Source organism: Phaethon aethereus (assembly GCF_964289735.1).
Source record: "Phaethon aethereus genome assembly, chromosome: 5".
Taxonomy (NCBI): domain Eukaryota; kingdom Metazoa; phylum Chordata; class Aves; order Phaethontiformes; family Phaethontidae; genus Phaethon; species Phaethon aethereus.
Window position 1 is genome coordinate 31706302 of NC_138579.1, and position 144179 is coordinate 31850480.

Below are 144179 nucleotides of genomic sequence, written 5' to 3' on the forward strand. Positions count from 1 at the left end.
AGCTTGGCTCTTGAAGCCCAGATCCTGACCAGACAGAGACTGCACATAGGGAGGCCAGGCCAGGAGAACAGCGGAACAAATTACTAATGACACCTAAAGGAGAAAAAAAAGAGTTTAGAAAACATCACAGATTTGGTGTTCATGGTTTGACTGCCACAAGTATAAAACTACATCAGTTTTCATCAGGTTTTCACTGACTGTTTGACTAAGCTGGATCCCATCCTAAAGTATAGGGACTGTGCTTTTGATCATTGGTATTCCAGTGAATTGAGGAGGAGAGATGAGGAAAAAAAGACAGAAACTTAGTTCTAACTAAGAAGAGAGAGATTTTTATCATTTAAAAAAGAAAAAAAAAACCCTACAAGAAACCAAAAAACTTGCTCTGCACAAGGGTGACCTCTTTTTGGTTCACCTGTATTCATGGTGGGCCCCAAGCCTGCAGAAATTCAACTTTTCCAGAGAGAAGTGAGTGTGGCTAAAGATGTGAGCACTCATTCCTCTCCCTGAGAGCCCTGGGCTGATACCAGCACTGCTTTTTCTTGCCCTGTGCAAGGCAAGGTTAACGGACCAGATTCCTCCTATGGGGAGAAATGTGGTCTGCAGAACCACCAGAAAGCTGGGGACATGGCTAGCGAAGACTGGTGCCATTTCCCAGTAAGAGCTGCAGAGCTATCCCACAGCATCCAGTGAGGCTCTACAAAGCCGGGGTGTTTAACTCCTTTGCGACTTCCTCCTGGAGGACTTCCAGTTGTTCACTTGTTTGTTTCTCCTCCCTCTTCTACTTCAAACTACCACATATCCCTCATATGATAAACGTGACTCCAGACTGATGGAGGTATAAAACCCACAGAAGGTAGATTTATATAGTTACCTCCCCTGTGTAGTAGTACCTATCTTCATGTTGTTTGCTTTCAAAGAACTCCTCAGAGCATGGCTACAGTGAGGGCAGGCTAGATGGCCAAAGCTTTTTTCACTGGGAAGGAAAAAAATATCCTCAGTACTGCAGCTGGACAGGCTATGACATGTAGGAGTAGGTGTCTTTCCCTGTAAGCTACCAATTCAAAACAATTCTGAATGAACAGGGCCCATGGCTGGTTAAAGATCTATGGGAAATGGATTGGTGTTCTAGTTCAAGGGTGAATTCTCATCCCAGCTGGAGCTCGGTAGTTTCACTGTCAACAATCCCAGGAAAATGAAGCAAAAGAGATCCTCGGGGAGGAACATACTGGTAAGGGAATCTGAAGAAAAGACTGCAACAGCAGAGTTTTGCTTCATTCACATGTAAGAAGAGACGGTTTATTTCAGTGCTAGCAAAACTGGCAGTACGACAATTAGCTTTGCTACTATACAAGCTCTAAACAAAAAACCGTATGCTTGCCAGTGAAACATTTTATGTCATAATCCATCATCTTTGGCTGATCTCTCTCTCTCTCTCTCACATAGGGTTTTGTGATCTGATCTGATAATCTTGGTTATGCACACATAACAGAAAACGCCGATGCATAAAAGAACAAGCAAACGGAGTAGGGAGACCCTAATCATATGGGATTTACAGATGACAGAAAATGTTGCCCTTATTCAATCTATTTCATATGGTGCATATTTGTGGTCTAGAAAAAGTGTATAAACATAGTTATATGCATTTGAAACAGATTAAAAACAGTATGGGTTGATCTATGGTTTAAAAAGTCTTTTGAGAGTCATGTATCAGCTTGAATGCTTGGATTCTATTTTTAAATCCATTTAATGCTATGCTTGCATTGTAATAAACATTTCAGAGCAGACTTCCTGATGTCAGTCGTGTATGAGGTGCCAAATCTGGCACCTTATACAAAGTGTTGCCATTACTCTCCTTGTATAGAGATAAGAACCAAGAAAGCTTTCCCATTGTAGCTGACTGTACAAGTGGTCCTAGTTCATTTCGGGGAGTAAATTAAAGAGCTCAGTTAAGTCCACCACAAAAAAAATTATTTGAGCTGACCTGTGTAATTTTACTCCCCAAAATGAAATAGGAATAATCCCATTATTTGTTAAAACTGAATCTTCAGTACAATTTCAAAACCTTACAGGTCTATATGTAGGATGAAGATATTATAAATTAATCTGGGGGAGGAAGAAAAAGTGCGGGGGAATGGTTTTAGCTATAGGAAACACTGTGGAGAATTGTATTTGTATCAGGTCATTATTACTAAATCCAAAACAAAACTTCCCAACAAGTACGGAAAGAATCCACACCAATGCTTGTTAAGGGAAGCTACACACCTCTCTGGCACTTCGTTTTCATCCAGGTTAATTTTCATCCATTTGTTTTCATGAGACGTACATAATCCAAGTAAGAATCTGGAACCGTAAACAGTAGTTACATTGCACATCCATGCTGAGGTTCTAAAAAGTCATTTTCTTTAAAAGCCTTATGTATATGACATACCACTTGGATTGCCAAAAATAGAAATGCACGCGCATGCGATGGGAAGACTGAAGTAGGGTTGGGACTGATGATCCTGAGGCTTTTGGGGATGTGGCTGGTTTCACAGGATAAAGATCACTCCTCTGCTGCCAAACCAAGAAAGCCAACCTATGCCGTTATGAGAAGTAGCTGGGACAAGTTCAATATGACATTTTTTTTAAATGTAAAATTTGGTCCTGCTTGGTTTTCTGAAGGGGTAAGACACTGGCAGATAAATGGAAAGTATTACAAAGTTTATAATTAGAATTTCAAATTCTTATGGCAATTGAACTATCTGAGGGGTTATAATTTTAGATAAAAATCTGTGGTGCATTGGTAGATTAAACATGGAGATTTTGGATGCCTTTGAAGGAGGGTATGTCTGTCTCAGTGACATGTGACCACATTAAGGAGCAAAATGTATTTGATCGTTGCTGAAAATGACTGAGATCTGTGCATGGAGTAGGGTCGCTAAACCATTTCCAAACAAACCAGAAGTGGGTCAGCTCACTGCAAGAGAATTATTAACATTCTCCCCAATCTCTGAAGCTATAGAGAAATCATTGCCACTGTGGCTAGTTTTTCCCTAACACCAGAATGCTGAGCCAGAGCCACCTGTCAGCAATGAGCATCAACTAACAAACCATCCAACCAAAGAGAGCGAGTATGTCTCTCCACTGCCTGGCAGTGAACAAGGGCTAGGAGGTTGTTTTGGCCCAACACCTTTTATTTCCGATCTGAAGAACTTCGGAACTACAAAATTATCACAACTATGTCCTCACTTATAAACTTTTTTCTCCTAGGATTGCCTCAGTCAACACAATTGCATTTTGGACTGTGTCATTTAAGTGAAAAGGTAAGTGCTGCACTTTTTTCAACTCTAGTCGCGGAACTTTGTATGCAGAGCGGTGCTGGATTTCTAACTGTGAATGACAGCAGCGTTCCTATTATCTGAAGTACTGATGTGTTTTGTGAAAAAGCTGCTATTTTACATTCTGTTCAGCTTGATATAAACACCATCAATCTTAGCAACATTTTCTTCTAACATAGAAAAGAAATATTGATTTGTATCAGATAGCGTTATAGTAGTAAGGGCATTTAAATCAAGTAGTGGTCTCCAGAGGTTTCTTTTCCTCATTCTGCTTGTTTCCTTTTTATTGTCACTTTTTAAAAGTGTCTAATTCTGAAAAACAAAACAGCCATCTAAATATTCTAAAACTTTCAAACTAAAACAAGAAAGCAAGTGAAGGGTTATCATTTCAAACTGTGGGCTAATTCTTAAGTGACAGGTATATGCAACTGTTCATAAGGTTTTGTCTATGGTTCCTGAAAGACAGACATGCCAATTTTCCACAGCTGAAGATCAGGCTGCTTATTTTCCTCCTGAGAACAAGTACAGCACTTGAAACTCAGCCTTGCTCTGCTTTTACTTACCTAAATGGGGAGGTGGCTCCCAGTGAAGAATTGCCAGTCCTGAGACACAGAAGCTGGAGCTGCCGTGCCAAAGGTCGGCACTGCCCGGCCAGCCAACCCTTCCTGAGGTTTATTAACAAAGAAGAGGCTAGAAAAGTTCCAAAACACCCTGGTCCTCCAAGCAGCCACTTAAAATATTTATTAGCAACATGAATGCTGCTGGTACTATTTTACTTAAGACTCGCTGAGCCAGGCATAGCCTCTCCTTCAAGTGCGGGCCTTTGAGGGATCTTTGAGGTTGTGAAGGGCATAGTGGCCAGCTATAAATTGAATAAGCTTGCTAAAGAGCCAACTTACTTTTAACCTCTAGATTAACTTTTGCCTCTAGATTAACCATGGAGACTTCTTGTACAACCTTCTACATTTCTAATTCCACAAGAGGTGTTTAGGGAAAAGGGCCACGTAACAAAAACCAGCATACATTAACGGGTTGAGTCAGAAGGGAAGAAACAGGATGAGTATGCTTTTACAGCAACGGAGCGGTAAAGCTGAGATTTTAATGGTAACAGAGAGCTTTCAAACTACTAATACAGCAAAGCCAGAAATCTAGTTTGGAGAGGAGAAAGAGACGAATGAAGTACTAAAATTGTATTTATTAATTTTTTTAAAAAAACAAAACCCGAATTGACCAGTGCAGGCTCACACAACAGACCTGAAGATCTAGCTATAAAGCTGGGCACAAATGAAACCTGTCTCCAGAGGCAGTGTTAAAGACTGCAAATTAAGTTTTTGAACACAGCAACCGAAGTAATTGCTGATATCTGTTTACTGAAACAGCAAATTCTGTAAGCTGTGATTTAGGAGCACTCCTGGCTTAAACAAGCAGGGTTCATCGTATCACAGGCTGCCACAAGGTCCGGACAAAAAGCAGTCAGCAGATTTTTCAGAAGCTGGTTGTCAGCTGCAAAGTTAAAACTCTCTGCATAGGAAGCACAGCTTTCTTGGGGATGGATTATCTCAAGTTCATGGAACAAACTCCCACAGGAAGCAATAGACACCTTAAATGTAATTTTCTTTTCCAAATGCATTTTGAACTTGTTTTTACTAACAAATAGAGTATATATAGGCAATGAGAATAACAAACCGCATTTGACATAGCGAGTCCTTGGTGACTGAAGTATGAGAGAGTGCTCACATACAACAACTGTAATTAACACCACAATAAATACATTTATTGACTTGGCAAAGTTAGAAGTTTATAGTAGTAGTGTGGAGTAGCTTACAACACTCAGCTGAGATAATTAAAAAACATTAGTACTTTTTGAAGACATGGTCTAGATTATGCATATTTTTATTGTGATACTTTTAAGAAATAAATCAACTGCAGTTCCTGTATAGATGTTCTGAAAAAAAATCTAGCTAGGGAAAAAGTACTGCCTTTACAGCAAAATTAACATTCAACATGGAAGAACAGTGCAAAAAACACTGCTGAAAAATTTACAGTAAGCCAGTCATTCTTACTATCTCACAGTTTGTTAATAAACCCACAACAAGTGTTTTCTTTTCACTTTTTGAGTATGTTAGGCCTAATTTTTAAGACATATTATTGCTTCAGCAGTAGCGGTGCTGTTTCCAGAGAGGACATTTCTAGAAGCAGACACCTACATCTATAAAGAAATTTTGTTACCTTCTCTCAATTCCTGCATGCACTCTTCAGAGCTATCATTACTGGCAAAACTTAATTATACCATGAGATTCTTTGAACTACTGAACCACCTCTACCTAATGCAATTGTTAAAAACTGTATTTTAAATATGTGCTTGTAAAACTGTTAAGAGCTGTTCTGTGAGTATGACTTAGTTTCTTCCCAAACGTAACAGTCAAAGCAGTTACAATAAAAAGTGCAGAAGAAAATCATTAAAGATTTCACAGTTCTACAGTTTGAAACTGACTGTGTAGGCAAGCAATTTTCTCTTAACCTTAAGAGAAAAGCTAAATTACTGTATCAGAAACTTGTACCGAAGCTATCTTCAAGTACATCTTTGGACCATCAAGCAAAGACTCCACAAATCAAAGTATAATGACTTTAGTAAAATAAAAGGGTAAGAACTAGAAGTAGCAGTTCTCTCACACTAAGGCTGGTTTGTCTGTGGTCCTAAAAGGCAGTTTTGTCCTTTTCAATTTTGTTAAATAAAGATAGTCTGGCTTTCAAGAAGAACACATCTCCTAAAGACAGGCTTGACCTTTTCTTGAAGCTATTGCTTTGTTTACTGTAACAGAAACTATATATAAGAACTTAAAAGTGCTATGCTTTTCAGTCAGCTCTGTCCTATATCATAGCTAATAGTGCACTTAGAATGTAATAATGTGAAACTGACCCCCACCAAAAATATAGCATGTTTTAAGGTTTATTTCTGAAATGTTGATATACACCGTATTAATTACAGATTTTTTTAAAAGTTATCATATTAATGAAATGGGTTTAAGTTTTCATATAATGACAAAATCACAGATATGAAGATATCTGAATGTTGTAACAATTCTTTGTTCTCACGTTGCCATCCAGGTAATGGTGTTTCAGTCTTATTTCTGGCCAAGTTGGGACAGCTAAACACAAAGAGACAGAAAACCATTAGGTTGCTAATCTTACTCTTTCAGTCAAACTAATATCCAATTCATACAGTAAATATTTCTGTCCGATAAGCTTTGGTTGTCTCTTACAACCAAAAGTATGCTAGTAACAGAATATTTAATGCATATCGTCACAGGAGAGGATCTCAGCTTCAAATCTTAAGATTTGAATAAATCTCAGAGGTAAAGGTGCAGCACACACAGTCAACAAAAAAGTTACTTAAGCTGACTGAAGAGTTATAAGCTGGTAAGTGCCATTTGTCTCCTTCAAGTGCAACAAGAATTAATTTAGTTCTTTAAAATGTAGTTTTAAATAACAATTTATTCTCATCTCAGTAGGAAATAAAACCATAGGTTTTACTATGAAGGGCTACTATTTGCTGACCACTGTGAATAATTTTTAGTTTGCATTTGTATTGGAATGAGGCATAGAGAAGTAATGGTGATGATAATGTTTTTAAAGCACTAAAAGGTTGATATTAATATAGGTATGGACAACATCAAGCTCCCGCTAGGCCAGTATTTATAAATAGTAAAATTTAGGACAAAAGTTTGAAGATCACAGTTGAATAGTAGTTTTTAATGTGTAAAAGTTGCCAGAATAGCCTAGAAAGACATGCTATTTGTGACAATATGAAGAACTGATTAATTTTTTTCATTAGGATTTATGTTAAGGCAGTTGGTATAGACTTGTTCACCTGTGAACTCACATTGACAATACAGGCCTTCAAAACTTGATCAAAAATGAGAACTCCAAACCCTCATTTCAATCAAGTGAAAATAGATAGCAAGAACATGTATTAATCTTTCACAAATTAGTTTTGTGGTTTTTTTTAAACCCATCGAGAGGTGTAAAGGTAAATAAGTCAACATACAGTTACAGGAGTAATAAATATTACAGAGGTTATCAAAGATACGTACCTGTTTTATAAACTGTGTAGCATTAAAAAGTTCACTGCAGCCATACAGGACATGTTTACCTTGTTTACCCTAAAAAAAGAAAAGACAGGAAGAAAGCAAGTGTTTAACAGAGTAGCAGAAGTGGCTTAAACTAATTGTATTTAAAAAAAAAAAAAAAAAGTTGAAGTCCTACACTTTTGGCTGGAAAAAAGAACAGTTGTTCCACCAGAGGAAAAAACCTGTAATTAACTTAAAGTGGAAAATGAGAGACCAGAGGCAGAAGAAAGTGGAAAAAATGGGGCATTTTACACCTTTAAACTCACTAGAACGCTAAGCTCACTGACTTACCTTCCCCAAAGCCATTCCAAGATAACAACCTTACCTGAACAAACCCTACCCCCTAAAATGACTGCTCTAAGAATAATAACAACATATTTACTGTTTCTGTTGTGTTAGAGCCTGAAAACTTCAATCTGTAATTAATTTCTATATGATGATGATGTTAAAACCAGTATTTTTTTTGTAAAGGGATTCTGAAACAAAATGTTGATTTCAGTCGGATGCATAAAAAGCCTATTTTGCAGTGACCAGTTTAACAGCATTTGTTTGACAGTAAGGCTGCCAAAGTGCTGTGTTAGCATTTTGGAAGCGAAAATTAGTTTATTTCCAGTGCTGGGCTAATAATCCCATAGTTCCTCAAAGTTCAAGCATAGGCTTGAGAAAGCTGTTTCACTGATAAATTATTTTGCATTTTCCCATATTAGTTAGGTAAAACTTACTTATTAAAGAGCAAAATAGGAACATAAGCCTTGACAAAACGATTTTGTTTCATATATATTACCAATTGTGCTGTATCAGCAGAAAGTAACAGAAGCAGATTCTAACACTCCTTAGCTGGTGGTCACAGGCTAATTGGGGAGATGGTAATCCTGGTTCAAGTCCTCATCTTTATTAATTTTCAGTGGTTTCTGGTTGTAAGCTATTCTCATCGCTGAGCAGGGTCTTGAGCTTGCATCTTCCCACGTTTCAGATCAGTTATTTTAATCTTGATGCCTGATCAGGTCTGGTTTTGATCTAAACTGGTATTTTGACAGATTCCGCTTTCAGTAGTATGACCAAATAGCATTTCTTTCTGCCTAGTACCAAAAAAAAATTTAAACCATACACATCATTGTGAAATGTTTGTTGCTTTTCAGACAGCTCTGACATACACTGATATACACTTCCAGTCTGTCATATGTATTCTTCTAAAAGTGTAATTTTAAATAAAAACATACACATTCTAAAAGTTAATTACTCAGTCCATCCAAACAAAGAGAGATATCTCCAAGTAATTATTGGAGCCAAGTCAAAACTGCTTAACATCTAAAAAAACCCCAAACCCAAAACCACCTCAATACTGACTAAAAAATATGCTGGATTTAAATTTCATGCAATTAAATTATAATATCTATCAGGTAGATTGGAACAGATTATCAAGCAGTACCTTTCTAAGCATCTGCTAAAGGAAATTAAAGGACATGCTTAATTCTTTGTACAAAACAGTATGCTAGTCTCCTCTTATCCTATGGCTTGCAAGTTTGATAACACATTTTCAGCATGTTGAACTGAACTTGGCCGATGTATCTATTTTAAGGCACAATCTGCCTTACTGACATGATAAATATTTTCTTTTTGACAATGTGAGATAGTCCATTCTAGAACAGAACTGCAAATAATTGAATTTGAGGGTTCCTCTTAGTTCTCCTACCACAACCCCCAGAATATCAAAGCTGAATGAACATTGCTTTCTGTTTTAGAAAGTTTTAAAATACTTTGTGCTTTCATGAATAAGCCCTGAATAAAATCTTTATGGTATCTGCTTGCAAGAACAGAGCTGTTGATTTTTTTTCTCTTTTTTATTCTGGAGGGAGACTGATTGAATATTAGAATAATTAATAAGCTACATCTGGTGAAACAACAGATGCTGGAAGTGTACAACACAGAAAAGCAAATTTTATAGACTAAGCCTGTAAGAGTCACCTGGGAGATGTAGACAAGTCTTCGGGGGCTGGGAGGTGGAATTAAGGTTTTCATTAACCTTTCTCGTTTTTTTTCAAAGAGCAAATGGCCAAGTGGAGGAAAAGTGAGGGAGTCTTCCCCCTTGGGAGGTCATCTCCCACTGACTGGAGAAACATACAGCACCCTTCAGCTGTGACAACTGATGATGAAGAAACCTCTGTCCATGGGTTCCAGAAGAAGAAAAACTATGTCCAACTTCTGGCTCTTCGTAAGATCTAACAAACTTCTGACTCTTCGTAAGATCTAACATACATTCCCATTCCTGTAGTTTTCAGTTCCTTCTGCCCTCTCAACTGTTTACAAAATGGCCTCCTGTTTGCCCTCTTACTCCTCAGAAATTTCAGCTTCCTGCCACTTTGTATGAAGTGCTGAGTATTTAACTTATCATACAAATGCTCTGTATATACACACATATCCACACATGCTCACACAGCGAACCTCAGCCCTGTCAGTATGCAGCTACATATGAGAGAAGTGTATTAACCTCTAGAAGATTCAGAGTTTTATTTTAGTAGGAAGTAACTAATATACATCACAAATACAGGTGTTGCTGGGCATCTTTGGAATTAATATGGCACCTGAAGTGGCTTTGGGTAAACTAAGGAAGCCAAAAGTTTGACAGTGCACTCTGCTACAGGCAGATGCTGCACTGAATACTATAATTAGTTATCAAGAATATTCTAAATGCTAAGATGAACCTAAATAATCTCTTTAACTTACATTCCTCTTTCTCTCCTTCCCTCTATCCAGACCAGCACTGTTCCAAAATGGCTGCCTGTTAGAGGAGGAGGAAAACAACGCAGCACAAACATTCTGACTATACAGCTTTACCTGAACATAAAACTCTCAAGTGCTTGTTTTGGGGAAGAAATGTTTTTCAGTGATTAATGCTCCACATTTATTCCTTTTTGTGGGAAAGGCCTCAATCAAGTCCACCATGGGATAGGATGACTGTACTAAGGTAAGATCTGTTAGGAAGAATGGTATAGTACTGCTCTTAAATAATTTATTACCTACTTTGAAATTTTACCCAGGTTCCTTTTGTATTTTTTGTTATTCGTGGAAAGTGCTTGAAGTCCACACCTGCCTCCCAAGAACTGCAATCATAGAATCATAGAATATCTAAGTTGGAAGGGATCCATAAGGATCAAGTTGGACTTGATGCCCAACTCCCTGCCCCTCACAGGACAACATTGTAGTTACTTTTCTCCATCCACTGATTTTTGGTATACATGTCTTCTGCCAGGCTGGCCAGCTGGAACTGCAGAAGTTCATCTGTTACACCAGCATTACATAGTTGGTTATGTATTTTCTTCTTTGTGTGTATGACACCTCTTATAATTTCTATACAGAATCAAGTGATCCAGCATACCAAGAATGATCTTCCATTAACTCATTAGCAAAAACTTCTAAATGTGGGTAAATAATAAATGCTTAGATATTGATGCCAACCTGATCTTTGTGTTGATGGACAGCATAGCATTTGCATTATGTTGGCTTTTGAAACAACATTATGCTACAGTAAGACTGTTGTAAAATAAGATACTGTTATCTGTAGAGGCCTGGTTTTGAACAGACCTCAAATTGCAAAGTTGCATATGAAAAAGCACTGTACTATCTCTTTTGCAGGATTTATGAAAGCTAGAGAATTCTGAGCCGTTCCTTACTTTCAAGCCTATGACATGCTACAGCTGCTTTAATTAACAGCAAATGAAAACTAGTAACAGGACTCTTAAACAGTATGAACAGCCAAACTGACAGCATTTGATGGATCAGTACAGAAGACAGGTTAATTTAGTTAGTTCCATCTGCTGACAGTTTTCAACCACTTGGGTGTGTAAATTATGAAAGACAAAATAAAGCAGAATGCAGTTTATTTACTCAATTCAAAAGTGCAACATGAGCAAAAAGACCAGAAACACCAACTCCTTTGTTGGTCTGAATTAATTATGCACTTTTTTCCCCAGACTGAATATAATAAGGATGTTAAGGCTAATTTCATAGACTTAATCTTCTAAATACTAAATGTTACAGAAAACCTGCTAAAACTGGTTTCTATCAGTAAGTTATAGACTACAACGAAGAGAAGTGCACATACCTTTATGTAGTCGATAAGATTTTGATATTCAATATAGTTGCCTCCTCCAACTACAAACACTATTGCCTGAAAGGCAACACACACATAATCAGAATATGCATTCAAATTCTTAAATTCCAGTAGTAACATATACACCAAATCATTAAACCTACAGCAAAAATCATTCTAATCACACTTCAGTCTAATAAGAACTGGACACAGAAGCAGAAGCACTAGTTTCCTACCTGAAACAAGATAACAGAAGAGTTTTAGTAGAATGCAGAATAGCAAGCAGAGAGCCTTTAACATGTCTCTATCTTCTACTCAGAAATATTTGAGACATACGCAGTTTCAACACTTTACTTTTGTGTGCGAGTGTACATAGGAACAGTTAAAATATTTCAATGGCTGTTTAAGGATTAATTCAGGACACAAATAAAATACTTCTGTTATAAAGGAATACACTTTTTCATTATTTTTCCACTTCCCACTTACTACTGATAATAATCTATAGTATTATAGGTAAAGGCCATCAGTATTTCCTGGGCTATGTTTAAAAGAGAACAATTAATGAATAGAAAAAGGAGACTTAATAGTTGCTTCATTTTTATTAACATTCACTATCCAAAATTGTTTGCCTACACTATACGAATTTTATATAGACTTTATATTACTACTGACATTTTTGCTAGGACCATCTGCTAGCCATATATATATATGACACTCCTTGGTATTTCTTGTGTTCAGGGGGGTAATTAGGACATTTCAAGAGAAATTGGAGACATTTGTATATCGCCAAGGCAAAGGTTTTGCCTATGAAACTTGGTAGTAAGATCAGATAAGTAACACTTTTACTATTCACAAAAATATTTGTTGAAAAATACTGAAAGTTACTGGCATCTCTATGAAATGACAACATTTGTCGTTTTGCTTTCTCTCCTTTAATTGCTCAGACTGTTTAAAATACTGTCATTTAAATCAGCGGTCAACACTGCTGTTTTAAGGCTGGACAAAGGATTAAATCTAGAGAGCATTCCAAAGATCAGGCATAAAAATTGGTATTAATAAATCCCTGTAATTACCTCCAGAAGAATTTTCTAGATTTTTTTCTCTAGTATTAGTTAATGTTTACATAGTCCTTTGAAGTTGAAAAGATTTCTTCGGAATAACAGCTAATTATAATTAATACTGATATCATTAGTCTCAGTGGTTTTTACAAACAAGACCTCTCATTTTCTTAATCATGATCATCAAAAATGACTGGTACTTCAGGATTTTATTTTTTTTAACACATGAACACTGAAAAATAGTTTCTACGTGACTTACCTCCTGGAATGGATTTTTGTTTCTTGGAACTGAGCTATAAAAAAAAAAAAAAACAAACACAAGCAAACTACAACTTAAATTTTATTAGATATTAATATAAAACATGCAAAATAAGTATCATGTCCACATCATGTTTATGGGATACTACATAATATAGTAATAGGACTAGGTGTTAGGAAAAGAAAGTAGCTTTTTAATATCCTTTATACTTTGTCAAGCCAGCTCACTGATGGTTTTTGATCATCATTTGAAGGGAGAATTAGACAAACCCCTGTATGGTTATCCTAGAGTTCACTGTCATGCTCAAATACGATTTAAGGAATATAACTGGAGTTTACGTAAAAAGCCCAAACAAACCCCCAAACCAAAATTTTAAAGTTTTTCCCTATAATGATTATTATAGCTACACAGAATGTCACATTTATGAACTGCTGCAAATGTGTATCTTTACATTGTTTAAAGCAACATAAAAAATATAAGAAACATAAAATACTGGCAATTTTTTTCTTTAATGCTCTCAAAATCTGCTTATCTTTGAAATTATATACTCTGTAATAATCCTTTCCAGTATAACATGTACATTATCTGAAATTTGTTTCCTATTACTACTTACGCTGTCAGAAATATACTTTCCATGCTTCAAGAATAAAGGAAGCAGGGACAGATTTTAAAGCAGATAACTCAAACCAAGTCTAGATGTACTTTATCCAATTTCATCCTGCAATGAACCCCCGCAATTAAATGAGCTGATTGTTTTCCCACAGCTCAGATAAAAATTATTTTTAGAAGGTACGTTAAAATTAAGTATCATCTTCTCTGTTTCTAGGATATTAGAGGTGAGACTATCAGCCACAGTTATTAGTCAAAGATACAAAACAAAAGATATAAATTTATAAATTTCAACTGTAATTCCTCTTCTTTATTGTCAAAATATACTATATCCAACTCTCCTTTCACACGCACATTAATTTAAAACGTGCCCCTGCCTATACAATAGCAAGCGCAGTCAATTTTTAATGTTTTTTTTGCAAGGCTATTAACAAATTACTAAAGAAGGGTTATACTCAAATTAACATTTTAACTGTTTAAAAAGTGACAAAGATATTTTGGTGCACTATCCAATAACTTTTTAATTTAACAGTGATTAACCACAAAGTTTCAAAGAAACCAAGCAGTACGACTGTAAAGAATTCTAACATTTATTACTGCTAAATATTCCTGTGACTGAATGATGTCCATGTTAGCAGCATGTTCAGTCACTGCAACAAGACTGTTTTCGTGCAGTGTTATAAAAATTCTTCTGGTTGATCCAAGTTCTCATTGTGAATTCCTTCAACACCAACTGTCCTGACTTAGAATTAATGGTTAAAATTAATTACTTATAGTCAGCAAGTAAAATAAAACTGTATTTCTTAAAGTTAGCCTTTTCATAGGATACAAGGAAGAAGTCAAAACTCATAGTAAACTCACCTGTCACTGCCTCGTAGCATCTTGGGGTCAAAATACCGGTAGTCATCTGTCTCCTATTAAAAAGTATGTTTTTTAAATCAAAAGATAAGAATTTTGGCTTATGAATTTCTGCTTGTATCTATTACATTAAACATAATTCAAACCAATGTCATTTCCCATTTAGCAGTCCCATCATTCAAAATTAATTGTGCTGTCCACAAATTTTTATAGTATTTGTACATAACCGAACCAGCACAGAATAAACAACAGTGAGAGAGCTATGAAGGGTGCTATTGAGCTCTTTGTTCCTGGTTCACCTAAAATTGACTATTACATACTTTCCAAAAAATACATTGGTTGCATAATAAATCCCAACAGAAAGGCAGTACACAGAAAAAAAACCTAAGGTGTTACCAGCTTAAGAGGAACATCATATGGTTAATTATACATGCTAAAATTTTCCAGGTTACAGAGATCTGCTACTGATTTAATATTATAAAACAAAACATTTCTATGGCAATGAATGCTAAATACAAGACAGATCAAAATCTGCCACTGTTACATAACTTACCCATTTCATTTCATGATTTATGACTACTATTAAACCAAAATTAAGCTCCTGAAGAAGAAATGAGTTCCACAAGAATTTGAAAAGTCTGACTGTCTAAACTATACAAAAAAATTTTTTCTTCACACAAAACACTGAGGCACTTCCAATATTTTTACTGGCAACCAGCAGGATTTTTGCCAATTATTATGGATGAAAAACAAAACTTCTTAGTAACTCCTTCTGACAACTACTTGGCTTTCTTCTGTTTCTATACTACGTTTTCATCCAGGTACTGTGAAGTTTAGTTTGTGCATGCAGGACTACAGTGGATTTCATCTGGGTGCTTACATGCCAGATCTCTGTGTTTTGATGATTCTGTAGAGCAGAAATGATTTTTCTTGAGTAGTAGGCAGATTATCTGGGGAATTTATTAGAGCTCACAAAGCATAACTATCTCTAATGCTACAAAATATTTAGTATACAAGAGGTGGTTACACACACAGAAAAAAAATCTATTTTATATTAAAGACTTCTATGTAATTACATAAAATAATTTTCTTATCCTCAAGTTCGGCTTTTTAAAAAATTTAATTTAGATCTAATTTCACACTGAACCTCTGTAAAATGCTTTCATATGCTCCACCGCGAATTTCAACTGCATTTGTAAAGTCTGCCAGCATTCATGATTTTGGCAGCCTCGTACCATAAAGGCAGTACAGTGACTTTGCAGTACTGACAGAGCTGAGGATGGATAGATATTGCTGGACTAAAACTGAGATGTATTTGAGAAACCTATAACTCAGATAAAGAGATTCAGCTTCCCTGCTTGTTAGAATGAATTATAGATTAATGCCAGAACTGAAATGAGTTAAAAAAAACAATATTACAAACATTTTCTCCTGAACATATTACTGCTGCGTTTTTTCACTGTGGGCTTGTGTAAGTAGACACACAAAAAGTGGTAAAGTAATAGAAATGTTATAAGCTAGTTTTTTTTTTTTATTGTTTAAATACACCATTCCCACAAAAATCAGTTCTGAGGGTACAGGGAAATAAACCTTACTAGATTTTATTTGCTTTAAGAAATAGCTAGTCTGCCAATAAAAACAACTGTTTTTAAATGGTTTCCTTACACACAACTGAATTTGTGACTTCCTTAAACAATTCAAGGATAGAATTCATACTTTCAAAATGATAAACTTAACTTTCAAGTTTTCAATTAAAATGGAAAAGTCTGTATTTGTTTTTCTGCAGAAGTGAACATGACCAGTTTGGACTACGGAAATCCCCCATTTTTAGAATTCTTTGTTGTAATGCATGAAAGCTAATCATACAGTATATCCCAAGCCAGGAAGACACAATATTCACTGAAAGGGATGATATTAACCAAAATACAGTTCCATTCATATATATCACAAACAATATCTACCTCTTCTGTCAATACACATGTACATGCTGTATTGACAGAAGCTAAACCCCTTTGGAACTTTGTCATGAAAATATTAAAGGTTTACTTATCAGAGATTGTCCTTACGCAAGAATCAAATAATCTTGTGGAAGATAGATACTTTAAAGAAGAACCTCCGTAATTCTATAGCAAGTGGTGGTCAAGTTCGTATCTATGGGTTAAAATTTGTGTATACTTGACAATATGTGTTAGGAAGATTTAAGGTTTTAATCGATCTCTGTTTAGCAATACCAAAACAAAACTACTATGTTACTAGATTTATGAATAGAACATTTCTTTACGAAAGCATAATCCCAGAAGCAATTGCTTAAAAACCTGCTTCGACCAATAAATGTTACTATTTAAAAAAACCCAAGTAACAGATTAAGGTCATTGATGAATGTTTCTGAATAAATATTTCAAGAAAAAGTGTAACTATAGTTCAACAATCTAGACAAATTTTAAAAATTACAGGATAGTATTACTGGCCATAAGAACTGTTTCTATCTGTTCCTGCTTCTGAAAAACTTGGAACAGTTTTTAGAAGTTGGAATTGTAATTCCAAACATGCCATATCAACTTGGCACAGGTGTAGACTCATTTGTCCTTCCTGGTAGCTGTCCTTGTGAGACAAAAGAAGCAGCAAGAGACAAGTAGCATACAAAGATTTACAGAGAACCTGTCCTGGTTTTAGCCAGGATAGAGTTAATTTTCTCCATAGAAGCTAGCGTGAGGCTATGTTTTGGATTTGGGATGAGAAGTTGTTGATAACATGCTGATGTTTTGAGTTGTTGCTAAGCGGTCAAGGACAGTCCAGCTTCTCGTGCTGGCCTGCCAGCGAGCAGGCTGGGGGTGCACGGGGAGCTGGGAGGGGACACAGGCAGGACACCTGACCCAGGCTGGCCAAAGGGATATTCCATACCATATGATGTCACGCTCAGCATATATAGCTGCGATGAAGAAGAAAGGAAGGGGTAGAGGGAACATTCGGAGTGACGGTGTCTGTCTTCCCAAGAAACAGTTACGCGTGATGGAGCCCTGCTTCCCTGGAGATGGCTGAGCACCTGCCTGCCCATGGGGAGCGGTGAATGAATTCCCTGTTTTGCTTTGCTTGCGTGCGCAGCTTTTGCTTTCTCTACTAAACTGTGTTTATCTCAACCCATGAATCTCCTCACTTTTACTCTTCCGATTCTCTCCCCCGTCCCACCGTGGGGGAGTGAGTGAGCAGCTGCATGGGGCTCAGCTGCCGGCTGGGGCTAAACCACAACACAACCCTATAGCGTTTTGCACAGCATATCATTCTGAATAGGTTTAAAATTTCAACTGACAATAATATTTGCACATGTCGGTGGTACAAGTTATACATTTCATATACTTACTTTATGTTGCATTTTATACTTAGAAAATAATTATTTACATTCATTGTAGTAACTGTTTGACTTCTCAATAATCAGTTCTAATTTTGCATTACAACTTCTATCTGTATGTATGTTTCATGCACTGATCACTGGTTATAATAAAAGAGATTTTTTTCCTGTGGTTGTAAAAAAAATAAAATCTTAAGCTTTTTTTCCCCTCCCTTTGCATTTTCCCTGCAGTGCTATAGTTTTCTATTCTAGGGAATAAAAAAGGACCTCAAACATCATAAGGTGAGCAGAGGCCACAGTGGTGTATTTCTACACATTGTCCTTTTCCAGATACAATTTCACTTCTGTCGATGGTACAGCAAGTCTAAACATACTCCACAATGACTCTCTGGCTTGCTCCTGTTAGCTGAAACTGCCTCAAAGAGCTGCTGTCAATTTTCCTACAGGTTAGGAGGATCATTCTTCAGTCTCCCTATGACTTGAAAAGTAGGACTCCCTGTTTTGGGCCACAAATTCCAGTCTCTGACATGTCAGTGAAACATGAAGCCACTGTCTGACAGACTATCTCAATCTCTGCTTTTTCAAGTGAGAAGATTAATATGTTCTCCAAATTATCAAAGTGATTGTGGCTGGTTTTGGCCAAGTGAAATGTGACAATATCAAGTCAGTGAAAAGCCCCATAATGGCTTGTAAACTTTTCCAAATCAATTCCTAAACTTGTAGCCTTAGGACTCTAGTGTTTGTTTATTTAAAAAAAAAAGTTTCATTTTTCATTTACTTGTAAGTTATCTGTAGTTTTTAATTTCAGCTTTCTGTATTAAGTGTTCTGAGTGACCTCTACTGGTTGACTAGATAAAATTAGCTCTGTACATCTTCAAGTCTTGCAAACAAGGACAACAACCCACTGCCACTGAAAGCAGTGTCAAACTTCTTTGTTCATTAAGAGAAAGCAAATTTTCCGCTAACAATCATGACATATATTATCTATGACGTACAGTTTAGGAAAAGGCAGGATTACTCGCAAGTCAGATCATTTTCGTATTTTACCATTATTTCTCTCCCTTTACATTTAGTTAATGCCTGAGAGTTAAAGTGGACTAAGAATGTTTTAAATCTACTAACCAGTGTGAGCTATTACAACTGTATCTCTCTGATGCTGATGTCATTAAAACAGGAAGACTGATACGATGTGGCAAACATATTAGAGCTTCCTAAATGACTTTTAATGGGTGATTTTTTCAAAACAAGTTTGTGCACAGGCTGGTCATATATAAGTGTTCTGAAGAATGAAATACATAGCAAGAAAAAAAGACTGCTTTGACTATAAACTACATATAAAAAGACTTCAGGCTATCTTTAGTTGTAAATTCTAGCAAATGTCTTGATTATCTAGCTAACATTTAAGCATTTCAAAAGTTTGTAACTTCTGTAAGTCTAAGTAAATTTTCACAGAAACAAGGGGAAAAGAGGATTTTTCTGACACAAAACCAACTTTGCATGCAAATTGAGAGACTGCATGAGTACTAAAATATTTTCCTCTAAATAGCAAAGCTTTAAAGATATGGGAAACAAAATTTTCTCTAACATACCTCTCTGGAACTACTTTACTTCTGAAATTGCACTCAAAAAAACCCAAAACACCTTGATGCAAAGAAAATTTCAGCCCACAGTTTAAGTTTTAGAAATTTAGGAGGGAAAAAACCCTCAAAAACACTAGTTCCAGTGAGACCCAATAAATTGCCATTGCTTAGAAACTATTTCTACGCAAAAAAAAATTATGAAATAGTTATGAAAGTGGTTCTATTCTTGGGATACAGAATGATTAGATTTAACTGTATTATCATGAAAAAAAAAAACCCATGGCATATTACATATCACAGCCTCAAGATTTCATTTGTTCCACCTCTTTCCATGTGAAGGCAGTTATACTCACAGGGTTTGACTTCATCTCCATAAGATTGTCCAATATACGTGTGACTGGTAGATTCTGTAAAACATAATGTGAAATTAATGAAATGTTGAAATGCTTACTAAGAATTATTCACAGGCACACTACTATTTAGGTAATAGTTTACAGAGCATTTTAAATACTACTTTAAATGGTTTTCCTCTTATATTTTGTAAAGATTGACCATTTTTATCATCACCTAAATTACCTTCCTGTACAGAAAATGCAAACCTCTGAGAGGCATCTAGCTAGCAGATGAACAGAAAGTGCAAAAAAAGTGTGAAGATAGGAACAGAGTTGTATTTAGGTATTTCCAATATATGCGGACAGGTGATGTTGTATGAATTCTAATTAAAAAATTTCTTCACAGTTTAAGGAAAGAATTTTAAAGCTGCAGATGAGAATTAAGGGTGTGACTCTGAAAAAGAACTAATGTTGTCAAAGATATGGGTAAGAAAACCAATCCTGGCAACAAGTGTTTGGATGAACTGGAAAGGAGTAAACTGAGATGAGATTCAAGATGACTTTTCCTTATTTAAGATGGGAAATGTTAGCTTGGACAAAAGATATGAAGTATTAAACAGTCAAACCACTTTAGTTAGAATAAACTGAGGGAGAGTTTATATAGCAACAGAATTGGAAATATGTTTTGTTGACAGAATATATCAAAAAAGGACATTCCAAAGGATGATCTACAAATAACACTGAAAAACGCTTAGTAAAAAAACAATGTAAATCCCCAAATGAGAAATAAAAATTTAACTTCACTAGAAATACCACAGCTTAAAAATATGAGGAAGAACAGCATTTTATTTGGCTACCCCAAAACACCTGAAGAAGGAATTAAAAGACAGAAAAAAATATCCTGGAAACATTGGCATTGTGGTTTCTTACACACTCAGAACCTAAAGCAAAGGAAGCCATTTTATCATGAATACTACTAACTTTTTTAAGCCACACATGCTAAAAGAAATGACAAATGTTTAATACAAGACGACTAGGAAGTCTCATTTAGAGTATAATTATTATCTACTGTTATAAGTAACAGTTTATCTGAAGATCCCTCTTTAAAATATAACATACAGGCAAGATGCATATTTAAAACAGTTTCCTCAACTATATTTCATGACATACCACTGATTTGTAACTGTGCAATGTAACTCATCATGTCTGGTCATAGTCAAATTCCCACAGAATTAATTTCATTGACTACGCTAACAAAAGCCCCAGAAACAAGTTTTATATGATAGCTGATACTTTTCATGCATAAATTATGTGTGTAACAGGCTGACTAAAACAACAGCTCTGATAAGATTAACTATATCAAAGATACACATTTAATTAGATGTGAGATTTCATTTTATTTAGTTCTGATAAGCTGCATTTCTAAATTAAATTCTGATATTTCCATTAAGAATTGCAGTATGATGAATGATCTTTTTCTTAGAAAGCTTGATTTAAAAATATTACAGAATTAAAATTTTTAACTGTAAATATTTACTGCCATCTGACAAAAGTTCATATTGGAGAATATAATGTGTCCTCTACAGGTAAGCAAGTTTCTGGGAACCACAATTCAAAATTTCAGCTATGATAAATTATACAACCAGTGTCTTTGTTGTTGTTGTTTGTCTTCTTTTGGGGGGTTGTAGACTGAAACTTGCATGCAAGTTATGCTCAGAAATATTTCCTAAAGTTAAGTGAATATTTGATTGTGGCCATGTCATTATAAACAAACTTTGATTTTCAAGCACATTTCAAGATTATGGTTGCTGTACATTATTTATGTGGGAAAACTAGAAACGCTTGAATTGTAACTGAACAGAGAATGAACACTTTCGGCCTTTCAGTCACTCTGGAATAGATGCATTCCATGCAGCAATACATGCTGTTCTAAGTAAAGACACGGAGGGGTTTTATTTGTTTATTAAGGTCTAGTCTATTTTGAGTATTCCACAGCTGTTCTTTTTATAATGCTGAGATTGGTCTTAATTGCACATATTTAAACTAAGTCCTTACAAATGGAGATAATCAAAGAAAATTTGAATATTATTTGTTACTTGTCTAAAAACTGGAAGCTACAAAGTGATAGATCTATCCACCAGCAGAGGATGATTTTTTTTTTTACAGTACAATTAATTTTATTAATATGACAGAGGTGCTGAAAGTTGTTTTTCTAAATGTTCATAATGCTCATGTAATAGAATTTTTTTTATATTTGTTTTTAAACTTACTTGTTGCTTCAGTACCAAGTTCTTCACTCCTTCCATTACGAACTGTGATCCTGTATTCATAACACGTGAAAACAGACTGAAAAACAAAACAAAGATGATGTGTAAGAGCTTCTTTTTTTAATTTGCATTCTTAAGCTTTAAACTGACATCCAATTCCCATTAAAGTTGATGGGACTTAAGTACCAAGTAATTTAATTTGTCATGAAATACATTCTTCAAACCACACCGTAACCAAGTGTTATGGGAATACACCTATAATCTAGCAATTAGATCCTCACCTATCAATAGGAGTCTTGAGTTCTATAATCCATTGAACAGTTTATTTTACAACTTCAGTAGTGCAAGGATTTGAGTGCTCCTTTCAAGTGGGTGTCCTAATCACCATAGTTAACAGAGATGCTCGGTGTCTCCAACCAACCAACCAGTAATATTTCCAAGTGAGACAGCACCGGAATTCTCTCTAACCATACTGCGCCACAGTTTCCTTATGACAGTGACAGTGCATTCCTGAAAGTAAAGTTGGTAATGAGGATTCAAATCCTCTCAAGCATGGAAAGACTCATGTCCCACACCCTGTATGGGATATAAGTACCCTTTATATGGTATCCTATATATACTCCAATGACAGCACAGTCATCACCTTTCCTTTTCATGTCTTGAAATAACTAACCACACCTTACAACAAGCAGTCAGACATCCAGTCCGGGACATCCTAATGAAGAAGCAGTGTGTTCTTGCATCCCTGACAGTCTCAAAGCCCTGGAGAGAACCAATTTTGAATACACACGGGCTGTTCTTATCTTCTGCCATTGACTAAATAGGGCTCAAAATGATAGGTGTCACAAATCCATTTCCTGGTGCCAAATTCCTCTCCTATGAGAGCCTCTAAATTTAATGTGCAGGTGTAGCTATCACTATATTAAGTTACTTCGTGGATTTAGTCACAGATCCTTTTATTTTCTTGTGTGTAAGTCCTATACACTATTAAGGGGAGATGAGTGCTTGTAATTTTCTGTAACTTAAAACTTTTTACAAATAAGGAAATGTTCTATTCTGGGCCTTGTACAGCACTAATCACACTTTTCAGTACTACAAAATATTCAGTATTATAAAATAAGCTAAAAGAACCCAAAGGCTTATAGAAAATTAATCAAAAGCATACCCCAAAGGTTTAGGTGTAGTGTTTCCATAGCTGGTTGGAGCTGAAGCCATCTTAGTGAAAGCCCTGTAAAAGCAGGGATAGAAATCAAATTCTTATCTCATGGCACATATTGCTATAGAATGTTCCACTCTGGTCATATGAAAGTGAAAAAAATTCTGCTTCTCAAACTCTTTCAGGAAGTATCTCTTTATTACATGCATCCCTCTAGAAATACAATAGTTAAAGAACTGAAAGGCATTAGATTTTATACCTAAAACGCAAAGACTTTATTTTTATACCATGTAAAACTAGAATAAATGATAGGCAGCATGGCCCTTTGGTATGAAACAAAAAAACTTGAGAGTCTGAACCAGCACAACTTTTCCTTTAATTCAGCAAATTGTTTCTGTCTTGGATTGTTAGTGCATTATTATGTGTCATGTTCAATAGAGTTCTCGCATTACTGGAGTTTAGTTTTAAAGTAAGATTTGCATGTAATACCATAACAAAGACACCAAAAAATTATGCCAGAATGAATGTTTAAGGATAATTTACAATGTATGAGAAGTGACACATGATGCTTTGATAACAATGCTGAGTTTTGTAAAATTACACAGTTATAACCTCATACAGGAGAAAAAAGAAATTACTTACTTCCATTGTTTTATGTAGCTCAAAGGAGCAAGATTACAACCTGCATCCATCAATGCTTTTTTATACTGTTCCAAATCAATCTGAAATTATGAAGTGGAGAATTGCAACAGGTTGTAACTACTCTTAACTCTCTTTATGTGGAAACACAAGCTATCCTTATCTAAATATTAAATAAGCAGTGTAAAGTTATAGCATTAACCAAAGTTAAAAAGTAATTATGAGTCTTAATCCCATCTCCTACCAAGTAGGAAAATATAACTTAAAATGCAACTTGCTATGAGCAGCTCTCACTAAACTTAACAGTATTTCTGGAATTAAATCCTGTGCACTTTCAGATATGGGAACAGTCTTTTATATCAGCATCTCTAAAAAACCTGTCAGAATGGTGGTTTCTGTAAAACATCACAGCAGCAAATAATAAAAATGTAGAGGAGTTAAAATACATTTACAAGAATACTTTCCCTTTGCCTAACCCAACATATTTTTTCTACTATATAGTATTTCTACAGTATAATAAAAATCTTCCTTGAAATTAATAATCATAAGTTCAAAAGAAATACTAAGAAATTGTTTCCTGAATTATTCAGATATTGGTACAAGAAGCATTTCTCCTTTATTCATCTGCTGGTCAACTGACCCAATTATTCTTGAACATACAAGGCCAGAGTGAAAAGTCATATTAACATTTTGTTTTATCTAGTTCTATTGAACAGGGGAGCAGAATAATAGAAAGCATGCCTAGATGTGTCTGGCAGTAACTTTGAACTAAGTATTTCAAAAGATAATCTTCCTTCTTATTAGTCACTCATATCCTTTAAAACGGTGGGTAAACCTTTGTGAGCAGATTCCCTGATAATACTACAAAACTTATCTGAAGTTTTAATATGTCCTGGGCATTTCATACTTCGCTTCAAAGAAAAGCAGAAATACCTATTTAGTGCTGAAATGACACAGAAAAATCGTGTGTGGTACAATTTGATGTTGGAAACTGTAAAGAACATACATACCTCCGAAGGTGCCTGAGCTGAGCTTATGTAATAGATAAGAAATAATCGCATTTTGTCTTCTGGAGTTCCTGCTGCAGTGAAAAAAAAAATTAAAAACTACAATTGTAACTATGCTTCTATGTTAATTGCTCTTCAGTAATAATATGTATGTGCATTCAGATCTCTAGTTATGACAATAATTGTTATCTATAGTCATGTCCTGTATAAAATGGTAGAAAGACATTCAGCAATTTTATTAAAAGTTGGGTTAGACTGGCTCACTGTTTCTGAAAGTTTACTTACACTTTTTACTTACACCTTCCGCTTTTGCTTATAGCGAATATTATTCTTCAAATAACATAATAAATAAGTTATTTAGTGGCATTATGTCTTATTTTATGTGGGGATTGCAAGCATTAGCAGGGAGTAGACCCATGAAAGAAGAGATTAAAGAAAAATCATAAAAGTAAAAGCCACAGCACATTATTTTTTAGCTCTACAATTTGTTATGCAGCTCTGTGGTTGACTGTACTGAAACACTTGAGGGCTGCAGAAGCACTTATGTGAACTTTTGGTCAGGAAAAAATTCCTGAACTTCCAACTTGCCTTCATCTCCTGAATCATCTTTTGTCACACCACTTGTTGGAAAAAAAAACACTGCTACAAATTCAGGGGAAGTATTACCAATGGCAATCAAAATTCACCTCTGCCAGATCAAAACAATGATATGGCCATCCCTGTGTTACTTAGACTATAATCTACTACAGCAAATTTTGAACACTACTGACTTTTTTCTAGACAATAATTACAATCATCGTTTCAAATGAAGATTCAGAAGTATAACTTCTCAAACATTTCAAATTTGTAATCCAATACTTCATTAAAAATGCTTAATACCTTTAGATATACTACAACATTTTATTAAAATGCACTTTCTTGTACTTGTGGGAAAGAAAAAAAAGATCATTTTTCCAGTTTTTTTGTTTTGGGTTTTTTCCCCCCACTATGGAATGTGGATCATGTCAGCAGGGGATCATCTAATCTAATCTGCAACTTCTGTTTACAATGTGAGCATATATTTAGTTTGGCAGAAGTTAAGAGTAAGCGCTGTCATAATGAACATGGTACAATTTCTTCTGGGAAATAAGTTTTATTAGCCTTTACCAGTAAGCCAGACGATCAAGAACTGAAGCAACTTTGTACTAGCTAAACCAAAAGTCAGCTTTCAAGGTAGACACCCACTTGGAGTTCATGTGGGTAAAAAATGCACTTAAACATTCTAAATATACAGTGTAACTGACTTTGGTATCTGTAACTGAGTTGGAAACTTAGTTTCCAGCTTGCCAGTTTATACCTTGTTTATACTCTGCTGGTCACTAAGTTTCAGTTTCACCCGGAATCCCCTGGCTTGGCCTATTCACCGTGTCTACAAAAGTCCTTGAAGGTTTGTGCTCACAGGAGCATTAAGTGGTCTCACACATGAGTGTAAGTAATATTTTGTCTTACTAAAAAAATAATATTTTTTTTAAAAAAAATCTGTGTTTGTATTGTGTACATTTTACTAAATCTTAGGAAAACCACTTTGGCAAAAGTACTTTACTCTTGACATACTACTAATGTAAATCATGGTTGCGATAAACAGCTGTAAGACCTAGGTCAGTTGCCTGCAAAACGTTCACTATTTTTTCTAGGCTATGGTCTGCAACAGCATGGAGAGGGGGAATGATAAATGTTCTGAAGAAAACTTAACTTGGTAAACCTAGAAAAGAACAATTTCATTTTCCACTCAAAAAACAGCAGGCAGCTTTTAGGGCTACTGATTAATTACTAGAGCAAAGCAAAACCAGTACCTAGTCACTACTCCAGGATATAATAATATCCACTGATCTGGGAGGTAGTTAATAGCCCTGAGTGGTAGATTAGTACAACACTGGAAGAAATGGGATCTGAAAGCCTGAAGCTTCAAGTGGTTACGTCTAAGTGCTTTTGTGAAGAGTTCTGCAGGTATCACTGTCCACAAGACAAGTATCCCCACAGATAATGCAAACAAGTAGTTCACCACTGAAAGCATTGGAAGACTTGATGCATTATTCCTTCAAAATGGTTTCTGCTGGTATTTCTCAGTGAATCACACAATAGGAAGCTGGCCAGTTTTATATGATAGCATGCCTGGAAATAATTGCTGTGATTTAACTTAAATTCTTTTGTTATACCAACTTCTCTTAAACCTAGGCAACACATATGAAATGCTAACTTGCTACTGTGAACACCTGAATACTTAGCTTATGAAGGAAAACTCCAGTTTGGAAATCTAATCTTTCTTTTGTGTAAAAACCAGGAGCTTTTTGCTAATAGCAATGTCGATATGATACATCAGGCTTGAAAAACAATTTGCTTTATACTGCAATCTAAAAACACATAGAAAATGTGGATTCAGGTAAAAAGTAAACGATCCAGTAGGAAATACTAGCAAGCACAGTAACTTCTGTTTTCATATCTAAGTTCACACAAACATAAAAGCTGAATTCAAAGTAGTACATGAACATGTTAATTCTGAACACGGAAAAGGACTAGTTGGTAGTGATGCCTGTACAGATTGTACATATTCTTATTAGCGTCACATTAACAATGAATGTCTGTACTGAATTACAGATTGATGCCTGACATTAGATTTTCTGAAAGTCTGTTAGTTTCTAGACTTGACCCAATATGAGATCTGTAAAATCAGATCTCAGACTTCTACCAGCCGTGAATCAAAAGGCTTCTACTACTTTTTGATTCTATAGCACAGACACTAGCAAAAGGTTTTTTAAAAAGTCAGCAGGATTCATATATACTCTTTCTATAAATATGAATCATTATACAAACTCCAAGCAGACATTATGTCCAGTATGTAGCTACAAGACTACACACATAAGCATGCAGTAACAAAACATTTTCTTAAAGAGCATACTGGGAAAAGAGCAGGAACCCTGGGTCTCTAAATGCTTGATGTTTGCCAACAGACTTGCCAATATGCAGACAGGCCAGTGGTCATAACTTAAGTTTTGCCGTCTTGCTCTGCAGGTTATTTTGTTCTAGCCAACTGGTATCAGATCATATTGAAATCCGTCAGAGGGTTGTGACATACCTCAAGTTGTGAGAGGTTTAAACAAGAGTTGATGCTGTGATACCATGAAAAGCTGAGAACCTAGTCTGGTCTCAGCCTTTAACAGAAAGACCCCTAGTGACTCCTGCTCGTAGAGAATCTGAGTATCACCCAGTGCGTAAAGCTTTGTTATGTATGAACCATCTATGAAACAGGAGCTGGGATGCCTTGTTCTTAAGACGATGAAAACAGACATGCCACAACTGGGCCAACCCATGCAAAACTTCAGGTGAGTCTCTCAGTGAAATGGCCAATCTGCGTCTTGCTTCCTGTCTCTCCCACCCATCTTTTTCCTCACACAAGCAAGAGGTACCTACATTACAACCCCTTGATCTAACGAAATTCAATGAAATGCCCCTTTTCATTCTGTTTGTGAGGTATGTATGCGTTATAAAACATGAAGTAGGATTTTAAAGAATCAGTATTGTTCAGACCACACAATTCCATATTATACTAATAAATGTTGGAGAAGCACAAAAGTAAAAATATTTTGACCTTCAGAAACAAGGAGTTAGGAAAGGATTTTAGTGGAGCTGCAGAAGTTGCCAATGTTTTGGATATTACTCAATCAAAATACTAAACTCTAGACCGCTATACTAAAAATCAATAAAAAGCTGATTTTCTTTAGAAGTCTTGCACAATTTGCACATAAGCTCTTTACCAACCCTGAAGTCCCACTAGGTATAGATTATTTGTATATCTTAACAAATTTTATACTGAGCTCAGATTTAAAGTACTCACCATCTGGGTCAGAAATCATGTCCAGTAGAGATTTATCCAGAGTGGATTTGCTCATTATTTTTTCCTCATATTCAAAATACACATCCAGCTTTCGACTCTGTTTAAGAGTAAGTGTTAGGGTTAACATTTAACACTGTGAAAAAATATTTATTTCCTCTTTAAAAAGGTATATAGTTTTAGTTCCTCTTTAAAAAGGTACATAATTTTAGTTATCAATAGTGTTTTTAAAAAATTATTTTTAAATTACCAGTAAAAAACACTAATGTTTGCATTATAATATACTTTTATTAAGTCTTAGAAATTCGACACTTTTGTAATTCTCATATTAAAAGTGAAAATGCAAGTTAAGCAAGGGATGTCTGGCATGCAAATATTAAACTGGAAAAGGGGCTTTGTTTTCAACTATGATTTTGCCACAGCTGAAAACTACATGCCATCATATGTAGTGTTATGCTGTAATAGGAAAAAATAATGTTCAAGTGAATATTATGTCAATTGATGCTGAACCTCAAGTCTCTCAGTCAACGAGGCAATAACTCAATGCAGATAAATGTGGGAAGTTCCTAAATAGATTAAGGTGCCATCCCAGAGCAGAGGTGGCACCTGCCAACTTGGGCTGGTACTGAAATAACTACCTCAGATCAAAGGCTTACAATAATTCATTCAGGCCAAAGATGGAGGACCTCATAATTAGATTATCTTGTTAATACTGGAAAAGAAGTCTCTCATTATACAATGACACACGTAGATCAAGTTGTGAAAATCCTTTTTTAGAGAGGATGGCACTGCGACTGCACAAAATTAAAAAGGCAAAAGCTTTATGGAGACATCACATGACCATGCAACTAATGACTGCATTGCCACACATCTGCACACACTGCCAAGCTTTGCAATTCTCGACCATCATATCATAAGCGTACAATTTAAAGATAGAAAAATGCATTCCAAAACTTATTTTAAAAACTTCCATTACATCACAGATCATTATGAGCATTTGAACATTAAAATCTAGCATCACAACAAATGTTACAACTACTCAGCTTACAAAACCTTAATATCTGGTAACTAACTAAATCCTGGTGTTTGGACACATTCAGTTATGTATTGGCTCACAGAGGAGACCGGCAGAGCGGACCTCCTTCTCGTGGCCTTGGAAGCGTTTCAGCTCCACATTATACCTGTTGTGAGACTGAAATGATATCGCCAGATTGAGGCAAGAGCGACCACGGCTTTTCTTGGGTTAAGAGATTTGGGAAATTTTGCCTGATAATGCCAAGGCATGCAAAACTGTTATGGCACCTTCTAACCCAGTGCAGTGGTTGCTGTAATGACAACATAAAAACTGTAGAAGTCTGGTTTTCGTATGTTTTTGAATTCTACTAAAATTATTCCTGAGATCACGCGTAAGGAAACAGAGTTTAAAAAAAAAAGGTATTTCACCACTACCCCCAAAAAAAGAAAGGAAAAAAAGGAAAAAAAAAGGTAAAAATGGTACTTCTCTATCCCAAGGATATTAGGCTATTTCACCTTCTGAATATTGTAAGTTCATCAAAAAAAGAGTTGGAGATAAGAATACAAAATAAAAGAAGAGGTAAATCACAATAATATTTTAATATGGAAAGCCTTTGGCAATCAGCCTATGATACAGGTAGCTATATGACACTTCTCTTTCTCATTCTCTGCTGAACTCATTGAGAACAGCAGTTACTTGCAGAACAGCAACTTAACTTAAAGCCATTCTGGAAGCTTGTAGTTACAGCTTATAAAGTAAATTACCATGAAAAGTGCTCAAAAAATGACCACTTGCTACTTTTAGGGGCAGAAGGATGTCTTCTGTTGTTTGTCACAGTGACTACAACTACATATGAACTGACCAAGAAAATGCTAGAGCTTTCAAGCTGTATTTACCTTGAACTCATGTTAGAAGAGTAGTCACAGCCAAATTTTGGTATTTACACTACTGTAACACCTTGGATTAATCCTGTATTTAGCCCAAGTTAAAATGATTATCAGTGGTTATGTTACACTAGTTTCAAGTCGAAATAGAACTGAACTACCAGCCTTTTTCAAAGTCCTTACTTCAGATGCAATTTGGTATCCGGCACGTCAGACACGTTCTGTGACTTCAATTCTACAGCATCTTGGAGACTATCTGCGTTACAGTTTTCTTTACTCTCTCTAGAGAGATAAAACAATTGCAAAGAAACTACTACAATTTTTGTAGTCTTTCCATTACATTCACTTGCTTTTTGTGTTTTAACTACATTTGTATCTCCTTACATGGAGCTAAATTCAATGTTTTTAAGTTTAAAATATTTTTCCAGACAAAAGGCATCCAACAAACAAAGGATTGTCTTGAAATGTGGAAACTCAATCTTAAGATAAATATATTATTGTTGAGTTTGGCAATGCCCGTATTATCTTAGCTGGTGATCTGTTTAAGACAAATTTATTCAGATAGCATGTAAAAATGTAAAACATTAAAAAAAGACATTAATTCACTGTTTGTTTACAGATCAAATTTTAAACACAATTATGTAATTCAAACATGAGGTACTTTCAAATGTAAGAACAGATTTACAGTTGTTAACTTATTTGGAGCACAAACTAGATAAAATTCTTCTCAACCTTCTTGTAACTTTATGACTGTTTGGCTAAGACTATCAAACAAAACAGACTATCTGCAGTAAAGAAAACTCATTGGTTGCACATATTTGCTCTACTTTGATCCTAAACTGAAAAATTAACGGTACATATACACTCATTCTCTTCAAAAGTTTTGGACAATTACTTATTAAATGTTAATTTATCGCTCTTTGAGGGGAAAAAAAAAAATCCTAAAACTTCAGGTCCTTTATTTCTATCCACAATAGGGACATCAGAGGTTAAGCAGCAATATAAAATTTCCAATACTCTCTTTTTGATGCAACATAAGCACGAACTAAAGAAATGGATTAATATGGTGAGTCTACTTGATTTTTTCCCCACTAGATAACTAACCAAGGTTACTAGCAAAGATGCTAATTAGAGCAATATTTTTCTTATACTGTTTTGCTAGAAATTGATGGACACCTAATCAAATTTCATGTGCATTACTGAATAGCCTTAAGCACTACTAGTTACCTTTTGACAGATTTCCCATACATGCCACATCAATGAGACAGTTACTTCCCAAAGAGCCAACTTGTCTAAGAAGTGCTGATAAGAAGCAGACGTCCCATTTAATTTAAGAAAGTGCAATTTTGCTTACTCAATGGCAAACTCACAGACATGCCAAGAGGAAAAGCTGGGGAATGGGAGCTAAACAATCCTGTAGATTTAATAAAAAAAGACAGCAAAGAAGAGGTTCTTATGGGCCAAAGTGGCAAGCAAGTTGAAGAAAAAAAATAAAAAGACCAATAACAAAATCAAGATGCATTTACATTTGCAGTTACTCTGTTTCTGGCTCATGCTCCTAATTTCTTAACATGACATCTTATTCCACACCAAACAATTCAGAAAATCTTCCGGCTGCCAATTCAGGGAGAGGATCTGTATTGTAGTCAAAGCATTACACTTCAGCTTGCTTTGTTATTTTTTAAAAATATATTTGTGAAAGCTTCCAACTTAGCATCTTTAGAAACAAGGTCTTTGTATGCCAAAACTTAGTTAAGGGAAAATTACTGAAGTGCATTATGAATCTCTACCTGAGCACTGTACTCCAAAATGAACATAAAATTCCTTCTCTTTTAAGCAGAGAGGTGGTAGCAGGACACATTGAAACCTCTTAGAGGGCCATTTTTGCAAGGATTTGTTGGAGACTCTCCTACCATCTTAACAGACAAAGGTTCATCCTTTCAGAGAGAAAGAGAGAACATGCAGAAGAAGAGAAAATAAATTTTCTAAGAAATCACGGAATGAATTTCTTAAAGATACGGACAGAAAACAATCAGAAATAACAGCCCCCAGCATTAGTGAGGTTGGTCAGGTAATTATAGTGTGCTCCTATCATGACAAAGAGCAATTCTGGGAGAAGGCTGCAAGTGGCAGCTACAGCCAGCTCCCTTTGACTGAATGGCACAGAATGATGCCAGAAAGGTCACTGTAACTGAACTCAGAAAAAAATGATGTTTACTGGAAAGTTACTTAGTTATCAGTTCTGAACTACAGAAAAACTGGACCACTGTGACATACATATTTCACAAACACATACCATTTCTGTTCACACAGTACGACAAAAATGTAACCTCATTTAAAACAAGAGTAGTTAAAATAGTGGAATCCCTTTACAAAATATGAGTTTGATAATTTGAAAGGCTATGGGCAATCCCAATAATGGAGTCATTCAAAGTATCAGGCCTTGAGATCAAGCAAAATCGGAGATACATGATAACAAAATTATGCAGGATTAAAAAAAATAACCTAAACCAATCAGGTGTAAGTAATCTAAGACAGATAATAATTCACATTAAAATCCGCCATTTAAATTCATATGTACAGAATTCTAGCAAGGTGTGATCTAATCTACCTCCTCTCCCATGAACCATTTTAGACAAGTGTACATGCACATCTTTTTATATGCCACGATTTAATATAATTCAGTAATCCTAGTATTCATATTAGAATGACATGCAAAGATAAGCATTACTTGAAACTCTAAAACAGCTGGAAAGATATCCATAATTCTAGTCCTAAATCTGTTATCTGTTGGGTACGGTCCTTCAGTCAGCAGCTTCTTTCGAGAAAAAAACAATCAATGCAAAACAAGGATGCATTTGTTCTAAGCACTGACAATAAATACTTGATGGTTCTCCTAGTGAAAAAAGTGATGCATTCTTTCCATTATTTCACTAAACACTTAGATATGCCAGAAAACTGCCAGGACCCCTGAGTATGTGATTAATTTCTGGTTTCCTCTTGCTGTGTCTTAGAAAACGATCCAAGAGAACGTGGAAAGAAGCTGTAAACTCAACACTAAAAAATATAACCACAAGAAACATTGAATTCAGTTAGTATACCTAGAGCAGGTCTCAGCGCATTCTTTGCACTGATTCTCATATAAGTAGTGAAGAAAAATTCTCAATACTTAATGTAGCAAAAAAACTGTAATGGAGAATGCAAACAGTCTATTTTAAAGTATGAATGTGCTTCCACATTATTTTAAAAGTGAAAATATAGTAACCAGAAAAGCAGGATGCCTCACTAGCTCCTCATGACCGGGCACTTGCCAAAAAAATTATCTCTTATGCTAATCTGGTTTAATTATTTAACTGTATATAAAACCTATTAACCACAGCCAACAGAAGGTGCCATCAAAAACTGGCTGAGCTATTTCCCTTTTTGAGAGTATTTGAGGAATCCATTAGGTAGCCTATCATCCCGCACGTTAACATTCCATAGCTCAAGATAGAAAGATACTTTTTATAAAACTGGAGAGTGAAAAGAGGGGTGAAAATGGACAGGACAAAGCAGTTGGAAGAAACTTTACACTCCTTTAGTGATATGGCTTTAGTGTAGGTAAATTCCAAGAGAAAAAAATGTGTGCTTCTGCATTAGTTTGAGTTTTAAGATAGTTTCCTAAATATCTAGAGATGAAGGAAATGATTCTTTCTAAACTAAAAGAAAATATGATACAGATGCACGTATCATCAATATATTGAAGAAACTGCATGCTCATTTGTCTCTCAATCTTCTTTGATACCTATACAACAAGCACTGAGCACTTTGCCATACCAGAATTAAGAATCATTTATGGAGAAATGGATCACCACTCCTGGAAACTCTCTAATAGAAGGCTCCCTGTCAGAAGAGAGAGCCTAAGGGTCTTTCTGTAGAGTGCTATAGCAGAGGGACCCTAAGGTAATTCCTTCCACTTCTAGGTAACAGAAAAGTGTGTCACTATTGCGTAATGGAGAATGAACAAGCACATCTGACTTCAGTCCATCGCCAAGAGGACACTGGCGAACAAAACAGATGTTACTGCCACTCCACATCCTGCTCTGAAACCTGGCTTCCATCTGACAAATAATATACAAAATACTACTGGTGTAGGCCTGTCATTACCATCTCAGTATCTTTCTTAGAAAAGTGAATTTATAGACACAGCATCAAATAAAATATCAGTATTGTCAACCTCATTTTCAATGGTATTAATGCACTGCTTTTAAATTGCTAGATATGAAAATTGACATGCGTAATACTGCAAAAACACATAAACTAGCTCCTACAGTAATGAGCCAAACAGAGACACACTTATATCTCTTCCCCGATTTTATAAATATGTAAAATTAATTTATTTGTTAAAATTCAGAATGAATCCTTTGTTCATTTAGAGTACTTAGTTTTAAAAAATTCAGTAGCAGTAATAACTGAGGACAGATCTTACGCATTTTACAAATGTTAAAGTTAGCTTCAAAATCCATCGTCTTCCATGAGTTATAAATAGCATGGGGTAAACTATTCATTTTCAGTGAGACTTGGTGCTTGAATCACTTTCAAAAACAGAATTTCATAATTTCTGAAAGCCTCATCTATAATTTCTGTTCTCATACTGCGAAAACAGATCCATCTTCCAAGTTATACTAATAGTAACCATGGGCTTTACTTGATACTGAAACCGCCTGCAAGCTCTCTGATACAAGAGCAGCAGACTTAAACAGAAAAGAGGACAAGCATCCTTCTGAAGTGCTTAAATTATGCACAAGACATCAAACGCAGACCCTGCCTGAAAGACCAGTTTAGTAACTTGCATCATTATTGCCACACCTCTGTGTATCATTTTCATTGGTGAACAGTAAACAGTACCCTTCTGACAAACACATACAGAACAGAAAATCGCTTAGACTGAAGTTATAACTTGCAATCACCTATTTCTAAAGTAAACAAAACACTTCCATCATAAACTTATTGTAGAAAGACTTTAACCCACTATAAAGGTTGTGGCCATCATAAAAACCAAATGAGAGTATACTAGTAAATTCTCATAGGAAAGAAAACCTGGTATCTTTACTTCGATTTCCATGCAGAGGCATTCAAAATTCATTCCCTCTCACCCTTCAACACTAAGTAATGTTATACAGTGATTTCTGCAAAAGGTAGCACAACTGAAAGGCTCGCTTTCTTATCTTACTTTGCCTGCTCAAATAGATTTCTCCAAGCAAGGAGCACTACTGAAAGAAAACTGAAGTTGGAGAGCAATCATACCTTTATATGCTCCAAAACAGCTGTTGCAACATTTGTATGAAGATCAATGAGCCTCTTCTTTTCCAGAAGTTCTGGAAGAGAGCTGAAGAGATTAAATACAAACTAACCTGCTGAGTTGCACAGTTAGATGAATTGTGTATTGTATACAGTTGGTACAAAAAAATTTATAGAATTACAGAACAGTTTGGGTTGGAAGGGACCTTTAAAGATTATTAAAATCTAAAATTATAGAATATGGTAGGATCGTAACTAAAGTATACATGTAATGATTCTTGTAACAGAAGGATGTTATCCACATGTAATGTAGCAAAACAGGTTTTTACCTTGACTAACAAAAAAATACACATAATGTGGGTAATATAATATTCCTATTGAAAGATTGTGATCAACAACAGACATATGCCCTGCTTACCTAAACAAATAATCTACTAGAATTATGGCTCTTATAATCAACATTTAGTTCATGTCTGATACATATAGAAGTGTCAATATCTGCCAAATAATACTATCTGCCAAATAACATCAAATAATGTCAAATAATTATCTAATAATATTAAATAATAACAATATCTGTCAAATAAACATAGAACCTCTGGATGTCCTGGAATTTGTCACAGGTGCTTCTGCACAGAACACAAGTCTCTATGCAGGATTCATGATTGAAATCTTGTCTTTTGTGAAATAGGAAACTGAATGGTTAAGTTTACTTAAGGTGTTGTGATCTACAGATTTTCACTGCTGGCATTTTTACATATCACGTGTAAAAGACTGCTCAGGGTCTATACACTTTCACATCCAAAAGCACTCTGGAGAGTCAGTGTTTTTATTCAGTTTATAATAAGTGCATGAGAAGGCACTTAATGACATTGACTGCATGTCATGAAGAACCATAAAGTTAAGTAACCATACTTTCTTTCCTCCTTTAAGCAATTACAAAATCAGTTACCTATGAGGACTGGCCATTAATGACTTTATAGTTGGAAGGTGGCAAGTACTGTCTTTGTAAAGGACCGCATTTTAAAAAAAGGAAGAAAAAAAAAAAGACAGGAGATCCTCTATGTTAGAACCTCTGTTTTTTCATTACAAATAGATATTCCAAAGTTTTCTAGAAATTGTAAAGCCTAAGACAACTCTGACGGGTATCTTCTTCCTACTAGCAGATGATGGAGAAGAAAACAGCAAAGCCTAGTTTAATTTGTCCAGCAGAAACATGCCTAAATCTAAGACTTTAACGGTATTTGGACATCTCAGCATAATCCTGAAGATCAGAGCTGAAACACTGCAATAGGAGAGTTTACTGTGTTATACACTTTTCTGAAGGGGGATAAAATTTTCCTCAATAATGCCAGATTACAGAAAACAGTTATATAGAGGCTAACTGAACAGTAAAACTTCCTGATGAAGCTTTAGTCATATGATTTCATTTTTTTTGCTTTCAGCTTAAAGGTTTTGATCCTTGTCACTTCCATACCTTGCTGCCTTAACCTGAAAACCAGCACCTTGGAAAGTACAAAACTTTAGAACTTTATAAGAGGAGCTTGGAAACATCTGCTCACTCTTTTGAAACTGTCTGATCCATCACACATCCTTTAATTCCAATCAAATTCTAACCACAGCATGGCATACAAAACAATTTTTGAAACTCACAAAGAGACAACTAACTAATGCAGACACATGCTGGATTTCACAGGACACTGGGCATATCATCCCATCTATCCTCAGAATAATTATCATTCCTTCTTCCTTCTGACTGGGGTCTTAGCAAAAGGCAGCAAAATGAACATCTCTCATCTCCAACGCATCAATGAATGAGAAACAGGTTTACAATGAGGAACAAGTCTAAATCTCAGACTTTCAGCATCATCTATGGTGGCTAGGTCTCCAAAAGCAGGAGAGTAAATTTCCCATGCAGAGTTCTTAATGACTATAACCTTGCCAACAGACATTACAGTAACTACATAAATAAAAATGTAATTAATGATACACTGTGCAAAGCAAACAGATGCTTCAGGAAGTGGATTTCACTAACAGTTTTTTAAAGGAAGGCATGCAGAGGTAGGTAGTTGCGTTTTCCTGGTGGAAGAGTGTATGCAATTCTATGATGCACTTAGATTATTCAACTTTGATGAGGAAACACTCCAAAGCCATGTGTAGAGGGCTCACACACACATGCTGTGGAAGTTACATGTGCAAGTACTTCTCCAGGACATTGCATTGAACTTTACTAGAATTATAAAGCACTTAAACTCTACTATTGAGCTGAATAGCTTACTTTTAAAGCTATTTATTTCAAAGGATATTAAAAGTGAAATGTCAGAAAGACTTAGAAATGGTTTGCAACTAACTAAACAAGAATGCATTATTGATTACTTACCTGACAGCTGAAGTTAGCTTAGCTGTATTATCAGAAAGCATACTTATTGCTCCTTCATCCTCCCCTTCTATACCCTGGGTTTTCAGGAAAGGTTTGGAAAGAGGAATTAGAACAGTCATAATAAATACAAAGATCACACATGCAAACAGAGTCAGTGTATTTCGAACGTATTTTCTCACAATGGTATTAATGTCTGGATTCTGTTTTACAGTTATTCTGGAAATTATATAAATGTAACGCCAATAAAAGCACAAAACCGAACCTTCTCATGAAATATGGTACTTCTAGTCCTACTTTTAAGATTGTATCAAGCCTAAAATTCCGCACATGCTGATAATTTGGGGGTGGGTGTGTGACAGAGTGAGCTAAGGATCTCTACAAGTCCTATTACAGTTTACATAAAACACATATAGCTGATAAAACTTACCATGATACTTTTAAGTCTTTTGACTTCATCTTCTTGGGCTCTGTAGGATTCCAGTTCTTGCTGAACAGACTCAGCTACCTCTGGAAAAGGACTAATGCAATACTCTGCATTAGGCTCAGTTAAATCAACAAATTGAAACACTAGAACCAGACGGGTTGCATGATGATCATGAAAATGTTTTCAGAAATTTCAATACACAAATCACGCAGATGTATCCAATCAGTGAAAATAATGACATCTTACTGTAGGTTCACTTAAACTTTCTTCGATATATTTACTGCTTCCAATATTTTTATATAATTTTGATATGAACAATTTTGTGCTCTGTAACAAAAAGCTAATAATTAATTTGGACAATGAATACTGACAATGATCATTCCTTAAAGAAAAGCAAACGTCAAAAAATATTTTCAAAGAAGCTTAAAAATAGAACTATCATAATATGAAGAATACTTAGAACTTATATGTATTTACTAAATTAATATAAACTGTCTACATATACAGCTTACCTGCCCTTATGCTTTTGCCAAAATTTATCAGATGCAGTTAAATCATAGGACTTCTTATTTTTTTTCTTTGGTCTAGCACCTGTTGGAGAACTTTCCGTTCCTGTTGATTCTTCCAAGTTAACTCTATTCAAATGGAAATCCTAAAAAAAAGAGGAATCTTATGCAGATATTTGACAGTTTTTCATTATTTAATCAGCCTTGTATACTCAACCAAGTATCTTCTAGAAGATTTTCTTACAAAATATTAACACAGTTACTTGTTAGAATTTCATCAGAGGGCAGGAAACAGTTTACGAACTGACCAGATATTATGTAACAGCAGCAATGTAAGAACTCCAAAATTACTCACACTTATAGAAAAAACACCAAACAAAGCAACAAAGATAGATGTCTGACTGTTTCATATGCAAGCAATCTTCTGACACTGAACTCTGAACACTGCTTTCTGTATGGAAAAATAAATTATTTAGCAATAACTGGGCTCTAAACGACTGACCAACACTTTAAAGTAACAAAAGTTTCTGTGTTGCAGACAAAAAATGTTTCTAAGGCTAAATTTCACTTACACAACTACAGCAAATGTATCAATGCTGCAGCTCACGGCATCAGCAACAGGAATATCCACTGTGAGGACTATTTAGCTACACCTTCACAGCTCTTTCCCTATTTTTTTTAAACACTAGTGAAAAAGGAAGTGCATGATAAAGCAACAGTTTGCAACAAAGCTGCTACTTCTCCATATAGCTTTTCTTCTTCCACAGATGCATGAATCTAGAAACTACATCTTTTTGCTAGATGACACAGTTATGCTCACATAATACGTCTTCTGGTTCTTTCACCTGTTACTTTTGCCAAGGACAGCTCTGTATTTTCTGCAGCATACATACTCCCTCTGGTTTTCAACAAAAATAAACAAGTACTCCGCTTGCTGACTTCATTCTAACCCTTTTCAAAAACGTTTAGTATTTCAAAGGTGCTCTTCACTTGGCAAATAATGATAGAGTCAAATCTTCAACTATGCAGAATCTGCCATGAATATTTTAGAATAGATTTTTTTTTCCAGAAATAAAATTCTACTTTATCATGTTCATTACAGTATACAGTACTAGATCACAGTAAGGGAAATTGTCAAATAAAATTTTTAAATGTTTCTAGTTATCCCTTGGCAGAGTTCACACAAAATGAAATACTATAGATGTTCCATGCCAGAATATAAACAAAGCCAAGTAGCTACTCAAAGGAAGCACATGCAGTCAATGAGCACAAACCTCATCTTACAAGATGTGTTTAATGTTTCAGAAAAAAAAAAAAAAAAAGTATTTTTCAAGTACATATGTTCAATAAAAACTTAAAGGGAAAAAAAATAATCTGATTGCAAATTCATCTGTAATTTTTAACAGACATCTATGTTTTGGCTCAATTTAACTCACCAGTGACCTGAGTTTCCAAGTTAGTTTTGGCATTTACAAGGAGTTTTACCAAAATGATTGTTATTGATTGGTGTTCCCCCTTTCACCTCCCCATTTTGTCTTTAAAAGGCTTTCTATCCATGCCTCCCATTTTTCTGTATCCACTCCTGAAAGGTTTTTTAGTCAGAAATGAGAACTCTTCATACAAGCCTGTTTATGTGTAGAAACACCACCATTATAATCTAAACAGACGCAGCACACAACTTTGTGGCTGGGTTAGCATTTAGTTCAACAGCCCATAGAATTCCTGGACCATTGTAACTGAGAGCTTAAATGAAAAACAATTTATTTGAAAGTACAGTTTACATAATCATCACCTTGGTAACACTTTCACAGTTACAACTGATGGCCTTTTAAAAGGCTACTGTGATTATTTCATGAAATATGTGAGAATCTGGCATGCTTCCCTTTAAGGTGAATAACTTGACTGGTTTTGAAATTAAGCTTTTGCCCTTGACATGGACTCAAAGGCCACTTGGTTACAATTTCACTGGACAAATTCATAATCTTATCAACTCAGTCAAAAATTAGATGCAACATTTAACAAGTTGTTCTAGAGAAACTACTGAAGCCTGATGCAGTACAGATAAATATCCAAGGATCCTCAAATCATTCTTCTAGTGTTATTCTAATACCCCTCCGTATTTGTAGGACTAGCTGTCCTCAGCTTCCACTACATCTTTGATTCCTCAAATGCATCTTGATGCACCAAAGTCCTACCCCAACACATGCCTGAAGCCACCCGACACTACTTTCTCTACCTAGCAGCTGAGTAGGAGGCAAATACTTGGAGCTTTGTATGGATTTACTATCTAGTAAGTGAGCATTTGCTGATTAAATGGTCGGCAGGTAACAAACCGAAACAAGTGTAGACCTTGTGCAATAGCATTTACACCTGTAAAAATTCTAATTTGGGTTTCCATCTTCTACACTTTCACCAATTTTCAAAAGAAACCTGTAGAAATTCAGTACTTCTATTTGCAAGTCTCTAGCTAGTTCAACAGTTATTGGAGAAAACAGAGTGCAAACCGTGGGGTTTTTTTTCATGTATGCCTTTCCTAAAGAAACCAGACTAAAAATTGATTATTTGTAAAAAGCAACCTTCAGGTTAAAAAGAAGGGACTTTCATAAGAAATGAATTACATAAAACAGAATTTGAAAGTGTCCCATTAGTGCTAAAATATTTTCATCATAGCAATGCAAGTTCCTGGACAACATTGTATATATGACTATACAGTTCACAATCAGCTTTGTATACAAACACCTATGTGCGTGTGCATATATTACATATGCCTCTAACAGTCTCAATAATAAAACCAAATTATTTCTCAAACCTAGATATTGAAATGGTTTGCATGACTAACTCTACAATATAAAAAAGCCTACAGATAGTAATTATTCTTAATCATATTATATTTTATTATTTACTCCGTAACTATATAAGAAATGCATAAATCTTAGGTAAATAATATTTGCTTTCATTCAAGTACGTTCCTACTACTGGTTTTATAAAATAAACTTGAGGAAATTAAAGTGGTTTAAGGCTATCTGAATTTCAAAAACATTATTTTAAAACATCTGGTTTAGGTTCCTCACAGTAGGGTCATATACCACTTGGTATCTCTAAATTGAACACCTACACCACCTTGTGGAGAAAACCAGAAATAGATATTTTTAGAAATTCAGACTAATACTAAAATCGGTTTAGAAATTCATTAAAAACATTTATTTTTCAAAACTGATTTGCACTTCATAGAATTTGGAGTTTACATATCATAAAAGATCATGAACTACTTCAGAAAAGGATTGATGAATTACCTATCTTTTGATAGTATCGAGATTTCAACTTTTTAAACATTTTAGAAGTTATTGCTAAATAAACCTTCTACAGAAAATCTTCCAAGTTATTTTTTACTGAACAACTTCCAAATAAAACAGACAAAAGAGATTTTGGATTAAGAGAGAATCTGGTATTAAGTTTAATAACAAACTGAGTGAATAAATAGTTTTGGTAACAAAATGAGATTTATTCTTACCAGAACATCATGCACTAAAGCTTGGTATGTCCAAGTATGATGTAGAGGAGTTGCTAAATCTATGTTTCTGTCAACAAGGACTAATAGGGGCCTTTGGAAGCTGAAAAGATGACACTGTATTAGTACTTCTTTAAACATGTTTAGAACACCCCAGTAACATCCTGAGTGATACCAGCCACCTTCTACATCATATTTCAAGTTAAAAGCTAAACTGCCTACTGCAGAGTTCTTCCAGCCTTCCCCAAAGCATCTGGGACTGATCACTGCCAGAAATTCCATGAATCACTGTCTAAGTCATGATAAAAAGATTATTTTATTTTGTACTAACTGAAATTACCAATGCATAAATACTGAGCAGAAGTCAAAACACTAACAGTAACTACTCTTTTAGGGATTAGCTAATCTCTCTTTGTGTGGATACACATTTGAGTTCCAATCAACTGTTTGAGTGGGTAATATTCAACCTTATTATGAACTATGAACCTCAAATATAAAATCTCTCTCAAGGGTTTTTAATTTCATTTTTCTCTTTGCTTGTCTATGAAGTCCATAAAGTAAAAATTATGAACCTCTGAAATGCATTGTGCTAATTCCATCAATACTCAATTTTGTGGAAAAAGAATGCAGATATGCCTAAATGTCTTTGGTTACAGCTGCATGAAAAATTTATAGCGAAGACAGGAAGCACAGGAAAGACATGAATCTGTTGGACAGGGTCCAGAGGGACACAAAAATGATCAGCGGGGTGGAACACCTCTCCTACGAGGACAGGCTGAGAGAGTTGGGGTTGTTCAGCCTGGAGGAGAGGCGGCTCCGGGGAGACCTTACTGCAGCCTGCCAGTACTTAAAGGGGGCTTCTAAGAAAGATGGGGACAGACTTTTTAGCAGGGCCTGTTGCAATAGGACAAGGGGTGATGGTTTTAAACTAAAAGAGAGTAGAATCAGACTAGATCTAAGGAAGCCATTGTTCACAAGGACGGTGGTGAAACACCAGCACAGGTTGCCCAGAGAGGTGGTAGATGCCTCATCCCTGGAAACATTCCAGGTCAGGTTGGACGGGGCTCTGAGCAACCTGATCTAGTTGAAGATGTCCCTGCTCATTGCAGGGGAGTTGGACTACATGACCTTTAAAGGTCCCTTCCAAGGCAGACTATTCTATTCTATGATTCTTTGAAGGCTATGAATTGACAGAACATTATTGCAACCATTTCCCTTAAGCACATTAACACTACAGTAAATGTGATGGCTAAATTACAGTGTATTTAAACAGAGCGAAAACATGTTAATTCCATGCTCTGGATTTCCTTGCAGTAAGTATTTTTGTGTAGATACATAATCTCAAGAGCCTTAGTCACCTGACTCTGAAAACCAAACTTAAGTTCTGAAGTAATTTTACTGGTTAAAGGTTCCATGTTTCCCTTTCCTTGCATTTTGATTTTCTGAGGTTAACGATGCTATACTATCAGGAAAACAAGCCACCCTGCTGAAGGTAAAACAGTGGTTACAATTCAGTTCCCATGAAAATGAGGGAACTGGTATTTCACAGCTATTCTCTCTTCTAATACCTTTCAATCTCATTCCATTTTGCCAACCCTTGATGGTTTTTGTGGTTTTTATCCAAGTTCTGCTCTTAATTGGAGATAAAAATATGACTATCTTATCTCCAGTTAGGAGATCATAACTGTTTCCTTCAGCCACAGTCTTCCCAATACATGTCCTCACTTCATGTACAGTGTAAACTCCTGTAATACACTTTCCTAAAGCAGCCTGAGTATTCAACTATCTGGGGGCAACATTATACATGGGAGGCAAACATCCACAATGTCTTTTCTCACTCCTTTCTCACCTCAAAGGATTCAAATGGTCATGACTTAACAGTCCTGAAGTATTTCATTATCCAAGTGGTAGTCCTTAAGCAGTACTCCTCTGGTAGATACAGGGATCAGCTGAGAAACACTTGCTTCTGACATAACTACAACTGATAAGTGCTCACAAGTAAGAAAATGGGTGTTTCTTTCTTCTTAATGGACTAAAGGTTGCTAACAGATCTGTTCAGACATCCAACTGCATATAATGCTCCTGTAAACTGAGTGCATTTGCAAGAGCTTGGTTCTTGCTGTGTTAGGGGTTGAACAAAATTACCAGGTTTGTTAAATAATTTTTGTCTCACTGTCCTAGGACTGCACACTTACTAGCTACAAAAGTTTTCAAACAGGTTATGCTAAGAGACTGGAAAACTCCCTTAAGAGTATATAAACTCTTTTAATATAGAATGTGAACCTTATTGTAAACACAGTTTTCAGTACAGTGGTGATTTATACTAATGAGATATTTCAGACAACTGAAATATGAACATAAAAATATATATTTATTACTAACACCATACCTGAACTGGCCAGCTCCAAGTGTGTCACCTGTAAAAAGACTGTTTCTGGCATCTCTTAGATTCTCTCTGAGCTTCTTATCTAATTTCTGAAGGGGGAAAAAAACAAAACGGCTTTTAACAGACCAACGGTTTCCTAACCTCTTTATACGATCAACATTTAAAGATTTATTGTGCTGGTTTTGTAGTTTACAAATGTCTTAGCTGCAGAAAGTCTAGGTCCACTGCACACAGGAAAGAAAGAAATCTCTTCCTTCTGTTTTCTCCCTCCAGCATTTACATCTATATCCAGGACTACACAGGAGATGTTTCCTTCATGTCCACTAATCTCCTCCCAAGCAATCAGCACCCTCTCCCTAAACATGCAAATAGAAAATACCAGTAGGAGGCACCAAGACGGAACCATAGCAGAGGCAGCAAATTGGGCTGTCAGACGCTGCCATGCTACGTGTTTCATAAAAATGAGATTAACATCTATGAATACATGCACACTGAATGCTTAGGTTTAATCAGTATTAAGGCTTCACTGACAAAGAACGACAGAGCACAGTGACTCCTAATTAAGACAATGCTATAGAGATTTTTAATTGTGATTTAGTTTTGTAATTTCATCCCTACTTGATGATCAAGTCCAATGTCAGTTTATTTTGATATAGTAAAAATGTCTTGTACTTACAGGGTTTCCCACCAAAATAGGTAAAAATTTCTTACTAAGACACACAGAAAAACCCAGGTCAGACAGACACTTTTGAAATTGTTTAGATATAGCTTAATGGTTGTAATTATAATGCCTGTCAGAAAATCTTGATAAATTCTAGATTAGGAATGATTATTTATGTTTAAGTTTCTCATCAGCTGATTCCATACTATTACAATTTCTACAGATGAGTTCCATGGAACTGAAATGAGAAAGGAAAACTGGTGCATCTCATTTCCAGTTTTATTTCCGTCGTAAGGAAAAGAATACAATGACACTAGATCTCTGCCTAGTATTGAGAAAAGTAAACAAGCTGTTAGGAAAGTTTTAAAACAATGACACTTGTTTAAAAAATAGTTTCTTACCACTGCCACCATTTCAGCTGCAGTTCCTCTTGAGCATCTGATTATAGGAATAGCTCCTAATAAAAGACATATTGACTTCTACTCACATTACAATTTTCAGATTATAAATTAGTGTACTTTTCATAAAACAAATTTTTAGTAACATTCTGACATGAAATTTTTCAAGTGGACCATACAAACTTATATTAAATTTGTCTCTTGCAGTCCTTATCTATGAAACAAAAAATACTATATATAAATATTAAATAAAGTTTTACAAAAGTGAATACCTCATACAGGAATTTATGAGAAGTATAGCGTACACTAGAAAGATAGCTAATGTACTGTGGAGCGGAAAAACTATCTCATATAGAAGTATTAAAACTTAGTTTCAAAAGGTTAGAAGTCCCTTGAAAACAGTAATATTAAGTACTATAACACCACCACCACCAAAACACATCAGTTACAACTCACTGCAGGGCAATGTTATTTTCAAAAGCACATTTTCCGTGGCTTTCACGTTTCGAAATCTTTAGCTACTGTTTCTCACTTATCTGTATAAATATGAAAATTCCAATACCGTAGAGTTTAAGTGACTGAGTAGAAGAGATTTCATTTCTATCAGTCTGAGATAGCAGGTCCGAGGGAACCTGCTTCATAGCAATCCCCAGCTCCCCTTGCAGGAATGCCATCTCAGACTAACTGATCTCAGTGAGAACTTACATTAAATGTCATCACTATGAAAAATGTATGAGAAAACTCACCATAAAATAAGTAAATTTCATATATCTTCTTATCCCTTGAGTTATTTCAGTTAGATCTTTGCAGGGTTTGTGTGACAGTATTTTTTTTCTTCTTGTTCTGTGGGGGTTTTTTTGAGAGCTACAAATCCAAACTCAAAGCACTATCGATCTTCATTTCAAACTAGGATTTTGTAAAAACAGTGAATCCAAACCTTTGCATTTCGGTATTCTTCTCGCATTGATACTGAAGACTTAGACTCAACTCCCATGCAGGACAGCCTTTATTGCCTTTTTCAGTGATGTATAGCAATAATTTGAGCAAGATCATTAACCCATCCTGCATACTATTAAGATTTCTGTCACAGATCTAATTCTGCCTTTAATTTGCTATATGAAATCACTAAATTTCTAGGTATCTCACTGAATAGGGATCTTTTCTAAAAGGAAAACATATGGAAAATATGCTAGAATTTGAAAACTTACCAAGTGTAACAAAAAAACAGAAGAGACTATCAACAACAGTGTCCATTATAGTTTCCATTTCTGTGTCCGTTATATCTGGTCGGTTAATGGCTAAAACAGTATGGAAAAGAGTTAAGAATAGGGTTAAAGAAGTTTATGCCACTTTAATACTGAGAAAGCAATCCTCTTCTTACCTAATGGCTGTTAACAGCCAACAGCTTTTCTTGCAGAAGAGATCGAATGGTGAAATGCCCCTCTTAGCACCTCCATTAGTCCTCCCCCTACCTTTTTTTTTTTCTTTTTTTTTTTTAGAAAAAAATTGGGAGAACTTAATTATTGCTCACTGTATAAGGTAAAACACTAAACAATCTCTTCCAATTATCTCTGACAATACACACTGTAACTTCTGGATTGTGTTAGTATTGCATTACTAAAAATCTCCTAGAAAACCACATAATGGAACAGAAATGGCCATCCACTTGGAAACAATTTTTCAGATATAAAATCATCAAGAATTACTTCTGTAATTTAAACAGAATTACAGTATGCAGTTATCTATAATTAAAGATTCTAAATCCTGCCTCTTGTAATGGAGATTCCTTTTCTTTTTACCTTTTTTTTAAAAACAAACTTACTGTCAGTCTCCAGGTTAGGGATAATTCCCAAGTTCTAAACCATTTCACACTACAGACAGAAAGATTTCCCTCACATACTTAGGTCAGAACAAGAGACATGTAGCAACATCTCTATTAAGTAATTAACACTGACAAGAATATAATGGCCAACAGGACACATCAAACCTAATCTTATCACAGGTCTCAAGTCAAGCACTACCTCAGGACTCATGCCATAAATGCCATCCTCCTCTGTTTTACTTTACCTTTTAAAATTTCTCACATAATTACCTGTCTTATACTCTTTCTTCAAAAATGAACTTCAAAGCTCTGAACTTCCATTCCTATATATATAAGCCTTCCATTCCCAATTTATGCATGGCCAGCCATAATCATTCTCTAACTTTAAGGTGCTTTTTCCCCCAGCTTTTGTCCTCTGAGAACTTTAGAGAGATGGATTATACTAGCAATTTCTATCAGCAGCTATACTTAGTGAGTCAAACTTTTTACTAAGCTGCTAGGATGACAGATGTGCCCGCCTCAGCATCTTTTTTTATTCTGAGTTCAAGTTTCTGAAATAGCAACACCAAGAAAGGCAGACTGTTCCCAAGATCTGTATTCTTCTGTAATGACAAAGCTTTGAAATTAACTGGGGCTATCATTCTGTAGTTATATCTCCAACTAATGGTCTCCCAGTTTACAGGGGGGAATAATCTTATTTTTACTCCCTTGCCTTTCTCAATTTTAAAATTTAATTCCCTCCCTATTATTATGTTTAAGATACTCATATATGATGTTCTGGTAATCTGCATATTGTCAGTGCCTTCTAATTTTGTGTAACATGCATTTTATGAGCACATTCCTTTTTTTTGTACCATAGCCATCAACACAAGTATTCAATATTACTGCTCCTTAGGTCAATCTTTGAGGAACTCCGTTAATAATCTTTCAGTAAACTGTTCTATCATGTTTTCTATGTATTCCTCTCTCTCCACTGTATCAAGCTTATCGAGGATACATCTATTACAGAAAAGTAAGCTTTGGTCTCCTACATTTTCTTGTTGTTTTACAAAATTGATCCAAATTTGGTAGAGGAGCATTCAAACAGCATCGAACAGGATGCCAGGCACATTGACTTTATACCAATATTACCCATTTACTCTTCCTTCTACACAGTCATAGAAAAACAGAACCAAAGGGAGCCTGAGGGATTATCTAGTCAGTCCTCTTGCCCAAAGAGGAGTTAAACCTATGTTATTTCTGCGTCTAAACCAATTCCCAAAGCATCTCAGTCATGAAAATGCCGTAAAGTTTACAGGTAATCTATTCTAATATTTCACTATCTTTAATGTTAGAAAGTGCCCCTAATATCTGACCAGAAACCTTCTTGTAGCAATTTAAGCTCATCACTTCTTCTCCATTACTACAGGGACATAGAGAATGTGTTATCTCCTTTCTGTCTGTGAAAGCCTTTTACATAACTGAAGAATGTTATCATGCTTATTTGTCCTGACATTACCTTTCTGTAAACTGAAAATTAACCTTATTTGTTATATTTGTTCTTAGTTCATCCATTCAGCTACATGCACAGTAGTACATGGCAGTGCTGCTGCAAGAACAGCAAGTCGTCTTTCATCACCGTCAGATTTACATTGACTTATGTAGATTATGAAACTATATACAAACTGGCAGTTTCCTGCTAGGGTTATTCTCCAAAGGCAAAAAAGACCACTTCTTTGCCCCTGCACTCCTACTGCCTGCCTGTGTCAGATCTAAAACTCACACAGCGAGGTGGATTGGCTCAGTGTTTTAATGGAAAACTAATCACTCTCTGTGAGAGATTAGATTTCTGTTCAATCAGCTTTTGGAAACAGCTCACTTCTAGATTGGTTTAAACATAGGTGAAACCATAGTGTGTGCCATGTGGCACAGGACAGCTAGCAGGAATCTTATGAGAGCTGGTTAAGTATCTTTACATACACACAAACAAATTACAAAACAACTATTACTACAACTCCTAACAGCAGGTTTTAGTAAAAAAAAAAAAAGTCTGCTTTTCAAACAAAAATGCCCTTCATTCTGACAATGGAATCAATCCCCAGTGTGAAACAGAACTCAGTATTATGGATCCAATTTTAAAGAAAGGTGCTGACTTTGGAAATTGGGCAAGAGAGGAGAAAAATCTCACTGCTAAATGTTAGGCATACAGAGACTTCTCATTTCTACCTGGTCACTAGGGAGTGTTCTGTGCATCCAAATAAATCAGGAATTAACTGTGTGACATTGTGTGTAGAAACTGTCACCACACTAAAGTAATGAGGATCTGCTGCTAAAAAAGGGGTATCTTGCCTCCGACTTACACACTTCTGCTGTTTTGTTGTACACTGGATTTGTAGATGACACAAATGAGCTAGTATTTTCTATGGAGGAAGTCAACTGAACAAACACTCTGCAGCTCCAAGATCACTGGTTCTGATGTAAAAGGAGGAGAATGAAAGAGACTATAGCAGAGGCAGCAAGACAACCCACCCTGTAATACCCAGCCATTTGAGTAAGAGGGGCAGGATCGGTAGAGCGATAGTTCTCTATTGATGTAGCACATTGAATGGGTCAGGGGAGCACAAAAATCAGATCGAAGGAGGGAGGAAAACCACGTGGGCAGTTACAACAACTAGTATATATGTTGACTTGACCTGCCATAGCATCATAGCAGTAGCGGCAACCACTTGGTTTTCCTGCTAGGTTCCAAAACCGGTCTGACAGAAGTCCCAAGAAAAGAAAAAAAATATGGCAAACTTCACTTGCAACTGAGACTTTATGAAGACGTTGACATGCTTGGCTCACATGCTTGCAGAAGCAACCAGCATTTCTTATTTTCTAGAATGCCCTTTCCCACATTCCTCCCCGCACTACTCCAGCTCCTGATCCTAACCGTCTCCCCTTGCACACCCCCCCGTTTTCATGTCTGGGAAAAAAGCAGGTACTGACTGGTCATTGTCTAGAAGATACAGGAAACTCTATCACTTAAAGTCATCTTTCTTGCTTTGCATTCCTTACAGTAACTTTCCAGCTGACCACTCACACAGAAACAAAATACTTAATTCCTTAAGAACTGCAGAAGGGATTATGACTAAACAGTGGTGCCTAAACACAGGAGCCACCCACTGTGTCTATCTACGCGTGTAAACAATATGAATTTTTTCCTATATTATTCCATGTATAAAAAGCCCTACTATCCATATATGTCTATACTGCAGTTTTGCTTTACTAGATTTGTTATTTAAAGACATAATTGTTTTTCAATATTACAACAGCTGTGTAGTAAAGATGCTGAATTTAATATCTAAGAACTGCCTGCTTCATGCCTTTAAACTACACATCTAACATTATCCTGAATTCTGAGCAGATCAAAGCAGAATAAAATCATTGCTTGGTCTTGGCTACAACTTCAAAACTGAATTTCAACTTTATACATTCTGGTATAATTTTTATACAAATTTTACTTACCACGATACGAAACAAGTTCTTTGTTTTGGTTACACAATACAAACATGTCATCTTCTAAAGTAATAAAATTAAGATATTGATCAAACACCTAGAAATCAAGGAATAACAGTCAGAACAGTTCAGAGTGAAGCATAAAAAAAATTTATTGCTACTTCTTTTTGAACCATTTACAGAACTGCCTATTAAAAAGAAAGAAATGCAAGACATAATGTGTGAATTAAGCCTGTGTAAGTATTGAGTGACAAAACAAAACATTAGAGCACCTGAAAAGTGCTAAAGGAAAACAGTCTAAGTTCAAGTATTTCTGTGGACAAAATTTTAGTAGCTGAAAACACACATGGAGGACATTATAGTATTATAGGTTTATTTTTTTTATTAAAATGAAGGACTACAACATAAAGTGCTGTGCTCTCAGGCAGAAGAGAAGAAAGAGGGCAATATATACACAATGAGAGGTTACAGCTCACAAATTCTAATTTTTCTGTAACATAGCTGTACATTCAGGGAAAAAAATAAATCTCTCTATAGCACAAACTGTTAATGGGACACCACAACAGAAAAACAGATTTAAGAAAGTTAGTTCACAGTGCTACACCAGTTTACTCCTCCTGAAGACCTAAGGCTTAAACAATACTAGTAGTTTTCATTTCACAACAGTATCTTTCTCTCATGCCAGTAGTACTGCCTAACAAAAGTGAGAAAAAGTGAATGTATTTAAGTATATATGAAAAGAATTAGTTAATAATTTGCAGGTTTTGGTACAGGTATTCAACAAAAATAAGAGGTTACACACCTGACACCTACCTTTAAATCATAAAGGTATAGGAGTGTACTGAATAACAGAGTGTGTATGAAACATCCACCTCTACACTACACTGCCCATTTAAAATTACTACTGCACTTTTTGTGTATTTAGGAGCTAAAAACCCCACCCTGTTATATATGCACTGGATGCATTCATTGAGCTGATGAGATCAGAAATACTCTGAAACCACTATATTTCCCCTCTTATCATTAGGCACAAAGGTCTTGCAGCACTTGGACTTTTGACTAAGCTGAAGTATAGTACTAAGCTGCATTACTGAGATGACTGTAGATTCCCTTTTTCCCCCCCAGTAAATCTATGCCTGACAATGAATCTAACTAAACATGTATTTTATTTGTGATTCAGTCAGAAAAGTATGGCACTGAAGTGGCCATGTAAGAATGCAGTAACACCTATAATGATAGTATCTTTAACATTAGAGACTGGGGGATTTTCTTACCTTAGCCACTTGAGTTACTGCATTAGCACCTATGGCAGCATTTGCAATATCTTCCAGTTTACTTCTCGAAATGGCAGAAATGAAGTTTAAATAATAAGATTCATAAAGCTGGTTTCGAAGATCCTAGAAGGAGGGAAAACCACAACCTTTTTCCTGAATAAGTACCAATATATTTCTGACTAATTAAAAAACATTCTTACTTTTACTATGTGATGTTCCAATTATCTACAGTCAAACTAAACTTTTGGAAGTGCTTAGCTGTCTGTTCATACAGCCCTGTACACAGTGTTTTGACTACATAACTAGATATAACTAATCTAACACAGAACTGCAAAAATCAGGAAATGAAATTTAAGCTACCAGACAGCAGCTACTACTCCACACCTTCCATCAATTCCTCCCAGAGAATGTGAAAAACTGAGGTTAGCCTAGTCCAACCCCCGCAACTCAAAGCAGAGTCAAATAGAGCAGGTGGCTCAGGATTGTGCTCAGTTGAGTTTTTAACATCTCCAAGGATGGAGACTCCCCAAAATCTCCAGGCAATCTGTTCCAGCATTTGACCACCCTCATTAAAATAGCTTTTTCTTATGTTTAAATGTAATTGCCTATATTTCAACTTGTTCCCACTACCTCTTGTTTTTTCACTCCCAAAACTCTCTCTCCAAAACATGGAAGACATATTTCCCCTTCTATTTTCTGGGAAAATGGAGTTGTGCATGTAAAAATTTTGGGCAATATTTTTATAACAAATATATGCTAATATATAAAAAAATGAATGCAGAGGTATTCAGGCGCACGCAAGAACTAGATATAGAATGGTCACACTCCAGTGAGTGCGGGATTACTTCACAACACTCTTGTTGCGTCCACTCATTTGAAACATTAAGCATGCAAGTTACCTGGCACATTCTGTCAATATTTTCTTCTGTTGGCATTACAAAGTAAACAGCTGGAACATCTGGAATAGCATCCCTATCTGAATGCAAAAGTCTGAAAGGAAGAAAAAATACATCTCTAATGTGGTCCTCTTATGATTTGTGTAAAATTGCAAAAGTTAAAGAAATTATTGATTTATACAGACACATTTAATTTCCTACAGTTTCTCCCTATATTTAGCTACATTTTACTAAAAAACCAAAAATTTTTGTAAAATTAAAAATTTTACGAAACATTAAAAAATAGCAAAATCATATTTGTATAATCTTGGGCTGAACTTATTAATAGAGGTCTCCAAAGTTTATTCAAAGCTTGAGAAAAGACTCCGCAAATCTTCAAAAACAGATTAATCCATTCGGAGGAAGGTAAAATACTGTATGTACAAGGTTCATATACCAACTATTAATTGTTGACATGATAACAAAAAACCTGCATATCTCATACTATTAAACTTGCTTTTCCTGCTCATTAAAACAAAAACAGGCAAGGTGCTTGCAGGTTCCTTTCACATTTCAGCTGATGTATAAATATTTTAAACCATGTTTCCATTTCTAGCCTTCACTTAGTAAAAGTTAAAGAACTTTTGAAAAAAATAAATCTATCTTTAAAGACCTTCCATGACTATTACCACTGCTAACGAATTACAATGAACTATATAAACATAATCTGGAGAAAGAGAAAAGGGAAATCTCTTAAAATAATACTTAAAGATTCACATCTTTGACAAGAGATGATTAAAATCTACATGCAAAAAGGGAAGCAGAGAATATGCACAGTCCCATGAAACAGTTTGTGCCAAAATAATTTTAAGATATATATGAATACAGAGGGAATTGTACAGACAGATTCCCCAAAACACCGATCAGACATTTCTTATTTTTGAGCAGGGGCCTCCTCTACTTAGTGAGAAAGCCTACTGAACAGTGTTTGGAATGACCTTTCTACTCCCTGATTCTGAATAATACCACCTGATTTTAGAAACAAGTTAGGGTATAATCTTTATTTTTAGGGTATAATCTTATTATTTTTCAAATTATTTTCTTATTATTTTATATTCAGGGTATAATATTATTATTTTTCAAATTATTTTGAAAATCATTTGATGAATAACCACAGTTTTGTTTATGATTTTGGGGAAATACTAAATAAAGTTATTTTTAGAAAAAAATGCTGATATTTTTTACTTACAGATGCAAAGTGATCCCCATATCTCTTAGCTCTTTCACTGACAGCAAAGGTGAGATTATATCTTGGCCAAATCTGTCATAAATGAGAACCTGAAATAGATACATATCTTTTTACAAAGTGGTGTAAAAACTGGATACAGTAGAATGCAGGTACAGTGGACACAGGACTCAGCTTTAAGGAACTACTGGCCTAACCTGAAAAGTGCTACACATTTCCCAATTTAAGATACATCATTAATTTGTCATGGACACCCATTTGTGCTTACTAATAAAAAAAAAAAAGACAAGACACTCAGTGATAAAGGGAAATAAATTAATCACTTCCATCTTCTGAAAAGCGTCAGTCAAAAAGGAATCTGCTGTCAGAAATTTGTTATTGTAAGTGCAGAATTTCTCTTACTGCATTTGGGAGGAAACAAAAGGAGAAGCAGAGAGAAAAAAAGGGAACTAGGAAAAAAATAAACAACAGGATGAAAAGACAGAATATATACTTTGTAGTAGCAAAAACTTCTCACAAATTACTTACTTTTTAAAGCTAATAAAGGTAGCTTGAGCTCAGCTTGTCCTAAATTTAAGGCTATCAACAGTTCTTCCCTCTCTATGGGCTTCTTTCTGACTCTGTAAGTTCACCTGTAAAGTATCATGTAAGCTTCTGCCAACACGTATCAATGAGACCCAAGTATATTTCAAAATATCATCCTCAGTTGCTCATTAAAATATTGCCTGAAGAATTAGTCATTGGGTCTTCGAGCAGCCAGTATCTCACATACATATTTTTCTCAGCAATTCTGATATTCAATTCTGTATATTCATAATACACAGGAAAAATTATTTTGTACAAGTTAAGAACACAGCAAAGATACTCAAGTTAGTTAAAATTTGAAAATCTGAACATTTTTGAACACTATAAAATTCTCCTATTCCTGTTCAAATAGTTCTTACCTTCCATACTGGTTCTCCTGTGCTGTTTTTAACAGGGGGAACATTGAAGTTCAGCATACGTTTCAAAGCCACTGGAAAATTAAGCAGAGTGATGTTTTACTCTCTTTACGCTTCAACAATAGAGATCAAACACATTACCAGAATTTTATTATATATTTCGAGACACCATCACTGGAAGTATTAAAAAAACGTGTGGATGTGGCGCTTCGAGACATGGTTTAGGGGGCATGGTGGTGTTGGGTTAACGGTTGGACTTGATGATCTCAAAGGTCCTTTCCAACCTTAATGATTCTATGATTCTATTTGAGAGGAAAACCATTATAAAATTTAAATGCAACAAGTCACATTTTCATTATATTTATGCAGCTTTGGCTGACAAGTGGCCCACATCAGCTAGAATTTATGGGCTCTGGAAGACACTGCAAAAGGAAAAGAAGCAAGTCCCAAAACATGAAGAAAGAATCTGTCTCCTTAGTTATAAAGGCTATATTCTGTCACAGTTCACCTTAAAAATAATTCCAGTATCTTCCTGAAGGTGCATTCTGTACAGTAGGAACCAGTTTGCTTTATTCCCCCAATCTGCTTTTCCTATCCCACAGGAATAACAGTATACCCAACCCAAAAATACTTTTTCACCTGACTAAAACTGATACACATTTTGAAACATCTTGAGAACTCATAGAATTGCTGCTTTAAGGGGTACAGAAATACCCCTAATTTGCAGCAGGAAAACTCTCTGAAACAGGAATGAGCTTTCATTTAGCTTCCCATTCAACACATAAACCAAAGCAGATCCCTTCACCTACCTGTAACTTAAATAAGGAGTCCTTCCTCATTTAGCTGATTAAACAATACACTATGTGCTGTTCTCCCATCTTGTACGAGAAGCAAAAGACTATTTGATTCAACGTAAGTTAGGGGCTATTCTCTTCAAACTCATAAACAAAATCATCACAAAGTTTTGCAAAGAGGAAAAGCTTTCAGCAATCAGGGCAATGTTGACCAAATGTCAGATCACGTTGCTTATAAACGGAGAGTAGAAGAAATGGTTAACTTCTAACTCTTCGACTGAATGAGGCTTGTGAGCATGTTCCCCTGGGGTTTACAGTATCACAGGGCAGCTCAGGAAAGGAAAGGACCTCAGGAGATCTCCAGTCAAACCTCCTGCTCAAGCAGGGTCGGCTGTGAGGCCAGGCCAGGCTGCCCAAGGATTTATCCAGTCAAGTCTTGAAAACCTCCAGGGACAGAGATGCCACAACCATCCTGCGCAACCTGTGGCACTGACTGTCCTTGTGGTGAAAAAGTTTTTCCTTATATCTAGTTTGAACATCTAATTTCAATTTATGCCTATTGTGCCTCACCCTCCTGCCATACACTGCCATAAACTGGCAGCCTGGCTCCACCTTCTCAGTGTCCTCCCCATAGGTATTGGGGAGCTGCTGTTAGGTTCCCCCGAAGCCACCTCTTCTCCACGCTGAACAAGCCCCAGTCCTGCAGCCTCACCTCACAGGGCAAGTGCTCCAGCCCCTGACCATCTTGGTAGTCTTTTGCTGAACTCCCTTCAGCTGACAAACACCTTTCCTGTACTGATAGCCACAAACCGAACATGGTATCTAGATATGGTCTCCTGGCGCTCGGGACGGGGGGATTATCACTCCCCTTGATCTACTGGCTGTGCTCCTGTGAATATGGCTCCGGATTCTGCTATGTGGGGGGACACTGTGGGCTCACGGGCCTTTTCGGCAGAGCTGCTCTCCAGTCCGCCAGTCCCCTGCACTGTCACCTGTACATTGCAAGGGGTTCTCCCTTTCCAGGTGCAGGAATTTACATTTGTCATTGTTGAATTTCATAAGGTCCCTGTTGGCCCATTCCTCTCGCCCATCTAGGTCCTTCTGAGTGGCAGCTCTGCCCTTGAGTATGTTAACCAATTCTCCTAGTTTGCTGTCACCTGCACACTTAATGAGGGTACACTTTGACAGCTCCCTCCAGGTCACTGATAGAGATTTTAAACAGGACCGGTCAAAGGATACACCCATGTGGTGCTCCAGTTGTTACCAGCCACCAGGTATAGTATGTCTGATTAACCACAACCCTGTGAGCCTGACCATCCAACCATTTTTTTACTTATCTAGTTGTCCATCCCTCCAGCCCATAACATCCAAACTTGGATACAAGAACACAATGTCAAAAGCCTTGCTGAAGCCAAGGTAAACAACACACTGCTCTCCTGTTGCCTATAAATCCAGTCATTTTATCACTGAAGGCAATCAGGCTGGTCAGGCATGATTTACCACACATAAATCCATGCTTGCCTTCTCCTTCACATGATGAGAAATATTTTCTAAGAGGATTCACTCCATGATTGACTCCAAAGTGACACAAAGGCCTGGGAGAATTTGCTGATGAAGCCTGAGGCAAAGAAGGCATTAGATACTTCAGCCTTACCTGTGTCCATCGCCACTAAATGACCGGCTCCATTTAGCAATGATCCAACATTTTTCCCTATTTGTATTTTCACTATTAATGTCACAGGAGAAGCTCTTCTCATTGCTCTTGACAGATGCTGCAAGTCTCAGCTCCAGTTGAACTTTGTCTTTCCTAACACCATCCATCCATGCCCAGGCAATGTTTCTAAAGTCCTCCTTTGCAGTCTGTCCCTGCCTCCTCCTCCCGTGTACTGCCTTTTCAAATCCCATTACTAGCAGGGAAATTTGACCATAGGAGGAAGCAAGCTAGCAGTGAATGCTGGGTGTCCCTGGAATCCAGTCTTCCACTTAATTTTTTTTTTTTTTTTAACACCATGGAGCAATCCTGAAACCTGATTACAGGCTGCTCCTGGAGCCTTTGCGCCCTCACTGCCACTGCCACCTTCCGTACATTTCAGCCGTATGAACAATTTTGTACAAAGCTGCATGGTTTTTTATTTTGGTACTACTGGATCTGAAGCAATTGCTTTGTAGAGTTTACCATTTAAATTAAAACTTGGCATAAGCTCTCTACTAAGGAAGACAGCAATCAGACTAGTGATGTCAATCATGACAAACATTCAGCAAGTCTCTGGGTTTCTTTTTTGTATTTATATTGCCATTTCATTTACGTTTAGGCTGAATGCTCTCCAAGGATCAGGTTTTTACTGTTCTTGCACAACTATATGCCTTGACTGGTTATGAACCAGGATGAAAGTCACAACAGATGGTGCACATACATGGTAATACAAACACTAAATGATAATAGATCTTTTCCTTTTCCTGAGTATCTTTTAGTTGTTCAATCTACGTCCTTGCAAATAACCTCCCCAATGGAAGGCAATATGGGTTCAGTGGTAAAGGTTGACTGAAATAATCAAGTAACAAAGTGAAGTACAACAGAAAAGAATAAAGCTGTAGGCAATAAGGGCTCAAACACAGTGGGTTTCATCAGAAGGGTAGCAAAGAGAAGAAAAGTAAAGGATTGCAAAGGAACATCAAATCGCACTATTAAACGGTAGATGATCCCAGGAACGAGTTTACAGAAAGCAGACTTCTGGTACAAAAGGAAAATGGAGAATACAAGTAAATATTTAAGGTCCACACAGAAACTCAGACTGAGATTTTTAGGCAGATGATTTTAGACATTTCATGTTAAATAAAAGGACCCAGAATTCTCTACACCACCAGAAAGATACTGCAGTTGTCAAGAAGAAGGTGACAAGATTACCAGCTCAAACTATTGACAAAAACTTCAGCAAGTAAGGGAAGTAGAAGACTATGGAGTCAAGATACTCTATGCTTTAGGAGTATGTTCAAATGGGTGGCTCAAGGCTCCACAAAGCAGCATCAAGACAGAGACGAAAGTCAAACTGAGTAATGTGTAAGGAGGAGCTGAGTAACTAACCTTTTACCCACAGAAAACCTCCTGCTTAATTACTTGCAGTTATTAATCTCATATTCTTAGTTTCTTGAGGGTCAGTACACCTCCCAGGCCCCTACATTATCTTAACAGGAGCATCACAACAAAGGCTTTATTTTTGCATCATTAAATGGTATTTCTGCCACGGGCAGAAAGGAAGCTGAAACGGAGGGGGAGCACAACCTGTTCCCCACTCCACTCCACGGGCACCGCTCACGTCCCGCGACCGCGCAAGTCCCTCCCCGGGGGCGATTTCCACGCCACGGCGGCACCTGCGGCCACGTCCCTTGGGCCTGGGCCCGCCGCGGCCCGGGTAGGACGCACCCACTGCCCTGTCTCCCACAGGGGGGCCGAGGCCCCTCGGCAAGAGCTGCGGCCAGAGGCCGCCGGCAGGCCCGCTCCCCCGGGCCCGCTGCTGCAGCGGCAGCTGAGCGGCGCCCCAGCTCCTGCGCCACAGCGGCCGCCAGGGTACGAGGAGGAAGAAGGCCGCCATCCCGTCGCCGGGAGACCCAAGCAAGATGAGAGGGCGCGAATCCCCCGGCGGAGGCGAGGCGCCGCGGAGACGCCCACATCCCGCCCCAGGGCCCCGCCGGAGAAAAGGGCGGGGGAGAGGCAGGCAGGAGCCGCAGCGTGAGGCCGGCCTCGCTCCCCCGAGCCCCGGGAAGGGCAGCTGCCGTGCCGCGCGACGGAGACCGCGGGAAGCGGCTTACCTGTCTGCTTCTCCCGGATACCGACCGCCATTTTCCTGCACCGCCAGCCCGGCCGCGGTGTGGCGCCCCGCCCCGCCCACCGCCGCGTACGCAGACGCCGGACGACGTGGCGGCCCGTTCGGCGGCGGGAGGCGGGCCCCGGCTGCCCCCCTCCGCCCCTGCCCGGCGGCGGCCGCGGCACGGCCCTCCTCTCTCCCCGCCCCAGCGGGCCTCTGCCACCCGCCGGAGGCAGGCCCCGGGAGCCCTAGATCCCGCCCCCGTTCCTGAGCTGTAATTAAGAAACTGCATCTTACGATTTAAAATTTGGGCTTGTGCTTTTCCTCTGCTGAGAACAAAAGAACAGGTTGAGATCTTTCAGAAACAGGGTGGTGCTCCTCCCTTTTTTGTTTCTCCAAGCAAGAAGGCGCATGAACAATATTTGCTCTACTCAAGAAGTAACTGAAACACACACTAGAAAATAGATTAAATGCAACCTAGAAAATACTTAAATGCTGCTTAAATGCAGCTCTGGGGCGCTTAGATTAACTACATGAGAAGGACTGGTGTTTCAAAAAGAGGCACCTAGCTACAAATAAAGTCACCAAGTTACTGAAAAGGAAAATACTTAAAAGTTTGCTTGTCTCTGCCACAGGTAGCATATACCAACATGCAGCCTTCCTCTGGTTCTTTATGCCTGTACGGCTGTGCCCTTACAGAAATCCTACAGTGGGAAGAGTCCTGCGGCCAGCTTGGAGCCCTCAGCACAGGAAAGACATGGACCTGTTGGAGACAGTCAAGAGGAGGCCACAAAAAGCATCAGAGGGAGGGAACACCTCTCCTATAAGAACAGTCTCAGAGAGTTGGGGTTGTTCAGTCTGGAGAAGAGAAGGCTCCGGGGAGACCTTATTGCAGCCTTCCAGTACTTAAAGGGGGCTTCTAAGAAAGATGGGGACAGACTTTTTAGCAGGCCCTACTGTTGCAGTAGGACAAGGGGTTAACGGTTTTAAACTAAAAGAGGGTAGATTTAGACTAGATAGAAAGAAGAAATTTTTCACAAAGAGGGTGGTAAAACACCGGCACAGGTTGCCTAGAGAGGTGGTAGATGCCCCATCCCTGGAAACATTCCAGGTCAGGTTGGACAGGGCTTTGAGCAACCTGACCTAGTTGAAGATGTCCCTGCTCGTTGCAAGGGGCTTGGACTACATGACCTTTAAAGGTCCCTTTCAACCCAAATTATTTTGTGATTCTACGAGGAGCCCCACTCCCTCTAACTCAGTTTTGGATACAAAGGTATCCAAGTAAACATGCTAGGGATGTATATAAAGGTGTATATAGGTACACAAATGAAACTACAGAAAATAATGACATTTCTAGAGGTAAAACCCACTAAATCACCAAAATAAAAACACTGAACAAAGTTACATATTTATTCCAACAGAAATTTAACCCTTTATTGCACTTTGAACATATACATGACAATTATTTCCCACAATTACTGATTTCAACACTGATGCTGCACCTGTCAAGTATAATGTTGCTTGAAGATGCAACATTTCAGGCACTGATCCTGCAGTTCAAGTTAGAGCTAAAAGTATTTACAAAATTACACTTTCTTGCATAATATTCTAATTACCATAAGTTTTTAAAGAACATTGTTTATGCAATACAAAACCAGAGGGTTGCACTGTGGTTGTTTGGGTTTTTTTTAACAAACTAATATTTTGACAATTATTTTCTGTATTCACATGATTTGACAGTTCAGAAGTTTTTGCATTTCAATTTTTCTTTTATCCATCTAGCAATTCCCTTAAGTAAAAAAATGTAAAGCTTGAACTTTAAAATGCTTTACCGTAATACAGAATCAAGATAAACTTGAAAAGCATATTATGTAGCCTCCATAGTTGCATTTCCTTCTATTTGAATGAGAACTTTTTATACTATTTTCAAAATGCACATGCAGAATGTGAGCGTGAATTAATGACTAATACTCTGCTCTGTTTTAAATATACCTCTCAAAATCCTCAAGTCTTCCAATCCCAAGACTGAACATCTTAATGACAAAAGTCAGTGATGCAGCACATGATGATTTAGACCTTGAGTATAAACTGGTATTAATTCATTCTCCTTTTGACTATATTTCACTCAAACTATTTTAAAATGCTAACAGCTTTTTCTAGTAAGCATCCTTTGCATGGGTGAAAGCAAGTCACATTTCTTATCCCTTAGTTTTTCAAACGTAGATCTAAAATATTCAAGTTTTTTTTTTTAAATTACATGCGCTTTAATAAGGAGACCATACTGAAACGACTACTACTAATCTATTATTGTTTACTAGAAAATTACCACTCTAGAAAATAAATAGCTTATTTGATGTGCTAATTGCAGATGGAAGCTTAGGGTTTGACGCAGAAACTGTGGGGTGAAGTTCTTTGGCCAAATGCAAAGAGGACAACAATAATTCTCTTGTGGACCTGACAAATCTTATAGAAGATAACTTCTACAAAAAAATATTTAATACACAACAGCTAAGGTATATGCAATTATTCTCCTTGTGTTACAGAAATACTGAAAGCAAGCAACTTCCCTAATTTCCAGATGTGCCTCAGTTCAAGTTTATGTAAAATGAAAACTACCCAATAATATTGCACTTTAGTGACAGTGACCTGCTATAGCAATTAAAAACCTGATGGTCATTATAGCTACAGAAACTGCTCTTACAGTTTCCTGACAAGAGGAACCTTTTTGTGTTTTGATGGATTGGAAACCAGATTACTCAATGGAATTTTAATGAACAGTTACAGTAAATTTAAGATTCATCTACATAAAAAATGCTGAAAATGAGCAGAAGAGAGGAAGCATTTTGGAATACAACTTGGATATGTCAAGGACTATATTAGAATGTCTAGACAGAGCTGATCAAACTGACAAGAAAGGAAAGACAATTTGGCCTGAATGTGTACACATCAGTATTAGAAAATGGGAACAAGTTCTGTGTAAGAAAAATCTTTCCAAGCAGTATTAGAGACTTAGAGGATTTTCCATGTTTTGATATAGCTTTGTATAACAGATAATTTTAGAATTAACTTAAGATTTCTCTTACTGCTGACAAACAGGTTAGTTCTACCTTTATATAAAACCTATCAACTGCTGAATTCAAAACTAATAAGCAATAAAAGGTATGAACCCTGTTTTTACCTCAGATACTTTTTGAAGCCTTATATTCACATTACCTTATTATTTTTTTCCCATTGAAAGTTTTAAAATGCAGTTTGTTTAGCTCCAAGTTCTAAATCATTCTTGCCACTGCAAGTACCAGAAGTCCACAAATTGTCCTTTACAGTTATCCATACTGCTTGCTACTTCTGCAAGTTCTGTACTTCCCATACAGAATAATAATATTAGAGATAAATGTCTTCTGTAACTAGGCAAGAAAAAGGAATACTGCACTGGGTACACCACTCATTTTTAAAGTATAATACTCTATCTGCAGGAGACTCATTGATATATTTTAAAAGTAAGAACGTACAACATGAATCCTTATTATGCAAATAAATTTGCAACAAACCACCTTTCTTGTAATGTTAACAGACCATTCTGAAGGCTAAGAATATAAAGATGCTATTATCAGTGTGACATTCAAAAATTATGCAAAGATGACAAACATGGAATATTACTGGAGAAGAAAATAAGAAGAGAATGAGAAAATGCTTAGTATATAAACAAGTCAAATTACATTCTCCAAGAGCTCATACATTTATTTTAAATGGGACTTTAATATGCTTTTGGCTCAGAATCAGAAAAGCACCACTAGCCCTGTCTTAATTTCAAGTATTCTTAAATTGCTAATGACAGGACTTTGATGAGATTAGATTGTTTTAAGCTATTTGAAAGTAGTGATAAATGCCAGATCTAAGCCTTGCAATGATTTACTTAGAGACTTTGAAATAATAAAAAAAGTGGCATGCACACTTTTGTTACCCAGTGATGAACATAGGTCTGTATAAAAAAAGATTAGCACCTCTCCCATAATCTAGAAAGGAAAGAAGTTGTAGCAGTTTAAGAAAGATTTCAAAATATCTGCATATTGTTACCTGAACTGTGTAATCTAAATATCCATGTCTCTGTCTTTAACCCTTTATAGCTCAAATATTGAGTCTTGACTGCTACTTCCATAGTTCTTGAGTTGCAGTACACTGCTATGTAATTAGCATTTAGTAATACAATTTGTTAATTAGAGGAGTACTTGCAATGAACCATAAACCAGAACCTGAAAACAGATTAGTTTGGATTATTTTTTTTAGAAGCACCTATCCATTTATAATTTACTGTGGATGTACTCTTGCCAAGGCATTCAAAAGTAAAGCAATCCTGCATGTATTTTCAATTAAAAAACAAGCTATATTAATAAAAAAGTGTATGATTTCTTTTCAGTATTTTGAAGAATGTGGATATATATAGATATATACCAACATAGAACTATCTATGTACAACTGTAACACAACTTATGTTTGGGATATAGCATAGCATAGGTGGTCAAACTGACAGCAGGGAAATAGTCATTTCAAGAGAGACACCTGCATACTGTATTTTAAAAAACTGTACTTAAATGTCCTTTTAGTTTCATAGCTTTAGTATTAGTAACATTAAAGTGTTACTGTGTAGGAATTTCACTATCTTTTATGGCTTAATGGCATTTATACAAATACTGCAGAGTTGAAATATATTTTATACGGTTGATGTTGCTCAGAATGCACCTAAATTAAACAGGAAAAGTTTAGACTAAAAACTAGAAAAAGTGTCAGGCACTGACAAGCTTGATGGTAGAGTGCCTATAGTTTAACAAATAGCTTTAGTGCACATTTCTATGAAAATACTGACTTCCATGGAAGACAAAGTAGCATGTTCTAATAAGCAACAAATTCTTATACTTTCATACTCAACAACATTAAGTCCAACTCCTGTATTTCATTTTGAAAGACCACTTATTTTTGTGTATTCAAGAGTTACTTCTAGTTTTTACTATTTTGGCTATATGTATAATAAAAAAAGCTAATGTAGAACAGTAGAATGCAGAAACGTGCAAATGTCAAAGATTTTGTTTAACAACAGAAACTCAAGTTCAACCAGATTTTGTTCTTGTGCCTTGTTATTTTGCCTAGTTTTTTTCCATACCTTAATTATATTTTAATGCACTAACCACAATGACCTTAAAACTCCAAGTTTCTTAACTTTCATAGGTTTGTATGAATCATCAGAATGTAAATAAATCAATATAAAAACAAACACTGAAAAAACATACATGGAACAACTGAAGAACTGCATCACAGTTTTACTTGAGACAAAGCTCTACAGCAGTTATCTTCAAAATGTACCTGATCTGACTTTGATAAATAAGTTACACAAGTATGTAATACAATCATACTTACCTGTGAGAAATAGCTAGAATGTTACAGAGTTCACTAACATTTCATACACGTCTACAGCAAAAGTAGACGTTTAAAGTACTTCTGCAAGAGTTTGCCGACTCTCAAAGCCAACTTGAAACAGGAAGATGATTCAACAGATAATAAAGTGTTTTTTTCATTTAAAAATTGTTTTCCATCTTACAAGATTACTACTTTTAGCATATCTTTGGGGGAAAAGTGGGAAAAGGCCAAAAGCATGCTGTCCAAAAATACAGTAGCGATTTGCAAGCAGATGTTCCTGCAGAAAATTGAAGTTTCCAACATCAAGTTTAGTAGCAAAAGTATTTATTCTCTTTCGACTCCTAGTTTGTTTCTGATGGTGAACTCCATTTTATCTTTAAACTGCTCATATGTCTCTGTTATAGGGAGCTCTAAGCAATTAAGGAGTCTGTTTCCAACAGGATACCTTATATGCAAAAATTTAATAGTAGGTTCAGGATCAAAACCAATGGGCGGTATAGAAAAAGAGCCTGTTACGAAGAGCAGAATATCCTCCAATGTCACTACAGACTCACCACCTAAAAAAAATAGGATTAGGTTGTATCATTCATTGCCTGTAACCCATAAGCCATTATCCTGCATGTTAAGTGTTAGAGCCCTTAAAAAACCCCAAAACCCCTGAAATCAGGAAACCCTAGATCAATATGCTGAATGAATATGCAGTTGTATGGCCAAATAAGAAGAATTTTTAGCACGAAAAACATACTTGGATTAGTTCTGAAAAATCTTAAGTGACTAGGAAAAAAAAAAACTTCTGCAAGAAGAGACCACTGTTATCTACCTTTTTTGAGGCACACATAATCTAATCAGAATAAATTCACAGCAAAGCTGAAGAGTTTGATTGTAACTGGGTAACAGTTTCAGAAATTATAATTAGTAAGCAAGAGGGGGAAGAACAAACAATTACGAACTGACGGTGACCTCAAAACCTTCATTTATTTACCCCACTGAATGCTAAAAACCAAACCCTGTATGTATACCAGCATCTAACTACCCTGGACAAGGAAGTGGGGGAAAGAAAAATAGTTACTTACTTTCCACATCTTGCAAATAACCCATCCAAAAATCAGCACCTTCAACTTTATTTACAGCTGATGAAGAATGGATTGTAAAGAGATCACAAAGAATTTCTGCTGAAAGTCTTTCAGGCTTGTGGCACAATATACTAGAGAATGCGTCTGGATGCATTTGCATTTTTTCTAGCACACCAAGAGTTTTCAAACCTTGCCTAAAACTAGGAGGGGGGGAAAAAAAAAAAAGCAAGCATGCATCAGAAAGCCCGTAGGTAACTAATTGTACTCTGCATTTTATAAAGCTGCAAGACTGGACATTATAAGGTTTCCCCATCTGCAGTGTCCAAATCTTGTCAATAAGGTGTACATAGTAGTCACATTTTATTTTAATCTCATTTTAACAATCTAAGTGTTCCTGTGGAGCTTTTTGGGGACATGAAAGAAATACCAGCGATATCAGAAGTTAACTTTATTTCCTGGTACTTGACTCTATAAGCATGGTTTATTTTTATGTAAGAACATACTGAATTTCTTTCTTAGAAATACCCCTTTTGAAAACACAGTTTAAGTTCCCTGTCCCTAGGCAAAAATGAAGTGTCTTGAGAGAGTCTTCACTTGGCTTCTGCAGTCTGACAGTGTTTACATGCTGTTATTTCTCCCTGTGGCAAATGCAGATAAACAGTATCCTGGGCTGCATTAGGAGTCATGGTGCTAGCAGGTCAAGGGACATGATCTTTTCCCTCTGCTCAGCACTGGTAAAGCCACACTTGGAGTGCTGTGTACAGCTACGGGCTCCCCCAGTATGAGATACGGACATACTGGAGAGAGCCCAGCAGAGGGCCACTAGGATGATTAAGGGACTGCAACATAACCCTATGAGGAAAGGCTGAGAGGGCTGGGACTGTTCAGCCTGGAGAAGAAAAGGCTCTGGTGTAATCTGAATGTGTAGAAGTATCTGAAGGGAGTGTGCAAAGACGCCAGAGCCAGGCTTTCTTCAGGAGCACCCAGTGACAGGACGACAGGCAATAGGCACAAACGGAAACACAGGAGGTTCCATCCAAACATCAGGAAACACTTTTTACTATGAGGGTGACCGAACAGCTGAAGTGACTAACTACTTACTCAGTCCTTAATATCGACAAGCAAATTCTTGCTCTATCACTTTTGCAAATTTTAAGCACATCTCCAAAAAATGCACAAAACCACATTTTCCCCATAACAGGCTACTTATTACCTTTCACTTTTTAACTGGCTCATTTTAGAATATGATACAGATTGGTCAAATATGCCACAGAGGGCCTTGACTGAAAGACTAATTACTCTCAACTTCGTAAAAGTCCTCGCATTGAAAATCAGTTCCTCATAGGTCCTGGAGATTCAGTTGATTCAAATTTGTCAATGATAACACCATAAATGTGTTAAGCATAAAGCCAACTATACTTGTTGGAAAAATTAGCATCCAATGCCTTTTTACTGAGCAGATGAAGAATGCAAGTTGGAAATAAGGTCGGAGACCAATCAAAAAATAGTCAATGGCTGAAACTTTCTCAGGTATTTGAAGTCATCACCACCTCACGGAAACACCACTGCATTCTAAGTAGGGCAAATTACACTTGTGCACATTATCGCCTCCTAATGGCACGCATAGACTCCCCAATCATTTAAGTTAAATCTCATTTAACTCATTTATATTCCAAACATGTTTAACAAATTCTAAAATTTAAAGATTCTAAATTTAAGCAATTCTGAATTAAAAATGAACATAAGTTAGAGAAATTTTGTAGTGCAAAGGTCTTCGTCATGCCATAGTTTACAAGTGTGAATCTGCCCTCTTCATACGGCTGAAAAAGGAATGTGACCTAGGAGAAGTGAAACAGAACATCTATATAGAGAAATAATTTCAGACTTTCAGTTTAACTAACTAGTTAACAGTTGCTACTTAATCCACTGGAAATTACAGTACATTTCATTGTTTTAAATGGAGAATAAGCAAGAACATGTGAAAGTTAATTTTAGCAACATACTATTTAGTATTTCAGTGAAGAAAAAATTCAGGAACTCAAAACAAACCTTTCTAAGGGTGAAGTAATTCTCTTGATTACATGATGGATCAATATGTCATTCACCAGCATATTCTTATCACACAAAGCTGTTATAGGTCTTAAACATCCAGCAGCAGCAAGGAATTCGTAACAATCATGTATTGTAGACTGTAGGCTAGACAGATTGTTTGCATATTTTATCTGTAACAGAAGATAAAGTTAGGTATTTGTTTACTACATGTATAAATGTGTGTGTATATATTAAAAATAGGCTTTTTAACTTGAACTAAAGTTATATTCAACAAGCTCTGCTTTCTCCAAATATAGTCTTGAACAAGAATTTGCCAATAACTTTAGTTTTACTTACCATTTTTATTGTTTGTGCTACATCAACATCAGCAACATCTTCCAAAGCTGGCTTCACATTCTCTGGACCATAGACAAGACAATTGAACAGTGTTTTGGAAAAGAAACCAGGAGATGGGCCACCGTGAACCAGAGAAACTGCAATCATTTTACCAGCTTCAAAATAAAGATTTTCTTTTACAGCTGCAAATGAAAAAAATATATTTACTATATATGCATAAGAATAATTTGTGAACCTCATTTTTTTTAATAGAGAAATCTCATAATGCAATTCCTTCCTACTTTAGGAGATGTAACAAATGAGGTTTGCCATCTCCTGCTAGTTGAAACAGTAAGACTAGTATCTTTTACATAGGAGTACCATATTCTTTTACCCCAACTGTTCAGCCATTATCAAGATTTGGGGGGAGATGTAACTTCCTCTTCCATTTTGTACCCGATGCACATTTAATTCTTAAGCGTAAGAACTCAAAGAAGCTAACTTTGGGTCTGTAGGGAGCATGCTATCAGAGACAATGCTCTAGAAATTTGAAGAAAGGAAAAGAAGTAACAGAGAAAGTGAGTCAGGAAGAAATTCACTTGTAGAGAATAAATATATTAATTAAAAAGTTCCAAGTCTAATTATATGTGGTATTTTTTCCTTGGTCTTTACCAACTAAACCAATTGGGGTTTTGTTATTACAAATCTGCACCCCACCGTTCTTTAGAATTGAAAAGCAAAAAAAATTTAAAAAAATAATTTCTATCCATCAGTACTATAATTGGGAACTGACAATCATACTGGATGAAGATTTAAAAAACTTTCAAGTTACATAGTTCTTCATGTATTTTTGAACAAAGCATTTAATTACCTTGAAAATCAAGGGACAAGTTCTTTGCAGAAGAGCCCTCAAACAATGATGAATTCTGAAGGTGAATCATTAATAATTGGAAGAAACGGTGTTTTGATGCAGCAGAAGTATCTGTCTTTGATCTATTTTTGCAGTTTGTGAACTTTATTTCAATGGTGTTTGTAGGACTGAAGTTGCGTTGTCTAAATCCTTTTAAAGCACTATTCCAGATATTTTCTGCATTGATGTTAAGCCTTGTAGTTTTTGTATTAACCTGTAGTTTTAACTCCTTCAGTATATTAGAAACTTCCCTTCTTTGCTTTCTTAAGTGCCTACAAGAAAATTGTAAAATTCAGACAAATCTATGATTCAGAATTAGCAACAGTTATGCAGGGAACATCCTAAAATCCATTAAGAAAAAGACCTCTTTAATCGCTTTGATATGTTTAGGTATTGCCTAAATTATATCAGTAAAATATTTGGTGAAGAATAGATTCTTCAAATTTTAACTCTGTAGTGGCAAATTTTGAAGTCCCTCTTTAAAATTTACTAGAAAAAAAAAAGTACTAAAAAAGGAGGTGGAAATTACCTTGGCATAAAATGAATAGTTATTTTCTTAATTCACTTACACCAACATAGTGCCAAGCAACTCTCACACCATCATTCTACATTTGAGCTATGTGAAATAAGTGAGAAATTGAAAAGCTTACCATGTTTGTGTTAACCAAATTAGAATACACTGTCAACTATTCACTAATATTTAATCTTTGTCACTATAATCAAAAATACATTTGAGTAGGGAGAAATGTTTCAGTACTCATTTAAAAAAATAAGACACCAGTCTAAACAAACCCCCTTCTTTCTTTTCTAACTTGCAACCAAAACTATTTCAAATACCCTACCTACTAGAAGGAACTAATTCCCTCATCAGAATTTTTAGCACATATTACAAGTAGAATGAATAAATTGAGTACTCACAATAAGTAAAAGAATTTTGTATCCTCAAACTGAATATTCTATATCAATACATGTTACTTTACCACTGATTTTAGCATAATGACAAGCTATTCCAATGGTACACATGTAAAAACGTGGAAAATTCAGGACATGTCTAATTTGAAGGAAGCAATTAGGATTCTTTCTATGCCCCCTTTTCTAAAGAAGGGCTAGCCATGCTTCCATAAGAACAAATATGCATTTCTGTGTTTTGATCTCCTCACTACCTAACCTAAAAATTCTCAATAGGTACCATTCTTTTCTTCTCATCCCCCTCTAGCATTCAGAAACAGCAGAAGCCTTTATCCAGTTATGGCATCAACTCTTCAGTGTACTCATTCCATTTTTCCAGTGACTATATATATACACACACCATGTTCTGCAGGAAATATGGTATAAAGCCATGCGCTAGATTACTCTTCAACACAAGAAAAATAGAAGAAAATACTTTTTCCTCAGGGTCCAGTTCCTGTTTGACATCAGTGGAGATAAGGACATCGTCACTCTGTTGGATGCTGGAAGTTCTAGGTGTGAGCAAGATGACAAGTTGTTCTGGCACATTATCTTTGGTGATCTATAAGCCAAAACAGTATTTTAAGAAGAGATACAATTGAAGAATGCATAAACACTTCTTATTTGAAGGTAGCAATATAATTTCCCCCTATTTCAGTACTGAATCGCATTTGTATGTTCATTCACATGAAGTCCATCAGTGCCTGAACTACAATTTTAAAATTAATAATTCAGTATTTTAGAATGTGGTGGTTCTCAACTGATTATAATAAGTAAAACCAAAAAATATTGATTTCTACACACTTGAAAAGTTTTTATTACAACAGAAGAAAACATTATTTATATAAACATCTCTAAGCTAGATTTCTAGCACACTATTAACATGGAAAAAAACCAATAAGCAGTCTTAGCTTTATGTTTTACCATTTGTACATTCAAAGTTAACTCCATAAATTGTTAAGATTCCTTTTATAAGGATCCAATTTCATCAAACTAGAAATTGGTTTATGTGCCACTGAATGCGAATAACTATAGCAAGTTTACAGAGTTCACAGACTACTCAGGAAATTTCAATCACTAAACTTTATTCCAATTTTATTCAATTTGCAATTTAGTTTAAGAGGTTTCTGCTACAGAATAAGACATCACCTCCTCATGTTTAAATGCTATTTTATGCTATAATCGGTTTCTGCTTGAAAACAGAAAATTACACACTGGAGAAAACTGCGTTGAGATTCAGGTGACTGCCGAGGGCACTTTGAAGATGGCTCTTCCAGCAAACAAGTTGTTCCATCTGTCTTTTCAGAGGTAGCCAAAGAACGCTTTTTCTGTTTGCTATAGTTCCCTGTATGATAAAATTACATTAATTTAGTGAATTTGCTAGCTATAAAATACTACGTATTAAAATGTATCATTTTAATATGTCATTGTCACATTCATAATCTTACCTGATTTTGCAAAGATACTTCTGCATTCCATGCATTCCCAGTTTTGCTCCCATGACTTCATAGACGAACAGGCCAAATGAGTTCCACGGGAACCACAACACTGACAACGCTTTATTTCCCATTTACTAAAATTAAAAACTTATGTATTTAGACTTAGACAGAAAAATGAGGCTAGTTAAAACAACAAATATTCAGCACTAAGTGTAGTCCAGACACTAAACTAACAAAGCATAATTTTATGAATCTGGTAGGGCTGTATATAATCAAGGGGAACTTGCTTCAGACAAGATGTACTCACAATTCCTGGCTACAACAAGAAAAAAGCTACCCATATTCCAGCACCTTGTATTGAAAGAGGCTATGAGTTAGTGTGCTCCCATGCCTTGAAGTCAATAGCTTGCAGCCAATATTTTCTCCTCATGTTGCTAACTAGTAACATCCTCTGCATTTTATGGGTATCCACCATTCAGCTTTTCCAAATGGTAAGTTTTTTAAAGGAGTATATCTGATTATCCTTACACGTTCTGAATAAGACTCTTCACTAATGACAGTGTTTAACTGTCTGTTAGGTTTTTGTCTAGAGTTCAATTTTGCTTCAACATACAATGGAACGTGACTGACATTAATTGATTTTACACAGCTAGTTGTGTAAGTACTTTAATGAATTTCTTGTAAAGGTATTAAGTATTCTAACAAATATGGAATTGTTTAATTAAGCTTTGAATGAAAGATACACAACCCTATTTCAGACACATCCTATGGATGTACAAACTCTACTTCAGCTCTGTATCAAATGAGAACAAGGACAAGATAACTGATAATCAATTGGTTTAATTCTCTTGGCTTTTATAACCTAATTAAATTAGAGAAAATTAGTATTGAAATATGATTACAGGGAGTAAAACAAACATTTTATTTGGACATGGTGTCTTGGCTTGACATTAAAACCTGATGCTGAAAAGTATTAAAGCATTTAAATTAAAAAAACCCAACAAATAACTATTCCATTCTAGGAATCTTCCTGCAAAAGTGTCATACCTATCAGGTTCATTATAGTCTCTTCCTTTCTTGCAGAGACATCTTTTAATGTCACAGTGTTGATAACATTGCAGTAGGTCTTGATATGCATTCTCTTCAAGTTCCCAAGATGCATCCCTATAAAAAAGGCAAAGGATCTTTTATTACAACTGTATTTCTGATTGTTTAAATGTGTTACTCTGTCTTTGGAAAAAGATATATGTAATAACCACATGAAGATATTTCAATCGTGTAATGTTCTATGCAGCAGCTAGGCAACTGAGAGGGGGGAAAAAAAAGGTCTAGGAACAAAAATAATACTACAAAATACACAGACTTTTTCTTGTGTACAGTTACAGTTACAGTGACCTCAGTGCATGCTTGCTCTGTTTCACATTATTCCACTTTCTCACGGCAGACATGGATATTTGTTTTGGCAGTCTACTTGAAGTTACGACTGAAAATGGTCTCATGAAAAGTAACTCAGAATTTTCCAGGCCAGTACAGCCAGTACAGCAAAGTATTTTGACTCTTCCTCCTCTCCAAAATCTTGAGCTTCTGTCTCCAGAGGGAATTAATGGTAGTCTCTGAAGATACTAATAGTTGTTAAAGAATAATACTTCTAACAAAGAAACATCATTCTGATCCCCGTCTGTGTTATTTTGAGCCCCAAATGGTAGAGACTTACAAAACAGAGCACAGAATTTTAGAGGCAGCTGTTATACTATACATCTCCTTAGTAGTCCCTTGGGAGAAGATGAAAGCTGTATGGCCTCATAATCAGTCAATTATAATACTGTCTGGACAGAAATTCAGGTAATTTTAAAACTTGGGCACAGAAAATACACTTTCAGCAACCTCTATATTAATGCAAAATTATTGTAATTAAGAAGTGTTTTGATCTTTTAAATAGGTTCCTGGTTGAATCATGGCATTAAAAATGACTTTTCAGAGCTTGCTTTGTGTTTGAGAAAACTCATTTGGCCTTTGACAATTTTTATGCATAACTAAAAGAAAACAGGCTACTACTTACCAAACCAAACAATTCTACTATTGAAGGTAGAACTGAGGTTTCACATATTAAAAGATGCTGTTCTACAGAATAAATGAAAAATGGTTTTAACACCCTGTCAAAGTTTTTACAGAGGAGTGATTATTTTAAAAATTGCTTACTTTTCTGGAATGTGTATGCCCATTCTCAACATTTCTTTCTGAAATTTGTCCTTGTTATTGCATACTGTGCACCTAAAGAAAAATATCCCAGCACTCAAAGCTTGATACTGTGTCAAGAAAAAAAAAAACACAACAAAAAACCAAACCAATTATTGAATTACTACCATCCTTAGGATGCCAATAAATGCCTTAATATCTATAACTGTTACATTCATGGATACTGTCCTGACATGCATGTTAAAGCTGACATCCATCATGATGTCACTTGACATTGAAGCAAATGGTGAGCATGTTCCTTTAAAGTACAAGAGCTCACGTGCTAGAATCAGCTTCATAAACAAAAGCACAATCCCTTTCAGCCAACCTCTCCAGATCTAGAATGAGTTTACAAAAAGAACCTTATAACTTTTTGCAGCTCTGGACTTAGGCAAAAGAACTGATGATGGATAAATAACCTTTTTAGCATTTAGATTCCTCACGTGACTTGCAAGAAGGCAACTACCTAGGCTGGACTTCAGTTATGAAAAATAACTAAAGGCATGAAGTGTATCACACATGCAGAAATATGGAGGGCAGGGGGAGAATTAATAGCATTAAAAAAAAATCCTTCTTGTAAGACACTAGTCTCCAAAACATAACTTTAGCATTGTCCTTCAAACCTAGTTTATTTCCATACCTACTACCTACATTACTGCCTAAGTAATTCTACACAATTTTAAGCAACTGTTCCATATTTTTAAACAACAGAAATGTGATCTCCGTGGACGCAAAGAGAAAAGAAAGGGAGAATCCATGTTACCTGCAAGCATTCTCGATGAAACCAAGCATTTTTACAGCAAGGACTTTTCAATACAGTGTACACTGGAAGCTGTTCAACCAAATCCAGGCATATTGTACACTGTGAAGTTCCTCTAGATTCTTTATCTGGAAACTTTTGGACTGGTTTATGTTCCCAACAGTAAGATCTAAAAATAATAATTTAAGGTTCCCTTAACAAAACATTTTAAGAACCTTCCTCATAAAATTTGAAGGTAACAAAATGAATTCCCTGTTTCATCTGGTTTTCATTAATAAATGCTGTGCAACAAGCTAAAAAGGCAGACGCATACTGGTTTTGTCTGGGATAGAGTTAGTTTTCTTCATAGTATCTTGCATGGTGCTACATTTTGGATTTGTGATAAAAACAGTGTTAATAACACAACGATGTTTTAGTTATTGCTGAACAGTGCCCACACATAGTCAAAGCCTTTTCTGTTTCTCACAGCACCCAACCAGTGAGTAGGCTGGGAGTGTACAAGAAGTTGGAAAGGGACACAGCTGGGACAGCTGACCCCAATTGGCCAAAGTATGATATTCCATACCACTATGTCAAGCTCAGCAATAAAACTGAGGGGAGACATTCAGAGTTAGAGCATTTGTCTTCCCAAGTAACTGTTACACATGATGGAGCCCTGCTTTCCTGGAGATGGCTGAACGCTTGCTTGCCGATGGAGAGTAGTGAATGAATTTCTTGTTTTGCTTTGCCTGCATGCATGGCTTTTGCTTTACCTATTAAACTGTCTTTATCTCAACCCACAAGTTTTCTCACTTTTACCCTCCTGATTCTCTCCTCATCCCACTGGGGATAGTAAGCTAGCAGCTGTGTGGTGCTCTGTTGCCCATCATGGTTAAACCACAATACACATAAACAAGTTATGTATCTAACACAGCAAGTCAATAGAACAGAAAGAAAGAAGCATGTTGCCAATAGATGTCTGTAATTTACAGAGCATCATAGATTCCTTTTCTCTCAAAACTTCTTTTGGTGCAAATAATGCGTCTCCTGTCCTTCGAACCTGAAGTTCTTCCTATATTTCAATGTTACCACGATGTTAAAAGGAGCAATTTTGAGTTTGCATATGGATTCTGCAGAGTCTGGTTAGTGTGATAAAATTTATAATTTAGCACATTTTCATAAGAAACCTTTCTGAAAATGCATTATTTTTACATGTGCTTAACTTAATACAAGTAGTTTATATAAGAAGTGAAAATGCCTGCCAGACTTCAATCCACCCACCCTACAAACTCAGCTTACAGTAGGCAGAATAAAGCCATTATCAAATGCACTCAAGAGTATTTTGAATATAGCCAAGATGCCGGACAGACGACAGTAAAAGAAAATAAATTTTTTTTAGACCTTTGATATGAAAGCCGTTTCTCCTGCAGTCCATTTCTAATAAGCAGATCTAGAAGTCTTGTGCTTTGAAAAATGATGGAATGGCATACAGCATGTTTTGACTGCTGAGAGAGGTAAGCAGCCAAACCACTGCCATTTCAATAAAGGCACAGAAGGTAGACAAACAAAAAAACCAAACCTCAACCATTTGGCAGTTTATTTCAGAGTTTAGGATATAATGCTTAATTTTATAAACCGTTTAACTACTTGTAGAAACATCAAATGTTGATAATTTAGTTTATAGGTACTAGGTATGCAATATAACTGCTTGGCCTTCATGTTTTCCATAAATAAGATATTTTTTCTTAGATAACCTGGACGTCATTTATAATTAACAGCCTATCCAATAAGAACCCATGCAAAACCAAATCACTGCCTGTATAATGAATTGAATATGATAATGAATTGAATAATAATGAACTGAAAATGAAACAGTAACAAAACCCCAGAACTTACCTGAAGTCTTCCATGAATTGAAAAATACATTCCTTTTGTATCCCACAAGGAAAATGGTAACTTCGTTTGCATTTGGGAGATACACATCCAATTGAAGCACCCTTTTTCTTACAGATATTACATTTCTAGGAATAATTTGTTTTAGAAATAATAGAACATTAACATCTAAAGTCCAAGTAAAATTACAGGAATTAAACCAATAGAAAAATTATAAAATGTGTAAGAAAGAGTATCGGCCAATGGGTTGTAACTGTGACAAGACTTGTGTTTTAGCTCTATTTCAAAGAGTAAAGATACATAGTCATTTCACAGACTTTGATTTTGTATTGTCTTACATGCATGTTGACTTGTCACACGAAAGCCAAAATACAAATTATTTTACCAGGACCTATTTATAATCTCAGCTTGAGGCTCAGCATAATTATGAGGTATTACGCATGTGTAATTTGCTCTTACTCATTTACCTGCAACACACCCAGGAAATAAAAGTATTAGCAAAATTCTGCAGGTTTTATTGTCCCCTTATGGCTTCCACAAACCCAGTATACTTGCTACTTAAATGTAAAATTTAGATGCTTGAATGGGCTCAGCACACTACTCAGTGAAGAAAAGAAAACAAACCCCACAAGCAATACCAAGTTACTTAAAAGTTACTTTTTTTCCTTTGCAAATATCAAAGGATTCTTTCTTACCAGTTTTGCAGCTCTATTTACTTCTTTTCTAATATCTGTGATTAAGAATCCATCTACACCTTCATCTTCTTCCCCTCTCTGCCAAATGCCACTTGACATCAACTATGAAAACAAATGAAGTATTTTAAAACATTCAGCTACATAAAGATTTAAAATTACCTACACTGCGTTTGTCAAGTAAGAGAGTTTAGTCTAACAAAGCTTATGTGCAAACATTTAATGATTTAAAAATGATCCAAAACATATAGATATTTTTGTCTGATATGATACAATAGGGAACAATAACCAGTAACATGAAAACAAATATTTCATAACATCAAAGTCTTATGTAATACTGTAGAGCCCAGGATGGTGTATTTTACCTTCCTTTTTGAAGTATAGGGACTACTCAGATAATTGTCAAACAATTATTTTCAGCATATAAAGCTACAGAGAAAGTAAAATTAGTTTAGTTAACATGAATGACAATTGTGCCGTGGAGATAATGAAGCACAGTAGGAAGTATCTATACTAAAGTGCAACCTAAGGGGAAAAAATAATTCACTTCAGAGTAGAATTAAATAAAAACAGAATCAAGTAACTAGGCAAGTCAGAAAAGCTTGATAATTTAGATTTAAATTACTTCATAAGGCAGCTACATCACAAACTTAAAATAACTAAGTTTCACAACTTGATGCCTCCTATATTCTTTATGATCTCATTTTATAGTTCTCATGTTATAATTTCAACACAGCACTATTTTGTAACTATGGAGTTTTATCAATATTTCAGTTGAATAAGCACAAAATTTTATACCAAAACCAATTAAAGGTGTATTTTTTCCAAATGCAAGACATTTGGCAAAGAAAAATGAAACTGCACCAACAACCGGCTTCTTTATAGAAGAACTCTTTTCTTATATAATATTCACTATAAAACCACAGGGTTTTGTTTGTTTGTTTTTAAAAAGAAGCAAGGTCCAAAACCTAAAAGATGACTACAGGAAGCTCACCACAGTAAAATATCTTATAAATCATAAGGCTCAGTGTTGCAAGCATGCCCTTTCCTAGCTGTTCTTCTCCATCAGGAAAGGAGTTTTTCCATCATTTCATATAGCCTTATGTATGAGACAAAATTATCATAAACTGACCTAGATTTCCCTTCCAGCTGCTTAAAATTTATTTAAGAAAAAAAACCCCCTAACTTGATACAACTTCAGGAAACCTCCACTCTGCCTAGTCTTTAAAGGATTCAATATCCAACCTATTAAGCCATCTGCAATCAACACAATCTTTAAAGAACTGGTTGAGAAAAAATTTCAAACTATATTTATTAACAAACAAACAAAACATTTTTAAAGTAGTCATTTTAAAGAGCTGCAAAAATTTAGAGTTTGAAAAGGTAGTTTAAGTATACCTTTAAGAATATGAATCTTGGAAAATGACAAGTGTGATAACAAAAGATACTCAACTGTAGTTTATATCCATAGCTTTGTTCAATTTATAAGCTTTTATTGGTGATACTATAGCTGTATATGATTAGTAGGGTACATATTACAAACCTGAAAAGTAGGACTATTTCTTAAATTTCACAATGTCCTATGTAATGTCAGAGAATAATTTAAAGCCAAACAAGAACTAATTAGAAACAAGAACAAAGAAAACTCTTCTCTACTTTTCCCACAATGGGTGGAATTTTCACATTCCAGATTTTGAAACTACACTTCTCGTACAGAAGTGAGTACGTAGGTGCAATCTGTTCCCCTTCTCTTAAACATGTACCTTCATTGCTATAATAGGTTGGGACAATTAACTAAGTAATTGTCCTGGTTTCAGCCAGGATAGAGCTGGTTTTCTTCACAGAAGCCAGTGTGACACTGTGTTTCGGATTTGGGATGAGAAACTGTTGATAATGTGCTGATGTTTTGGGTTGTTGCTAAGTAGTCAAGGACAGTCCAGCTTCTCATGCTGGCCTGCAGCGAGCAGGCTGGGGGTGCACGGGAAGCTGGGAGGGGACACAGCTGGGACAGCTGACCCAGGCTGGCCAAAGAGATATTCCCTACTATATAACGTCATGCTCGGTATATAAAGCTGGGATGAAGAAGAAGGAAGGGGTGGAGGGATGTTCGGAGTTATGGCGTCTGTCTTCCCAAGAAACCATTACGCATGACGGAGCCCTGCTTCCCTGGAGATGGCTGAACACCTGCCTGCCCATGGGGAGTAGTTGAACAAATTCCTTGTTTTGCTTTGCTTGCGTGCACGGCTTTTGCTTTACTTATTAAACTGTCTTTATCTCAAACCATGAGTGTCCTCACTTTTACTCTTCCGATTCTCTCCCCCGTCCCACGGTGGGGGAGTGAGCGAGCGGCTGCGTGGTGCTTAGTTGCTGGCTGGGGCTAAACCACAACAGTCCTTTTTGGACCCAACGTGGGGCTCGAAGGATTTGAGATAATGACAAGTTTGATTGGAATGTGCTAAATGATAGAATTTATAGCTGTTATTGCTATTTAGCCATTAATTGCCAGGCCCCTATGCTTGCCATCGGTTTGCCTTCCCTGCATATATTAGAGTCCAGTGCTCATTAGTGGCTGCTTTTTGCTTTCGCTGCTGCTGTACTGCTGATCATCTGACCCTGCTGTGCCTGGGAAGATTCTGATAACAGCAATGGCCTTGCACCTGGGCTGGCAGATGGCCGAGGTATTGCTGTTTTTTTTCCTGTGCTGCTGTACTGAATAGCTGGAACTCCATTGTGAACTGGAGTCAAAGGCAGCCAAGTGGTACGCCACCATTGATATTGCTAACGCATTTTTCGCAATCCCTTTGGCGGCAGAGTGCAGGCCACAGTTTGCTTTCACTTGGAGGGGTGTCCAATACACCTGGAATCGACTTCCCCAGGGGTGGAAACACAGCCCTACCATTTGCCATGGGCTGATACAAACTGCACTGGAACAGGGTGAAGCTTCAGAGCATCTGCAATACATTGATGACATCATCATATGGGGCAACACAGCAGAAGAAGTTTTTGAGAAGGGGAAGAAAATAATTCAAATCCTTCTGAAAGCTGGTTTTGCTATAAAACAAAGTAAGGTCAAAGGACCTGCACAAGAGATCCAGTTTTTAGGAATAAAATGGCAAGATGGACGTCGACAGATCCCAACGGATGTGATCAACAAAATAACAGCTATGTCTCCACCAACTAGCAAAAAAGAAACACAAGCATTTCTGGGCGTTGTGGGTTTCTGGAGAATGCATATTCCAAATTACAGTCTGATTGTAAGCCCTCTTTATCAAGTGACTCGGAAGAAGAACGATTTTAAATGGGGCCCTGAGCAACGACAAGCCTTCGAGCAAATTAAACAGGAGATAGTTCATGCTGTAGCCCTCGGGCCAGTCCGAGCAGGACAAGATGTTAAAAATGTGCTCTACACGGCAGCCGTGGAGAATGGCCCTACCTGGAGTCTCTGGCAGTAGGCACCAGGAGAGACTCGAGGTCGACCTCTAGGGTTTTGGAGTCGAGGATATAGGGGATCTGAGTCCCACTATACTCCAACTGAAAAGGAGATACTGGCAGCATATGAAGGAGTTCAAGCTGCCTCAGAAATGGTTGGTACTGAAGCACAGCTCCTCCTGGCACCCCGACTGCTGGTGCTGGGCTGGATGTTCAAAGGGAGGGTCCCCTCTACACATCATGCGACTGATGCTACGTGGAGTAAGTGGGTCACGCTTATTACACAGCGGGCTCGAACAGGAAACCTTAATCGCCCGGGAATCTTGGAAGTGATCATGGACTGGCCAGAAGGCAAAGATTTTGGAATATCACCAGAAGAGGAGGTGGCGCGTGCTGAAGAGGCTCCACCATATAATGAACTGCCAGAGAATGAAAGGCAATATGCCCTATTTACTGATGGGTCCTGTCGTATCGTAGGCAAACATTGAAGGTGGAAAGCTGCTGTATGGAGCCCTATACGACGAGGTGAATCAAGTCAGTTTGCAGAGGTGAAAGCCATCCAGCTGGCTTTAGATATTTCTGAACGAGAAAAATGGCCAGTACTCTATCTTTATACTGACTCATGGATGGTGGCAAATGCTCTATGGGGGTGGCTACAGCAATGGAAGCAGAGCAACTGGCAACGCAGAGGCAAGCCCATCTGGGCTGCTGAATTGTGGCAAGATATTGCTGCCCGACTAGAGAATCTGGTCATAAAAGTACGCCATGTAGATGCTCACGTACCCAAGAGTCGGGCCACCGAAGAACATCAAAACAACCATCAGGTGGATCAGGCTGCTAAGATTGAAGTGGCTCAGGTGGATCTGGACTGGCAACATAAGGGTGAATTATTTATAGCTCGGTGGGCCCATGACACCTCAGGCCATCAGGGAAGAGATGCAACATATAGATGGGCTCGGGATCAAGGGGTGGACCTGACCATGGACACTATTGCACAGGTTATCCATGAATGTGAAACATGTGCTGCGATCAAACAAGCGAAGCGGTTAAAGCCCCTCTGGTATGAAGGACGATGGTTGAAATATAAATATGGCGAGGCCTGGCAGATTGATTATATCACACTTCCACAAACTCGCCAAGGCAAGCGCTATGTGCTTACCATGGTGGAAGCAACCACCGGATGGCTGGAAACATACCTTGTGCCCCATGCCACCACCCGGAACACTATCCTGGGCCTTGAAAAGCAAGTCTTATGGTGACATGGCACCCCCGAAAGAATTGAGTCAGACAATGGGACTCATTTCCGAAACAACCTCATAGACACCTGGGCCAAAGAGCACGGCATTGAGTGGGTGTATCATATCCCCTATCATGCACCAGCTTCCGGAAAAAACTGAACGATACAACAGACTGTTAAAGACTACACTGAGAGCAATGGGTGACGGGACATTCAAACATTGGGATAAACATTTAGCAAAAACCACCTGGTTAGTCAACACTAGGGGATCTACTAATAGAGCTGGCCCTGCCCAATCAAAACTTTTACGTACTGTAGAAGGGGATAAAGTCCCTGTGGTGCATGTGAGAAATATGCTGGGGAAGACAGTCTGGGTTACTCCTGCCTCAGGCAAAGGCAAACCCGTTCGTGGGATTGCCTTTGCCCAGGGACCTGGGTGCACTTGGTGGGTAATGCGGAAGGATGGGGAAGTCCGATGTGTACCTCAAGGAGACTTGATTTTGGGTGAAAATAGTCTATGATTTGAATTGTATTATGTTAATTGTTACACAATACAGTATGTCATTACTACTGTGGTTGCTATCTACCATATCGATGGTATTACAGTAAGAATCACCCAGACTGATGAAGAATGAGCTTCACCGAAACTAAGCAACATGCAGCAGTGATGGAACCAGAACTGGCTTCAGCAGCCTGAGCCCAACAACTCCCTCGAGATCGACATCTTCGACCTGCAGATCATGGACATGGACTGTGCCAGATAACAATCCAACACCACATACCATTTCCCCTGCCCTGAGAGACTGCTATGATGGATGAAGCCCAGAGTCATGGACTGAATGAACTACACAGACATTTTAAAGTGATGGCCCATGGACTAAGAAAGTGATATCTGTGTGTATATATTAAAAGACAGGAAGAGTAATAGTGAATAATTGGAATGTATTGAAAAGTACAGGACCTGGGCATGACGTAAATGGTATGGAATAAGGGGTGGATACTGTCCTGGTTTCAGCCAGGATAGAGCTGGTTTTCTTCACAGAAGCCAGCGTGACACTGTGTTTTGGATTTGGGATGAGAAACTGTTGATAATGTGCTGATGTTTTGGGTTGTTGCTAAGTAGTCAAGGACAGTCCAGCTTCTCATGCTGGCCTGCAGCGAGCAGGCTGGGGGTGCACGGGAAGCTGGGAGGGGACACAGCTGGGACAGCTGACCCAGGCTGGCCAAAGAGATATCCCCTACCATATAACGTCATGCTCGGTATATAAAGCTGGGACGAAGAAGAAGGAAGGGGTGGAGGGACGTTCGGAGTTATGGCGTCTGTCTTCCCAAGAAACCATTACGCGTGACGGAGCCCTGCTTCCCTGGAGATGGCTGAACACCTGCCTGCCCATGAGGAGTAGTGAACAAATTCCTTGTTTTGCTTTGCTTGCGTGCACGGCTTTTGCTTTACTTATTAAACTGTCTTTATCTCAAACCATGAGTGTCCTCACTTTTACTCTTCCGATTCTCTCCCCCATCCCACCGTGGGGGAGTGAGCAAGCGGCTGCGTGGTGCTTAGTTGCTGGCTGGGGCTAAACCACAACAGTAATTAATTTAAATGGATCATGAACAGAATTTAGCTTTGAATAAAGGCTTGTTGGGATTTATTAACTTTATCTGCTGCACCTGAAAAGTACAAGCCTTCAAGGCTACAAGTTAAAGCTGACAGTTCAAGCTTTACAACAACAAAACTGTTACAACAGTTTGGACAGGTTATTATTATTTAATACTTGTTGCGCTTACATTCCCCCCCCCCCAGTTAAAACAGACAAACTTCAAGATCAATACCACATACTTACCAAGCAGTAATAATGAACAGTGAGACTGTATTCCACATAAGTCCTTTTTTCTCCATACTTTTCAGGGCAGTCATCTGTCCGTCCACAGAGAACACAGACTAAAATATAGAATCATGTTTATAACCACAGTGAATGTTACTGGAATTACTATGAATCAGCTGTAGAGCAGTAACTTCCATCTCTTTTAATCACATGCCTCGTGAAGTAGATTACTAGATAAAAGGAAAGTAGATTCCCCCCCTTATTGTTGAATTCCTTAGTAAATACACAAAAAGGTACTATTTGTTCCTTCTGTAGTTCCTAAGAAAACACTCCACCAGTTCCACCTCCCCACCAATTCAGCAGAGGGCTATCACTCAAGCTAAATTCACAAGCCAATTGTGCTCCCAACTGAAATGTTCTTCCCAAAACACCCAAAGACAATTATCAAATGGTCAGCAATGTCCAGATGTGTGTGAAACAGGTTATCTAATTGGTTTTAGTATTGTACATAAAGACATGACCATATTAGAATCCAAAGAAGCAGCTTAACTGTTTCTTTGTATACCTATGTGATATGCTTTTCACAAAGGTTATGAATGGTATCCTGACTGTATCAAATCATATGCTACCAGTGCTTTTAAAACATATGCTAGTTTCAAACCATTCAAGGAATTTGAGACAACACTGGAGTCAACTAAAACCTTGAGGATTTCCCCATTTCTGCAGTTCCTAGCCCACTAACATACACCCATAGACATTTAATATTTTCCTGTCAATTCTCAATAGCTATATAAGATATATTTTCAAAGTCCTAACATCAAGAACAGTCATAGTACTGATGAAAAGAGAGGTACTGCTTCAGCCTAAGAAAGTCTTGAATGATACATCTCAAACAGAGCTGTGTGCGATTTGGCAGCTGAATTCCCAAGGTTACCTTCTTAAAACGTGTGCAGAAAAGACTATTTTTTAAATATTTCAACTACAGCAAACAAATCCACAGAAGTTTACAAGTTATTTTTTGCCTTCTCTAAGACAAGTGGTTCCAACACCATTTGATTACTGAAAATCCACCTGTTCTTTGAGCCCACGTAAAGCAAGTTATAATTGGTATTATATATGCAGATTAAAGATTTCTAAAGCTGTTTAATAAAAACCCTACTTACATGGACTTTGAATGTCAAAATTATTGTTTTTACTCATCCTGAGTTCTTCTGCTGCCTGTCATGAAAATGAAATGAGGTGTTAAATACATCTAGTGCATTAACAATGAGAATTATATACCACTTTTACATTTTATTTTAAATTGAAAGATAAGCCCAAACTTAGTACAGTAAAAATGGGATCAAGAACAAAAGGATATTATAATTCAGCTGTTATTGCGAGAGACAGTGGTTCGGAAAGCAGGATGCGAATGTTCAGAAAAAATATTCCCAGACCAATGAAACACATAGCAATTTTTAACTATTTCCCCAAACTTTCAAACAGATATTTTATTTTCAAAAGAGAAAAAAGTCCAATGCAACAGCTAGTTATGTATAGACTTAATTGCACAGAAGAGTGTGTAATTATTTTAAACACCAAAAATAATGATCCAAGGATAACCAAGGAACTGGCAGTGACTCCTGCTCAAATAAAGATTGTATGAACAGAGGAACTTGGAAGAAGAAATAACTGGGTAGAATAGTGACATAACTATGAAGATAGTCTCCACTGTTTGGAGAAAATGCAGGATCCTGGCCTAGTCAGAGAAATCTTGATCAAAGAAAAAAAAAAAATTGTTGAGGAATCCAAAACAGGGACATGCGTACAGGGGAATTTACACCATTTAGAACTATGTACTTCACATTCTGAAGCAGAGAGCAATCTATTTAGAAACACTGACCTAACAAACATCATATGCCCCTAAAGATTAGATCCCCAAGATATATTAACATAGATATATCGGTAGCCGCCCTTTACTATGTGCCACACGCATACTAGCCCACCTTGGAAAAAAAAAAAATTAAAATACACATTTCTTCATCACAGCACTAAGATGATTATTCTTTCTCTAGTGCAAAGCAGAACCCTTTTAGAACGTATCTTTAGATCTTTGATTTGCCTTCTCTTAGGAAGCTGAAGAAAGCATTACGTAAGTTTTGCAAGGCAAGAATCACGGGTGATTGCCTGCAGATCCATGCTTGACCCCACAGGTGGGCGGACAACTTTCTTCAGAGGCCGAAGTCATCAGGGAGGCAGCCGGTAACAAATTCAACGTCCAAACCAGAAGCCTGGCAGACTCCGAGCTACTGGAGTTTTGGTATTTACAGTTTAGATGAAAGCCAGGCACAGGCTTCAGGAACAAACCTCAGGCTAATGCAAACTATTGCAAATAAAGTTCTGCAGCCATTTTACTGGAGTTTTAGGAAAGGAGTTGTATTAAGAAAGAAAAAAAAAAAAGTAGGGAGGCAGAAGTCTCAGGAGTAAGGCAACTGCTCTATGCCACTGCATTTTGTGAACCACAGTAGCTGTACACAAAAGAATTTTGCCAGAAACCGGTCTAAAAGGAAAACAAACAAACAAACAAACAACAATGTCGCCACCAAATTAGGTCAAGAGCCTCTTAAGAGCACCCACTGCACCGACAGTCAGATGAAATAATTGGTTCCAGATTCCAGTTTTCCCATAAACGCACTTTCCTCTTCCTAAATTACAAAAAATGAATATAGTAAATCAGGTACACGGGGAGCAAAAGAGCAGCACACAGCTCACACACATTCCCATCTCTTCGGGATTTCCCAAGAACGGTCCATCTACCAGGGTAATACAACAAAGAAACTATATGTAACCACGTAAGACCAGATTTTCACCTCAGTGTGTTGTAAGAAGCCCTACCAGGTGGAGAATGCACATATGTGGCTGGAAACAACAAAAACCACCTTCCTACCTTTCCCTGGTTCCAGCAAAACAGGAAAAAAAATCGCCACCTCCGCGCCCCCCCCCCCCGCCCAATTCCTTCTACTTTTCTCAAACTCTTTCATGGAAATGAACCCGGAGTTCAAATTTGCAAGTTAAAAGATATGCGAGAAGGACCATTGAGGCTCCATACATAGGTCCTACAATGGCTTACTACCAGAACAAAGCAATCAGTCTATCAGTCTATTTGCAAGACAGGGACACATTATCACCCAGTGCTTATAAAAAAAGTATAAATAAAATGTATCTACTGTGGATAAACAGGCTTGAAAAAATCCTCAGAGTGGATATTTATGTTTTGCTAAGTTCTATAACCCTCTACTGCTCCAGAACACAAAGTGTTTTGAAGGTGTTTTTTTAACTAGAGGATGGGAAAAGAAAAAACAAGGAACCACCCCAAGAGGCAAGGTTTCAGGCCGACGTTTTCTCTAGCATGCGAACAAAGGAACCCTCCCGGATCCCATCCCTCCATGCCGTGTGTCCCGAATTTACACACGACAGGGTCTCCAGTCCATCTCGCGGTTTAATAACACGACGTCGAGCCCTGAAAGAAACCCACCCCTCGGGAACCACCGCCCGGGGCGGGGGGAGCAGGAGGGCTCCCGCCACGTTTCGAGGAACCGCAACTGATAAGAATCGGATGGCCACTTACTGTCCGAGTCTCACACGGCTTCAACCACGAAACCTGACCGGCGTCTCTTTAAAAGGCGCAGCGGCCATGCCAGTTTCTGTGGAAAGAGCCACCCAGCCGGCCGCCGGCCCGCCTCCCGCCCGCGGCTGGCCTGAGCGAGTCTCCCTAGGACGCTGCTCGCCTCCCGCTAGCTTTCTTCTCAGCAGCGTGATAGGAAAAGAGGGAAAATTTCCTCTTGGCTTAGTTATTCCGCCATCTCCTGCCCCCAGACAAGCGGCAGGAGCCAGGCATCGCTTGCTCCCCAAAGCGCGGGCTGTGAAGCCGTTGCACATTGCTCCCCGGCTCGGCTCCCCTCACGGAGAAGCAGGAGACTCCCCCTCCCCTGCCACGGCAGTTTAAACTGCTCCTTCAGCGGCCTGGCACCCACCGCCCCTCCTTGCCCTTTGTAAGGCGGCCCTCGCCTCCCTACCCCCGGGCTCAGCCAGCCCCGAGGCTACAGGCAGCAGGGCAAAGCCTCAGCCCACCTAAGGCGTTACTCACCCCGAAGGCAACCCCGCCGACAACGCGCTCCGGCAACCGCCCCGACGTCCAGCCGCCCGCGCTAACTGACAGACAATTCAAACCCCAACATCCGCCGCCAATCCGGAAGCGAGGAGCCAACCCCCCGCTCCGCCCCCGCCGCGCCCGCCATCCGTTGCATCGGCGCTCGGCCACCTTCGCCGGGCACGTCGGTTCAGCGGGAAGGAGACTTGCGATCCTGGAGATCGGTACTTGAGTGGAGGGGCCGGCGGCCGCGGCGAGGGTGGTGGCAGGGTGCCGGGCTGAGCGGGAGCTGTGAGCGGCGGGGGCCGGCGGCGGCAGCAGCAGCAGCAGCAGCAGCGGCGTTCACGGTGTTGGTCTTTTACGGGACTGATGGGCTTCTGGGGACGCCGGGGAGAAGGGTGCTGCTGTGCAGAAGCAAAACCCTACAAACTGTCCTGACAAGGTGCAGGGTCTCCACAAACTGTTTACCCTCAGCCCTTGCAAACTCCGTAATACCAGGCAGTCTCTTCCAGAAAGCCTGTTTTGGAGTACTTACCTCAGGAAAGAAGACTTGAATTTCCTCACTTTTCCAATTCTCTCCCCTGTCCCACCATGGGGAGTGAGCAAGTGGCTGCCTGGTGCTTCATTGACGGCTGGGGCTAAACCATGACACGCACAGTGCTTTTTTTCCCCATAGCTAGTTGGAAACCCACTTGGATGGACACAATGACATTTGGTACAGTAGAATAGAGTTTCTCAACTAAAGCTCTGTATTTTATGTTTGCGCTCTTTTTTGCCATCTGAATGCCACTATAATGGTGGGCTGCGTCAAAAGGAAGCTCAGTCCAGTCCAGTGGGCTTCGGGACATAGGTTAGCTCTCCTTCCCTGCCCACCATTGTCGGGCTGCTGTAGTCCCTTGGCCAGAGGTCCAACTGGTCAGAGTGTTGAGCAGGTGTCCCCAGTATGGCACCCACCCACCCACCAGACAGTGTCAGTAGCAGATCTCCCACCTCATCCTCCCCCTACCCAGGCAGGTCCCTCCAATACCTGGGCCAGACCTGTATTCTCCCCCGGTAACTTTACTGTCAAACCTGGCATCTCTGCAGTACCTGACACCCAGACCCAAGCTCTCTCCAGTAGCTAGGTCCCTCTTACCCTCTGCTAACTACTCTGGCTTGAAGTTCGCTAGCAGCACACACAGGCAGAACAGAGAACTTACCTGGGCATGTGGTTAGGACTTGGCTAGGCAAGTGTGCTGACTAGCAGCTTGTTTTCACACAACTAGTCCCTGTTGTCCCACTGCCTCTCTGTTTTCCTGTGCTTGTTCATCCTCAATGTACCTTCATCCCACCCTTTCCTCATCTTTGGCTTTTGCCCTAAAAATCCTATAATGCATTTTGCTCAATCATAAAAGCACCTTAAAATATCCTGTAATGAGTTTGTTCTTTCCTTAGAGACTCGTGATAATCTTCCTTCACCTTCATCAGTTAGAAAGTTCTAGCTGAATCTCTGCAAGACTTTAAGTGGTTCTTTCAATGGCCCATCAGTGGCCCAAGGTTTCTGGTCTTTGGTGTTGCCTCCATTATAACCTGGGTTTGTGTACCAGGGGCTTAATTACTTCTTTTGTCTGTTGTCCAAGTCTTGTATATTAAACAGCTGTTAATCAGATATCCCCAGGAAAAAACCAATTATTCCACATATCCTTACAGGGTGTACTTCTGAAAAAGAAGAAGGACATCTCTGGATGTGAAACAAGGCAAAAGGTAGAGATAGACAATTATAGGTAATTATTGGTTTCTAAATGTGTTGGGTTTGCATGGCAAGGTTTTGGTAGTGGTGGGGCTACAGGGGTGGTTTCTGTGAGAAGCTGCTAGAAGCTTCCCCTGCGTCTGATAAAGCCAGTGCCAGCTGGCTCCAAGATGGACCCACCGCTGGCCAAGGCCGAGCCCATCAGCGATGGTGGTAGTGCCTCTCGGATAACATGTTTAAGAAGGCAAAAAAACCCTGTCCAGCTGCAGCCAAGGAGAGGAGTGAGAATATGTGAGAGAAACAATTCTGCAGACACCCAGGTCGGAGCAGTAGGAGGGGCAGGAGGTGCTCCAGGTGCCAGATTCCCCTGCAGCCCATGGGGAAGACCATGGTGAGGCAGGTTGTGCCCCTGCAGCCCATGAAGCTCCACGGTGGAGCAGATCTCCACCTGCAGCCCATGGAGGACCCCACGCTGGAGCAGGTGGGTGCCCAAATGAGTCTGTGACTCCATGGGAAGACCCTGCTGGAGCAGGCTTCTGGCAGGACCCATGGAGAGAGGAGCCCAGGCTGGAGCAGGTTTGCTGGCAGGACTTGTGACCCCACGGGGGACCCCCATGGGAGCAGTCTGTTCCTGAAGGACGGCACCCGTGGCGGGACCCAGGCTGGAGCAGTTTGTGAAGAACTGCAGCCCGTGGGAATGACTCATGTTGGAGAAGTTTGTGGAGAACTGTGTCCTGTGGGAGGGACCCCACGCTGGAGCAGGGGAGGAGTGTGAGGAGTCCTGTCCCTGAGGAGGAAGGAGCGGCAGAAACAACATGTGATGAACTGACCACAGCCCCCATTCTCTGTCCACCTGCACCCCTAGGTGGGAGGAGGTAGAGAAAATCAGGAGGAAAGTTAAACCTGGGAAGAAGGGAGGGGTGAGGGGAAGGTATTTTAAGATTTATTTTTTATTTCTCATTATCCTGCTCTGATTTGATTGGTAATAAATTAATTTTCCCCAAGTCGAGTCTGTTTTGCCTGTGACTGTAATTGCTGAACGATCTCTCCCTGTCCTTATCTCGACCCAGGAGCCTTTCGTTATATTTTCTTGCCCCTGTCCAGCAGAGAAGGGGAGTGATAGAGAGGCTTTGGTGGGCACCTGGCGTCCAGCCAAGGTCAACCCACTGCACTAAAAAAAAAGGTGATTTTTAACAAATTATATTGGTTTTCTTAAATGTGCATCAATATTGTGGATGTCCCATTTTATCCAATAACCGAGCACGTACCTGCTATATGAAAAATCAAAAATAGATTCCATCCTCCTACATGGGTGTGAATCTACATTTTCAAGAAGTGTAGAGTATCATTCTTGTCTGTACCCTCTCTGGCTTGCTGACTATTCGGATGTATAAAAGGAAGTATCACACTGCCAATGGGAATGATGGATTTAATGTTGTCTTTTGGGAGTCAGGGGTTAAACCCCTGTCTGCCACATTCTGGATAAATGTCCCAAGTAATGGTCTACCGAATAAAGAAAGGATGTCGTTGTTATACTACCTCCATCTTTTGTAATATATACTGTTATTTCCTTTTCTGTATGCTGATAATTTCCAAATACAGAATATTCCATTTTGGGTCAGCTGACATGTTCTCTTAGTGGTTTTTTTTTTTAATTAATATTATCAGTCAGAGAAAGCCTGGACATTTTAGTTTTCTTTCAGTCTTTATCAGTCATTCAGGTAGCCCTACCCAGAAAGAGAAAAAGCTCTAAAGGAAGAATTAACATTTGAGTGTATCTGTGTGTTCTGCTGGTTTTTATGGATGATTTTTTTTTTTTTTAATGAGGCAGCCTCACACATTTTTCTTTATTTATGTAAAACTCTGACAATCAATAGCATCCTCCTCTAAACATACGAAGTATGGTAGGCTGTCTAGAAGGCCAAATCACATATGGAGATGCTCAGTCATGGCATAGCTTATTAAGTTTTCAGGACCTAACTGGGATCGCAGCATTTTATACTCAATTTGCATGGTTATATATTAATAAAATTAAAAGAATAACTAATCAGGTCCTTATTCTTTAATTGTTTTTAGGAGAAAGGTAGCCAGCTTACCTTGATTTGTTTTACTTATTTTTATTATTTTTATCATGGCTCTCTTGGTTCCTTCGTTTTCATGTAACCCTTTGAAAAGTACTAGCTCAGTATTTACCACAAAACACAAGTTTTTTGTTTCCCTCGTTCTCCCCTAATATATTTTCTGGTCCTTGTTTGAATGTTTTGATCTGAAACCACTTCTGACTGTTCTCGGTGTCTTTTGAACTCAAACATACCACCTCTTGGCAGCAGGAATTTCCTCACAAAACAGCAATTTCAGGTCTCCCGGTACCTAATAAGCAGGTGTGTGAGCTGCAGTGGTTAGGGGTGATATTTCTCCTGCTGTGAGATGGTGTGGCCTCACCCTGCAGAGCTCATCTGCTGCCTGTGTTGCTGTGTTCATTCTGGGTCAGGAGCTTAATGTGTCTATATAAATGCAATACCACTCTGCTCCGCTCCTTGGCCTTTCAGACAGGACATAAGCTAAATTGCTTATAATTTTTCCTTCCAGAGTTAAAAGTTTAAATGGTGCTTCTCTTTCGATGTATCTGAACACCGTGATCCACCACCAGCCCTCTGCCAAGGGCAGGGCAATTGCGTTGGGTAGAGGAACCCTGGGCGAACAACCGTGATTTTGAGGTGAAAGTGGTTACACACATTGTATCCATTACCCTTCCTGAAGTTGAGAAAGCACTTAAAATCACCTTTCTACATGTGAAGACCTGTTGTAGTTTATGCATCTATGTTTTTGTACTTGCTTGTTTTATTGAGATTTTTAGGTTCATTAAAAACTTAGAAAGTTTTTCCTTTTTCATCCTGTAAATAAGAGGGAGGAAAACTTGCGCTTATCATCTCCCAGTCCAAATGAACAAACTCTAGCCTGTCGGTGTAAATGTGCTGTTTTGCTTGAATAGTTTATGTTTTGTTTTATGTTTGAAATTTATATTTAAATGTCAGTTAATACTTGCTTTGCAGAAAGCATTTTGTAGAGTCATTAACTGCAGATTGTGGGTGATGCTGATGATACTTCGTGGAGTATTTGATTAAGATGCAAACAACCAGCCACAATATCTTCAAAGGATAAGATACATCCTATTTTCTAAAGGACAGCAGAACACTGCCAGGTCTTATATGGCTTCTTCAGCACTCTGAATTCCTTTTTTTAAAGAAAAATACTTTTGTTTTAGAGACTTCTAAAAATTCCAAAAGAAAATTGTATAATTTTTGTACCGTAGGTAGCTTAAAGGAAAATGGGTACCTGGGAAAATATTTTGGTGTTCTACTGCCACTTAGTTATTTGATGGTCAAAGTCTTTCTGTATTTCTTACATCTTTAAAACAGTTTAAGGTTTCTTGAGGTGTTCATTTAAGCATACAGATATTTGTCGTGGTTTAGCCCCAGCTGGCATCTAAGCCCCACACAGCCGCTCGCTCACTCCCCATGGTGGGATGGGGGAGAGAATTGGAAGAGTAAAAGTGAGGAAACTCATGGGTTGAGATAAAGACAGTTTAATAGGGAAAACAAAAGCTGCACACGCAAGCAGAGGAAAACAGGGAATTCATTCACCACTCCCCATGGGCAGGCAGATGTTCAGCCATCCCCAGGGAAGCAGGGCTCCATCATGTGTAATGGTTTCTTGGGAAGACAGACACCGTAACTCTGAACGTCCCTCCACCCCTTCCTTCTTCTTTGTCCCAACTTTATATACTGAGCATGACGTCATATGGTATGGAATATCCCTTTGGCCAGCCTGGGTCAGCTGTCCCGGCTGTGTCCCCTCCCAGCTCCCCGTGCACCCCCAGCCTGCTCGCTGGCAGGCCAGCACGAGAAGCTGGACTGTCCTTGACCGCTTAGCAACAACCCAAAACATCAGCACCTTATCAACATTTTCTCATCCCAAATCCAAAACACAGCCTCACACTAGCTTCAGTGAAGACAATCAACTCTATCCTGGCTGAAACCAGGACAATATTTTACATAATTTAGGAGATAGGTAGCCTTGGTTATGAAATTCCTAACACACCTCAGGCAGGAATCTTATCTATAAAGGTTAACTAGAATACAAAACTTTTTCTTTGAGCATTTAAATAAAATACTTAATTTGAAGGTGAGCAGGGATTGTTCCTTTAAGGGTGGGTATTTTCTATTTAGTTTACTGTGGAAATCTTGAAGTTTTTATAAATAAGCAGAAGTAAGCAAACAACTGAAATCTGTTGAACCAAACTACATCAGTCTTATAGACTGTAGTCAGCTTACTTACCTTGTAATGACTAAACAAGTCCATGTCAGTGCAGAAGGAAACAGTTTACCAGGAAGACTCAGATGAGGGAGAAGTCAGTGGATGCAGAAATGGAAATTTCTCAAGCCTCTTGAGGTCAGCCAAAAGTGTACACCAGATGATGGCTTTTTTGTTTGAAGAAGGTGTCTGTCTGTTCCCTCCTTAGCATGTTACTTCTACTAAAAGCTCATGGAGAGCCCTACTGGAGAGGTGATGAGTACTATTTTTTCTTTCTTAATAAAATAGGATTTGTTGTTGTGGTGATTTTTAATGAGGATGTCAGAAAGAACCTCAGAAACAATGGGGACACATCCGTGAACTGTCATTGAGAGTCGATGGTCATTTAAATTTGACTTTAAATTCCTTTCACCTAATATCCAGACAATCATATTTTCTTTTCCTTTGATACCGATGGTCTCAACATCATTCACAACTAAGATGGGTAAGACCCTCATCATTTTTTACAGAAACAGGGACAAAGCTTCACACTGACAAAAGTAAGTTTTGGCTTTTTTTAATACTTGGTTTCTAAAGAACTTTGGGTTTAACTGTGACAATTTAGATGCTAATTTTGGCTTCTCAGACAAGAGTAGATCATCCTTCAATGCACCCTGCGGGCTCTTTGTCTTCATCAGAGCCAGACAAGATGGAAGCACAGCTCCACTCCCATGGGAAACCGGTGGTGTACCCTGAGGGAGTACGTTATTGTTCTGTGCTGCACAAATGCCTTTGAATTACATATGAATGAAGATCCCAGCTCCAAGATCCAGAATGCCTGTTGTAATTTTGTTGGTTCATAACACTAAATCTCTTTTCAAAAGATTTACATGCTAATATAGGAATTTCACCATGAAAGGTTAGTTCTGGAGTCTGACAAAAGCAGAAGAGAAATGGTGATGGCCTCAGTGAACTCTCTGCTGACTGTACTTAAGTAAAAAGCAGGAAGGTATCAGTGGGTTACCATAATTACATTTTGTTTGCTGCAGTGGTGTCTCGGGGGGAAGGGCCTATGCAGTGCTCTCATGAAGTTCGTGCTTAGATGTAAGGAAAATACCAGATGAGCTCATGCCAGCCAAGGAAGCACCATTCACTGGTGACAAATGAGTATGAGTCTTGATTTTTGTATTTGTTACTGATGATTTCTTTTGTATTTACAGAAAAAAGAAGTTTGATCTTAAACCGCTTTATTATTTCTTCTCAAGCACTGAGATGAGGTTAAATTCTCAGCTCTGAAATCGCTAGACAACCTGAAATCTTGATTGTTTTAATGATTATGATATATTCTGCACCTGAATTCGGCTGTGCTGCCCTTAAGTAAGCATTCTGTGTTTAATTTATTCGCTTTCCATTCTACCGAGGAAGACCTTCTTTGGAGAACACAAATGTTTGGTTGAGATGTTGTCTCATAAGTATTATCTCATTGCAGAAATTTGGAGCTGAAACTCACTGCCACAATCCATTATTATCCCAACTTCTCACATTCTGCAAATTGCCCAAGATCTGAAAATTGGCTAGACAAAAGATTAAAAATAGCAGGAGATTATTTAGTTCCTTAAATACATTCTTTTATTAGATCACTATCAAGGGAGTACAGCCTTTATTCTTTTCAAATATGCAAATAGTTACAAATAAAGAATTTTATTATAAAATTGATAGTTTTTAAACTAGAAGCAGGGAAAATTATTCCTATTAAAAAGTCTGTTCTTCTGTTTAGGCATTTTTCCTTTCTGTAAGGTTATCAGTGTAATAGAAGAAGATTCTATTGTACAGGTATACGACCACAGTATTAGAACTGTGCACTGGGGACCAGCTCTGGGGTATAATTTAAAAGACAAATAGAAAAGTGCCAGTATCTGACACTGGTCTTTTTAATACTTTAATGAGGCTGTGTTTCTTACAATTCTGTTTGCTGCATCACTTACCATGAAAAATATAGTGTCATATTTGTTTCAATTTCTGCATTTATTGTGTTGATGTACATCTTATTTATGAGCAGTCATAAGAGAAGTGAACTCTTACTCATATCAAACTACTCATACAAAATTATTAGTTAGATGCTGTAGAGGATGTAATACATTCTAGATGACTGATCTCTTGCTAGGCTGCAGTTGGCTCATGTATGAAGACCTGAAGTCATCCTGTGTCTTCATCACTTGAATATTGGAAAAGAACTTTTCCTCTATTTTTTATTTTGATAATCATGTCTGAGAGATAAGTATCCTATGAAGTTCCAGCATTTTTTAACTGTTTAGCTACTGAGTCATTCTCAGTTGTCTAGAGAATTATTTAAAGATGCTCCATTTGTCCACAGGTGTTGACCAGTTCTACAAGCATGTAGACTACTACTTTGTTGTGGAAGCAGTTTGCTGAACACATGTAATGTCTTTGGAGAGTGAGTGCTAGTAGCAAAGAATTCCTTCGATCCAGTGAATTTTCATTAGTACTCTTGTCAAAGGAAGATGGGTTTGAGTGGGAGAGAGCTTGGCTGTATAAATTCTGTGAATCAACTGTGGTGATTAAAACGAGCAGAGGGTTAGTGAGCTTCATTATTGACGTGTACTATTTATACTGCATTTAGGAGAGCACTCTGTTTGCCAAATTTACTCCCTCAGAATAATCTTTGGATAATTTCACCAGTGAATGCTTTCAACATTCAAATTTTAGCTCTGACAGCACAGTTCACTATAGTGCTAATCCTTTGCTCAGTGTCCCAGGTGTTATGGCAGACTATGATGACACAGAAGTGATAGTCAGATCAAGCCAGAGTTGAACCCCAGTCATCCATCTTATGGAATGATGTTTATTTATATCAGTAATTGATATTTTTCTTATAGCTGTGAACCAGTTCACAATTTATTTATAGCTTTCCAAATTATTAATTGGGAAGTGTTATGTGTTTGACTTTATATAGAATAGAACAGTATTTGGGGCATTTTTCTTGCCCTGTCAGGGAAACTCTGGAGATGAATGCTCGGCCTCCTTCCTGAGGTCCACCATGTTGCTTGAACAGTATTGTTGTAAAAACAGAAATAAAAATTAACCTTGTTTTATGTCCACACTCCCCCAAAGCCCCAAACCTTCACAATGTTAAAATCACTTTTGTCTCTAGTTCCTTTGATTCTGATCACTATGGACTTAATTTTCCTTTCATTGACTCTGAATAAAGGTGCAGCAGCCTGGTGCATACTGCTTTCCAAGCCTCTCAAATTTCACAAGCAGTCTTACATTTTAGTTGTTATGTAAACAAGAATATCCAAAATTACTTCATCTGGATTAAATGCTTTTGAAAAATGACAGTTATTGCCCTGGGGACTTGACATTGCTTTTTTTCTATAGAACAAGGTAGATTGTTGGGGAGTGGCAGTGTAAATTTCTTCATGCCATGCTGCCACTTTAATTCAGTTGTTCACTAGTGGGGACTGCGTAAGCATATCAGGTTCTGAAGTCTTAACGAGTTTTATATCATCTCAGCAGGCTGCAAACGTGCTTACTTGTAATGGCTAAAGTGGTGGCTGCAGTGTTATGTCTCCCTCCTGTAAGTTATAAAACAAAAAAATACCATTTCATTTCATGTTATCACGGAGTGCCAGTCACCACCAGTTTGTAGTTGATCTGAGCCAAAAACACCCAAGGAGAAAGACTCTGCCTCCCTCGTCCCGATTCTCTGCGGGGGAACCCTGAGCTGAGCGGCTGGAAGGCTCAGGTTCTTTTCTACGTTTTGGCACTGGCCAAAATCGTCTCATTTCCCCTGTCTCAGCTTCCCAATCTGAGATACATACACTTTCCCAAGTGTATGAAAAATGATGTTGACTTTCTTTGCAAGACATCTTGAGCACCCAGAGATATGGTGCTACCAATTGATTTTCCTAAGATTAAAATTTAAACATTTAAGCACAGGTTTTGAAACTGATTTACTTCAATACTATGAAAAATCTAAAAGTGTTTCATATATCAATCAAGTGGATTGCTGTTGTTATCTGTTGTTGTTCTTGAAGTGTAACAAATTAGAATCAAAGCTTGTAATAGAGTTCCCTACTGAACCAGAGTTGCAAGTGAAAATTACAGAATATCAACACTAGATGGAGTCAATGATTTTCTAAATTATTCTTCATGACTTTGGATATAATAGAGTTGCAAAATTATTTTGATCACTGAGTTGTTAAGTGGAATATGATAATTTAAGTAGCTCATCTGTATCTTGTTATAATTGCATTATCTGTTCTTTAAGCTTTACAATTCTATGATTTTTTCACCTCATCTAAAAATATTTTTTACAATTTGTTGCTGAATAACAATATTTTAATAGAATTCTTTATCAGATTTAGAACATCCTCTATCAATGTGCACATTTCCTATTCAGGTCTCTAAGTTGTTCCTATGATTCTCTTCAATCCTGCAACTTCAAAGGGTAAGTTCAATTCTAGTGGTTTCATCCTTTTTATTAATTATAAATTGATAAATAGGATGAATTGCCATACTTACTTTCTTTTAGTTCATATTTAAATAACAATACTGTTACGCACTGTTCTGAAATCATGGACAATTATTAAATCCCAGTTGTCAGAATTAAGTTGTGCTAACTTTACGGGCACAAAGATTCTTCTGTCAGGATCTGCAAACTTCACCTTAGACCAGGATTATTTTCATTTCAAGTGTCATCCAAGTGAAATTGTAATAATTTTTTTCATGATGCATTACTTAGAATAGCCTAGCTTCCTTATCTGAAGATAGCTTAGCCAGCCAAAAATTTCATTCATTTTTATTCCATAAAATATAACTTGTTTTCACCAAAGAGTTGTCCAGATGTGCCAACTTTCTTCCCATGGGCCATTACTAATGTATCACTTCTTGAAATTGTGCAGAATACATAACCATTCTCAATTTCTTCATTTTCTGAGATTTTTGCCCTGCAGGCGGGCCCATTGTGGTTGTCTTTTGTCCAAAACAAAAAAGGGAGAAAAGATTTCCTTTCAACATCATTGCTCTTCTTGGACTACAAGTACTAGGCAGATTTTTAGTAATTTGTTGAAAAAAAACCACTTCACGTCTGGCAAAACAAGCACGTGGCAATACTTTTGGAAGTATACTTAGGAACTCTTTCACTATTTAGTGAATCTGATCACTAGTTCAGAACTCTTCTACCAGTGCTGGATCTTTTCTAACACAGCTCTTACCTTATTTTGTTTCTTCTGTTAATAATAAGGAAAAAAGTAATAAAAAGAAAATCTCATCTTACACTTAATGTTTCTGTAACCAGGCCAATTAGTTAATGCTTTCAGGATATTTCTTTTACCCAGCTTCTTAAAATGTGCATTTACACTAATAAAGGAATTATTAATGATACTGAAAATAGAAGATAACAAATTTGAATACGTATACTACATAGTGAAAAACCCACACAAACAGAAATATATATTATTTGAATACTATAGGAGAAACAATGTGAAAAGTATAACTTTGAAATCTGTTGTTGTCTGTAACCATACAAAATTGTAACTATTTAAAGAAAGCAGATGACTTGCATCTTATTTTTAATTATCCTCATCAGAAAGTGATACTGAAAAGATATTAAGAGATTTATGTGAATCTCTTACTCGCTTGCTTTCCGTTATCTTGTGTTTAGTGAAAAACATAAATAAAACTGAGAGAAAGCAAAGAAAAACAGACTTTTTTGAGACAAAACCAGTGCTTTGTTGTACATCTGAAATCTGAGCCCTATTATTCTTGTATAATATTACTGTAGAACTCATTCATATTCAAGCCTATCTATAGATAGCTTTTTCTATTCAGGTTGCTGAAAGCCAGACTGAGAATTTATCTAAATTCTGCTAATTATTTTTGGTCAAGTATTGTCCAAAGCACAATTATTTTGCAGACTAAATTCATGGTCTTTTAATCAACTACTGCTGCAGGGCCATAGATTTAAAAATACACAGTACAATTACTTTCATACGTAATGATGTAGCTAAGACTTTAATAGTTTGTGGTGTCTTTTCACATCTAAACAAGTAAATGGGTTTATGCAACAACTGTGTTGAATAAAGGTCACACACTAACAAATGAAATGCAACACATTAGAATAAGCAATTTATATATAAGCTTAATTTTGTAAAGATGATTTTTAAACCTTATGTAGGCTCAGTCAGCTATATTGTGTATCTGATTATATAGTCATCTCTTAGAATAGTTTGTTTCACTATCCAATTAATTTCAGAATTATACCATATGGATTTGACATGTTTGCTTTTATGCATTCATAGCTGTTATCAAGAACTTTAATGGCTTACTAACCCCCACCTATGAAAAAAGGTTTTTCCTTTATAAAAGTGGAAGGATGTGGCAGAATAGAAGCATAAAGAGTTTTTACACCTCCTCTTGTCAGTCTGAGTGATTCACTAGTCACGGTAGGCTGTATGCTCTATATCAATACAATTAAATAATCAGTACCTGTAAGTTAAATCACTCCTCACACCCACTAGTAAAAATATGACAGTAAAGCTATTCCCATTATAGGTTTCTTTTTTCATTGAAAGTAATTACATATAGTTTAGAGACTACAGCTACAAGGCATAAAAAGATACCTAAAACTTTTCCCCTGTGGGTAATAAACTAAACAGAAGAAAAGATATGTTTTTGTAGAAGTACAGTGTATAGTTTTTACAGGGACAAGACACTGAGATATGGTAAAGTATCTTTTGTTTATTTAATTGTAGGCCCTGTAAATGTCTTTAGGATCCTAGACAAGCAGTACTTTTTACTTGAGAATTAACTGCATGATGCAGTACTTATAAAACGAACATATAAACCATTTTTTTAAAAAGTGAAGCATTGGTTTAACACTTAAGCTCATTCAGTAGGAAGAAGGTGCTTATTCTTACTATGAATTGCATAGCTAGATCTTCTAATAACTTGCATTAGGTCTTGACAGCTCAAAAGCTCTCCTAATTCCATGTAAAACCCATGGTCCCTATATGAGATTTCCATTAAAAACACATGTGGCAGCAAAAATTTTTGCTATCTGTTCACAAGGTTCTTTATAAAAAATGAAGTTGTTACCAATGTGGTAGCTATAGTGTAAAAAAAAACCATTATGACCAGTAAGAATTATTATCTCTGAAGTTGTGACTTTCTTAATCTACTCTGAACTATATCCGGGCACAATGAAAAGTCCAACTCACTGTCTTTTTAATTTAATTTTAACAGTGCCTTAAAGAAATAGTGAGAAAACAATAAGGTTAATTTCTACAGGTTTATATTCTACAATGGTTTGTGCCCTAGAGGTGGACAAGCCAACCTTGGACTCACTACATCTTAGAAATGCAGATAAAAGATAACTCCTACCCTTTGTTGTGTTTGACTAATGAGTACCTAAATAATATATCTGAACTCTTTTTGGCACCATCAACACCAGCTTACAAAAAAAACCATTTCAGGGAAGCTCTATGTATGAAATTTAGATGTTCAGTCTGGACAGAGCGCAATCAAGCATTAGTATTTTGAGGCTGCAGGTAGCATTCAACGTACATGAAAGGAGATTATATATCTATATTATACATTGTCTTTTGGTAACTTAGGTGGTCATTTTAATGGATGGAGGATAATGAAAACTTGAAAGTGATGCAAGTGGCCATCAATGAAGGCTAGAAGAGGAAGCATCTCAAGGCATTTTTTTGCCCAGAGGTTTCATTTTGCCTTGTAAACTCCTGTAAACTCCGTCACCCTGGAACTCTACTTTATTACGAAAAGATTTTAAGTCTTCTTTAGGGAAAAAATTCAATTTCAGCCTTTTAGACTTTTTGTCCTTTTGCCAGATTTAGAAGGAGCATAAACGTCTAATTAAAAGGCAGATGAATTTCTGTCTCAATAAGGATAAGTATTTAAGTTTCTCAAGCAGGGAAAGTATTATATGAAGAAGCTACAGGGCAGAGCTTACCAACATTTTGAGGAATACGTCTTGACAGACCCATATTTTTGGCTTGCAGTGAAATGGACTGCAGACCTTACGTACTGAAGTTTGAAAATAAACTTAATTTGGCATTTATCCATGAAACTTAAGCGAGTTACCTTTATTTTCTAGTATAATGCAATGCCATTTTAGAATGCACAATATGTCTTCATTATTGATAGTCATAGGAAGGGGGGTGGTTACACTGGAGGCTTTTGGGACAGACGGTGCTAACAGCATTGATACGTTATCGGAGATGTACGCGGACTGCAGGAAGCTTTTTTTTTTCTTTGCTGGACACCTAAGGCAGCAGCAAAAGTTAGTGCTGGTATTAAAACTGGCACTTTTATTACAAGTTCACAGCTAATTTTAAATGCATAGGCAGCGTTAACATATCTGATAGATTACTGCTTGAGGATGCCTGCGGACTAGCCCGATAGTGCAGCGCTGGTTACACCAAGACTGCAAAATGCCCCACGCGCCGCCCTGCCCCTTCACATTTTCTGAAGCTTTCAGCGAAGTTTATGAGACAACTAACCTGCATCCATAATGCCTCCCGAGACTCTTCTAAGGGCCAAGCCATTCATATGCACACTGAAGGTCTTCGGCATGCCCTCGAGGCCTTCCTCAGCCCTGAAGGTCCTGTGACATGCCATGCAAGTGCCGGTATGCTGAAGTGGCCTTCGTACCTCCATAAACGCAGGTACAGTGGTGTTCTGTGGCGAGGTCAGCGCGGGGATGGTGGAACGGAAGGGACAAGAAGGAGAATGCTGAGAATTTCTGTTCATGTCTATTAGAAAAGGTACCCGGTGGTGGTTCAGAGCTCTCTCTGCTGAGTTTCTCACCTGTGCTTCCAGGCTGGCAGTGAGATCCACAGGAGCTTTATGTCATCTGCTGTGCACCGACTAATGCGGATAAAAGCTCTTGTGATGTGCAGACTCATGAGCAAGCGAGGGGCGGCCTGGGATGCCGCAGAGAAGGCTATTGCCACGGCTGAAAGCTGCTTCCGACTTTTTCTTCTCTTTTTGTGTGCGTGTGGAGGAAAGCGCTTTTCCCAAAATTCGTCCTGCTGGCTAGGCTGCCCTTTGACACGCCCTGGGAGAAGCCAGGAAAAAGGAATCTGCGCAGTCCATCAGCTGTTACCTTGCAGAGTAGCTTAACAGGTACAGATGGTACTTGAAACATATGCAATTAGCCCTGACTAATAAAATCTACTGTGGTTGGGTAGGGGCGTTAGACATGGGAGGTTGTTAAAACGGGGTACTTGGAAACGCTGGCAAGATTTGCTGCGGCGGAGGCTGCAGAGGCAGGGGCACGCTGCCTTGGGAAGCCACAGGCTGGCGGAGGCCGTGAGTTGCAGCTGCGGTGATCCACGCGGGTCACGCACGTGGAAGTCTGGCAGCCCACTCCCCGGCCTGAGCGCAGAGTTTTCCGTCGTTTGTGGCAATAATGCACTCCGCAGTGATGCGGTGCACCCCCCGGCAGGCACGTTACAGCCGTGGCAGCTTGGGTAGGCCAGAGAACCGGTCCCAAAACCACAAAACAGGCAAGGTAACGGGCTGTAATTAGTGAATTCCGTGACTGCAATATTACAAGCTGGGCAAATGGCGGCGGGTATCTTCTTCCTTTATGTGGGCAGATCTCTGTAACGTCCCGTTTCCTGGAGTGGCTTAAATTGAACTTTTTGTCTTGGGACAGTTTTTAAACATTTGTCGTGATTTTTCCAGTATGAGGTGTGAGGCACATTTACATCAGTACATGACTGATACCAGTAATTAGGTCCTTACTCACACAGCGTAGTAAGCTCTCTGCTTATAATATTTAAGTCAACCATTTCCTTTCTGAGACAGAAAAAATACTGTGAATAATCCTGCTGTGCAATTTGTGATTCTGTTGTGTAGGTCTTTGAAGTAATTCTTCTGATTTATTTATATAGCAGGTATTTCTCCTGATGCTTGCCAAAACTCAAGGTATGTCCGTGTATGTTTGAGCCATATTTCGTATGTATCTCTTTGCCTTTTGTTTATTGAACAGTTAATATAAGCAGAAGGATACAAATTAAGTTTTTAGCTGGAGTGCTGACTGATTAGTTTTCCAAGAAAAAGACATCAATGGTATTATATATAGTTTTAAGATGAACAGCACTGCTGATATTTATGAACACGTGGTAGGTGCGCATAAATGAGTATGTTTGTGTGCATGTAAAGTGGTATTTTATTGAAGAATCTGAGGTTGTCATGGAGATTAAAAGCTTTGAAATGCTATTCATTGGTATTAGTCGTGTTTTCTGGGCATAAGGATATTTGTTCTGCTACTTTGAAACTTTCATTGTAAAAGCAGTTGCACTTCTACCTGTGTTGCAAAGGCTGTTCTGGCAGGCTAAGTAAAGACCTGATGACCATATTCAACTTGAGGAAAATAAAATGTGATCTATTTTTGATCAACAATATAATTTTAGTTTCTAAGCCAATAAGATGTTTGTCTTTTAACTGTGTAGTGTTTCAGGCTATTTATAAGGTGGCAGAAAATTGTCGACTCCTCCAAACCTCTTACCCCCTACCAAGAAAAAAATAAAGTTCTCGTCAATGGTAAATGAAAAGATTTTCTTTAGATGGAAATGGTATAGAAATGAAAAGCATCAAATATATTTTGCTAGCAAAGCATCAAATATATTTTGCTAGCATTTGTTTTTACAGAATTATATACATTTTCAGTTTTCTTTATATAAAAACCTAGGAAATTTCTCGTGCTTTTTCCTTAAGTAATTAGAATAAAAACTTATAGATAAGTTTGCCCTTGAAAAGCATTGTTTTCTGCATGAGATCATTGATGTGTTGCAGTTACTATGGTGGTTTTTTAACCAATAAATCAATGAAAATGCTGCAACAAATCCTACATACGTACACAACACCACACACACTCTGAATGAGTAATACAGTTTTCATAACAGACTTGAAGTGATGATTATTAACTAGAATTATATATATTTATATTTAAACTGACACTACAGAATTCTTTTGAGTCTTGACAGATATGTGGAATATTTAAATGGAGTAATTGTAGTTACCAGACCTCCTGGGATTAACCTGCTGGAAAGAAAGTGACATTTTACAAAGAGAAAAATGAATTCATAATGCAGAAAAAAGCTAAAAATGAGGTTATGGTGTGCATGTTTATAACCACTCAGGAGAAAAATATGTTTACATGTAGTCGCTAATGCACTGTAGTGATATACTTCACTTACTTACACTTAATTATAGAGGGGCTTTGAATATAACTTATTGGGTTCTGTGTTTCCTGAAATAGAATAAGCCACACTGAAAGAAAACTTATCAGTTATTTTATTTTTGGTGCAGTTGTGTTTAGGAGTTGATTCTGTGCTATTTATATTTTCATCAGGAATAACTCTACTAAATTCAACATGCTCTATGCCAATATAGAAAAAGTACATCCAAAAGAGAACAATACTAACCTCTCCCTCTGTGGCACAAAGTACTTCTGGATAAATCACACCCTTTGACTTACAAGAGGGACCTATTCTCTCAGGCATACTCAGATTTCAATCAGAGTAGTTTCTTAATGACAAACACTGCCTGCTGAGCTGTCCTGAACTGGAGTTGAATAGAATTACAGAATCACCACATAATTTAAGTTGGAAGAGACCTTTTGAGGTCATCTGGCCCCACTCAAAGCAAGACCAACTTAAACAGGTTACTCAGTACCTTGCCTGATTGAGTTTTGTGTTGTGGTGATGCCACAACTTCTCTGGGAAAACTGTTCCACTGTTTGACTATGGTGAAAATATTTTTCCTAACATCTAATTGGAATATCCCATGTTGCAATTTGTGTCCACCACCTCTCATCCTATCATTGTACATCCCAGAAGGAGTTTGGGTCTGTTGTTCCAAACCCTCCTAGTAGGTAGTTGAAGACAGCAATAAGATCAGTACGATCTCCCCTCTGCTTATTCTTCGTAAGACTGAACAGGCCCACTTCTTTCAGCCCCTTTTTGTACACCATGTGCTCTGGTGGCTGGCTGGTACAGACTAGCCAGTGCCTGTGGAGGTTGTGGTTGATTGCCAAGAGCGGAACTAGAAAAATTCAGGATTAAGTGGAAAGAGGTTGTTTCAGAAGGAAGAGACTAAGCAGGAGGGAGATCAACTGTTCCTTTAGGGACTTGCGAAGACCCTTATGTCAAGCGTATGTTTAATGTAACATAATGCCCTCCATGAGCTGGCAAGGAAAACTAAGCCATAGGACCTATGAAATTACAATCTAAGAGAAATGTTACATTCATGGGTATTGAAGTGACCTTAACTCATGATCCACCTATGTACTATGATATTATCTACAGCATAAATAGAAGCGATGTATGACAACTTCCTACATTATAGAATTTTCATTTCATCACAACTTTTACATTATGTACAATAGATATAATGTATTTTTATTAATTTAACATATTTATCATATTTTCTCACCATCCTTCAATCAGTCAGATACCATAAGTAATTTTCTTCTCCTAACTGCTCCAGGCTAATAAACTGATAATGAATGACTAAGATGAGGTGAAACTCTCACATGACCCTCTTTCTCTTTCTGTTATGTACCATTTAGTAGCTAAACCGCAAAGTTACTACCAATGCTTTTCCTATAGCTACGGTTATTAGTTAACTTCAACTGCTGTGACTAGGAAAAAAAATGCTGTCACTGGTCTCTTTTTGGCAGCAAAAGTTTCTTATGTTTTTCCCACAGCATAGTCTTTCAGCCTTTACTGAAAGCTATACTTGCTCAGAAATAGTACCTGCTGCTATGCACCTTGGTTTCTTTCTCCCCGTGCCCAGGCAGTAAAAGAGGATTTCAAAAAATATATCTACAGTATAAATTGCTGCAATGAACCATGCAACTTGTTAATTAAATATAAACATTTCTTTGCAAAATGTTTGACCAAGTATTTCCTGAAGGTAATCACGTGCAATTCCAATTACAGAATAAGTACCCCTTCCTTGAGAAGTAACCATGATAAATGAAGAGTAAATAAAGGAAAAAAACCCCAAATATGCAAAGTCCCCTTTAAAAAATTTTATTCTGTTCTTACACTCTTCTGTCTTCATCAGGATAGTGTCAGCACCTTGTAGTTGTGCATTAAGCTAAGTGTATAATGAGTGGTTCATTTTTTTTCTTAGCTTCTCCTCAGAGGCAGAATTAAATATGCACTCAATACATCCTGTTTTGGTGGAGTTTTATTTTTTAATTTTTAGAAGATTTATGCAGAAGGTGCTTTAACTGCAGAAAGTTGTCAGAGTGAAGGACTCAGGGGACAGAGAATTACAGAGCAGAACTTTATTAAGTATCCTAGTAACTATTCTTTTAATCCTGTCTCAGCCTATACAACCACAAAGGGGCAGAAGGAGGAATAAAGGCCTATTTCCCAAATCTGCATGGGATTCTACAAAGCAAGGCAAGCACTGAAATGCTTAGCTGTTGGGAGCTCTGCTGGGCTCCTCAGGTGTGGAGGAAGGTAGGTAGTGTTGTCCCACTCACAAGCTGTCCTAGGGGTTTCCTTTCAGGAGCTACACACAGTAGAGCCAAGCCATTTTGGAAGAGGGTCCGCAACATAGGTCTTTGCTGTTCAAGGAGAATGTATGACCAACCAAACAAGAGGTGACAAGTGTGCTTCTGAGTTCCTCTTGTTTGAGGCCACCTTGCACAGATATTAATTCTTCATTGGAGATGAGAAGCTGGGCAAGTATGGGAGTCAAAGAGTTGAAGGCTGCATATAGTTCTGCAAAATGTCTGACTGCCCAACACCTATATACTAACAAAGTTTTAATAAGATTTCTGTCTTTTTCTGTATTCTGTCTTTTTCCGTATTTTTGTCTTTTGGATTGTCACTTGTGAAGGAAAGATAACATTGTAGCCTAACTAAGTAAAATCTTTAGATGAAACTTAATAGATGTCTCCTTTTCCCCACTTTATTCATTCATGTTTTGCTGAATATTGGGAGAATAAAAAGACAAGGAAGAAAGGGAAATATTTGCCTAATATGAAAGAGGGAGTTACAAAATGAGCATTCAGCTTGAAGAGAATGTCAGGGAACAACAGTACCTTATACTGCACTCTGAAAAATTGTAGAAAGTACAAAGGTTCATAACATATTGTAAAGAAAATTCTTTAGAAATTGCTCTGTTATCTTGGAGGTAACAGACACACCATATGCTGTGTCTGGCAGTTGCTATGGCAACTACTTTTAAAATTTAAGCATGGGGAAACTATTGCCTAAAATCTCCATGACTTGGGGCCAAATCTTGCATGATGCTGAACACCAAGGGAGAGTAAAAAAAGACATAAAGGAAATCTTAAAATATCTTTCTTGTTAGCTTTTGAAATTTTATCTTGAAATACTTCGTATTTGTTTCAGGAGATTGCAAGCCCTGGACTCCTGAGAACATTGAAAAAGGGATGAATGGGATGATTGCAATATCTTAAATTTAATGCTGTGCAAACTATTTGCAATGAAAAATAGGAAGACCCTACTTTGTTCATAGAGGTGTTTTACATAAAAATTGTGATATTTATCTGAATATCATCTTTTTGTCACTGTTTTATGTGCTTGGGAGTTCTTGCCTTGAAGTCTAAGTAAAATTCTTGAAGGAAATAGATGGGAAGGTAATACATCTCAGTAATCTGACAGTACTTACTAAAAATTAGTGTATGCAGATCTGTTTCTGAAAAAAGATAGTTTCAAGCTTTGAATAATGTTTGCACTATTCCACCAGCAGCCTGCAAAATGCACTTCTGAAGCAAAAGAGGCTTAAAATATCAAATAAGGATGCGTCTTAAGGAAAAATTAGTGCAAATAAAATTAAGAAGATTTTGTTCATCTTCACCTGAAAAGGTCTATTAGACCACGGTACAATGAATGCTGTTATAAACAAGTTCAGCACCTAGTAACTGGATTTCTGTGATCAAGCTGCATCATAAATTCTATCTTGCCCACATGCCTTCTAGTGGAGTCTGCAAAGGTGGGACATAATTTAGCCAGAATACAATAATCGGGCACTGTAGCTCTTAACAAAACTCCCCATACAAATTGCACAATGTGGCCTGAAGTCATTCACTAATGGTCTGATACAAAGTCACTGAAATCGGTGGGATTCTTTCTATAGATGTCCCCAGGCTTTGTTCGAGGTGCTGCCCATGCTGCTAACCTTATATTGATTATATATCAGATTAATTATATATTGGATTTTTTATATCAGATTTTAATCTCATATATCTTAATCTTATATATCAGATTGTTAACAAAAATGTCTCGTTTTGAGCACACATCATGTAACACTTTTAAAAAATATGGTTTTTTAAAAGTAGATATTTTAATAAAGAGTTTAATAAAGACATTAAAATATCTTAGATTATATGAGATCCTTGAAAGAAAGTTTAATTGATCTCCAGGGTATTTATCTCATGCTATTAGGTCACACAGGGGTGAGAACTTTCTGTAAGTTCCCCCTCCAAAATAATGTACCTAGAGAGCTATTATCCTGTGATTCTGGCTCTCATAAGCTGCCACAAAATTGCCAGTGCTGTTATTGACCAGAGAAAGAGTTTCAACTTCAAACCTAGTGTAGGCACCAGTCCACTCAGGGCTCTTGGAATGAACTGAATTATTTACATTGTAAAGAAAAATGTATGTTTTAAGTGCACCCTGCTCAACTATGCGGATCAATGTTCTATCATCCTCACTTTGTCCGCTACTTATTAATGAAGGCACCTTAATTTAACTCCTTGAAAAACTCTTTGACGGGCAGCAGCAATAGAAAAGGTTAAACTGACTTGCAAGCAATGAGACATCAACTATGAAAATGACAAATACATTTCCTCATCTGAGAAATTATTGATATGTAGGGATCTGAAGTGAGTAGCAGCGGTTGGAAGAAAGTTAGGAGAAGGCTTTCTCTTTTGGCTACCAAGCCTGTTTAAGTTTTGGGCAGGGAATTGTAAAAGGATCAGGACTGTACTGAAGGACATTGCCTTTAGTCTGGCAGAACCAGCTGTTAAAATCACAGCTGGTTTCTGGACCTACTATTAAAAAGGACTTTAGCACACTTTGTTCTCTGCTGCTACTGCCTTTCTGGGGAAACGGTGACTAACTCTCCTTTCTTCCCTGTCCACCCAGGTTTGGACCTGAAAGTCACTGCCATGTCTGGGAGAAAGACAATCGTTGCTGACTGCTTGTTCCTGTCCCTGTTCTCTGGCTGTACCCCTGTGTTGTCTGTCCGTCTAGAAATGTCTAATATTGGGATATACATGATTTCGCCACAGATCTCACAATTCTGGGTGCCACATGAAGGTATTTGCTTGCAAAAGCTGACCTGCTGCTGAGTATACATTAAGGCAGTGATGTTCACAGTATAGCTGATAGCTGGTGGAAATGAAATCATCTGTATTGACACATTTGGAAGTTTCACATCTTTTTCCACTTAACATGCTAACGTGATAATTGCTAGACTGATGATTTTTCCAGTGACACGTCTCCTTTTGTCAATATTTAGACCTGTGTATATAAAGCTTATCTATCACACCTGGCTAATTTTCACTTAATTTAAAAATAAATGGAACATGTTTAGCTTGCAGGGTTAGCAGAACAAAAAGAGGTTTTTATAAACATTTTTCTCGAAACATTCTTTGAAGGATATGAAAAGATAATGACAAAAAGGATACAAAACCTGGCTCAAATTAAGCTAGATTCTATGAAACAGTCAATTATTTTAATGCTTAAATAAAACTAACTGAATATTGAAGTTGAGACTTCATTTGCTTACCATTTAATGCATTTAATGCTAGATAAAAATAACAACAAATACCCAATAAAATAACTTAGTACCACACTCCAGGAGACAGACAAATTTTTAAGCCAAAGTGATCCTATGTCTCACTAGACATTTGTTCATAGGGTTTGAATATTGAATCCCAAGGCTTTATTAGCCAAACAATTCATTCAGCTAAGCTTCAGTTGTAGCGTTTGTTTGCTGTGCATGCCATGACTTTCACTGTTAGTGAGAATTAGGTAAGAAGTTGTCAGTGGAAGGAACATAGGCGGTCATATTTTGAGTATCCCAAAAGAACTTGAAAACTGTATTAGCCTTAGTTTTCTTTAGTTTTGGTGCTTTTTGCAGGACTGATCCTCAGGAATGAGTGTGACCAGATTGATCTTCAAGAATAGCTATTGTGGCCATGGAATGTATCACTTAACCATTACTTTGAAGGGTTGAAGTCACAACATTTCTTCTACATGCAATTGTCATTCTTGCCATAGTTCTGTTTTCATACCAGTGTCTTGCAACTGTGTTCTGCCTATTGGGGTGGAAGGTTTATTCTCTACCTTTAAAAGCAACACTTCTGTGGAGAGGAACTGTGCTCACCTACTTAAAGCTCTTACTCTATAACACTTATTAAATAGTTTTGCTTTATTGTGGTAAGCACTGATATTCCAGTCACACGACAGAGAATTCAGTCATGGTCAGCTTTTACTTAGTCTGAATGGTTATGAGATCCTACATGTAATGCAGGTGTTTCACAGGCTCTTCAGTATTACACCTATGATATATCATAACTTTTGGATGTCATGAAGTTAGTTAAGTTTGTTTCTCCCACTTTTTTCTTCAGATAATGAGAACCCACCTTTGGGTTTTGCATTTGGGAACTTTGTCTCACAATCTGAAGGATGGCTACTATTCTAGTAATACACCACTGTGAATTTGCGTGTGCACCTACGCATAGAAGAGGCATAATTCATACCTTTTTCCACCCAGTCATCATCACTCCTAATCCTTCTTTGATGTTAATTTGTTTCTGATATTGCAAATATGTCTTATACATTTTTATGAGATCCAAGAAAGAATCTTTTTCTGCATGACTGCAGTCATCACAACAGCTTTATCTTCTAGTTACATGCTTATCAATACGCTTCTGTTTTCTTTGCATTGTGTGGTGCAACTTGTGCTGAAACGTGGAAACCGACTGCTTTCACTGCCTATCTGACACAGTGCTGCTTTGCTGAAAATCTCTGAAATTGTTTCCCTGTGTCTTAGGGACAAAACTGGTCTTTGGCATTTGACTATATTCCTATTTTGTTTTAATGCCCATTTATTAATTTTTATTTAACAGATATTATTCGCATATTATCTCTCAGTAGGTCGTTTTAATTTATCCTTCAAATAGATGCAGTTGCTTATGAATTTCTCAAATAGCTTGTCTTTGATTAGATATCAGGGATTCTGTATGCAGCTTTTACTGGTTTTTCAGCTCCATATACTTCACCATTATTGTGCAGGCCTTTAAAATCAGAAATGTAGGTAAGTGGAAAGAAAATGTGCTTTTGCAATCAATAGTCTTGTTAGAAATATTCTGAATTATTCTGTCTTGCAAGCCTTGCAAAGGACTTTTCAAGTCTCTTTCTGCTGAAAGATTACATCATAGCTTTCTATAACCTGCAGACACAGCTGAATATCTGATTTCCTGAGTGGTAGTGCTTTTTTTCACAAAAATCTGGAAATATTGCCTTCATTTCTTTCAGTTCTCAGGTCCTTATCCAGACTAAGAGATTCAGATGGCTTTTTTTTTCCAGAAAAAAGAAAATTCACCCAATCCCATAAACCAGAACTGTCAGAACATTTGCGGAAAGCCAGTTACTTGAAAAGGTCAGGATTACAACAGGTTTGTACCCTTTCACGTGACAGTACCCATAAATTTGTAGAGCAGTAAAACTGAACTGCAGCCCATGGGTCCAACATTGTCATCTTTCAGATTTTATCACAATCCTGTGATACATGGTGCATTTCTGAATGTTTTAGATGCTAAAAGTATTTGGATAGAAGGGAATCTGAGGATTTGTTTTAACAAAAATATAAATTCATAGGCTTCATGTTTCTCAAAACAAATTTAACACATGATTTAGTTTTTCACAAGAGTTTTTAAAATGAAAGGTAAATAAAATTCTAAAATATATTATTAAATGCATATTTAAAAATTATGATAGTTTTGGTCCCAAAGCAAAGGACAGGGGGTGTTTTATGATGCTTAAATGCTTGTCATTGATAATGTTGTGAACCAGGGCACGATTTTGCCAAATCATTTTTGGAGCTACCAAATTTCTGTATGGGTTTGTTCTTCTGTAGGTGTATTTGCACAGAGGGGGAACATTAGGACTCTGGTAGGGAAATAAATAGAAACAGCGGAGAGTCACTTCGCCTCTAAGAGTAGACAGTTTTATAATCATCCTCCACAGCTTTGAGAAACAAGAGTCTTGGTTTTGCATTTAAATCTGTTTGGCAATATGCACTATGTCTCCCAGCCACTTGGCTATTTGTAGAATTTGCTGTATTCAGGGGGTTTGAAATACTTTAAAACAAATTGAGCTGAATGGGAATCTTAAACCATTTCCTGATTGGTGTGTCTTCTAGCCCCTAATGTGCCTTTCTAGGTCTTAGTTATTTCCTTTTCATAAAAAAATAATTGCTCTTAAAAATGTCTCGTTGGATTTCTTTTGTAAAGAGAGCCGAACTGAGGAGCTCTAGGGAGATTAACTGGACTGCTTCGTTTAGTAGGCTCTCTGAGCTTTGAAGAATGCTTCAAAAGTATGGAATAAAGCTCTTTTTCTTCCTATTTTTACATGGCCTAACAACTTCCCAGTCTTTTAATTTGCTGTCTTGTTGCATTAGAGTTCATTATCTTTGTGTTACAGTTTAGTAATTCTGTCTGAGTTTCTATCCTTTCTCTCTTCTGAGTCCCTGCTGAAAATGGCAATACAAGTACCACAGCAGAAGCTTGTATACAGACAGAAGATACAATGAGAATAACACTTCTCATGGGAATTAAATGCTGCATCACAGGTTTTCATTTGCAAATATCTGCAATGGAAAAGCCTGTTTAAAAGTGCATTCAGATTCACTGTTTGGAGTCTCTTCTCTTCTGTACTGTGCCTGCACTGTTCACATTATAAAACAAGGGATGCAGTTTGAGGTTGGTTGAGGGTTAGCTATGTAAATTTGGAGGAAACAAAGTCAGAACATGGTTTTAAGGTACAGTAAAGACAAGAATGACTTTAAACCTACAACAAAAGCACAAACCAATTTGCAACTATTGGTTGATGATATCTTTACAAATGAGAAATTCAGAGAACAAAGACTTAAGTGACTTATCCAGTGTTTTTTGGCCAGATGGTGGCAACATACAGGTCTTCAAATGACAGTTCTCATGTGCTGACTTCTCAGGGAGGTTATCACATTGGCTTTGAACACATGGATTATATTCTGAGTGGAAAACCTGGCCAATTTTGTATGAATCCAGAAGCCTTTTACAACATAATAAAAGGTGGGGAGAATGGACATGGATAGTTCACACATGGAATTGCTAATTGAGTGAAATGGCTAGCTATTGTCATAAATATATGTAGTTACAGTTACTAACTGGGGGAAAAAAATACTGTGTGGAAAAAATTATCCTGGCTCTTGTATGAGATTTGTTCCCTTTGGCCTTCAAAGGATCTTCCATCAACTCCTTTGTTTTTTTAATGTGAAACTTGGGAAAAGCTTAAAATGTCAATGTAGGTATTTTTTCCTTTAATGACAAAGAATGCAAAATTTACAGAAAGGTAATCTTGACTTTCAAAGAGATCTTGTCAGTTCTGTTGATGCCAGTATCAAAAGAAGTTAATAATTATCTGAAGAAAACGTATTTCTTTTAGCTACTTTCTCTCTCATACAAAAATTCTCAGGTTAATCACAGCAGCAGATCTGCAGGGGTATGTACCGTGCACCTTCACTTTTGCAGCACATTGTGTAAATGCTTCCAAGATTCATACAGGCAATTATAGCATTATACCTTTTCTGGCATGACTAAACTTGTGTTTGATAAGCTGCAAAGAGAAAAACCTAGTAGTTATCTTAAACGTATATTTCTTGTACAGTATAATTATACCCAAGGAGTGCGTTCCCTTTTTGCTATCTATAGGTCACGTGTTGGCCCGTGTTGTATATCATTTAAAGGGTACTATAGCAGATGTTGAAGGTGAACAGGTAACTTATGGGCAATTGTGAGTGAATTTCACTTCTGTATGATTAGTGTTTATTTGAGACAAATAAACCTCAGCATTACTATTAAATGTCATGAGTTCTTCAGCCAGAATGGGCTCTGTTCTGTGGAGTGTTGGTCCTGATTTTGATCTGTACACCGTTTCTAAAAGAGTGTTAACTCGTGAAGCCACTGGAGGACTTCCCAATGAGAGTTTGTTTTCTAACTGAATTGCCATCAGGATCAGTTCTAAAAGTCATCTAGATGATGAAAGAAATAAAAATGCATTACTGCAAATGAAGCAGTGATCATTCTTTCTTTTCTATAAGGAATAAAAGAAATTCTAATACAGTATTGCTCTTTGGATTCTCTTTAAAATTTCCTTCAGAATGCAATAGGATAATCCTGTCTACTGCTTCCTTTGGTTGGGATTGTGCAGGATGATTCAGACAATGACATCTTCAATTCTGCTCAACAGGGATTAGCAGCAGAGTAGTGCACAGCAACATTTATTCATTTATTTATTATGTTCCATTTTACAGAAATTTTTCAGGTCTTATAGCTTAAAAAGGCACGTCTTTTGCCCATTATGTTTCTTTCAAACCTGCATCCATGAAAAGTAAAAGGAGCTTGGAAATGCTAGAAATTCAAAAATTCTCATGTACTAATTAGTTCTCCTTTGGATTTTTCATAAAGACAAATCAGGCAGCACACTTCTGTGCCTTAGTTTCCTCAGCTGGAGAAAGAGGGGAAAAAAAAAGAAGCTGTGCTAACTCCCACATATACTGGGAGGATAAATGTGTTTGATAGGCTTGAATGGAAAGCTTTACATGAGGATATTTACAATAACCAACACTTTATTGTGTCTGGCCTCTCATCAAAAGAAACACAGGGTTAATTCTGGAAGTTAATTCTTGGAGCTATGCTGTTTTATACATCTAACCTTGGTATTATTCAGTGCTATGTTCTAAAAAACACCACACTTTTTTTCTCTCTCTCTCTTCCCCCCCCCCCCAAATAGTACTGCACCATAATTACAATTGCCATAGAGGCAGGAGCTAAGCAATTAAATTCCCCATAGGTGTCGCATGTAATTGTTCCTAGCGAATCAGAAGATTAAACATGGCAACAATGCACAGCACAATATAGCCTAAACTCCGTTTTTCCTGCAGAACTGCAAATAGTAGCAAATCAAAAGACTGTTCTCCTTAATTACCACTGTATGAGGCATCAAGCTAAAAGCAGGCTCACTCTGTAATGTTTTCTATACAACTACAGTATGTGCATACAATGCAAGTCTTTATGCACCACCTAATAGACAATATTATACACACAATTATTACTAACTTTCATTTTACAGGGAGAAATCACTGGTGAGCCTGGGACATTGGCCTCTCAGCTTCCCCAGCAAGCAATGTGTCGACTAAACTAAGGGAACAGTTTTAGTTCCTGAAGCCGGTAGAGACTATTTATACTTAAACACATTTCTTCACAACTTACAGCATGTTGTATTAGGTGAGAGTCCGTGAGCTGGCTGGGCTGCAATCTCCGTGAGGTTTGCAGGCTGGAGCTTGTGGAACACTTCACCAAGTTTACACATTTCCTCTCTCTCTTTATTCTGAAATTAGCTACCCTGCTGATCAGAAGTCCGTTTGGGACTTGAACTCAAGTCATCAAGAGTCAAAGAGCTGAAACAATAAAAACAATGTGGGGTTTGGGGGAAGAAATTGTCATTCTTGTACATTAATGTGACATGTAGTGGTCCGATCAATATTTTTTTTTGGTTGTTCTCAGCCAAAATAAGTATTGGTGCAAGCAGGAATATCTGCCATTGTCCTCCCTACTGCTTTTCCTAGGATTTTATATAGTTTCATGTCATTATTTCTTTAATTAGCTTTTCAAGTGCTGTAAGGCAGCAAGCTATTCCAGTAATGAGTTTCTTCCTATTGTAGGCTAACTGCTTGTTGAGAATCCCATTCATTTGGAGAAACCATCTTGCTCTCTGACATGTTTTTACTGATTATCAGGGTTACTGGATACACTGCGCACTGAATTTTAATTGGCATCAAGCTATATATTTTTAGTGAGAAAAATGGGAAGTGTTTTTCATGAAAACCTTGGGAATTCAAGTCCTGTCTTTGAGGAGAAACTGATTCCTAAGATTTACTGATTCACACATCAGAAGCAGATTATAGATCAACCTTCCCATTTATGAAATATTCACCTGAGGTATAAACTGAGGAAAGGAAATTGTGAAAATCCTTACTTAAACATACAATTATTCATGTTGTTTTAGCAAGTATTATTTTAATTACTGTACAAGGTCACCAGCTGGCAAGTGGATTTTAACTTCTAGCATATTAACTTGTTTTTATCTATGAATTGAAATAACTCAATTGTCCTAAAAAGTAACTCTGAATGGTTGCATTTTATAAGGATTTCTTTTAGCAATATTAGTTGACCAAATAACAGTTATCTTTTTTTTTACGTTAATAAAATGCAACATTGGAGAAACAAAAATGGGAAAAAATAATTTATCAGGAAATTGTCTGAAGAATGGGAAGTGAAATAAGCCTAGGTAAGCAGATTTGCACTATTTTTAATACCAGTTACCAGAGAGATGCACAGTTTTAAATTTTATAACGAGTCAGAAAGAAGTTGGAGTGCATCAAACATTTGTTAATTATGGCACAATAGAAAATCTCATCCACCTATGAAGCTGAGGTGCAATCTTTCCAGCCCATAGCTATGAAATCCATTACTTCATCTTCTTGAAAAGACAGAAATTATTGTGTAGTCCCTCAAATCATCACAGTCCAGCCAGCTGGGGGGGAAAAATGAAATCTCTAAAGCTGCTAGTAATTCCATATATTTGCCACCAGTTAAGTAAAAGGTAATGTCCATAATCCATATTTTCATTAGCAAAAGACAGGTAAAAGGATAAAGAGAATCATTAAGGAAAAGAGAATCATTAAGGAAAAGAGAATCATTAGGAAATACTGTAGCCAAGGTAACACCATGTTTTTGTGGAAATGAGATACACACCTTTTCTGACTATTTAATTAGTGGTGATTACTCTACACAAAACAAAAATTTTCATTATATGTATTAGCAAAGAAGTTTAATCTATATTTATTCCTTTAGAAATGTTTTAAACACTGCAGAATGAACCAGCCTAAAGAAAAAATGCAATATAGATTTTTTTTCTGATTTGTGTGAGAGGGTAAGCCACTGTTAAGCTACAAATAATGAAAGAGAGGAAACAAAAAATATCCTAATGAACATGTTGCAATGAAACTCTCTCAATGCCTCTCTCAATGCCTGTGTCTATTTTCCTTGAAACATGGTCTGATTTGTAATTGTTTGCACAGTTATTAATAGTTTAATTTTATTAGTTCACCGCAGAAAAATCTGATTTACATCTTGTGCAATTAAGTGATGAGTCAGACCCAATCACATACTAACGTCGGTTACTTGAATGCAACATTGAAGGTGACTTCAATATGTTTTTGACATTGAACTTACAAAAATCATTCTGAAAAACAAAATTTTGTATTTTGTCTCGGGAAAAGTAAACGCCAAAAAACAGAACTTCTCTGCCTCTCTCAAAATTGATGGGGCAACTAAATTCTGATTCCAGTGACACCATAATTAATGAACTTCTGATTTTACACTATTGTAAATTTTAGAAATGTAACCTGTAGCCATCTAGTGAAAAAGGTAATCCTGCAAATAGAGAAAGAATATTTTAGGAGGGGAAATAGTCTAACTTGTGTGCTGAATAGCTATGTGGGAATTTGCTGCAGTAATTACCCTCCTATCATTAGTGACAAGTAATTGCTATAGCAACCCCACTGCCACCTGTCTCACACACTCTTTCTCTCTTTCAAACTCTCTCTCTCTCTCCATATTCATAGTATTGAAACAAAAGCAGAAAAGCCAGTAGCTTAATGTCATTTATTGAATCACTGTTTTTTCTAATCAACAAAATATAACCTCTTCCTCCCCTGCCAGTTCCTCATAAATATTTATTAAAAATAAAATGTTTGTGTTGTAGAAAATAGTGCTGTTCAACCAAAGTATCTCTATTCAACACTAATTCTCTGAGGGAGAGAAAAGAGAATTCTCACAGCTTGATTTCTTTTTTTACTTTATTGCATACCCTCGGCCTCAGACTGATTTCGCAGATATGGATGTGAATTCTAACAAAGGCAACGGTCTAACATATGTAAATCTGGTTTGCTATTCACAACCAGGGCAGATGAGACTCGTTCTTTTTCATTTAGACACATCTAAAACCCCCATGTTTTCTGCGGTTTTCTGTCAGCACCAGATATTACTTTATTGCATACAAGCACTTATAATTTGTACACAATATTTTTATCTTCTTGGCAGTGGATGGAGACTGAAGAACAGGCTGGCTATCAGGGTTTCACTACGGCATTGTCTAACCCCGGTTCTAGTCTTCTATTTTGCTACCACTCCTGACAATATCAGTGGAACCTGACTTTGACATCTTAAAATAATCTACAATAACAGTTTCTTTGTATTGGAAAGTACCAGAAATTCGTTGTTCCCTATGATTAGGCAGTGAAAGAGGAGGAGAGAACTGTTGCTGAGCCTTTTCTTCTGCAGCTTACGAAATGCCAGACTTGCACCCACAGTTACAAGCATTCTTCACAATGTGATGATCCTGCTACATCAGCATGGGAAATAGACTTGGCTAACAGCTTTGTCGCCACTAGATGTCATCAAAATACCAATAAACAGAGTTTAGACGCGCAAATTTAAAAACACTCGATCTCTCTAACCCTATCACTCAGCATGTTCTAATGTGAGATGAAATAAGACAGCATTTTAAATATGAAAGAACAGTAAGGAAATGCAGGAACAGCATGCCTTGACATAAGCCACTTGTGTCCCACATGCTTATTCTACCTCTTTTGATCAAAAGAGACCATTCATATTTTGTTCTTAATATACGTATTTTTTCCTAAATACGACACAGATTTTCTCATTCTGCTCATTCCTTCTAAAAATAACTCTATCCTATGGTTCTTCATGTTGCTGAGGAAGAGAAGGGAGATGTCTAATGAGGAACAATGGTATTCAATTTTTTCAGATAAGTCATATGGAATATTATTCCAGATAAGAGCTTGGATGCAAAAAGTAAATCTATGTAATATTTTTATGGAAATGATCCCTACTGTTTTAATTGTTTTGTTGAATAAAAAATTGATTAAAGAATTCAGATCAATCAGGTAGTAGTTTTAATCTTAAAATAACCTTACAGACTTTTAATAAGGGCACTAAAAGCGATGTGCCTCCTTAAATTGACCAAACAACTCACTGCATCTGCTAGCAATCTGAATGTTTTATCTATCTGGTTTAGAAACTAAGAGAGAAAAACCTGCTTCCAATCAACTCACCATTTAGTGTGGAATGGTTGGCTGGTCATGTGAAGCGTGGGTAGACTTCATCTTTCAAGAAGGAAATCCATGTACTGTCCCTTATACTATTTGTCTCATCTATTTCTGATTAAATTATTCATTCTTTTTCTGATGTTCTATCTCAAGACAATATGGCCTGTCAAAATACAGGGTTTGCAAGCAGAAAGTAGTATTCATTTCCCAGACATGTAGTCCTTCTCTGCTAAATCTTTAAGCACTATACATTGATCCGAGGGATTTGCTGGTAAATTATGTCCTATATTTTGTCACTCGTGTGTCTTGAATTGTTTCACATATCTGAGGATTAAAGGGCCACATATATTGTTAATGGGAAATTTCTGCCTGTTAAACAACTGTGAATATTTAAACAACAACAAAAACCTCTGCAAACATGTAAAACAAGAAATGCGCTCTCAAAAATGAAGAGGAGACAAACAGGCTTTTTCAATGTCCATCAGAAATAATGCTGTGCTATGAATGAGTGGCAGGGGAGAGAGAGAGCATGCTACCAGTACTCTCTTCATGAGTGTCAGGGGTGCATTCGGCCAGTGCCCAACAACCATGACTTACTAAGAGCTTCTGGTAACTGCTCCACTGCAAGTTGAGGCTGTTTAACACTTTACAGAAAATAGCTGTCTTCTTACACACCCAGGTCCCTATTTTGAAGATAGAATAAAGAATTCCAGAGATTTCTCTGAAGCTTCCTCTTAGGAATGAACAATTCACTCCAATATTTCTGCTCTCAGTTCAGCCAGCCAAATAAATTAATTTGACTTTCAGCGATACAGAGGTGTTTGTACAATTTACCTCCTGAACATCAGTGCGCAACTGCAGACAAAAACACGTGACAGTGAGTATTAAAATCCAGTAACCGCTCAAGACTCGAGTGTTCAATAGCACATGAACTTCTTATTTCTGTCCCTTAAAATTAAGAGCCTGATCTCTTCCTGATCCTACCCATGTAACAACTCCTCCCAGAGGAGGAGGCAGAGCTTCCTGGGGGCTGTTCTAGGAGATGATACTCTCATAGCTTGGTTGATGCTTGCAAGAAAACCCACAACAGTGCCTTCATATTTGCTGATGGAAATAATATGCACAGATCTTAAGTCCATGGGCAGAGAGGCTGGTTATTTCTCTAATGTAATGGAAATAACAGAAGAAAATACCCAGTTCACACCTGACTGTGGGTTCTGCAGACCTAGGGATCATTCTATTAGAGTCAAAGCCCATTAGCAGTGTGTAAACAACATCTTAGACACTGACTGTTCATGTTGAATATATTTTTAAATGTTTTCAGTTCTCATTCAAGGCAGAAATGTCAACACTTTTGCCAGACAGTAAAGGGCAGACATTAAAGGGTGCTACAATCTTGAGGCTGCCATCTGGTATCTCTGAGTGCCAGTCCTGATGGAAAGGAGAGGTGATACTTAAGAAGGATGACAACGGAGAGGCAGTGGGAGGGATTGAAGCGGGGAGGCTTTGTCAGGAATTTCTGTTGCTCTTTCACATTGACTTTTCACTAAAATCTTGCACATAAATGATTTTTTTTTTTTTTGTTCCGTAGATGAAAACTGCTGACCTCTCAAAATCTGCTTGGTATCTTATGAAATCTCAGTGCCTTATACATGTGATTCAAATACAAATAAAGGATTGATGGCATTTATAACGTCTTCTACAGAAGGCATATTGATGGGGATTCATGAGTCACAAACAAATTGCACATGTGAAAGCAAACTGTATTGGAACACATTGCACTTCCATCCAGAGGCTGTTTTAGGAAGCTAAATAGTATGACTTAATCATTATGGGGGAAAACTGCATTTTAAATGGTAGTGGAACATATTCTCTGACACAAATGGATGAGGAAAGTTCTTTTCTTTTCCCTCTATTGCCAAAAAGAGGGAGAAGCACTGCCATCCCAGTAGGATGGCAAATGTTCGAGAATCCAAGAGAAAGCAAATTGTGGTGTTTCCTCCCCACTGGACTTATGCTGAAAAGGAATTCCCAAGTCATTCCCAGATAAGTAAGGATGAGGAAGTCAGAATTTATTTTATATTTTCTGTCCAAGATCAATGTATTTATTTCCCTTTCTGACCAACCTCTTCTAACTTAAAACATCAAATCTACATTTACATCTAGAGACCTTTGGTGGGATTCTAGATTTCTAGCCATGATGACAGACATTTGGAATCACTTTGCGTGAAAATCAGTAATTATACGTCAGATAGGTATACTAAATATTCATTCAGCTAATGAAGGTGGATTGTTACCAAAAAGCTAACCACATTCTGGAAAGTTGGTGTGTATTTTGAACTTCTCTTGTCCCTCACGATATGGCAGACCAAAATTCAGAATAACTTGTACTTCAGTAGACTGAGACACTTAACTGAATGCTAGTATATTTACACTGGTGTAGCTGAAAGCAAAGATAGCAAATATGAAAAGCGTTGGACCAAGATGTTACTTCTACAGTTCAGGTCAAAATTATCAGACTGGCTGGTGCTGCAAAATCAACCATTAAAGATTGAGGTTGCCATTCGGAAACATCACTCACAACGTGAGTTAAAATATCTCCCAGGATAGGTCATGTGGAAAATGATGCTGAAATAACTGGTAAGTCAGTAGCAATCTGCAGATTCTTTCTATCTTCTTGCAGACTGATCATATTTTTAAAGTGAAAAACTGGGGTGTTGTGTTCAGGGGTTCTCAGGGAAACATTCTGGCACAGAGAAAGGGAAGCTGGCCAGGAATTCAGAAAAAAAGAAAAGGGGGCACTCTTCATCTTACTTTCAGTGCTAAAATAGAAAACTGGGACGTTTTGTAGTAAGGACAGGTTGGGATAAATATTTATCACTGTGTCACCTCTTCCCTGCTCCACTCTCAATTTCATTCATTCAAATCTAGCTCAAGTCTTGCCCTCTTATGTCAACATGCACACCACCAATTCTATGTGAGAGGACCTAAGAGATGAGGGGAAATGGAAGCAGGTCCCTCCTCGGAGAGAGAAGGATGCTGAGGTGCTGGAGCGTGTCCAGAGAAGGGCAATGAAGCTGGTGAGGGGGCTGGAGCACAAGTCTTATGAGGAGCAGCTGAGGGAACTGGGGTTGTTTAGTCTGGAGAAGAGGAGGTTGAGGGGAGACCTTATCACTCTCTACAACTACCTGAAAGGGGGTTGTGGCGACAAGGGTGTTGGCCTCTTCTCCTAAGTAACTAGTTATAAGACGAGAGGAAATGGCCTCAAGTTGCGCCAGGGGAGGTTTAGATTGGATATTAGGAAAAATTTCTTCACTGAGAGGGTGGTCAGGCATTGGAACAGGCTGCCCAGGGAGGTGGTGGAGTCACCATCTCTGGAAGCGTTCAAAAAACATGTGGATGTGGTGCTTCAGGACATGGTTTAGGGGGCATGGTGGCACTGGATTAACGGTTGGACTTGATGATCTTAAAGGTCCTTTCCAACCTAGTGATTCTGTGATTTTGCTTTTTTTGCACTCAGTTTCAACAAGGCAACTCAACCATTCTTAGCTCAGAATCTACTACAATTTTCCAATCATTAACTTAAGATCTCTAAGAGAAATTAAGCTCTCTTTTCAGAAATACCCCCCCATTTCATGTTACAATTTCCTCTTCCTCCTGTTTGATCATTTTGCACTCAGGACGGACACTTCAGTGCTGAAACTTCCATTACCCGACACTTTGAGGCTCAGGGTGCCACTCTTCTCTCTTCCCTTTCCTACATTCCCTTCCAAGATCAAAGCTTTTCCTTTGTTTGAAATCTGACCTTCCTTTATTATAAAGTCCACACCTCACCATACCCCTACGCCTCAGACGTGCATACCCCCTGTCCTGCACTATCTCTTACTGACTGAGAAGTCTGAGTACATAGCTATAAAGGCAATAATGAATTTTGTATGCAGGGAGGTTACCTGTGTTAGTTACAAACAGACTTTGCTACCTCTTCATTCGCCCCAACACTCTGCTGAACTATTGCAATATCTTTCACAACATTTCACCAGACCCAATAAATCTCAGATTTATAGGAAGAAGAACATTTTATTACCAAATTTCAATATGTTCTTGAACAAAAGATAGTAAGCAGTAATAAAAGAATTATCCTCCAGGAAAACTGCCTAGAGCAGTAACGGTAGAGGAATGCCAAACTGTTTCTGCAATGGTAACTTGGAAAATATAGTAGACTTCAAAAAGAAAGTAACTGGCAACCCATTGTAGCAACAAGAATACTATCAATTTATAAGTGGTCATACATTATAAGCACTCAAAAGTTTGATTTTCAGGAAGAACAGATGATATTCAACAAAACTGCAGAAAACAGTGATTCTCAGACCACAAATGCCAGCTCTTCTACAATGGTGGAACAACCATGTGAAACATGGAAACCTTACAACATGGAAAACTTTAATGCTTTGGAATTCAATGGGGATAAAATTCATTACATTTAAGCATGCATTACATCTTTACAGGCTCAGTGCCTGGGTAGAAAACACAGACTATACAGTTTAAATCTGTACAGTGGTTGAAAAGCTGTAAAAGCAGGGGCTGAATTCAGTGAAAATCATTGTGACTTTCATTCTATAAGCTTTTGATTTGCTTTTTCTATTATTTGATAGGGTTATCATATTTGGAAGTACTGTGTTTAATTTGCATTTGATTTAAGAAAGTAGTTGTCCTAGAAGTAGGTTAGAGGTTCATGAAAACTAATGAATATTCATCCCTGGTACGTTATAATGGCATAACCATTTAGCAGGTAGAACTATTAGGCAATTCAAGAAGGAAATAAAATGTAGAAATAAATAAAAGCTAACTTGAATACAGGTGTGTTATTATGGTGAGGTTGTGGAGTCTATATCTGTGGAGATAATCAACACCTGCATGGACATGGTCCTGAGCAACCTGCTCTAGCTCACCCTGCCTGAGCAAGGTGTGGGACTAATGACTTCCACAAGTCCGTTCCAATCTCAACTGTCCTGTGATTCTATGATGCTCCCAGGCTAATTTCTCCCACTAGCTAGAAATAGCAAAGTTTCCCTACTAAAGCTCTGTTGTTGCAAAGTAGGGTATACAGGATATATCCTGTTTATAAATATGATCTTGTTACCACCAGGAAATAATCTGTCAATTAATTTAATTAATTACAAGAAACCCCCCACATCTCAGGTGAAAGCTAGCTTGGAAGTAGCCCAGAGGTCAGAAACTTAAATCTTTGATGCATGCTTGATTATGTCAGTCTTCAACATAGGTCCTTGCATGACGGTGTCTATAAGTTTCTGAAAATGATGAAGACACTCCACATTTCCAGTGGGTGTAGGAACAGCAAAAACAAGTAAGGAAGTGAGCTTCCTGGATAATGCAATGGAAATAGCATCTCTATGCCCATCTGAAACTTCATTTAACTAGCTAAGGTTTACAGTCAGTCTAACATTATAGTGCTAAATTTATTCAGAGGCTAGATTGGCTTATTGCAAGTGAAAACACTGTTGCAAGCATGAATGTAATTTCATGATGATTCATTCATAATGAATTTGACACTAAGCATGGATACTTTGGTGGAATATAGGTCATTTGAGTCTGAGCCTTCAAGTCTACCTATGTAATCTATGTCAAAAAAACTTAAAATTCTGTATTAAAACCATGACTTGTTTAAAACCTCAAGAACTTGTAAAATAATTCTGCTAATATTAAGGAAGTCTGTACAAGAAATTAAAGTTTTGGAACAAATTAAAATGATACGTTTTTACTAATATTTAGCTAATTTGAAAGAGTTTGGGCCTGATTTTTCACAGCAATTTAAATAACAAGCATAGATCCAACTCATTTTAGTCACAGCTGTGATCACTTGGCACTTCTATGTATCTGCCAAGGATGACTCAAATAGGTACCCAGAAAATGTGACCATTTTTAGCAGCCATTAGCAACCATATGTGAAAAGTTTGGTTTAAGTGTCTCGGTTACCATCACATTAGAACTTTGTGGTGGATTCAGTTCTCACTGTCACAATTCAAATCCCTTCTCCTTCACTTACCACTTCCAGACATACTCTGCTCCTACAGCTTTTCTAGTTACTTGATGGATGAATCAGTTTTCTTTTGGTCATTATTCTCCCTCACAGTTTATCCTTGATACACTTCCAGAACATAGTGTAGTCTATTCAATTAGGCAAAATGTGAAAAAAATATTGCAAGAACAGATAAGTAAGGACTACAGCCTAAAACATATGTGTAAGGGCTGAATTAACATTGCTGAATCAACCTTAATTTCTCAGTTTCCTAATTTTTGAGTTTCTAACTTAGAAAATTAACATTCTTGCACTGAAATATGTACAATCTCTGATTTTTTGCCAGAAAACAAGTAGCAAAAATTAGCTGCATATTAACCATGATGCACCTTGTATATAATCACCAGCGGAGGAATTTAATAGTATATTTGGGCAAATTGCTGGTAAGTAGTAGGCTATTGTCTTTAAGCTGATGTTACATCATTTTCCCAGTATGCTTCACAGGTATTTTTCTCACAGCAGAATAATTCTGGAGCAATTAAGTGGGAGATAGTATAGTTATGTTGGCAGATTGCTTCCCTGTAGCTAATGAGCCTGTGGTCTTAGCAGGCTTGCTAGCATGGATGCAGTCTGATGCTGACATGCCTAAACCACTTTTGGAGTTGACCTAGTCTCTCTAAATTGGAGTACGTAAGACTGTATGGGCTTGTTGGCTGCTGGGTAGAGTTGAAGGATGCCTAGTGCGCATAGTGTTAAGCACTATTGAGTTAAGCATGCCTAGTGTTCAGGAAATTATATTGCTCAACTCTAAAAGCTTCTTACTGAGATCTAGTATGTGATATTCCTTAGTACATGATGAACTGTAATATCTAAAAGTTCATAACTTGGCTGTATTTGGCTGGACAAAACTGAGGTTCTTGCTCCAAAGCATGCATGGGCTAAGAATTCCTTATGAAAGGGTTTTATATTATTAGCAAATCTTTGAAAAATATTCAGCATCCAACACCTGACATGAGAATTTGAGTCCAGAGTTTGTAAATTTAACAAATTTAAATGCAAGTCAAATTTGAATATTAAAATAATAAAGTGTTAGACAAGTGTAGACATTTTCTAAATTAGTGTCTTTTATGCATAGGAGCATGTGTAAAAATGATAATATAAAATTACTACCTTTTTGTTAGCCTACTCCTTATCTGCTTTCAAACAAATTAAAAAGCACAATGCAGCTTCTATGATCCTAGATTATTTCCTCCCCTGAATCTTTAAAGATGTGTAAGTTAGTTTTCATAAGACCTCTTCAGAAGGCAGCTGGATGTTTACTTCTGTTTTCTGTGGTGGAATATATGTGACTAAATATTGTCAAGGACGTATAAACCTGTATAGTTGTATTTCCTGTATTGAAGGAAAGATAATGCAGATACCTCTCAATGTTTCAGATGGAATAGATACGTATTTTCTATCAGAAAAACAATCTTCTGTGTTAGTGACCTCATTATTATGACTTTCTTAAATGATGAGTAAACCAAAGACTGAGGAAGAAGTTTGGTATGGTTGTCTTTCATGATATTACTAATATTTTATAATATATGGCAGTGATGCATAACCTTTCATGTATGTTTACAAAGTAATGACATAATTGTTCATGCTTGCATGATAATTAAATGTGTTGATGTTTACAATTAGATGTAATAGCATAAAGATGGTCTGAACATTTGCCAATGTATCCTCTATGTGGATCTTTTAAAAAATAATATACAGTAGCAACTAATTGGGTGAATAATCTTTATGGCATTTACAAATGGTCTGTACGATGCACACACAAGCAGACACACATACACATGTTTACATTCTTACCTATCTAAACACAATTAGGTGGATAAAGTCAGTACATTTTTAGTATAAGTGCCTTACTTCAGTCTAAGACATATTATCCTTACAGAACAGTTGACTGGATTTAAATTGAAATGCAATATATGTAATTGTGAAGTATTTTATAATAAAGTTTACATTACCTGACATTATGAAAAGAAATTTTTCTTAGTGCTGTGATTTGTATGTATATTTTAAACTAGTAGCATGAACCAATCATCTCCTGTAGAGGAATGACAAAAAGGGTCATTTATATGTCGGACACAGAATTTGCATAAGAATAGATGTTTTTTGTATTTTGATAAAGGTGTTTCTTCTTTGCTAAAATTGAAAATCTTGAATGATTTTTTCTTGCAATGACATTATAAAGGACAAAAGGCTATAAGTACTGTTGCTTCAGAAAAATGTACAACACAATCTGTAACCATTGCAATTAACTACAGTTTCCTTACAGAAAAAGGATAAATCATGGGCTATTTAAGTATTGATAAATGAATACTAATATATTTCTCTTTTTGAATGTTCTTTGGGAGAGCTTGGTTGAAGTTTTAAGTTTTCAAAGACTGAGGATTAATGTGGCCACTGTACATTTCTGAAGAAACAAACAGTTTATTAAAACTGACCTGTAGGAAACTTAAACACAGCAGGAACTTAATAACCTTTGTTCACTGCAGCTTTACAGAACCTAGAAAAGGGGGCAGTGCATAAGTACTGCTTAACACATTTGATATGTTACAGTTGTAAAACTGTAACCACAAGCAGCTAATCTAATTTAAAAAAAAAATTAGAAGTGATTATTAAGCTTCAAGGGAGCTGTGAACAAGTGTTAGTGATTGAAGAATATACGGGACTTCCATTCAAACAGTCAAATTAAGTGATCAGCCCCTATTTAGGAGCTTTTTCAATATATTTTATACCCCAGGGAATCTAGATCCAACCAAGAGCCATGGCCTGTGGTTGTTCTGCCTACATTTGCAACAGCTTGAGGTATGCCATCTCACATGGCTTAGGGAAATTGCTGCCAGCATAAACCAAATAATTCTCTCCCTCTGGTCCTCAAGAGTAGTTGGAAAGTGTAATCTCTCATTATCAAACCTTCTGCTTTATTCTGTCCTGCTGTAGCTCAGTGTCACTGGCCTTGTTCACAGTCATCTCATCTTTGTCACAGATACATTTTTTTAATGTGACAGAACTGCATTTAGTAATCATAAGCTTGACAGATATCTATCTGTAACAGAAAAAGTATAGAGTAAATCTGGAAAGTTTTCATCTGTTTAGTGCAAAAATGTACACGTTTTTGCCCATGTAGGTTCACACATTTCAGCTGAACAGATAAAGCCTTGATTATGACGTAACCCTATATATTCTTAATTCAAAAAATAAAGATGGCATTCTACTTGAAGATTCCTTGTATTCAGTGTTCATTCTCCCCATTCTAATAATTCCTTCAAACATACTAATTTCAATAGCTTCAAATTTAAACTGTAAAATCAGACCTTGAATTTTAGATTTGTCAGGAGCATTACTCTATTGCTTTCTCATATGTTGGTAAGTCTATGAGTGTAAACAAATTTCACTATGGGTAAATAAGTGAGTGCTCATTTGCCACTGTCATAAACCAGCCCAAAGGCACAATCTTACCATTCGTACACTCAATCTATTGCATATTTTTCCAGTCAAGAACTCTCAGATATAATTACTTTACCTTACTCAAATTATTTCACCTGACTCTAATTAGCAACAGAGATGCCCTGGTGCACTAATCTCACAACATCTGAGCAACCTGAAACTGTTAGGTTTCAGTTTTTTTCTCCTGTCATATAATCCTGTAATTCATTAATTAGTAGATGAGAATCTCGGTTATTCCTCTGGATTCACAGCAGACCAAGTTAGGAGGTATCTTGTGGACTACATGCAAAATACGGTGGAATGATGAGGGTGAACAGTTTTCGTGAAGCTTTGTAAGGCCAGCATTAAATAGAAAAGACAGACTGCTGAACTGAAAGCATGAAGCTCCTCTACAGAAAATTCGAGAAACTTGTGAGGGATGTTGTATATTTAGAAATGCTATGTAATCTGCCCAATTTATGGCTATCAGTACTGAATGATGATATTCAGTGCTGAACTTTCACTATGGCTCAAATTGACAAGGCAAGCCTACAAACAGCTGAAAGCCTCATGATTTTTTGTTGACTGCAAAAGCTCTCAAGCAGATCTCGTTCCTTTGTGGTCTGTAGGAATATACTATATTAGTGTAATCAGTAAAAACAAGATCTTGCTTTCTGAGTAGCAGGGGAAAATGCAGAGGACATGCTCCAACATCTTAAAACACTCTCATTAGAAAGGATAGAACCAAAGTGCTGTTACTGGAAAATCTGTGAAGAACATCGTGTTCGACATTTTGTAGCAAATCAGAGGCAAAATCAAGACTGAAGTAAAAGTTTTCTGAGAGCATTTCTATACCCATACCCTAACAATTCTACATAAGGCAATTTACACATATTTCATCTTTTCTAGTAACTTTTGTTTGAAGAATGGTTATTAGATATTACAGTGTCATGTGCATATATGTAAGTATAATGCATAATGATGAGAAAAACAGAAAAGAAGAAATATATATACCTGAATTTATATACCCCAAAATATGTACTGAGAGTTGCCCCAAAAGGCCACTACAAGAAGTTGGTCTCACTTACACAAACTCAGTGCTCTTCTCTTTGAATTGTGATACAACACTTTTTTTGTAAGAAGATATCTTATGGAGAAGAAACAGCAAAAGCTTTACAAACACAACGTTATGAGATTCCTTGAACACAGTGCTCTTTCCTAACCAGATTCTGGAACCTGATTTTATTTGTCCCATCATGGCTAGCTTCCAACTCTAATTTTTCTCAGCGAGCTCCTTTAATAATAATAATTGGGGAAAAGCTTCTCTCTCTCTCTCTGACTGATTTCCAATATACCCCAGCTTATTTTCCTCAAAGGAACAAAAATCAGCACCACAGCTAGAAACAGTTTGATGAGCAGGGAAAAAAAAAATGACTGGACCAGACTGTCTCCCACACTCCAATCATTGCACATTAACTCCCTTAGGCTATGTGTATCTGTTCTTTCTACAGGTCAATGGCCACCCTTTCTACAGGTCAGCGTACACCTTACCATACACCCCCTAATTTTTGGAGTAATATTCAGTTTACTGATGATGGTTTTACATGCTCCGAGTTAATTTACTGGGCTTACTCCACTGTTCACTAGTTTTACTGCAGGGAGAGATTAAGGCATGGGAATAGATATATGATTGTTGCATGTTTATGCTGGGAATTCTTGAGAATACCAGCCAGGCCATGTTCTTTATTGGGAATTCAGTGATCCATCACTATCAAAATCCAATGTTCTCACTTTTCTTCTTTTTTTTTTTTTAAATTGCACACACGTAGACATATATCGTAAGGAACTGCCACCCATGTAGACAACATAATTAACACACTGTGCTCAGTATTGCATTTGCCAACCATCAGATTATCTAGTGCTGTTCAAACCTTCCTTATTATGTCAGTCATTTCAAAGCTGCTATTGCAGAAGGTTAGATATTTTATATCAAAAGTCATTTGACCAACACATTCACTTTCCTCAGCAGCTGTGCAGAAATGTGTTGTGACATTTCATCAGTAATAAGACTTAGTTCATTAGTAGAAAAAATGACAGACTCTGGTTAACAAAGACCATAGAATTTATTTTAATACTGGGTTTCAGGTTATGCCTGATTGAGCTGAAGTTTGCTGGTCCCTATAGCCTTTGACCATGCGTATGTCCCTGAGTGAAGATACGTATAATTCAGAAATGAAGTCTAAATTGTTAATCTCTTTTGTTCCAAAGTTTTTGCCTTGCCAAGAGGCAACTTCGTTTCCATCCTGCAAAGAGGACATAAAACTCCATCCCTGTTATGTATTTGCACTGCTCAGTAGCTGATCTGTACAGACCACCAGACCACAAATCTGGCATAATATGTCACTATGACACTTGTACTATCATTATATGATGCAATATTTTGCAATGACACCTGCTGCATTTCTCAGATGGCTACATTTCTCTCAGTGAAGGTTAAGGTATCATGAGTTAAATTTTGCAATGTAAGAATGTGGTATATGAACAACCAACCCTGTAGACAACAGATTACATGGATGCTTGCAAATTCAGTATGTGGTTTTTCTACTTGAAGGTATATTTGATTTTATAGTTTTTAACATTTTTTGGACTTACAGTTTTTGCAAGTGTCTTTCAACGCAGGTGTTTTAATGCGCTCAAACCCCCATCTGGTCTTGATTTAACAGTGCCTACTTACACTGACACTGATTTAAATTTAAAATATACCAAAATTTAAATTAACCTTGATGTTATTAATCCTTGACGGTTTTGTTAAAATGGCTCTTTTCCATTAACCATGATAAAATAATTTAAAACTTAAAAAAAATTTCCTCTTGCATCTTTTTATTTCTTTTTTTTTTTTTTGTGAGCCATATTTAAGGAGGAAGTGGGGTCAGTATTAAAAAAAATCTCTTAATTTTTTTCCTTTTAGTGTTATCATCTAAGTGTTTATTATAAGCACCTCACCAGCTGTGAAGAACTCTTGAGTATTTCCTTTTGGAGAAGTGTAGAAGTTAATGTCTAGAAGCAAATAAAAGAAACTGTTCTTCAGTTTCAAGTGATTAGAATGGCAAAAGCAAGGTTTTAGCTACAGAGGCCTGCTTGATATTGATAAAGATGAGACCTGAAATAAAAGAGAACAGGCATAGAAAACTCATCAAGAAGGAATTCTAATGGGAAGGTCAGCCAGCTTTGTTAGAGTCAGTGGTGGAAGCAGAAAAGACAGACAGACTGGTACAAAAATGCTGAGAGGGATTTTTCAGAGGTTAAAAATAGCAGGAAGTTATCTGACTCTTAAACCCATTGGAACTAAGGCTCATTTGTCACATGAGAAAGGCAGGTGGGAGCACAAGGAGGTGCTTCACCCCTTGGGAATAGTGTTACTGAGCATGCTGGTTATTCATTCAAAGCCTAGGAAGGGAGAATTTCATTTTCCAATCACCTGTTCCGGCTATTGTAACTAGATTTTGGGAACGTGGGTTTGGGTGTTCAAAGTATGTTGTTTCTCTTACTGAGGTTGTAATTTCCTTATACGGGAAATTTGAGTAGATGGCAACTTTTCTTTGTTTTACACTGTACCAGTATTGTCACAGGTACTTGGTTAGTGATGGTTACTGATTTCAGTGACTATTATAACGTACATTTTATCCTCTTACCCAGGTTTTTTTTACTATTTTTTAAATCAAGCAATTTAAGCCTATTCCAGTTGGATTCTGGTTTCCATAAAGACTAAATTACATTTTGCCTTTTATCTAACCAGTCAGCAATGATGCTGTCCTAGGCAAACGATTAATAGTTATTTTGGCTTGGTTCTTAAAAACATTGTTTTCATATTTCATATTGAGCTAAACAGAGGACCTCTACAGGAATTGGACTGAAACTGGCATTTTCTACAAACTCGTTCTATACTTGGGGGAAAGTATTATCCCAACAACTATACTGTTATGAGATCATTTCATTAAAGACATGTTTAAAAAGATCATATCTGTGTTCCATCTTTCTCTTTTACTCTCAGATACGATATGTGGGCTAAATTTACATAAAACTATATGTGTACCTTCCTGAGTCTTTGCTAAACTATTTTTTTCTAAGCAAGCGACTTTTAAAACCTTTATTCCTACTGTTTCATAGCACTTAGTCTTTTCCATTACTATTTTTCTCTCTTGCATACTTGAATGACAGAAAGCTGCACCCACTATCACATGACCTAAATATTCACTTACAGTGAAATATTTTCAAAGCAGTGACCTTCCAGAGCAGGCTACAAATCTGATAGTAAAAGCCATTCCATTGATGCTTCTCCTTTCCTTTGTTCCTTTCTCCTAAGGAAAGTAGATTGGAAATACAGCAATTATTCTGCATGGAAATTGAAAGGGGTTTCTGAGCAACCTTGCACAATTGAGCTGGCACATGTAAAAACTGTTTCTGACTCACTGAGCTGGCATATACTGCTAAATCAGCATTGGCAGGTTTCCAGACAGCCTGTCACCAACACTGGATATTGCAGTAAGTACCAGTTCTAAGTATTGTATCCAAATTGGTTTTATTGAGTTGTTTCGTTCAGTGCTGCCAGTCTGGCTTAAGAAAATAAAGCCTTAGACTAAAGGCTTCCAGAGTGGAAGTAAAAGTATGTCAGCTGAGCTGTGGTAACTGAGTATGCTATTAATAAAACGACTTTGCTTAAATTCCCTTCAATGCCTGTATTTTCTTACACAGACACATTTTAAAATCTTTTACAGGGATATCAATTAGTTTATCAATTAACTTTATGAAATAGTTTCAGAAAACAAAAACGTAGACCAAAACATACAAAGAGTGATTACAAAGTGCAATACCCACGATTTTCTCAGCAATCTTTTTTTCTGGAAATAAATGTTTTAGTACTTTTTAGCTGGGGACATAGGAGGGGATCCCTAAGGAACTGTTCTCTTTTATAGGTTACTAGGTAAATCTTGTTGTTATAGTCAATTAGCCAGTCAGTTTCTCACTTCATTTTAAGCCAAGTCATATTTTCTTTCACTTTCTGCAGACGAGGGACATCCACAGAGACAGCAATCATGGTTCGGCTAATCATGCAAATTTACTAATCTGCAATAATTCTGTTGAATCTGGACTGCATGCTTGGCATATAGAAAGTGACACTCATTTTGGACAAGATTTGTGCCATTTGAACTTAGGCACATAGTAAGGCATATAGTAGGCACTTCTTACATATGTAACGGAAAATAATAGACAGGTCTCCAGTTAAGGTTCATATATTAAATGTTGTTGACTTTAGAGAAAGAGAACACGGTAGATGTAAAAAGATTGGGAAATGGCACATTGGAATAATGGAGCCTGCAATCATGCATCCTGGATGCCAGAAAACCTGTACAGCTCTCAAAAGCTTGTGAGGTCTTCATTGCTCTTGCTGTCTGTGTTAACTGGATTAAAGGTAATCTCTGTCACCTACCTATTCTTCAATACCTTCTTTGATTGCATAATGGGCATACACATGGTCTTTTGGAAAATAGGAATGGACCATAAGAAATCACCAAATCTACCCTTTTCTTCCAAAATAGAATGAACTGTATCTAAATTACTCCTGATGTATCTTATGAAATCTGGTCCTAAAAGGCTTCAGCAACAGGTTTAAGGATGGTCCGACGCATTCCAAACAATTTGTTTGGTCAACATCTAAAAACTTTTTTGACTGTAGTTGCCTACATTATCAGCTCTCCAGTCAGAGCAGAGACAATGTCAGCTTCTAATAACATGGTAGGAAATGATAGAGTGCTTGATTGTCCCTGTCTGCAGGTTCAGCACATACTTCGAAATGGAATAAACCTCTGTCATAGAATAAATAAATTCACCTGACTTGAGACAATGCTGAAATAAATGTATTTGTTTACAAAATAAAAACAAACAAAAAAGATAATACAGGTATGAACACAATCGGTAGACAAATGAAAAGATGACTATACCTCTACCTAGTACTTAGTAAGTTCCAAAAGTTTTTCTCGCCCTATTTGTATCTAGCTGTCAAGCTAAAATATACTTCATGGTTTCTGGCTTATGTACAACCCTGCATCTTCAAGTTGTATTAATGGAAAGGAATCTGTCAGTGGGGAGTCATACTTATTTTTATAGCAGATTATCTTTGAGAGCTATTCATATTAAAAATCCCCCTCCCTCCCTCCTACTCTTTCTGTTTTTCTTAATACTAACTCAGTGGTGAAAAGTTCCCTTTCATCACTCTGTTGCCTTCCCTTCCTAGCTTTGAAAATGCCAAGGTCTTCTGAGTATGTTTAGATGCTACTATAACCTGCTGAAATACTCAGTGCTGCTCAGAGGTGAATCATTAACAAACCAAAAAGGAAAACGCCCTTTCCTACCTCCTAAAACAATGCTTAGTCATTGGTACCTTCATATTTAGCAAGAGAAATTGTACTTTACATTTCATGTGAATGTGTAAATTGACAATCACATTTTGCAAATGGGATTAATGCTTGTTTTTCATTAAGATTGTGTCACTTTATTGGGTTTTGATTAAGACCACATAATAAAAACTGACTTTGGGGTGGTATTGAGCTTTGGGTGAACTAAGCCACCAAACCTGTCTTTAAGATTCATGTAGCTAGCAGTGATTCTACAATCTGCTGAATCTATCTACACCCATATGTTATTATACTTTCTATTTACATGGTAGGTTGTAACGTGTAGTTTGAATTTTCTGTCCTGCAATTTTAGGCTATTCTTTCTCATCATATCCAGCATAGGCCAGATTAATAACATATTCCCTTCCTTGCTGCCTTCTCTCAGCCTTTTTAAGCTACTTTCTTCCAGCCTGTAATCATAGATGATGTTTTCCAGATCTCTGTTCATTTTGTTCCTCTTTTCTGGAATCTGTTCAGATGTGCACAACTTCTTTAAGTACCATTCTCCAAGACTGGATGCAGTCCTCCAGCTGATATCATCGAATCATATGACCGTAGATTAATTTGGGTTGGAAGGGACCTTTAAAGGTCATCTGGTCCAACCCCCCTGCAATGAGCAGCATCATCTTCAACTTGATCAGGTTGCTCAGAGCCCCGTCCAACCTGACCTCGAATGTTTCCAGGGATGGAGCATCTACCACCTCTCTGGGCAACCTGTTCCAGTGTTTCACCACCCTCACTGTGAAAAATTTCTTCCTTAGATCTAGTCTGAATCTACACCCTTTTAGTTTAAAACCCTTACCCCTTGTCCTATTGCAACAGGCCCTGCTAAAAAGTCTGTCCCCATCTTTCTTATAAGCCCCCTTTAAGTACTGAAAGGCTGCAATAAGGTCTCCCCGGAGCCTCCTCTGAAAACAGGCAGACCAAAAGGATAATTCACCATGCCTTGACCAACAAGGTATGAAACTTGCTGTTTCACATCATGTTCTGCAGAACTCCTCCCTCACCAGTTACTGCCCATGCTGTGTCTGTATAGCTGATCATTGCTGCAGCCTCTTTTCAGCATCAGCTTTTCAGTTTATGAAGAACTTTTTGAATGCAGTTATGCTTTCCATTATACTTGCAACTTCTAAGTTGTGTCATTTTCAAATGTGATGTCTGTTTTCTATTCCACGATGCAAATCAATAACAAAAATACTGAACCAAACACAGGACAAATCCTTGTAGAACCTATACTGATTTATCACTCTGGTTAGATAATGTGGAAGGGTTTTCAGTTCACTTGGTAGTAACTCCGTCACTGTACCTTAATTTACTTCTGAGCATGTTATGGTGGACAGTGCTAAAAGCCTTATGAGTTGAATATAAATTACCTCTCTTATTATATTTACATACAAACAAGTTTACACATTTTTTCACTGTTGCTGGGGATATATTCAGTCAATATATTTTAACACACAAAAGCTACAAAATGAAAAAGAATGCAATGATTTTAGATCAATGAGCATTATTTTAGTCAAAAAAACCAGTTAAGGTCATATATATTTGTTGATACTAGAAATGTACTCTTCTAGGACTTGTTCATGCAGCTTTTCCTGCAAACAAAAGGCTTCTCTGAAAAAATGAGTATATGAAAATCTGCATTGACATCAATTTCAGTGCCTTGACAGTCCACAGATAACCAAAGGAGTAGGCCACAAGGTTTCTGAAAGAAAAATGCCAAGATTTTCAGTAGACGCCCCAGCTGTAATCAGCTGGTTTTCTCTATGGCATCACTATTTTCTACACCTTCAGCTTATGAAGATGAGCATGCTGAAATCCTTTGAATCCAGTTTCTCTTCCTAGGACTCACTGACTTCAAGGAATTTGGTTAGCAGGGCAGCAGCCTTTCAATCTCTGGCTGTAAGGAACCAGCTTTGGTTGTCACTTTGGCAAAAATGGTTTCTACCTTTAATGGTTGTGTAATATAATTGTGTATTGTAAGATCTTTGCTAACCAATGATGTGGTTAAATAATAATCAATATTTGAATTGTTTTGAACAGATAGCTAAAGGACATCTTCCTATCTCTGTGAAAGAACACCAATGATGATCATATATAACATACTAAATACCCTTGCAAATCACTCTGTCCTGGATTAGTTTTATTCAGAACACAGACTGTGATTTTGCTTTGGAAATCTTTATAATTCCTATGACCTATACAGGTGAAAAAAAAACCCAACCCACAGCTATACTTTTCCAAAAGCAGAACAAAGAAAAGAAATAACATACCTTTCACAAGGGACTTGGTATTATCTGAAACTCTATAATCCAAATCTCATTCTGTTTCTTCAATTGGTTGAGTGATTTCAGTAGGCATGCCTGCAATCCAATCAATTTTAAAACAGCTGTAAAAATAGATTTCATTCACTGAAGGACATCCTACTCATGGATTAACATCAAAGTTAGTAAACATAAAAAGGAGTGTGATGAATTACAAATATCCCGATAGTACCATACAACTTACCCCAAGACTGTGATTTGTCAGTTACATTTGGGATAACTGCTCTTTTAGAACCCACCACTATCGCTGAGGAATAATATATATTAAAAAAATCTTGCTTTATCTAGCAGCAGAGAGAAGTTTCTCTGCCAAGAAGATCTTGTGAAACACTATAATAACTAGTTAACACTCATCTGGAAGTTTTAAAAGGGTGTTTACATAAATAAAATATCATAATCGTTTTAGACATACAGAATATGTTATAGCTGAGATCAGCTATGGTAGCCTTGCTAATACTTTGATCTTATGTGTGTTTTCTTGAGAACAAAGGATGTTTTTGTTAGAGCTAGTTCTCAGAATAGGAGATACATCTCTGAATGTTGACAGCTATCATTCATGGCGCCTTACTAAGAATACTGTCTCTGATGACAATAAATTACATTCCTTGTCTTTAAAACACATTAAATATGGAAGAGTTGGGAGTGAGGGAAGCCTAATATGAAGCACCCTAAGAGAAACCTTAAAGTACTTTGCAGGGCATTTCATCCTGTTTTTCAATAACAAAATATTAGTATTGCTCTGTGCATTACAATCAACACATAAAAGGAACACATAAACAGGAAAAAAAAATTACCAAGCAGGAAAAAACAGCAAATTCTTTGCTCTCCTGATTCCAAAGGCAGAGGAATCAGACAGGATGCAATATATTGGTGCAAAATTTCAAGCTTATGCTTAGCCATACTTCAGGAGAATATTCTGAGCTTTATATAATAAAATACAGTCACACATATATTGTGAACCAGAAATTCCCTACACTTTCAGTCCAGTTCCTCTTTCTATAAATTGGCAGATACTTCAGGGGAAGTCACAAAGGGCTCCACAGTAAGTATACCTGAAATAATCTACCTAGAGGCGAAGTACTTTTTGTTAACTTTCTATATGCTGATTTATGTTAGTTAACATAAAAGTTTATATGACTTCCAAATCTGAAATTCATTAGGCATTAGTAGTATGTCATGGTAATATGTTCCCTAGGTTGAATATCTATGGCATGTATTTTCTTCTTACAGCTTGTTCCGTGTATTTTACGCTTTCCTTCCTCACTCTAATGAAACAGCTGATCTTTCACATTACTCAAATTTGTGAAGCCATTTACGTTTCCTCAGTAATGTTTTTTGAAATGCTTTTCTATTATTGATGTAATCTTTTCTGAGATAAGATGGTCAAAACTAAATCAATTTAAAGGGAGAGCATACTACTAAATTAAATACATTCAGTATTATATCTTTCTTACTCTTTATTTACAACAAATTGTTTATTTTTGTAGTTGACTTACACACAATGAAACCCCCAAACATGTAGTTCCATCTTAATGGAGGTATTACAGACATTTCCAGGTCATCCCATTTTAATGCACTGTGCCAAATACTTGCTTCACTCATGCTAGCAGACATTTAACACCATTTTAATGTAATATCTGTGTTTTCCATTGATTTAATGTGATGATATTAAAATAGTTCCCTGCACTAGTTATTAAATGTTTAAGATCTGTGGAAATCTAGAAGCCTGTAGATTTTACTTTATCTCAGCAGCAGCAGCAGCAATGAACTTCTTTAAGAGACTAATAGGGAGTTATGATACCCTTTAGCTCACCCTGCTATGTTATATGCATTCAGATGGGGTCTGTGTCTTCTTTTAAATTATACACAAAATTGTTTTCTAAAATTATTCCATACGTTTCATAAAAGTAATTAAAATGGGGAATCCTGAGTCCTTTCTAATACCTGGTATGTGTTACATATGAAAGATACCCTTCAGTAATAGCATGGTCCTTGGTTGAGGGTTCTCTCCCACAATACTCCCTTACATTCTTTTTTTCACATACGGTTTTACCATCCACAAAATCATTGAGAATTTAATCTGAAAAGTTCATTTGCTATCTTTCTGCTAGGGAAGATGACAAATGAAAGTCCTGCCTATTAATATTAATTAAAGTTCCAAACTGGTACAAAAATAAACAACAGATTGAAATCGCAAGAGTACAGAAGCAAGGAAACCACATGAACACGATCAATAGATTTGATAGAATTGTCATAGAATTATCAGTGACAGCAAGGTGTAGTCTGGACACCTCTGTCCTAAATCCCCACTAGTTCCGGACGGTCTATAACCTGTCAGCTGAAACTCAACTGGAACCAACACATCTTCTGTTTCCCACTCAGTTACACTGCACAATGGTCAATAAGACTTTTACTTTGCAAGCAAATTACCTGGGACTATCGTGTTCTCTCCTGCTTCCGTAGACTAAATATGCACTAAGAGTTTATCTCTATTTACCCAAGTAAATATAAGAAAACTTCCGTTTCTATTTGTGACAGTAGGTAACAGTTTTAGGAATCGCTTACTGCAGCGGATGCTGTTCTAATCACAGGCATTACCAGATATGAGGAGAGTTGTCCCTACACCTGCTGCGAGGTAAGCTGCTGTTACTACACAAACCCATACTTGAGGTCCAGCAACTTCTTGTCTGTGCTGTTTTGAGGATGGTGTGTTTTAAGGATGTTTTTCCTGCTGAATCCTTTCTAATACAGCCTACCTGTAGAATGTGTTATACTATGCTCTTCTGCACACCCACAAAGGAGCACAGAGTCACAATGGCAGGTGACGGAGGTCTCTTTCCGGCCCATCACAGGAGCCATCGGCCCATCAAAGGCCCATCTCCATTTGACCAGAGGACCACAGGGGCACAAAAGCAGGTGAAGAATGCAAATTAAGGACTGAAAGGAAGGGACATCCTATCAATCAGACCTGTTCCAGGAGAGCCGGAGCCCCATTGTCCAGGTGTGAAACCTATCAAGATGAATCAATGGTGGAGAACCTTTTGGACTGCTGTGGGTTGCTGCCTAAGGGTATGGGACAGATTACGACATGCAGGAGAAGAGCATTTCTCAGGATTGCACAGGAATTACTATGAGATGTTTAGGGGAGGAACAAAAGGGAGGAATTTAAGTGATTCGTGGAGGATCAAGTGTGGGAGGAATAAGGGGATAAAAAGGGCCTGTCACACCTAAATAGTTTGCTGGTGTGTATGCTTGTGTGGCCAGGCATTGCGCCTGATGAGTGCAGTCTGTCCTATCTGCTTATTAAATTCTTTCCCAACTCTTTTCCTGGGTGAGGGGCTCTCTATTCTGCGTGCATGTGTGTGCATGGGGGCCTGAGTGCACCAAGCGGAGTCAGACCGTGGGTTGCAGCGTCCGTGTGTGCCACCAGCTGGAGCACCTGCAGATGCGTGAGTGAGCCTGTGAGCACTAGCAAAGATCAAACTGGACTAACTAGCGAGTTTGTGAAGTGACCGGGGAGCCATGTGTGTGTGCCTGTCTCTGTGTGTGTGCGTGTGTCTGTGTATGTGTGTGTCTAAGGGTGAAACCACAGGAGAACCTGACTCTTGGAGCCTCAACCAACTCTAGAGAAAGACCAGAAGGACCGTGGGGTCTGGGGGTCTCTAGAAGTGAGAGCTGCTGGTGTTTGTGTATCTCATGGGGGGCTGGCTACTGGGGGCTTCACTGCTCTCAGGCATTTGGATCCAGCTGCATTTCCCCTTGCAGAATGAGCAAATGTTTTGGTGTGAAGTGGCATCACTGGTAGAGATTCTTCTAAAGCATTCCACTATGCCCTCTTCTGCCTTCCCCCCAATCTTAGACAGTGAAAATCACTCAAAAAGTCACTTTATGTCTCTCCACTACAACAAGCTGACAAAATGAAGTGTTCTGTATTAGTATAATTTCAAACACCCGGTTAATGTAGAGAAAAGTATTACAGGATATGTGCACAAGCATGCCTCTGCCTCACAAATGGAAACCAGATGCAATTCTGCAAAAACTTGACATATAATAAATAAAAGCACTTTACAGACGTATGTTATCAACTATATCCAATATATAATCTGTAGCTGGCTATTCAGAGAATACATTTTTTCTTCACAACTGTTTCTGCAAAGTTACAGTAGACTGAAGATCCAGTGAACTGTCAGTAGAGTGGCTGTTGCTTTGACAGACACTGAAGACCTTCATGTGTGAGTGATGATGGAAAAGCTAAACCTGTAGCCAATTACAGTATCACCTTTCCATTGAAGGCTGCCTGCAAACAAATAGCTTTCCCTTTATGCACTCTGCACATTCAGTCATTCTTAGAGTGAGGGTAATTAAAGTGATTAAAAAGATTGTTAAGAAGTCAGATATTTTTGGATAACGTTCCAATAACTTAAGAAATTATGTATTCATTTACAATATTTTTGTGGGTCATTTTCAAAGTGTTTGATACAGAATGTGTTGAGAATCTTAGCTTTCATTCAAGTTTTGAAATGACAGGCTTGCCCAGGAACAGCAATAGTTCAAAGTATCCGTGCTTTCCTGGCAGTGCTGATATCAGGGCATTAACATTGTTTTAATACTCTGCCTGTGAGTATAGCATGTAGTCTATATTTAGAAAGAAAATCCTACTGGGATTCCATAAATCTGCAAAACGGTCAGACTTTCATGCTGTTTACAGTCCACTGCACAGCAACATTTCTGTGTGTGACTAAGGAGTAAAAAATGCTAGGTCAGCTTAATATTAAAAAGCCAGAACATTTGTTTGAAATGTGGTTGTCTTCTTTATTATTAATGAAGTTTTAATTTTGTGTACTGCTTA

The 144179-nt window shown here is 37.3% G+C and overlaps 2 protein-coding genes across 3 annotated transcripts; both read right to left on the bottom strand.

Annotated features, from left to right (window-relative positions):
- Nucleotides 1-6442: 6442 nt before the first annotated feature.
- Nucleotides 6443-60225, bottom strand: SCFD1 (sec1 family domain containing 1; the record flags this gene model as incomplete). 2 transcript variants are annotated; one of them, XM_082001076.1, is made up of 25 exons in its annotated part: nt 6443-6466; nt 7412-7480; nt 11550-11615; nt 12855-12888; nt 14325-14377; nt 19601-19654; nt 21850-21925; nt 23012-23074; nt 23645-23724; nt 24652-24722; nt 28520-28616; nt 35702-35783; nt 38076-38149; nt 38503-38593; nt 39012-39151; nt 42517-42616; nt 44903-44988; nt 45962-46017; nt 47167-47256; nt 51267-51354; nt 52532-52654; nt 53431-53521; nt 54656-54744; nt 55597-55667; nt 60195-60225. In XM_082001076.1, the coding sequence occupies 25 exons, from the start codon at nt 60223-60225 to the stop codon at nt 6443-6445; spliced, it is 1899 nt and encodes a 632-aa protein (XP_081857202.1). The 2 variants fall into 2 exon arrangements, with proteins under 2 accessions (XP_081857202.1, XP_081857203.1); XM_082001077.1 differs by lacking the exons at nt 54656-54744; nt 60195-60225 and having other exon boundaries at nt 55597-55640.
- Nucleotides 60226-65923: 5698 nt separating this feature from the next.
- On the bottom strand, nt 65924-78000 carry G2E3 (G2/M-phase specific E3 ubiquitin protein ligase; the record flags this gene model as incomplete). The annotated part of the gene is made up of 13 exons (XM_082000833.1): nt 77899-78000; nt 77207-77331; nt 75335-75500; nt 74536-74642; nt 73384-73500; nt 72346-72470; nt 72113-72242; nt 71334-71459; nt 69911-70221; nt 69061-69242; nt 68722-68894; nt 66673-66872; nt 65924-66156 (listed from the first exon to the last, which is right to left on the bottom strand). The coding sequence occupies exons 1-13, from the start codon at nt 77995-77997 to the stop codon at nt 65924-65926; spliced, it is 2094 nt and encodes a 697-aa protein (XP_081856959.1). The 5' UTR covers nt 77998-78000.
- Nucleotides 78001-144179: the final 66179 nt, after the last annotated feature.